Source organism: Mustela lutreola, chromosome 10 (assembly GCF_030435805.1).
Source record: "Mustela lutreola isolate mMusLut2 chromosome 10, mMusLut2.pri, whole genome shotgun sequence".
Taxonomy (NCBI): Eukaryota; Metazoa; Chordata; class Mammalia; order Carnivora; family Mustelidae; genus Mustela; species Mustela lutreola.
In genome coordinates, this window is record NC_081299.1 from 107,264,097 (window position 1) to 107,408,275 (window position 144,179).

Here is a 144,179-nt window from a genome sequence, read left to right on the forward strand (position 1 = left end):
AAGAAGCCCTGCATCAGGCTCCCTGCATGGTGGGAAGCCTGCTTCTCCCTCTCCCACTCCCCCTGTTTCTGTTCCCTTTCTCACTCTGTCTGTCTCTGTCAAATAAATTTTAAAAAAAAATCTTTAAAAAAATCTACCAACATTTGGAAAATAATAATTTAAAATAGTTATAACTAATTCATGGATCAAAGGATAAATCAAAAGGGAAATTAGGAAGTCTTTTCAACCGGAAAATAAAAACAACATATCAAACATTTTTAAATGTAGCTAGAACAGCACTTAAAGGAGAATTTATAGTATGAAATGTACATATTAGAAGAAGAAAGATTTCTAATTAATGGCCTGTGCCATCATCCTAAGAAACAAGAGAAAAGAAAAACAAATTAAATTCAGAGTAAGCAGAAGAAAGGAAATGATACAGATGAGATCAGGCATCAGTAAAATAAAAACTGAAAGCAACATAGAAGACCAATGAAACAAGCAAACAAATAAAAATGGTTCTTTCAAAATATTGATAAAATCAATAAAGATACTAGAGTGGAGCATAAGGAATAATACAGAGTGCATGCGGAGATGGAGAGGAGAAGGGAGCTGGGGGAAATCGGAAGAGGAGATGAACCATGAGAGACTGTGGACTCTGAAAAACAATCTGAGGGTTTTGGAGGGGGAGCTGGGAGGTTGGGTGAGCCTAGTGGTGGGTATTATGGAGGGCACATGTTGCATGGAGCACTGGGTGTGGTGCATAAACAATGAATTCTGGAACACCGAAAAGAAATTTAAAAAATAAATAAAAGTTTAAAAAAAATATATTAGACAGACTGAGCAAGAAAAAAAAAAAAAAGAAGAAGAAGAAGAAAGAAGACATAAATGACCAATACTAGGAACAAAAGAAGTCATCTTACTACAAATTTTATAGGTATTTAAAAAAATAAAGGTAGACTATCAACAACTTTATGACAATAAATAAAATTCTATAAAAATTTTTTGTCAACAGATAAAATATATTTCCTAAGAGACAAAACCTAGCAAAGTTCATTCAAAAGGAAATCGATAATCTGAAACACTCTAAATCAGATAAATTATATTTTTAATTAAAAACCTTCCCACAAAGAAATCTCCAGGCACAGATGGTGAATTCTGCCAAATAATGAAGGAGGGGACCTAGGTGGCTCAGTCAATTAAGTGTCTGCCTTTGGTTCAGGTCATGATCCCATCGTCCTGGGGTAGAAGTTCCCCACTTGGCTTCCTGCTCAGTGGGGAGCCTGCTTCTTCCTTTCCCTCTGCTGCTCTCCCTGCTTGTGTTCTCTGTCTCTGTCTCTCTCTCTCTCTCTCTGTGTCAAATAAATAAATAAAATCCTTTAAAAAAATCTAAAGAAAGAATTAAACCAATTATCTCATAAACTGCTCTAGAAACTGAAGGAAAGGGACTACTTATAAGAAAAAAAAAAAGACTATAGACCAATAACCTTCATTAATATAGAGGCAAAACTTAGGCATCTCGAGGGAAGAGTCAAGATGGTGGAGAAGTAGCAGGCTGAGATGACATCAGGTAGCAGGATGACTAGATAGTTTATCAAACCATTCCGAACACCTACAAATCCAACAGGAGATCAAAGAGAAGAAGAGTAGCAATTCTAGAAACAGAAAATCGACCACTTCTGAAAGGTAGGACTGGTGGAGAAGTGAATCCAAAGTTATGGGAAGATATACCCCATGGGGAGGGTCTGGCTCCCTGCAAGTGGAGGGGCAATGAAGCACAAGATCAGAACTTTTAAAAGTCTGCTCTACTGAGGGACATCACTCCAGAGGATAAGCTGGGGTGAAGCCCACAAGGGGACAGCATTGTCTCAGGTCCCACAGGATCACAGAAGGATTGGGGGTGTCTGAGTATCACAGAGCTTGCAGGCAATAGAGCAGGGAAGCTGGCTACAGAGATGGAGCCTAAGAGTGAGCTCTCAACTCAGGGTTACATTAAATGTAAAAGTGAGGTCGCTGTCTTTGAGAAGGGACCCCACAAGACCCAGGGACACACCCCTGAAAGAGCGGTAGAGATCTGCAGGGTTTGGAGACTCTGGATGGGGCTGTGTGTCAGAGACAGAGATGCTTGGTCACAGGCTGGGTGAGCTCGGAGTGTAGCCAGAGGCCAGGGAGACAGGAGTGATTGAGTGCTTTTCTTCAAGGGTGCACTGAGAAGTGGGGCCTGAGCTCTTGGCTCCTCTAGGCAGGAGATTGGGAGGCTGACATTTTCATTCCTGTCCTCCAGGACTCTATGGAGAGCATTCAAGAAACAAAAGCTCCCGAAAGCGAACCCAAGTGGATTCTTAGCCCGGCCCCTGGTAAGGGTGGTGCAATTCCACCTTGGGCAAAGACGCTTGAGAATCACTACAATAAGCCCCTCCCCAAGAAGATCAGCAAGAAATCCAGCCAAGACCAAGTTCACTTACCAAGGAGAACAGTGGAATTCCAGAGGAGGAGAAAGCAAAGCATGGAAATCATGGCTTTCTCCCCATGATTCCTTAGTCTTGCAAAGTTAATTTTTTTAAATTTAATTATTCCTTATGCCAAATTGTTTTGAACTTTTACTCTTTCCTCTTTTAACATTTTTAAACTACCTTTCATTAAAAAAAAAAAACTCTTTTTGAAAGTTCATTATTATAGTCCTATTTTATCCTTCATTGTATCTAACTTTATTTTTTGTATATACACAGGGTTTTTTTTCTTCTAAAAAAATTTGGGGTACAAATTCTAATAGATCAAAATATACCCTAAATCTAGCACAGGGTTTTATTCTAGTCTCCAGCCTGAGCAAATTCTCTCCACTTTCTGTTTCTTTATTCTTCCAACCAACCTACCTTATCAACTCCTTTTTAAGATTTTTTTTTTTAATTTTCATCTTTATAGTCATATTCCATCCCTTCATCGTGTTTACCCTTATACATGTTTTCCATTCTTTAAAATTTGGGGAGGTAGTTTCTTCTAAAGACCAAAATAATCCCAAAATTAAGTGGGTGACCCTGTTCTATTTACCAGTCTAATATATATATATATATATATATATATATATATATATATATATATATTCTTTTTTATATATTTTCTTTATTTTTTTCCTGAGCTACTTTTTACCGCCTTTCTTTTGCCCATGATTTAGGGTCTCTTCTGATTTGGTTAAAGCAAATTTTCCTGGGGTCTTTGCCACCCTTTTAGTATTTTATTTGCTCCTTCATATATTCTTATCTGGATAAAATGACAAGGCAGAAAAACTCACCCAAAATAAACAAAATAAATAAATAAAATAACAAGAGGTAGTACTGAAGGTTAGGGACCTAATCAATATGGACATTAGCAATATGTCAGATCTAGAGTTCAGAATGACAATTCTCAAGGCACTAGCTGGGCTCGAAAAAGGCATGAAAGATATTAGAGAAACTCTATCTGGAGAAATAAAAGCCCTTTCTGGAGAAATAAAAGAACCAAAATCTAACCAAGTTGAAATTAAAAATAAAAGCTATTAATGAGGTGCAATCAGAAATGGAGGCTCTTACTGCTAGGATAAATAAGGCAGAAGAGAGAATTAGTATTATAGAAGACCAAATGACAGAGAATAAAGAAGCTGAGAAAAAGAGAGACAAACAACTAGTGGACCACGAGGGGAGAATTTGAGAGATAAGTGATACCATAAGACAAAACAACATTAGAATAGTTGGGATTCCAGAAGAAGAAAGAGAGAGGGGAGCAGAAGGTATATTTGATAGAATTATTGTAGAGAATTTCCCTAATGTGGCAAAGGGAACAAGCATCAAAACTCAGGAGGTGCAGAGAACCCTCCTCAAAATCAATAAGAATAGGTCCACACCCCATCATCTAATAGTAAAATTTACAAGTCTTAGCGAAAAAGAGAAAATCCTGAAAACAGCCTGGGACAAGAAGTCTGTAACATACAATGGTAAAAATATTAGATTGGCAGTGGACTTATCCACAGAGACCTGGCAGGCCAAAAAGTACTGGCATGATATATTCAGAGCATTAAACGAGAAAAATATGCAGCCAAGAATACTATATCCAGCTAGGCTACCATTGAAAATAGAAGGAGAGATAAAAAAGCTTCCAGGACAAACAAAAACTAAAGAGTTTGTAAACACCAAACCAGCTCTATAGGAAATATTGAAAAGGGTCCTCTAAACAAAGAGAGAGCCTAAAAGTAGTAGACCAGAAAGGAACAGAGACAATGTACAGTAATAGTCATCTTACAGGCCATATAATGACACTAAATTAATATATCTCAATAGTTACCCTGAATATAAGTGGGTTAAATGCCCCAATCAAAAGACACAGGGTATCAGAATGGATAAAAAAAAAAAACCAAATCCCATCAATATGTTGTCTACAAGAAACTCATTTTAGACCCAAAGACACCTCCAGATTTAAAGTGAGGGGGGTTGGGAAATAATTTACCATGCTAATGGACATCAAAAAAAGCTGGGGTGGCAATCCTTGTATCAGATCAATTAGATTTTAAGCCAAAGACTCTAATAAGAGATGAGGAAGGACACTATATCATACTCAAAGAGTCTGTCTGGCAAGAAGATCTACCAATTTTAAATATGTATGCCCCAAATATGGGAGCAGCCAAATATATAAACCAATAAATAACAAAATCAAAGAAACAAATAATCCATAATACAATAATAGTAGGGGACTTTACATGCCCCCTCACTGAAATGGACAGATCATCCAAGCAAAAGATCAGCAAGGAAATAAAGGCCTTAAATGACACACTTGAGCAGATGGATATCACAGATATATTCCCAACATTCCATCCCAATGCAACAGAATACACACTCTTCTCTCGTGCACATGGAATATTCTCCAGAATGGATCCTATCCTGGGTCATAAATCAGGTCTCAAGCAGTATCAAAAGATTGGGATCATTCCCTGCATATTTTCAGACCACAATGCTCTGAAGCTAGAACTCGATCACAAGAAGAAGTATGGAAAGAACCCAAATACATGGAGACTAAGGAGCATCCTTCTAAAGAATGAATGGGTCAACCAGGAAATTAAAGAAGAATTGAAAAAAAAATCATGGAAACAACTGATAATAAAACCACAGTGGTTCAAAATCTGTGGACACAGCAAAGGCAGTCCTGAGAGGAAAATATATAGAGATAGAAGCCTCTCACAAGAAACAAGAAAGGTCTCAAATACACAACCTAACCCTACACCCAAAGGAGCTAGAGAAAACACAACAAAGAAAGCCTAAACCCAGGAGAAGAAGAGAAATCATAAAGATCAGAGCAGAAATCAATGAAATAGAAACCAAAATAAGTAAATAAATAAATAATAGAACAAATAAACAGAACTTGGAGCTAGTTCTTTGAAATAATTAATAAGATTGATAAACCCCTGACCAGACTTCCCAAAAGGAAAAGAGAAAGGACCCAAATAAATAAAATCATGAATGAAAGAGGAGAGATCACAACCAACACCAAAGAAATACAAACAATTGTAAGAACATATTATGAGCAATTATATGCCAGGAAATTTGACAATCCCATAACCCATAAGCAGTAAGGAGATTGAAACAGTCATCAAAAATCTCCCAACAAACAAGAGCCCAGGGCCAGACAGCTTTCCCAGGGAATTCTACCAAACATTTAAAGAATAATTAATTCCTATTCTCATGAAACTGTTCCAGAAAATAGAAATGGAAGGAAAACATCTAAGCTCATTTTATGAGGCCAGCATTACCTTGATCCCAAAGCCAGAAATTCAAATCACATCCCATCAAATAAGAGAATTACAGACCAATATCCTTGATGAACACAGATGTGTAAATTCTCACCAAAATACTAGCCAATAGGATCCAACAGTACATTAAAAGGATTATTCTCCACAACCAAGTGGATTTATTCCAGGGCTGCAAGGTTGGTTCAACATCTGTAAATCAACCCATGTGATACCATACATTAATAAAAGAAAGAAGATTCAGCATCTGGATAGATGCTGAAAAAGCATTTGACAAAGTACAGCATCCTTCCTTGATCAAAACTCTTCAAAGTGTAGGGATAGAGGGCACATACCTCAATACCATCAAAGCCATCTATGAAAAACCCACCACAAATATCATTCTCAATGGAGAAAAACAGAGCTTTTCTGCTAAGGTCAGGAACATGTCAGGGATGCCCATTATCACCACTGCTATTCAACATAGTACTAGAAGTCCTAGTCTCAGCAATCAGACAACAAAAAGAAATTAAAGGCATCCAAGTTGGCAAAGAAGAAGTCAAACTATCACTCTTTGCAGATGATATGATACTTTATGTGGAAAACCCAAAAGACTGCACTCCAAAACTGCTAGAACTTGTACAGGAATTCAGTGAAGTGTCAGGATATAAAATCAATGTACAGAAATCAGTTGCATTTCTTTACACCAACAACAAGACAAAATAAAGAGAAATGAAGGAGTCAATCCCATTTACAACTGCATCCCAAACCATTAGATACATAGGAATAAACCTAATCAATGAGCCAAAGAATCTATGCTCAGAAAACTATAAAGTACTCATGAAAGAAATTGAGGAAGACCCAAAGAAATGGAAAAATGTTCCATGCTCATGGATTGGATGAAAAAATATTGTAAAAATGTCTATGCTACCTAAAGCAATCTACACATTCAATGCAATCCCTATCAAAATCCCAGCCACTTTTTTCAAGGAAATGGAAGAAATAATCCTAAAATTTATATGGAACCAGAAAAGACCTTGGATAGCCAGAGGAATATTAAAAAAGAAAACTAAAGTTAGCAGAATCACAATTCCAGACTTCAAGCTCTATTGCAAAACTGTCATCATCAAGACAGTATGGTACCGGCACAAAAATAGACACATAGATCAATGGAACAGAATAGAGAGCTAGAAATAGACCCTCAACTCTATGGTCAACTAATCTTCAACAAAGCAGGAAAGATTGTCCAATGGAAAAACGACAGTCCCTTCAACAAATGGTCTTGGGAAAATTGGATAGCCACATGCAGAAAAATGAAACTGGACCATTTCCTTACACCACTCATGAGAATAGACTCAAAATGATTGAAGAACCTCAATGAGAGACAGGAATCCATCAAAATCCTTGAGGAGAACACAGGCAGCAACCTCTTTGACCTCAGCTGCAGCAACTTCTTCCTAAGAACATTGCCAAAGGCAAGGGAAGCAAGGGCAAAAATGAACTATTGGGACTACATCAAGATCAAAAGCTTTTGCACAGCAAAGGAAAAAGCCAACAAAACCAAAAGACAACTGACAGAATGGGAGAAGATATTTGCAAACAACATATCAGATAAAAGGCTAGTATTCAAAATCTATTAAGAACTTATCAAACTCAACACCCAAAGAAGAAATAATCCAATCAAGAAATGGGCAGAGGACATGAACAGACATTTCTGCAAAGAAGACATCCAGATGGCCAACAGACACATGAAAAAGTGCTCCACATCACTTAGCATCAGGGAAATAGAAATCAAAACCACAATGAGATACCACCTCACACCAGTCAGAATGGCTAAAATTAACAAGTCAGGAAATGACAGATGCTGGTGAGGATGCAGAGAAAGGGAAACCCTCCTACACTGTTGGAGGGAATGCAAGGGGTGCAACCACTCTTTAAAACAGCATGGAGCTTCCTCAAAAAGTTGAAAATAGAACTACCCTACGACTCAGCAATTGTACTACTAGGTATTTACACTGAAGATACAAATGAAGTGATCTGAAGGGGCATATGCACCCAAATGTTTATAGCAGCAATGTCCCCAGTAGCCAAACTATGGAAAGAAGCTAGATGTCCATCAACATATGAATGGATAAAGAAGAAGTGGTATATATATAAAAGGAATACTATGCAGTCATCAAAAGAAATGAAATCTTTTCATTTGTGACAATGTGGATGGAACTAGAGGGTATGATGCTGAGTGAAATAAGTCAATCAGAGAAAGACAATTATCATATGATCTCCCTGATATGAGGAAGTTGAGAGGCAATGAGGGGATTTGGGGGTTAGGATAGGAAAAAATGAAACAAGATGGAATCGGGAGGGAGACAAACCATAAGAGACTCTCAATCTGACGAAACAAATTGAGAGTTGCCAAGGGGAGGGGTGTAGGGAGAGGGTGGTGGGGTTATGGACATTGGGGAAGGTATGTGCTATGGTGAGTGCTGTGATGCGTGTAATCCTGGCAATTCACAGACCTGTACCCCTGGGGCTAATACATTATATGTTAATAAAAAATATATAGGGGCAAAACTTAAAATTTTAGCAAATCAAGTAAAAGAATATGTAAGAAGGATTAAACAACTCAATCAATTAGGGTTTATCTCAGAAATGCAAGATTGTTTTAACATTCAAAATCCAATCAATTTAACTCACCATATTAATGGACTAAAGAAAAAACTATATGATCATCTCAACAAATGCAGATTTTTTTTCAAAATCTAGCACTCATTTTTGCTAAAATCACTTACCAGAGTAGGAAGAAAATGAAGATTCTCAAGTGATAGGAAAAAAAGAGATAAAATGTATCAAAATGGAATTTACTTGAAACCATTAAAAATAATAAGAAGAATGCAAGATTAATATAAAAAATTATGTTTTTATGTACTAACAGTGAATAGTCAGAAACTGAAGATAAAAAATACCATTTACAATACAATCAAAAAATAAAATATGTTGGAAAATATGACAAAATATGTGCAAAAGTTGCTCACAGAAAGCAACAAAATTTTAAAAAAAAATTTAAAATGACCTAATAAGTGGAGAGATAATTTAAAATTTATGAACTGAAACCTCAATATTGTTAAGATTTCCATTCCTTTTTAATTTAATCTATAGATTTCATTCAATCCCAGTCAAAATTTCAACAGGCCTTTCTTTTCTCTTTTCTTTTCTTTTCATTTTGTAGAAATTGACAAGTTTTTTCTAAAATTTATAGGGAAGTGCAAAAAACCTAGAATAGCTAAAACAATTTTGAAAAAGAATGAAATTAGAAGACTTACATTATCTGGCTTCGAAACTTACTATACACTATATAAGACAATAGTGGTAGCATAGACAAATAGATCAATGGAACAAGATAAGAATTCAGAGATAAATGCAAGCAAAAATGGTCATTTGACTTTTGACAAATATGCACAGACAGCTGAGCAGAGAAAGGGTAGTCTGGAGCAATGGTATAACTATATGCTGTCCTCCACACTCCCTTCCCCTACCCCCACAGAGAACCTTTGTCCATACTTTTCACAGTATACAAAAGTTAACTTACAGAAGAAAACATCTTCTGTAAAGGAAGGGGAAAAAAAAAAATCTTTGTGTCCTAGGATTAGGCAACAATTTCTTAGATATGACACTAAAAAACAAGATTCATAGAGAAAAAAAAAAATGGTTCCTTTTGATTTTATCAAAACTAAAAACTCTTTGAAACTGTTTGAGAATAAAAAGATAATCCCCAAACTGGGGAAAATATGTGCAAATAACTTATCTGATAATGGACTTGTATCAAGAATATATAAATTTCAAAAACTGCTCAGAATTCAGTAATAAGAAACCAAAACTCAATAAATAATAGAGGCAGTGTGGTTTCTTAAAAAGTAAAACATACACCTACTAATAACATAGACATTTTACTCCTACAGCTTTATCCAAGAGACATGAAATATATGTCCATCCAAAGACTTGTCATGAATGTTCACAGCAGCTTTAGTTGTAAGAGCCAAACCTGGAAACAATTCAAATGCCCATCAATAGAGTAATGGATTAAAAAATTGTGGTGTATCCATATAATGAGGGCATTTACAACTCAGCAATAAAAAAGAATGAATAATTGATACGTGCAACAACTTGTTTGAATCTCAAAGTCGTTTTGCTGAGAAGCCAAACATAAAAGAGTATATACTAGATGATTCCATTTATAGAAAATTCTTGGAAGACCAAACTGATTTATAGGGACCAAGTGCAGATCAGTTGCTTTCTCAGGATTGATGGGCAGGAGCAGTCGTGAGGCAGAAAACACTAAGGGGCACTAGAAAACGTTTACACACCAAAAAGTCGATTAACAGTAAAGTTTACAAGTATGGTGACTTGGGCTGGTTTCTCTATTTCTGCCTGCTCACCTAGATTAATGGAGGTGTGTTTTGGAGACAAATTACTGGAACATGTGTGTTCTTTGCAGGGAAGTCAAGGCCTGATAACAGAGGTTTGAGAACCATGCATTGTGTCTTCACCATGTGTCCAGCCCTATGTTAAGCACTTTAAAGGAATTATCCCATTCAATTCTCATAAAATCTCTATGAGGCAGTAGCATTACTCTCATTTTACAGATAAGGAAATGGAGCCTAAGACAGCGACCAATAGACTCTAGGTCCTAAGAGCCAGCACTGATGCCCCAAGGCTGCACAGCTGGTGCCACTGCAGAATGTGTCTGCCAGCCTTACCTCTCCCTAAAATCTCTGAGATGGGAGAGGGTAATCCCCCCCAGGCCATGCTCTGGGACCCAGGGGGGGGATGCTCTGCCCCACTGTACTTAGGACTGTAAGCATCTCCAGAATGCAAGATTTTCATTTTAAAACAAGGACGAGTCAGTCACCCTAACTCAGGTTCCACAGAGGCCTGTTTCTGGGCTCTGGTTTACTGACTTTCATTTTCATGACATGTCCAGAACATTTTCTTGGACTAAGGCCAGACGGGTGAGATGGTGTCACAGATTAAAGAGAAAGGGAGGCACTGTTCTTTTTAATGCTCTTTTATTCTTGTGCTTTCTAATGTAAGGATCACTAGGAAAGATGATTCTAGTCTCTTCAGCCTTCCATTTCTAATTAGGGGCCTCCCTATGCTGGGGGGCTCTGAAGGGCTTCTACTCCTTAGGGAGATAAGGGCTTCTACTTGCACTATGTGGTTGTCACTGAGAGAGAGCTTGTCTAAATGTAGGTCTAGACTAACCCCACCAAGTGATGGGCATGGGCCCTCTACTTGTTCGGCTTCTTCTGCCCCAAGCCACCTAGGTTAGGCCCCTGTTTTGGACTTACGGGCTGCTGTTGGGTTTGGGAGTTCTTGTTCTGAGTATCAGGTGATATAGGTTCAGGCTCCTTGCTAAGGCAAGTGCATTCAGGCTTGGGCTCCAGACAGCAGCACTTGGCCTGAATGCAACACGGGGGCTTCTGCGGGAAACAAGGGAGCTTGTGTGGACAACATGGAGGCTTCTGTGGGCAGCACGGGGGCTTCTGAGGGCAGTGTGGAGATTTTGGTGGACAGCATGGAGGTTTCTGTGGGCAGCATGGAGGTTTCTGTGGGCAGCATGGAGATTTGGCTGGGCAGCAAGGAGATTTTGGCCGGCAGCACGGGGATTTTGGCTGGTCACACATCTTCTGAAGTTTTGAAGGTCCTAGAAAAAAAAAGAACATTCTCAAAAGGAAAGCTGACTGCCTGTCTTCATTCCTTCTCTCACCCCCAAGAGCATCCATCATCAGAATGAAAACCGACACCAGGCTGACAGGACAGGGTTGGATGCTTCAGGGGCAAAAGCTAGTCCCTCAGTTCCATAATTTTCCATGGGTCAGTGCACCCGTTCCTCATCAGGTGACCATTTTCCAGATGGAAATGGAAAGACCAGGCATGTAAGAAAATTGCCTAAATTCTCTTAGCTAATGAGGAATAAGTGTAATGCTTAGTAGCCTGAGTTTGGGTCTAGTGTCAGGCACTTTACAAACATTGCCTCATGAAGGACCACAGCCAGTGGTAAACTATGAACTTTCCGCTAGACACACACTCTTGTGTATCTGGTGCATGTGCTTCTCCAAGCACCTGTGTGTGCATGTGTGCCTGACCTTGCAGAAACGCAGGCATAAGGAGGAAAGGACGTGAGATTTCTGATAATGGCCATGTGGTTGAAGCAAGCAGAGATTTCTGTGGACTTGTTTATTATGCTCTAATGCCAGAGTATGAGTGACCAGCTCACAAGGTACTTGTTTCTGCCCTGGCCTACTTCCTGCCCATGGACACTTCCACGTTCTCCATTCCATTCCTGCCCTACTATCCTGCCAGTCCCTCCCAACCCCACTCCAAACGTTCCACCTGATGCTTAGAAAGTCATATCTTTCATCTGTGTTCTGAGGATGGAGTGACTCTGTCCCCCCAAAAATCCCCCTTACACCAAAGACCCCCTGAGGATTACCAGAGTGGGACAGAAAGCTGTATCATTCCCTCCTCGCCATAGAAGTCTGCTTCTATTCACTGAAGATGTGCAGGATTCCCAAATCAGGTGGTTCCTGAAGGACACCTGTCAGAAGACCTACTTCGCTACAAACCCAGGGCTTTGGTTGCCTTGGATGCTAGGTGTCAGGCTCTCAGCCTCAGCTCTTTCCATCTGCAGATCTATCTCAGTCAGCTCATGTATATAAGCCATATCCCCTGAGCCAGGTGTGGCTGACACCTCCACCTACTGAAAATAGTAACTTTCAAAGTGACAAGCTGTGTGGTGCCCCAGCCCAAGCTCTCTGCACCTCAACTTTTGGAAATAGCAGAGCCTCATCTCAAGGTTTCTCTGGGAAAGAGTCCTTGGCATATGCCTGAGGAGCCTGCCACTATGCTCCTTGCTGCTGTCTGAGAAGGGACAGACATCTCTTCAGGGTCCAGCATATTGTGAATCTCCTGAACTACTTCAGCAGGCATGAAAGAAACTTGAGGATGATCACCTAGCAAGGGCCCCTGCCACTAGGTATACTCCATCCACACTCCCAAGTCCTTCACAGTTTGGCTGAAGTGCAAACTGGGTCAGCATCAAGATCTCACCTACTTAGGGAAAGTAACCGCTGGAGTGGGGTGTTGACCTTAATTCGTTTGTGACTCTATGCCTTCTAGTCACTTAGGAATTAATTCTGTCTTTCAGGAAGGGTTTTCTACTAAGTTTTAAGAAACGATGCTGGATCCGAACTCCTAAGGGGTGGGAGTGGGGACAAATCATTCAGTCTCTCCTTCCAGGTCAAGAAATGCCAAATAAAGCTGAGGTGACAGAGATCTGCGCTGTTGATGTCTTGACCTGCCTAGGACTGAAAAGGAAGGAGAGAGGCAGAGCAAGGGAGACACATCGAAAATGAGCACAGAATGGAGACATCAGCATAAAAATGGGGAAAAAGAGGGGCATAAAGGGCCATAGGAGTTTTGCACTCTGCCTCCTTTGCAGCCTTAGAATCTGTTTGGTGGAAAACCTGTGTGTGCTTGGGCACCTGCGGCCGTGGTGGGGTGTGCATGTGTGCAGGGAGCCTAGTATCCTCTGTGTCTCTCTGTCATTTGGGGCCAAACCTAAGTCCAGGCTCTGAGAGGTGGAAAGGGAGGAGGGAGCACCTTTCTTATTTTCTGTCTCTTTTCTCTGTCTGTGACTGTTTTTGCCTCCTTTATGACTTCTCTATGCCTGTCTGTGTACCTCTGCTTTTCACTCTCTCTTTTTCTCTTCTTTTCTGTTTTTGTGGTTTACCCTTCTCCTCCTGAAAGGCAGTGTTCCTGAATTGACAGTTTGGAGTCTCCTGTCTGTCTGGAAGGCCAGCTCCTTGGGCTTCATCCTTCCAAGTCCAGTCTGGGCTATGATACAGAAGCAATTCTCATCCAGGTCACCAGAGGGCACCCAGAGCTTTAGTCCAGGGGTTGACCTAAGGGTCCCTCTGAGAACATCCCCTAGGGACAGCCCCTGGGAACGTGTCCTGAAAGGGGGAAGGTTGCCATGTCAAAGATGGGGAGGAGATGTGGGAATCAGTCTTTTGACTATGACACTGGGAAGAGAATGACAATTGCCTTAGGTCCTGCCTCCTCCTGAACTAGGGCTACTACTTTCGTTGCCTTGCTGCTTAGAGAATATCAAGATTGCCTTCTCTTCGACCCAGCACCCCAGCCTCGTCTCCAGCCACTGTCCCTTTCCTGCTAATCAGACTATCCCAGAGCAGATCCCTGCTAAGTTCTGCTCACCTCTGTCCAGACCTTCACATGTGCTCTTTCTGTGGTCTGAAGAACCCCACCCTTTCACTACCTGTGAATCTCAACTTCAAAATCACTCCCTGGAGGAAAACTTCCCTAGCCCATAGGATGAGTGCCCCCAGTGTAACCTCCTGGAGGTCCCTGTGCTTCTCATTACATTCTTAAAAAATTGTGATTTCCCTAATTGTCTGACTTCTCTAGTCTGTTGGCTTCCTGAACACAGACATCCTCACCTCCGTCCTACCTCCATTCTGGGCGTTTAGATCAATGTATGATATATGGGCTTCAAAAAATGAGAAATGACAGGAAGAGAGGATCCAAAAGACAAACTTTCTCTGAGTTACCTGGTCTGGCTACTTCTCTTCAATTTATAATGGTCATGCTTGGCTTCACAGAAAAATGGTCTTCCCTCGACAGGTTGCAGCAGATATGAGCTCCTTTCAGCACCCGAGTGAGTCCATGACTGTAAGAAGCCAAATGATTTCTCTTCCTTCCCAGCACCCAGATTCTGAGGTTCTAAGCCTCTGTGACACTGCCATTCTTCTCTCCTCAAGATTCTGGGACTATGACTGACCCAACAGCACTCCCTGCTGCACCTCTTGACTCTTCTTGTTTCTTTTCTCTCCTAAAGCACAAAAGGAGATTAATAGTTAACATACAATTATTCAATCATCTAAAACGGAAGCTCATATTTGTATATACCATCGACTATCTACTAGGTTCTGTCCTAAACGTGAAGTGTATAAGCTCAATAGAATATAGTTCACATGCCAAAATCTCTTTCAATTTAGTATAGAGGCAATAAATAGCATCAATCCTCTATCATGAGAATGATTTAAGGGGAATCCCTGGGTCTCATGGGAAGAGAACACATGGGGTCAGGTTTGGGATCAGGAATGGTTTCTGGAAGGAGTATGTTTTGTGAGATTTAGCTGCCATTGGAGATAGGAAGTGGGACATGGAGGTGTGTGTGTGTGTGTGAAAGGGTATTTCTTTGAACAATACAGACTTAGGTGTGGGGGAATCCCAGTGTGAGGGGACAGAGTTGGGAGAAAGAAGAAGAGGTCCAGTAAGCTATGGAAGCAGGTAGAGGCTGTATTTATGAGGGCCTTGTAAACCACGAGAAAGAGTTTGGACTTTGTCCTGAGGGCAATGGGAGCCATCAAGGGATTTTTAAACAGGAGAATCAGGAGCCCTTGGCGGACGAGGACACTGTTTTATATTATTTTGATATTCCCACCATCTAGCTCAGCACAATCACACACACACACACACACACACACACACACACACCTCCTGGGGCCCTAAGTGCTGGCTGGGACACTTCTCCAGGGTGTCTTCTTGACCAGCAGCCTCACCTCCTCCAGGTCTTCGCTAGTATATCACTTTCTAAATGATGCATCATACCCCGATCTTCCCATTTAGAATTACTGTCTGCCATCCTTTCCCTCCAATCACCCTTACATGGTCTATTTTCTTTTCCTCAGGGGCACTATTCATGTACCTGTTTCACACCGTGCATACGATGCATTATACATATGATGTACTATGCATACAATACAATGCATTTATTGTGTTTTTTGTCTATTGTCTTTCTTTTCTTACTAAAATTAGTCATCTCCAAAAGGGTGAAGTTGTTTTGTTCTACTGACACATCTCACACTCCTATTATAGTTCATGTCACTTGGAAACTTTGAAACACCTAAACAATATTAATTGAATGTATAAGTGATGATAGTTACTCTGTGGATCATGATTTGCCCACCCTAACGCCAATCTTAACTTGTGAAGTTAAGGGATTCTTTTCTTATGTCTGTTCTCGAAGTATCTTCCCAACTAGCACAGTGGGCTAAATATGGTGGTGAAGAAAATGTAGGCCAATTGGCAGGAATTCACAGTGCAAAGAGTAATGGAGCAAATCTTCATGGTGCTCACTTCCAGGTTCCAGTCACTGAGGGCTTGCTTTCCCCAAGTCTTCTCTGATAGTATTCAATATTCTCATGTAATACTTGGTTCTAAACCCAAAAGGTCGAAAGGATATATCGTTATTCCAATTCCTTCACTTTCAGGGATATTGTATGTGCAATAAAGGCACACAGAAACATATGTATCTTTGCCTCTTTTAACAAAACAAGAGAAACTCCACATTTTTTTTCTTATTTTCTTTGCAACGTATGTTGAAGATCATTCCATTTCATTATATAAAGAATTTCTTCAATTGTTGCTCAGCCCGAGAATAATCTAGAAATACAGGAGAGTTCTGAGCCTGGGCTCTTGCAAAGCATGCTGGAGTGACGGTGTTAAGTGCACGTTATGGCCAAGAGAGGATGGGAGAGGGCATATAGTTCTCTAAGTGCAATTGCTGGCTCAAAGGATAAAGCTGAGAGATATTGTCAAATTTTCTTCTATGGAAGTTTTACCAATTTATAGCTCCTCTCAGTGTATAAAACTGCATATTTACCCCACTATCTCAGCAACACACTATATTATTAAATTTATGGTTTTCTTCCAATCTGATAGGTTAAAAATGGCGTCACAGAGTATTTTGAGTTTTTTAAAATTTTTTTAAAATTTATTATTATTATTATTAATTTTTCTAATTTATTTTCAGTGTAACAGTATTCATTGTTTCTGCACCACACCCAGTGCTCCATGCAATCCGTGCCCTCTCCAATACCCACCACCTGGTTCCCCCAATCTCCCACCTCCCCCCACCCTTCAAAACCCTCAGATTGTTTTTCAGAGTCCATAGTCTCTCATGGTTCACCTCCCCTTCCAGATTCCCTCAAATCCCTTCTCCTCTCTAACAACTCTTGTCCTCCATGTTATTTGTTATGCTCCATAAATAAGTGAAACCATATGATAATTGACTCTCTCTGCTTGACTTATTTCACTCAGCATAATCTCTTCCAGTCCCATCCATGTTGCTACAAAAGTTGGGTATCCATCCTTTCTGATGGAGGCATAATACTCCATAGTGTATATGGACCACATCTTCCTTATCCATTCGTCCATTGAAGGGCATGTTGGCTCTTTCCACAGTTTGGCGACCGTGGCCATTGCTGCTATAAACATTGGGGTACAGATGGCCCTTCTTTTCACAACATCTGTATCTTTGGGGTAAATACCCAGTAGTGCAATGGCAGGGTCAGAGGGAAGCTCTATTTGTAATTTCTTGAGAAATATCCACACTGTTCTCCAAAGTGGCTGCACCAACTTGCATTCCCACCAACAGTGTAAGAGGGTTTCCCCTTTCTCCACATCCCTCCAACACATGTTGTTTCCTGTCTTGCTAATTTTGGCCATTCTAACTGGTGTAAGGTGGTATCTCAATGTGGTTTTAATTTGAATCTCCATGATGGCTAGTGATGATGAACACTTTTACATGTGTCTGAGAGCCATTTGTATGTCTTCATTGGAGAAATCTCTGTTCATATCTTCTGCCCATTTTTTAAATATGATTGTCTGTTTTGTGTGTGTTGAGTTTGAGGAGTTCTTTTTTTTAAAGATTTTATTTATTTATTTGACAGAGAGAGAGATCACAAGTAGGCAGGGAGGCAGGCAGAGAGAGGAGGAAGGAGGCTTTCCGTGGAGCAGAGCCTGATGTGGGGCTCGATCCCAGGACCCTGGGATCATGACCTGTGCCGAAGGCAGAGGCTTTAACCCACTGAGCCACCCAGGCGCCCCTGAGGAATTCTTTATAGATCCTGGATATCAACCTTTTTTCTGTACTGTCATTTGCAAATATCTTCTCCCATTCTGTGGGTTGCCCCTTTGTTTTCTTGACTGTTTCCTTTGCTGTGCAAAAGCTTTTGATTTTGATGACGTCCCAAAAGTTTATTTTCTCTTTTGTTTCCTTTGCATCTGGAGACATATCTTGAAAAAAGTTGCTGTGACTAATATCAAAGAGGTTACTGCCTATGTTCTCCTCTAGGATTCTGATGGATTCCTGTCTCATGTTGAGGTCTTTTATCCATTTTGAGTTGATCTTTGTGTACGGTGTAAGAGAATGGTTGAATTTCATTCTTCTACATATAGCTGTCCAGTTTTCCCAGCACCATTTATTGAAGAGACTGTCTTTTTTCAACAGTGTATTTTTTCCTGTTCTGTCAAAGATTAATTGACCATAGAGTTGAGGGTCCATATCTGGGCTCTCTACTCTGTTCCACTGGCCTATATGTCTGTTTTCATGCCAGTACCATGCTGTCTTGGTGATCACAGCTTTGTAACAAAGCTTGAAATCAGGTAACGTGATGCCCCCAGTTTTATTTTTGTTTTTTAACATTTCCTTAGAAATTCGGGTCTCTTCTGATTCCATACAAATTTTTGGATTATTTGCTCCAGCTCTTTAAAAAATACCGGTGGAATTTTGATCAGAATGGAATTAAAAGTATAGATTGCTCTAGGCAGTATAAACATTTTAACACTGTTTATAATTCTGATCCAAGAGCATGGAATGCTCTTCCATATTTTTGTGCCTTCTTCAATTTCTTTCATGAGTGTTCTGTAGTTCCTCAAGTACAGATCCTTTACCCCTTTGGTTAGGTTTATTCCCAGGTATCTTATCATTATTGGTGCTGTAGTAAATGGAATTGATTCTCTAATTTCCCTTCCTGTATTTTCATTCATAGTGTATAAGAAAGCCACTGATTCTGTACATTGACTTTGTATCCTGCCACATTGCTGAATTCTGCATGAGTTCTAGTAGTTTGGGGGTGGAGTCTTTTGGGTTTTCCATTTAAAGAATCATGTCATCTGCGAAGAGACAGAGTTTGACTTCTTCATGGCCAATTTGGATACCTTTTATTTCTCTCTGTTGTCTGATTGCTGTTGCTAGGACTACTAATACTATGTTGAACAAGAGTGGTGAGAGTGGACATCCTTCTCATGTTCCCGATCTCAACGGGAAGGCTGCAAGCTTTTTTCCCATTGAGGATGATTTTTGCTCTGGGTCTTTCATAGGTAGATTTTATGAAGTTGAGGAATGTTCCCTCTATCCCTATACTTTGAAGCATTTTAATCAGGAACGGGTGCTGGATTTTGTCAAATGCTTTTTCTGCATCAATTGAGAGGACCATGTGTTTCTTCTCTCTTCTCATATTGATTTGTTCTATCACATTGATTGATTTGCAAAAGTTGAGCCATCCTTGTAACCCAGGGATGAATCCCACCTAATCAGGGTGGATAATCCTTTTAATGTCCTGTTGGATCCTGTTTGCTAGGATCTTGTTGAGAATCTTAGCATCCATATTCATCAGTGATATTGGTCTGAAATTCTCCTTTTTGGTAGGGTCTTTGCCTGGTTTGGGGACAAGGGTAATGCTGGCTTCATGGAAAGAGTCAGGAAGTTTTCCTTCTGCTTCAATTTTTTGAAACAGCTTCAGGAGAATAGGTGTTATTTCTTCTTTGAACGTTTGGTAGATTTCCCCAGGGAATCCGACAGGTCCTGGGCTCTTGTTTTTTGGGAGGTTTTTGATCTTCACTTCAATCTCGTTACTAGATATAGGTCTATTCAGGTTGTTGATTTCTTCCTGATTCAATTTTGGGAGTTTACAGTTTTCCAGGAATGCATCCATTTCATCTAGGTTGCTTAGTTTATTTGCATAAAACTGTTGATAATAACTTCTGATGATTGTTTCTACTTCCTTGATGTTAGTTGTGATCTCTCCTTTTTCATTCATATATTTTTTTTTTTTTAATTTGGGCTTTCTCTCTTTTCTTTTGGATTAGTGTGGCCAATGGTTTATCGATCTATTGATTCTGTCAAAAAACCAGCTTCTAGTTTCATTGATACTATCTACTGTATCTCTGGTTTCTACCTCATTGATCTCTGCTCTAATATTGATGATTTCCCTTCTTATGTGTGGAGTTGGTTTTATTTGTTGTTGGTTATCCAGTTCTTTAAGGTGCAGAGACAGCTGGTATGTTCTGGATTTTTCAATTTTTTTGAGGAAGGTTTGGATGGCTGTGTATTTCCCTCTTATGACTGCCTTTGCTGTATCCCATAGGTTTTGGACCAAGGTGTCTTCATTCTCATTGGTTTCCAGGAATTGTTTAAGTTCTTCTTTGATCTCCTTGTTGATCCAAGCATTCTTAAGCAAGGTGGTATTTAGATTCCAGATGTCTGAGTTCCTTCGGAACTTTTCCTTGTGATTGAGCTCCAATTTCAAAGCACAATGATCTGAGAATCTGCAGGGAATAATCTCAGTCTTTTGGTATCAGTTGAGTCCAGATTTGTGACCCAGTATGTGGTCTATTCTTGAGAAGGTTCCATGTACACTTGAGAAGAATGAGTATTCTGTTGCTTTAGGGTGGAATGTTCTGTATATATCTATGAGGTCCATTTGGTCCAATGTGTCATTCAATGCTCTTGTTTCTTTATTGATTTTCTGCTTCGATAATCTGTCTATTTCTGAGAGAGGTGTGTTAAGATCTCCCACTATTAATGTATTCATATCAATATGACTCTTTATCTTGATTAACAGTTTTCTTATGTAATTGGCTGCTCCCATATTGGGGGCATAGATATTTATAATTGTTAGATCATCTTGGTGGATAGTCCCTTTAAGAGTGATGTAGTGGCCTTCTCTATCTCTGACTACAGTCTTTAGTTTAAAATCTAATTTATCTGATATTAGAATCACTACCCAGCCTTCTTTTAAGGCCCATTGGTATGAAAGATGTTTCTCCATCCCTTCACTTTCAGTCTATCTTTCAGTGTATCTTTAGGTTCAAAATGAGCCTCTTGTATACAACATATGGATGGGTCTTGTCGTTTTATCCAGTCTGCAACCCTGTGCCATTTTATGGGTGCATTTAGGCCATTCACATTGAGAATGATTATTGATAGATACGTTTTTATTGACATCGTGTTACCTTTGAAGTCTTTCTTTCTGTAGATTGTCTCTATATTTCTGTTCAATGCTATTCTTACGCTTTTTCCTCTTTTATAGTACCCCCCTTCATATTTCCAGCAGTGTCATCTTGGTGGTTGCATAGTCTTTTACGCCTTGCCAGTCTTGGAAACTCTTTATCTCTCCATCCATTTTGAATGTCAGTCTTGCTGGATAAAGTATTCTTGGCTGCATGTTCTTCTCATTTAGTGCCCTGAATATATCTTTCCAGCCCTTTCTGGCTTGCCAGGTCTCTGTGGACAGATCTGACGTTATTCTGGTGGCCTTTCCTCTGTAAGTAAGGAGGCTCTTTGTCCTAGTGGCTTTCAAGAGATTATATCTACAATTATGATTCATCAATTTGACTATCAGGTTCCTTGATGTTTTTCTGGAATCTATAATCTTGGGTGGAGACCGTTCGGCCTCTAGTACTTGAACGCTGGTTCCATTCACAAGATTGGAAAAATTTTCATGAAGAACTTGTTCCACTATATCTTCTAGACTTCTTTCTTTCTCCTCCCCTTCAGGGATTCCAATAATTCTGACGTTGGAATGTTTCATGACATCATTTATTTCCCTGATTCTGTTTTCATGGCTTCTAAGCTGTTTGTTCCAGGCTTCCTCCTGATGCTTTATCTCTATCTGTTTGTCCTCCAGATCACTAATTCTATCTTCTGTGTCAGTTACCCTAGCTTTGAGAGAATTTAGATTAGATTGGAACTCATTGAGAGCATTGTGAACCTCATCCCTAGTAGCTTTCAGCTCAGCCCTAACATTGTGAACATCAACTCTGGTCACTTTCAGTTCAGCCCTTATCAATTCCATTTGGTCATCCATGGCTTTCTCCAAGCTAGCTATTGCCTGGATAATTGTTAGCCTGAATTCTCTTTCCCACATATTGTCTATTGAGAGCCATTAGCTCTGTTGCAGAAGGCCAATCTCTGTATTTTTCTTCTGTTGGGCATACCTTCTCCTAGTCATTTTGGTGATAGATGGCTGAATGGATGTAGCTGGATGTATCGACCGTGGTGCAGTCAAGGTGCACCCTGGAATGCTTCTGAGCAATCAGGATTTCCCCACCCAAAAGAGAGAAAAAAAAGAAAAAGAAAAAGTAAAAAAGAGAGTGAGAGAGACAGGAAAGAAAGGGAGGATAAAAGAGAAGGTTCAGCCCAAATCGGCCCCAGGGTAAGATTTATGAAGTATATAAACAAAAACAGACGAACAAAAAGACTGATAAAATTATATGACAAGAGAAAAAAATATATATATATGCAAATAAAGGAAGAACCTTGTCAAAAAGAACCTCAAGTGTAAGATTTATATACTATCAGGACAAACACAAAAACACAGAAACACTGGCAGAAGAAAAAGATTGGAGAGTGGTTATAAATTCTCAGTGTGGGCCAGGAAGTTTGTTTTGATTCTTCCTGGATGTATCTTGATATCTTTGTTAAAGGACTCAACTTTCCTAAGATAAAGGATTGTTAAACATTGGTTTACCTATAGGGGTAGCATTGATTGGGGAAAGGGGATTACTTTGAAGTTTAACTCTGTATGAATATTAGAAAATAAAAGTAAAAAAGGAATGAACTAGACTAAACTAAACAAAAATTTAAAAAAGAAACTTAAAAAATCGAAATGCAAAAGAAAAACACAGGTGTATGTATCAAAAAGTTCAGGTTAAAAGGTTTTTTATGGAATTTGATGTACTGGACAGGTCACTGGGATGATAAATAGGTCAAAAATTATCTATATAAAAAATATGAGCCAGAATATTGGGAACAAATTGAAAATAAAAGTTGTCCTATGAAGTTGTGGTGGTTGTTCTCTTGTTGTCTTCTTCTTTTTTTTTTTTTTTTTCCTTTCCTGGTTGGCTTTGTGTAGGAAGGGCCTGCCACATGGGTTTTCAGTCAATGATGTTCTCTGAGTTAAGTCCTCCTGCCCCCCTCAAGGGGGTGGGCTCTGAGGAAACTGGGTTTTTCAGGCTTTTGTTCTCTGGAGGTTTTTATGTTTGTTCACTTTTTATTTTTTTTCTCTCTCGCCTTGACCACTTTTGATGGTTTTTGTAGGTTTAGAGGAAAGCAACCTGCACCCTGACCTCCCTCTCAGAGAGAAGCCTCAGTCTGGCTGCAGAGCCCAAATAAATTCCCCCTTGGCTGCTGGCAGAGCAGGTTCTGAGTTGTGGTCCCTGGGGACTCAGGATTTTTTGCTTGTACCCAAAACCACAGCAGCAGCAGCTGTCTGGGCAGCTCCAGACTGCCAGAGAGGTTCCAAGCAGCAATCACACACTGAGATTTTCCCGCCAGATCTTTCTGGGTCCAAGAGCACTGGGCTGGCACCTGTGTGCACCTCTCTCAGGGCAAGGGGCGCGACTCAGACTCTGATAGCATGGCAGGGCACTCGCGTGGGGACTGCAAAAAGGCTGTGTTTCTGCTGGCTGGTGAGGCTCTCATCCCCTCACAGGAGCCGGACCCCAGGACCCCACACACTCTCAGGAGTGCTGGTAGTTCAAGGACCAAGACCTGGTTTCTCTGCTGCACTCTCTCTAGCTCTGCACCAGGGGTGGCTGTCCTGGTTCTGGGGACTTAAGCCCCTGTCCCTAGACACCCCAATTCCCACAACCCCCCCCCCATGATCCTTTGCTCTTTTTGAATGCTTTCTACTAGACTCCAAGTTAATGCTGGTCCCCAGACACAGGGCACTCTTATATTGGGATATTACTTTCCAATGGGTCACCTCTGGTGGCTCCCTCCTCCTTTTGTTTATCTTCCAATATCAGTCCGATATTCCCACTCTGCTTTACATGCCCACTGGCGTCTTCTGCTCCTGTAGAGATCCAGACGTTTATAATTCTGATCTCAGGCTGATTTCATGGGTGATCGGAGTTCTTTGGAAGGTAATCAGCTCACTTTAGGGTACAGGTTAAAAGGGTGCCTACTCCTACTTCCCCGCCATCTTGTCTCCTTGATTTTTTTTAATAAGTCAGTTCAATTAGGTTTAGGATCCACAGTATTTCCTTTTCTGGAAACTGCCTGGTCAGCAATTTACCTGATATTTAATTAGATTACTGATCATTCTATTATTGATTTGTGGTGTTCATATTCTTATAGTAGTACATAGTGTTCATTCTAAAACTGGGCTGTGATATCTAAATTTGTTTCTAGTGTGTTTTTTGACTACTCAGTTTGTTGTTGGCTATCAGACACATGAAAAAGTGTTCATCATCACTAGCCATCATGGAGATTCAAATTAAAACCACATTGAGATACCACCTTACACCAGTTAGAATGGCCAAAATTAGCAAGACAGGAAACAACATGTGTTGGAGGGATGTGGAGAAAGGGGAAACCCTCTTACACTGTTGGTGGGAATGCAAGTTGGTGCAGCCACTTTGGAGAACAGTGTGGATATTTCTCAAGAAATTACAAATAGAGCTTCCCTCTGACCCTGCCATTGCACTACTGGGTATTTACCCCAAAGATACAGATGTTGTGAAAAGAAGGGCCATCTGTACCCCAATGTTTATAGCAGCAATGGCCACGGTCGCCAAACTGTGGAAAGAGCCAACATGCCCTTCAATGGACGAATGGATAAGGAAGATGTGGTCCATATACACTATGGAGTATTATGCCTCCATCAGAAAGGATGGATACCCAACTTTTGTAGCAACATGGATGGGACTGGAAGAGATTATGCTGAGTGAAATAAGTCAAGCAGAGAGAGTCAATTATCATATGGCTTCACTTATTTATGGAGCATAACAAATAACATGGAGGACAAGGGGAGATGGAGAGGAGAAGGGAGTTGAGGGAATCTGGAAGGGGAGGTGAACCATGAGAGACTATGGACTCTGAAAAACAATCTGAGGGTTTTGAAGGGGGGAGGTGGGAGATTGGGGGAACCAGGTGGTGGGTATTGGAGAGGGCACGGATTGCATGGAGCACTGGGTGTGGTGCAAAAACAATGAATACTGTTACACTAAAAAGAAAAAAAAAAAAGAATAAGAATAAGAATGCCTAAGTGATTTTTGGCCATATATTGCTGTGGCAAAGTCTATATGTATGAGTGTGTGAATGTGCAAGTGAGTATAAGTGTGAGTGTGGGTGTCTGTGTCTGTGAGAGAGAGAGAGAAAGCATGCACACCAGTATGCCATTTATCAATTTATTACCTCTCAGCTCCAAGGGCACCCTTTAATAAAAGCTCTGTGATAAACAATGTAGTTCCCTTGAACACATCTCCTTAGAAATAAGCAGATGGCAAAACTTCCCATAGAAGCCGCTGGAGAAACAATGCAGAAGGGAGAAGTTCCCTGCAGTTTCCCCCCTGGGGAGACCCAGGAAGGTACAGGTCAGTGTGAGGACATCTGATGATGCCTGTCCCAGCCATAGGCCCAGATTGGGATCCCTCTGCCACTTAAACAGCCTTCACATGAGGGCAATCTTTTCACGGTCCTCTCAATTCTGGCAAAAAAGTTCCCATGATGACCGAACACCCACAGTACCTGTGGTACCTCTGTGAGGGTGGGAAAGGTGTTGTCCACACAGCTGGTACTCCTTCACCAAGCCCCTCTATTGCTGGTTTCTCTGAAGGCCTTCTGTCCCACGGTGGCCCATGCTCCCATCTTATACACAGGCCACCTTGGGTTCTTGATGAGACATCAGGAGACATCCCCATCTTCCCTGTGCCTGGGAGGTTGACTTGTGTGCCCAGAAACTTTAGACCAGCTCTGATTTGGTTAAACCAAAGAACTCTGCTGGTTGATGACTGAACCATTCCTTTCTGATCACATCATGTCCTTCTAGATTTGTCCTTCTGTGGGTATTCTCCCTCAGCCTTTTCCTCGTAGGTGCCTCTTCTCTTACTATTGCTAATAATTCTTATATTGAACCTCCCTTGTCTAATCTACTGGTTCACTTCTTTCTCCTGATTGCACCCACTGCTAACAGTCAAATAGTCTGGACTTAAAGCTTACTTCTGTAATTTACCAGCTCCATGACCTGGAACAAATTGTTTAAGCTCAGATTTCTACACTGTAAAATGCAGACTGTGCTCTTTTATAGGGTTTTATAGAATATTTTAAGCTTTTAGCAGAATGCTGGCAGAAGGCTAGCAAGCATTGCTAGATATGGCCACTTAAGGGGACGGAAACACTGAAAGAAAAGAAAAAGTTCAGATAAGGAAAACAAGCCATGAAAATACCAGATAGAACAAAAGACAAAAAGAAATGTCAACATACATACATCAAACAAAACGCAAAAGATATCAGTAGTCAATGTTCTCTAATTTTTTGAAAATAACATTTTATACAGTACAACTTAGAAAAATTTCCAGATACATTATCTCACTTAATCTTTAAACTAAACTAACATAGTATGTGTTGTCATTGGTGATGGTATTGTTTCCATTTTCAAATGTCTAAGATGAGGCTCAGAGGCATGGTCAATATCACACTGCTGGCTTGTAAATGGATCTTCCCCCAGAGAAGGTGGCTTTTCCGGCACTGCCCTCTTGTGGCCCAGTGCATACCAATACCTGATCCTTCAGGCACCACACCACCTGTTGGCCCTGCTGGGAGGCCTGCTGAGGGTTCAGCTCTGGTCATTGCTGATGTTTCCACTTAACAGTAATTCTAAAAAAGACTACACAGCACTGAAGGGTGTCCCAAATAATTCAAAGAGGAAATATTTCTAATATTATCCCATCTTGTAAATTTTTATTTTTTGTTCTGCTTTACATTGTACTTAAAATTAGTATGGTTATACATGCATGGAATTTATTAATAAATCAACACTCGTGTTTACTGATAGAGTTTTGATGAATGTTGCTCTAGAGCCACACTTCCCCAAATTATCTGAGTAATATTTTAACTTAATAATGAAAGAATGCATTTAATTTTGTTCAAGAAAAACACATAATGCTCTCTTGCATTAGAGAAAAAAAAAAAAAAAAAAGGTCCCACAAATTTATTTTCTTAGTAACACATCAAAGGGGAAATACTTGTGTAGTAAAATGCCCCAAATTTAAAAACCTTGAATAGTATCTTAAATATATATTGATACTGTAAAATATGATAAATAACATTAATGAGTCTTCCCATCCTTTAGACAATATACATCAAGGCAGAGATTAACCAGAAATTCTACATGTGCCTTAGTGTCCAGGTTAAAGGTTATGTCCTCCCAGGTCAGATAATCTGTCAGTGACTTCTTGGCTTTCTCTGATTAGGCATGTTATTTTCTTAAATGTAGATTGCATACTAAGAACAAAAATAATATAAATGTCATTAATATTATAATGATATTTGTACAATTTACAATACTTGCAAAGAAAATTATTACTTTTAAATTTAAAAAATAGACTACCTTTTGACATAGCACAGAATCTCTAATTTTCTTTGGAAGCTTTCAAATATTTCAAATATTTTAACAACCACAACAATTTTCAAATAAAATCAAATATTGGAGCCATTATATAAAAAGATAAGAGTTTATTTATTCATTTAATTTATTTTTACATTCAAATTTGCATCAGTTAATCAATTAAAAGAAATTGGACTATTTTGACAAACATGCAAAAAATCAATGGCTTGCAGAAGACAGTTACAGCCTCTTCATTGGTTTTAGCATCCACTCCATTTCTGGGTTTTTTTTCTGGTGGGACAGGATTGGTAAGATCATAATTACTGCTTTACAAATGGTAACCAAGACATCTACTCAGAGTCGTGCAGCCTCTGTATTGCTCAGCGCCAGGGGATGCCAGGGAAGCCCACCCAACAGCTAACACCAACAGTTGTTGGGGTTTGTTTGTTTCTTTGCTTTGTTTTCAACAGCTCCATTTTCAACTTTAGTCTATTTTTCTTTTTCTTTTTTTTTCGAGATTTTATTTATTTTAGAGAGAGTGCATGACTTGGTGGGGAGGGCAGTGAGGAGGGACAGAGGATGAGCAAGAGAGCGACTCTTAAGCAGACACCACTCAGCTCAGAGCCCATCTCAGAGCTCCATCTCGCAACTCTGAGACCATGATCTGAGCCGAAACGAAGAGTCCAAGGCTTAACTGACTGAACTACCTAGGCGCCCTCAGCCTATTTTTCTATTAGATTAATCCCAACATTTGAAAAAAAGAGTCACAGAGGTTTTGAAGACTGTCAGTAGCAATATCAATGACTGAATAGGTCTTTACTGCAAAGTGTAAGTCAAAAGAATACTAAGTGTAGTATGTCAGATGATGTACATAAAAATTGTTCAGCAGAGAATCTACTGTATGAAAGAGTATGAAGTGGTGCACTACAGTATGATAGAATACTCTGCAATGCTATTCTTAACATGTTAAGAATCCTTGGTCCTTAGTTCTTAGTCTTTGAAGGAAATTCCCAGTGGCAACCAGTAGGAATGGTAGCAGCGGGGGCAGCCAGGTTTTGCTCACCCAGCCAGTTACTCCCCAGCACTGATGACCTACTCCATTCTGCCTGGAGGACTCTTGGAACTGACCCCATCACATTCTCCCTGTCCATGTGTCTCAGTGGGACTATTCCTCCCTTCTTCACAGGTTACACACTCCCTAATGGGACTCTATAAACTCCACAGTCCTACATGGGAATTCTGTCTTCTTCCCATCCACACACATAACTCTCACTGGACCTGGGAGTGGGTCAGATGTCCCTGACACCACTCCTTGTTGTCTCCTATTGCAGATTCCCTCTTGTCACTTAGCACTTGGCCCACAGTTACCCTATCCCCCACTATTTCTGTTGTGATCCTCAGTGATTTTAATATCCACAAATATGATCCCCTTAATGATTTGCTTCATAATCCCTTGACCTCTACACCTCTAACTGGTTTGTCCTTCACCCTTCTTACATCCATTCCCATGTCCTATCAATGTAGGCCTCATCCTTATTAACAACAGCAACCTCTCCATAATATATATATGACATTCAAGAAACCCATCTTCTCAACCTCACCTGCTGTGTTTCCAGCAGTCCCAGATCCTCTAGGATCTCAACTATGAGAGGTTTTGACCCTGCCAGGAGCAACAATGCATTGGTACTCTACCACATTGACTGAGGATCATTGCTTCCCATCTTCATTTCTGTCCTTGACCATGAGTCATTGACATCAGCATCCACTGGCTTAACCCACATCTCTCTTGCTCTTCTCTCCATCATTAAATTCTACTAGCAAAACCACAATACTGGCTCCAACTGACTCTCAGTTACCACAAACCACAGAGTGATTGCATGAAAACACATAGCCAAACTGAACTAATTCCACTTCAGTTTCATGAAATTGATCATGAGGGTACCTGACAACCTCACTGCAGGTCTCAAGTCTGTCCACTCATAACTGCCCTGGACAACTCAGCCCACATCCCAGCTCTCCTCAAACTCCTGGCTCTCCTTTCCTGTCCTCCTTTTCAGCAGATGAACATTCTTTCTGTTTCATTGAGAAAATAAAAGCAATCAGAAGAGAACACCCACATGCTATTTTCTGCTAATCTACCTGCATTTGTACCTGCATGGTACTTTTGTTTTCCCTCCTGCTACCATGGAACAACTGCCCACTACTCTAGTCTGGGGCCTGTCCCTCCACAGATGCCCTGGATCCCACCCTTCTCATCTACCTAAGAGTATCCTAAAGGCAACCATCTCCTCTCCTATACTGGATCATTTCCATCAGCATGTAAAAATATCGCATAAATACATATGTATATAAAATATCTATCTCTGTCTTTCTCTGTCTTTTCCTTGATCTCACTTCCACTTCAAGTCAACACTCGGTGTCCTGTTTTGTGTACCATAAAACTCCTCAGAATTCTTGTTTCCAATTCTTCTTTCAACCTAGCCATCCAGCTTGCATCCCTACCACTTCCCCCAAATGCCCTTGTCCAAGTCCTGCTGGTCTCCCTGCTGCCAGCTATGATGGATGGGGCTGGCACCAGCTATGATGGGTGAGGCTGGCTGGAGTGGGCACTAACTCTTTCTGAAGTGCTTCCTCTGCCTGACTCTGTGAACTCTACTCTCTCCTGATTCCCACCCTTCTCACTGACCACTCTACCTCAATTTCCCTTGAAGGTGACTTGTCCTGTCCCTGATTTCTAAGTATTGGAGCTTCCCAGGGCTCAGTCCTTAAAGATCTCCTCTTCACTCTCCAGGTGTTACCACCCTGTCTCAACTATAAGATGATGATCCCCAAATTACTCTTTCCAGACTAATGTATCTAAGTGTGCCTCTCCCCTCAAAACAAATAAACCCACAGAATCCATTTCTCCTAAAGTCTTCCTCATCTCTTAAAAAGTAACTCCATCCTAAAAAAAACAAAACAAAACAAAATAACTCTATTCTTCCCACTGAACGGATGAAACAATCTCTAACTCTTCTTTTTCATATATGCCCTTATCTATTTAGCAATGGATCCTATTGGTTTGGTTTTATATCCAGAATCTGAAAACTTTCATTAGTTCTAGCACAAATACTCTGTCCATGCCACTATTAGCTCTTGCTTTGATTAGTAAGGCCTCCTACATGAGCACCCTGATCTGCGCTTAGTCTCTATAGTTTATTCTTAACAGAACAGACAAAATTGTTTTTAAAGGAAAAATCAGGTAATGGTACACCTCCACTCCAAACCTTCTAATGCATGCCCATTCTACTTATTATAAAAGCCAAAATCCAGTGAGCTCATCATAAACTGAATGTAAGTTATTTCTTTAATCCTACTTCTATCCAGGCACCCACCCACCCCCCATCTAGCATCTAGCATCCAATGTCAATTCATGGCTTCTGCTGCTTAAAATGTTATTACTCGAGGTGCTCAACTAGCAGGAGCTGCTGACCACCCGCAGGCGCCTGTGCGACAATAAAGAACCTCTTGCTGTTTGCATCCTGTGGCAGTGTTGAATTCTTGGCCTGTGTTACCACTAAATTGTGAGTGCTCTCAGAACCAGGAGTTGGCCTTTTTCTTTCCTTAGACACAATAGGGTGGTGCCTGGGACATTGGCATTTAAATAAATATGCGTTGAAGAATGAATAAATAAATGAGCATAAGACATGGGGCATCTGATCGGCAGATCGAAGAGAAGAAGAACAGCAATTCTGGAAACAGAAAAACAACCACTTTCTGAAAGGTAGGACCGGCGGAGAAGTGAATCCAAAGCGACGGGAAGATAGACCCCGGGGGGAGGGGCCGGCTCCCGGCAAGCGGCGGAGCAACCGCGCACAAAATCAGGACTTTTAAAAGTCTGTTCCGCTGAGGGACATCGCTCCAGAGGCTAAACCGGGGCGAAGCCCACGCGGGGTCAGCGTGGCCTCAGGTCCCGCAGGGTCACAGAAGGATCGGGGGTGTCTGAGTGTCGCAGAGCTTGCGGGTATTGGAACGGGAAAGCCGGCTACAGAGACAGAGCCGACAGTAAGCTCGCAGCTCCGTGTTACCTTGAACCGATCCCAGGCTCGGTGAGCTCGGAGCGCGGCCGGAGGTCAGGCAGACGGGAGTAACTGGGCGCTGTTCTCTGAGGGCGCACTGAGGAGTGGGGCCCTGGGCTCTCGGCTCCTCCGGGCCGGAGACCAGGAGGCCGCCATTTGTATTCCCGTCCTCCGGAACTCTACGGAAAGCGCTCAGGGAACAAAAGCTCCTGAAAGCAAACCCGAGCGGATTACTCACCCCGGCCCCGGGTAAGGGCGGTGTAATTCCGCCTGGGGCAAAGACACTTGAGAATCACTACAACAGGCCCCTCCCCCAGAAGATCAACAAGAAATCCAGCCGAGACCAAGTTCACCTACCAAGGAGTGCGGTTTCAATACCAAGGAGAGCAGCAGAATTCCAGAGGAGGAGAAAGCCAAGCACGGAACTCATGGCTTTTTTCCTGTGATTTTTTTTAGTCTTGCAGTTAATTTAATTTTTTCTTTTTCATTTTTTTTTTTTTCTCGCCTTCGGGTAAATTTTTTTTTTTTTTTAACTGTTACCTTTTTCTTTTTTAACGATTTTTTACTAGTTTATCTAATATATATATATATATATTTTTACATTTTTCTTAGGTGTTTTCTTTTTTAAAAAAAATTCTTTTCTTTTTTTTTTTTTTTTTTTTTTTTCTTTTTTCTTTCTTCCTTTTTGAACCTCTTTTTATCCCCTTTCTCCCCACTCACGATTTTGGATCTCTTCTAATTTGGCTAAAGCATATTTTCCTGGGGTTGTTGCCACCCTTTTAGTATTTTACTTGCCCCTTCATTTACTCTTATCTGGACAAAATGACAAGACGTAAAAATTCACCACAAAAAAAAGAACAAGAGGCAGTACCGAAGGCTAGGGACCTAATCAATACAGACATCGGTAATATGTCAGATCTAGAGTTCAGAATGACAATTCTCAAGGTTCTAGCCGGGCTCGAAAAAGGCATGGAAGATATTAGAGAAACCCTCTCGAGAGATATAAAAGCCCTTTCTGGAGAAATAAAAGAACTAAAATCTAACCAAGTTGAAATCAAAAAAGCTATTAATGAGGTGCAATCAAAAATGGAGGCTCTCACTGCTAGGATAAATGAGGCAGAAGAAAGAATTAGTGATATAGAAGACCAAATGACAGAGAATAAAGAAGCTGATCAAAAGAGGGACAAACAGCTACTGGACCACGAGGGGAGAATTCGAGAAATAAGTGACACCATAAGACGAAACAACATTAGAATAATTGGGATTCCAGAAGAAGAAGAAAGTGAGAGGGGAGCAGAAGGTATACTGGAGAGAATTATTGGGGAGAATTTCCCCAATATGGCAAAGGGAACAAGCATCAAAATTCAGGAGGTTCAGAGAATGCCCCTCAAAATAAATAAGAATAGGCCCACACCCCGTCACATAATAGTAAAATTTACAAGTCTCAATGACAAAGAGAAAATCCTGAAAGCAGCCCGGGAAAAGAAGTCTGTAACATACAATGGTAAAAATATTAGATTGGCAGCTGACTTATCCACAGAGACCTGGCAGGCCAGAAAGAGCTGGCATGATATTTTCAGAGCACTAAACGAGAAAAACATGCAGCCAAGAATACTATATCCAGCTAGGCTATCATTGAAAATAGAAGGAGAGATTAAAAGCTTCCAGGACAAACAACAACTGAAAGAATTTGCAAACACCAAACCAGCTCTACAGGAAATCTTGAAAGGGGTCCTCTAAGCAAAGAGAGAGCCTACAAGTGGTAGATCAGAAAGGAACAGAGACCATATACAGTAACAGTCACCTTACAGGCAATACAATGGCACTAAATTCATATCTCTCAATAGTTACCCTGAATGTGAATGGGCTAAATGCCCCTGTCAAAAGACACAGGGTATCAGAATGGATAAAAAAACAAAACCCATCTATATGTTGCCTCCAAGAAACACATTTTAAGCCCGAAGACACCTCCAGATTTAAAGTGAGGGGGTGGAAAAGAATTTACCATGCTAATGGACATCAGAAGAAAGCAGGAGTGGCAATCCTTATATCAGATCAATTAGATTTTAAGCCAAAGACTGTAATAAGAGATGAGGAAGGACACTATATCATACTCAAAGGGTCTGTCCAACAAGAAGATTTAACAATTTTAAATATCTATGCCCCCAATGTGGGAGCAGCCAACTATATAAACCAATTAATAACAAAATCAAAGAAACACATAAACAACAATACAATAATAGTAGGGGACTTTAACATTCCCCTCACTGAAATGGACAGGTCATCCAAGCAAAAGATCAGCAAGGAAATAAAGGCCTTAAATGACACACTGGACCAGATGGACATCACAGATATATTCAGAATATTTCATCCCAAAGCAACAGAATACACATTCTTCTCTAGTGCACATGGAACATTCTCCAGAATAGATCACATCCTCGGTCCTAAATCAGGACTCAACCGGTATCAAAAGATTGGGATCATTCCCTGCATATTTTCAGACCACAATGCTCTAAAGCTAGAACTCAACCACAAAAGGAAGTTTGGAAAGAACCCAAATACATGGAGACTAAACAGTATCCTTCTAAAGAATGAATGGGTCAACCGGGAAATTAAAGAAGAATTGAAAAAAATCATGGAAACAAATGATAATGAAAATACAACGGTTCAAAATCTGTGGGACACAACAAAGGCAGTCCTGAGAGGAAAATATATAGCGGTACAAGCCTTTCTCAAGAAACAAGAAAGGTCTCAGGTACACAACCTAACCCTACACCTAAAGGAGCTGGAGAAAGAACAAGAAAGAAACCCTAAGCCCAGCAGGAGAAGAGAAATCATAAAGATCAGAGCAGAAATCAATGAAATAGAAACCAAAAAAACAATAGAACAAATCAACGAAACTAGGAGCTGGTTCTTTGAAAGAATTAATAAAATTGATAAACCCCTGGCCCGACTTATCAAAAAGAAAAGAGAAAGGACCCAAATAAATAAAATCATGAATGAAAGAGGAGAGATCACAACTAACACCAAGGAAATACAAACTATTATAAGAACATACTATGAGCAACTCTACGGCAATAAATTTGACAATCTGGAAGAAATGGATGCATTCCTAGAAACATATAAACTACCACAACTGAACCATGAAGAAATAGAAAGCCTGAACAGACCCATAACCAGTAAGGAGATTGAAACAGTCATTAAAAATCTCCAAACAAACAAAAGCCCAGGGCCAGACGGCTTCCCGGGGGAATTCTACCAAACATTTAAAGAAGAACTAATTCCTATTCTCCTGAAACTGTTCCAAAAAATAGAAATGGAAGGAAAACTTCCAAACTCATTTTATGAGGCCAGCATCACCTTGATCCCAAAACCAGACAAGGATCCCACCAAAAAAGAGAGCTATAGACCGATATCCTTGATGAACACAGATGCGAAAATACTCAACAAAATACTAGCCAATCGGATTCAACAGTACATTAAAAAGATTATTCACCACGACCAAGTGGGATTTATTCCAGGGCTGCAAGGTTGGTTCAACATCCGCAAATCAGTCAATGTGATACAACACATCAATAAAAGTAAGAACAAGAACCATATGATACTCTCAATAGATGCTGAAAAAGCATTTGACAAAGTACAACATCCCTTCCTGATCAAAACTCTTCAAAGTGTAGGGATAGAGGGCACATACCTCAATATCATCAAAGCCATCTATGAAAAACCCACCGCAAATATCATTCTCAATGGAGAAAAACTGAAAGCTTTTCCGCTAAGGTCAGGAACACGGCAGGGATGTCCATTATCACCACTGCTATTCAACATCGTACTAGAGGTCCTAGCCTCAGCAATCAGACAACAAAAGGAAATTAAAGGCATCCAAATCGGCAAAGAAGAAGTCAAATTATCACTCTTCGCAGATGATATGATACTATATGTGGAAAACCCAAAAGACTCCACTCCAAAACTGCTAGAACTTATACAGGAATTCAGTAAAGTGTCAGGATATAAAATCAATGCACAGAAATCAGTTGCATTTCTCTACACCAACAGCAAGACAGAAGAAAGAGATATTAAGGAGTCAATCCCATTTACAATTGCATCCAAAACCATAAGATACGTAGGAATAAACCTAACCAAAGAGACACAGAATCTATACTCAGAAAACTATAAAGTACTCATGAAAGAAATTGAGGAAGACACAAAGAAATGGAAAAATGTTCCATGCTCCTGGATTGGAAGAATAAATATTGTGAAAATGTCTATGCTACCTAAAGCAATCTACACATTTAATGCAATTCCTATCAAAGTACCATCCATCTTTTTCAAAGAAATGGAACAAATAATTCTAAAATTTATATGGAACCAGAAAAGACCTCGAATAGCCAAAGGGATATTGAAAAAGAAAGCCAACGTTGGTGGCATCACAATTCCGGACTTCAAGCTCTATTACAAAGCTGTCATCATCAAGACAGCATGGTACTGGCACAAAAACAGACACATAGATCAATGGAACAGAATAGAGAGCCCAGAAATAGACCCTCAACTCTATGGTCAACTAATCTTCGACAAAGCAGGAAAGAATGTCCAATGGAAAAAAGACAGCCTTTTCAATAAATGGTGCTGGGAAAATTGGACAGCCACATGCAGAAAAATGAAATTGGACCATTTCCTTACACCACACACAAAAATAGACTCAAAATGGATGAAGGACCTCAATGTACGAAAGGAATCCATCAAAATCCTTGAGGAGAACACGGGCAGCAACCTCTTCGACCTCTGCCGCAGCAACATCTTCCTAGGAACAACGCAAAAGGCAAGGGAAGCAAGGGAAAAAATGAACTACTGGGATTTCATCAAGATCAAAAGCTTTTGCACAGCAAAGGAAACCGTTAACAAAATCAAAAGACAACTGACAGAATGGGAGAAGATATTTGCAAACGACATATCAGATAAAGGACTAGTGTCCAGAATCTATAAAGAACTTAGCAAACTCAACACCCAAAGAACAAATAATCCAATCAAGAAATGGGCAGAAGACATGAACAGACATTTCTGCAAAGAAGACATCCAGATGGCGAACAGACACATGAAAAAGTGCTCCATATCACTCGGCATCAGGGAAATACAAATCAAAACCACAATGAGATATCACCTCACACCAGTCAGAATGGCTAAAATCAACAAGTCAGGAAATGACAGATGCTGGCGAGGATGCGGAGAAAGGGGAACCCTCCTACACTGTTGGTGGGAATGCAAGCTGGTGCAGCCACTCTGGAAAACAGCATGGAGGTTCCTCAAAATGTTGAAAATAGAACTGCCCTATGACCCAGCAATTGCACTATTGGGTATTTACCCTAAAGATACAAATGTAGTGATCCTAAGGGACACATGCACCCGAATGTTTATAGCAGCAATGTCCACAATAGCCAAACTATGGAAAGAACCTAGATGTCCATCAACAGATGAATGGATCAAGAAGATGTGGTATATATACACAATGGAATACTATGCAGCCATCAAAAGAAATGAAATCTTGCCATTTGCAACAACATGGATGGAACTAGAGCGTATCATGCTTAGCGAAATAAGTCAAGCAGAGAAAGACAACTATCATATGATCTCCCTGATATGAGGAAGTGGTGATGCAACATGGAGGCTTAAGTGGGTAGAAGAATAAATGAAACAAGATGGGATTGGGAGGGAGACAAACCATAAGTGACTCTTAATCTCACAAAACAAACTGAGGGTTGCCGGGGGGAGGGGGTTGGGGAGAAGGGGGTGGGATTATGGACATTGGGGAGGGTATGTGATTTGGTGAGTGCTGTGAAGTGTGTAAACCTGGTGATTCACAGACCTGGGGATAAAAATATATGTATATAAAAAATATATGTTTATAAAAAATAAAAAATTAAAAAAAAAAAAATGTTATTACTCGAGACATTCATGTGACTCACTTCTTCACTTCCTGGAAAAGAAGACTTCATTACAAAGGCATTCCCTGACCATCCTGTATAAACTGGCAGGCCTCCCCTAGCATTCTACATGCCCCAAACTTTCCTTTATTTCTCCTCTGTACCACTTGGTGACATCTAATATATTATATAATTAACCAGTGTACAGCTATTGTCTGCTTCTGTCTCCAGATTATGGGCTCCTTGATAGCAGAGACTATTTTTTTTCTGTTTACACCAATATCCTCAACCACTAGACTAATGTAAGTGGTTAATAAAGTGGTTAATAAATATTCATTTAATGCATTACTAATATTCAATTTTTAAAAAGTTGAATTTACTTTTATCTATGTTGAGTCAAAATCTTTCATTTCATTAAGAGTATACTTCTATTGATGAACTCTGTAATATATGGAAGCTTTGAATCACTATATTCTATACTTGAAACTAATTTAACACTGTCTGTTAACTAAACTAGAATTGAAATTTGGAAAAAAAAACTTTAATTTCATTGTTTGTACCTGCTTTTCTGTTTTAAATGTAGTGACATTGCAATACTCTAAGTGTTGAGCTTTTTCAGTTTCTTGAGCTAATCTGGAAGATTTGGCAACTGATACAACTATAATATATTCATAAGAACTTTGCCAAACATAATATTTATAAACAAACAAAATGATCATTTCTTATTGCATTTGAAATATTTATGCCAAGGTATTGCCTCTGTATTGGCAATGATCTGTGGTATAAAAAAATAAATGCCATTTCTACTCATTTCATAGAAATACTATTGGAAATTTGGCAAGTTAAAAATATTTTTTTTAACACTTAACTAACATTTATTTGAATAAACAGATTGATGAATACATGAGTAAATACCAAAGATAGTAATTGATGATGTATCCAAAATGCATAATAAATAAACTAATGTATTTGATATGCCTAAGAGAGCATGCTCAAAGAGAGCATGCCTATTTCCCTAGGAGCTGGTGAGGCAGTCTCATTCTTGCCACTGAGATATTATGAAATAAACTACAGCTTAGGCAATGCTCCATTAAATCTGCTGCCCAGAAAATTTAAGGTAGTTTTTTGGTAAGTGTTTATGTATATATTAGTTGGCTTTGGCACATTAAGCACAAATTTGTCTTTGAATATATATTGTTTCTTTATATTCAAAAACCACAAAGTATTTCTCTTTTGAATGAATTATATGCATTTGTATCAATCATTTTATGACCAGGGGTACAATTTATGTCACCTGGTAGGCCCAATATTCTCTCCTTTGTTTTTCCTTTCCTGCCTCTTAGCTACTTTTAATTACTTAATTCCTATTTCCAGAAAACAGTTGTCTTTTTTAAAACTTTCATTCTGCCAAACTAAAATTGTATTTGTGGCTCTTGTTTTTCTTTTACACACACACAAACCTGTACCCCTGGGGATAAAAATATATGTTTATAAAAAATAAAAAATTTAAAAAAATAAAAATAAAAAAAAAAAGAAATAGAGAAAAAAATTTAAAAAAAAATTTTAAAAAGTTATTATAACACTTTAGATTAGTGTTTTAGTTTGGAAAAGGATGTATGTGTAAAAATAATTTTTATGAATGATTGTCAGAGCTTGTTTTACAGTATGTCAACATTTTATTAAATCCATTTACTTTTCATGCAACACACTATTTCTTCAACATATATTAGCAATAGTATCTATACAAAACACATACAATTTTTCTTGCCTTTGCTTTTGCAATATCAGTGTGAACATTACATTTTCCCTATATATTTAACAATGTATCAAAAATCTGATCTTAATATGTAAAGATGTTTTCTTCTATTGAATATTTGTCAATCATCTTTATATCTACTTGCCTAAATGTACTGAAGCAAAATAAGCAAAATGGAAAGGTTCTCAACAGCTATACTCCTGTTGAGTTTTGTTGTAAATATCTCATGATATTACCTTTTAGGATAATTTATAAAGTATATGGCTTATATCATACTGGAATCTTTCCTAACTTCTTTATGAGTAAGTGATCCAACTGTGTTTCTGAATCAGTCAGTTATAAAATAGCCTTCTTACAGTGTCAATTTCATGTGATTTTTTAACAAGTTGTTCTGTAGTGGTGTATGTTTTTCTCTTATGTAAATTGTGGAAACCCACTTTTGACATAATAAATGTATTTTCATTGTCAGATTTAAATTTGTCTGTACTTTAAAAAAATCACTTTAACTATTTCAAGTAAATATATGTTATACTTTATAGCAAAATTATAATTGTCAGGAAGAAGCTGACATAAACTATCTTGTGAAATTTCAGTGCATAAAACATGTCAGACATTTAACTTATTCCTACTCACTGTGAAAGATGCATCCTGATGATAAGAAACATAATTATAATGTACTACTTTAGGGTAAATTAAGGTCAAATTTTAGGCCCATGACATTAATTTTACATACTATAATTTTACTATGGTTATTGCTAGTTGAAAATCGCCTAGTACCAGTACTGTACAACTTGTCCTCTCTGAAGTCTGGACATTCTGTTGGGTATAGCAATAACTATTCTTTTAAATTTTTCTGTTAATCAGTAATTCATTTGTAATATTATTTAATCTTTATGTAAAATAAGAATTTATAAATATAAAGTCAGATAAGAAAACTTACATAGGGTTAAGATTAGCGTTAGCATTATATTATTATATATGACATATGACTTGTTTACTAGCTATTAAAATAATTTACCATGAGACACTGATGCACCCAGACTTACTTGGTATCACACTTAAGGCAATGAGTTGTGGTACAATTTTGTGTGAGTAAAATTGTGTGTAACTAAATACAGTATATAAAAGATGGGGGTAGGGCACCTGGGTGGCTCAGAGGGTTAAAGTCTCTGCCTTTGGGATTGATCCCCACATCGAGCTCTCTGCTCAAGCGGGGAGCCTGCTTCTCCCTCTCTCTCTGCCTGCCTCTCTGACTACTTGTGATCTCTGTCTGTCAAATACATAAATAAAATCTTAAAAAAAAAAAAAAAAGATGGGGGTAGATCCAACACAGGTCTACACTCTTTAATTTTTTAGAGGGTTAATTAATCACATTTCTTTCTTCTCCAAACCCTAAATCAATTGAGAGAGACATTGGTGTTAAGACAGAGGGTTGGTAAAGCTGTGAAGAATGTAACTTGTGTTGTGGTCAAAATAGAAGGTATAAATAATATTGATTTCAAAGTCTAAGCCTTGGGGCCTGGATTGGTACAGAACTTGGTCCACAGAGACACTTCCTCAGCCACCAAGAGTGAGCACAGCAGAAAAGTGCACACACAATGGTAAATCTCTCACCATCTCACCTATCAAATCACTCACCCTTTCTTCAGAGGTAAGGAATTAATTTGAGATATGGATGTTATTCCAAAAAATAAAGCTAGAATGTTGGAAAAAAAAATTCCCCCTTAAATCAATGAATATGACTAAGACCTTAAATCACACTATTTTTTCACAACATTTTTACTCTACTCCAACATCTGCTAGTTATGCTGATGACCCAGATTGCCAGGAGAGCCTGATGACTTTCAAGATATTACCATTTATCACTGGTTATTTAACACTTCTAAGTAAGTGTGCTGAATGTTATTACAATGTTTAAAATAAATAAGTAATTCCATACACACACATACATGTAGAGTTTCCCTCTCAAAGACAGGTCAAGAATCTCTGTAATACCTCTCTGGATGCCTGCTGTTGCCTTTGTCAGAGGTTGAACACTACTGATCATGAAATTTTCTTCCCTGGACTGAAGGTTGATTGGGATGTCAAAGAAGGTGATCAGGTCCACCTTCATGCTAAAATCCAAAGCTGGGTTTTAGTGACAACCCAAAGTGACATGGATGCCCCTGGCCAGCCATGACTTCTAATAATTTATTTTGCTGCAAGAGGATGGCTAGAAGCAGCAGCCCCCTAGCCCGTATCATTTGCCGCATGGGGTACAAGAAGAAAAGAAACCACAAATGGTAGATAGCAAAAGTTGACCAAGAGATTTGTGGGTAGATTCTGGTTCCTGTGTGAAGAGAAGTAGTGAAGGACTCAGTCATGTGGATATGCTCAAGGAGAGTATTTATTGTAGTTTTTGAACGAAGATCTAAAAATTATGAGTACCCCTGTGTCATTTTCCTTAAGCATGGGATTCCCTTAAGTCAGAGGGGTCTGGAGGCTAAATTCTGGGGCTGTGGAGCACAGTGTCCTTAATTGGTAAGAAGAAACCTCACAGGTGGTAGCGGCAGCAGTAGTGGAACAGGGTGGCTGATGTTTTGGGAGCACCCCGTGACTCCCCTCTGGATCTTTCCTCTCCAATGGCTCAGGTCTGAGACATCTCTTAGTGGGAACTTCCCATCAGGCTAGCTCATTGTGGAGTCTGCTTGAAGAATCCAGGTTAATGGGAGCTCCCCTGAGCTGAGGATGGGGGCATCAACAACCACCAAAGAACTCAGAGTGCAGGAAAGACAGGCTTTATTTTTTCATGTTGACAAGATTTTGGAAAGCAGAGTTTTCTGTAGCATTCTGGTCTCCTTGATGTAGGCCCAAAACCAAGGCCACGAAATCTGAGGTTCTCAACAAAAAGAGTAGTCCTTTAAGTACATATCTAGGCAACTTAGTTCAGGAGGAGAAGGGAGAACAAGGTGAGAGTGAGAAAAGTTGTCAACTCCAGACTTGTCCTTGGCCATGGATCTTTGGCTCCTCAAAACCTGCAGGTCAGCTGCAGCCCCCAAATCCATGGCAATAACTGGAACACCCAGAGGACTCCCTCTCCCAGCTGGAAGGCTGGGGCTGGCCTAGACAGACTCCTGGAAACCCATGATACCCCAGAGAGCAGCAGCTTCCAAAGCCAGTGATACAGCAACTGGGGACACAGCAGGAGGGAGCAGGTTGGGGGCAGGCAGCTGGGCAGGGACCTGGGCAAGGAGCAGAGGCCTGTGGGCCCTGGGAAGCCTGTGGGGTCTGTGGGGCCTGTGGGGCTTGAGGTGGCCACTTGTGTGAACACCTGGGGAGGCACTTGACAGGGAACTTGCACCTCTGCTGGTTTTGCTGGCAGGACATCTTAAAGAAAGTTCAGTTACTCTAAAAAACAAAGCAGATATTTTGAAAGTTCAGTGGCTATAAACTTTATTGTATCACCATTTTTCTCTAGAGTCTGAAGTTCTGTAACTGATTCTATGCCTCCAGGACCCATAGGTTTACAGTGGAGAAACCCAATTTCCTGGCATAGGAGAAATCAGGCAGGGGGTCAGTGCAAATTTGGTAATGTCTTCTCCTACCCATCCTGATCCTCCCAAGACTCCTGACTTCCAAGGCAGCAAATTGCATAGTTTGGAAAGTCTCAAATTATTATTTTTTTCAATTTTTTATTTTTTTATAAACATGTATTTTTATCCCCAGGGGTACAGGTCTGTGAATCGCCAGGTTTACACACTTCACAGCACTCACCAAAGCACATACCCTCCCCAATGTCCATAACCCCAACCCCCTTCTCCCAACCCCCCTCCCCCCAGCAACCCTCAGTTTGTTTTGTAAGATTAAGAGTCACTTATGGTTTGTCTCCCTCCCAATCCCATCTTGTTTCATTGATTCTTCTCCAATTATTTTTATGATGTACTCTAATTTATACATTCTAGAAACTACATGGTTAGCCTGAGTCCATGGTTGTATCACCTGTCTTTTTCATCTCTTTTTCTTTTTTTCTTTCTTACATCATGAGCTCTGCCTTCAGTTATATTTTTTGACCCTGTTTGGGTGTCTCTTGTCCTACAAACTAGCTTCCTCTACTCCAACCCGAACCTCAGTTAGCATTCATCCCTTCTGAGATGGCTACTTCTGACCCAACTGATGACATCCTTTAGCCTGATGGTCCTGCAATTACCAGTTAGTTACTATTCTCTCCATCCTGGAGTGACTTGTCCCATTCAGCTGAGGTGTGGCAATCCCAGCTATCCCCAAACTGCCATCAGATCAGTAAGGACACTTACCTTGTTTTCCCAATGTCAGGCAAGCAATGGATAGGTCAAGTGAAGTGAGAAGGCCTTTTATACACATCCTGCACCAAACTCAAGGGAATGAGCCACAATAATATGAAAGCTCTTCCCAACCAGGTGGTTATGACAGCAACTTCCCACATTCCTGTGTTTCTCTGTCATTCTGCCACTTTATCACACCAGATCGCTACTGGATCCTCATGAGTATCTTCCCAGAGCATCCCTTCCCTCTGTAAAACTTGAAGTATTTCCATAAAGATAGGAAGATCATGATTTTCTAGGGAATTTACAATGGCTACGCTTGGGACTGAACTTGGCGTTTCTGCAGGAATCCAATGCAAGCTTTAGACGAAAATCTAAAGTCACAAGTGTCAGATCAACCAAGGACACAGGTGGAAGTTTCTGTAGGTTCTATAACCATTTGGAATCAATAATCTCAGCACCCCTGGGTCACTACTGATTCAGATCCTAGAATGTATAAGACATTGACTAACAAGATAGCATCATGGATAAAAGGCCCTGCTGTAAAGAATCTTAGCTCAGTACCTGTATTCTACACATTGATGAGGAACTGAGTGCCAGAGAGGACAAAGGAGATGCTCAAAGTAGTGCAGTGTCTGAACTGGAAGCTAGGCACCTTTTTTTAACTTTAGTCCCTTCTTTTCAACCTACCTGGTCATGTCCACTGGAATCTACCAACTCTCTGCCTGCCAGATAACTTCTTCATGACACTTCCCTCTCATTTTGCTAGTTTATCATTTCAACCACTTTTTTTTTTTAACCAATGAAACAAATTTTCTTGCTCCTTTGGTTTATTAATACCCTTGACTGACAAAACCCCAACCCTGGATGATTCTTCCCTGCTATGCCTAGCTGTTACAAATACAAAAACAAAATTTAAAAAGACACTTTGTCAGGTTGGCACCATCATAAGACCATAACCTTCCATCCAGACTGAGCCCAAACATGGCTCAGTGATTCCATATACTTCTCTGTGTTTACTACCCTCCCCCTACACACACCATGCCTTTTCTCTTCCCTGGAACTTCCCAGGTCTGTCTTAAATAGATGATACTAAAAATAGTAAGTAAGTAAGTAAATAATACTACTTCTATTCCAAGGGGCAGAGAGTAGCCATCAAATATGAGACACTTCTACTTCTCATTACCAGGTCTTTAAGTCTACTTATATCTGCAACCATCCCTACGATCTCCTATTAGAAGAGGAACAGCCTCTTTTCTTTTCTAACACCTGTTCCTGCTACTTTGTATGTACTTTATATGTTCAGCTTTGGTTATATTAATTTTTCCTGTGAAATGTTGTCATGGTGTCCCATATTCCTATAATACCACACTTGTATTTATTTTTCAGTATTGCTTATCCTGGATAGAATGAAATCTCCATGTTCTTAGCACCTGCACAGTGCCTGACATCTTGAAGTGCTCAAAAAATATTTGTTGAATTAATGAGTTATTTGTGGTTGGGACAAAGTTCTCCCTCCTTTCACACCTTGAGGGAGGGAAGTTTGGGAGGCCAGGCCAGCAGTAAGCACAGGTTTGGGTGGTACTCTCAGGGTGGGGTTGCTCATATTGACCAGCCTCAAGAACTTTGCAGGGGAGTCAGCCAGAGCTCCAGTTCTGGCTCTGCTACTGCCTCTAGGTTGCAGAGGAGACTGGACCAGATGATTTCAGTATATAATCAAATCTATATTTACATTTATGAGCATCAGGCCTCCAAGGAGCTAACACTCAGCCCAAGTGCTGCCTTTCCTGGTTTTGCTTTTCCCTAAACATATTTTATCTGGAGGTTGGGATGGGGATGAATTCAACAAAGCAGAGGCAGCTGGTGAGTATATGACTATGTGGAATATTTGAAGGTAAGTCATACTATGAGGTAGCAACTCCATATAATCTATTTAGTCAATTTCAGTTGTCAAAGGAAATTACTTACTTAACTTCTTTCCTTGTTACACCAAAGCAGAACATTGTGTATGTATGTGATTCACCTAATTGTGCCTCTCCTAGCTGTGAGTGTGAGCTCCTAAAGCCCAGATCAGAAAAGATAGGCAAAGTTATGCTCCTTCCCTGCATGGCCTCAACTAAAATATTACAAATTATTTTTAAAAGTTGTAAAACATTGTTCTATTGTATTGATCCAATACCTCAATGAACTACTGGTTCAATGAAAAAAATTATTTATCCCAACAGAAATTCCTTTCTTATAGTAACTTTGAAAATATCACTTTAAGGACATTTATTTGCCGAATGATAGTTATGTGGGTTTGTGAATTTAGAGAAGATTAAGGTACTTCTTTGCAGTAAGATGCAAGTGGAGGACGCCTAGGTGGCTCAGTCCATTAAGCATCTGCTTTCAGCTCAGGTCATGATCCTGGGGTCCTGGGATCAAGCCTTGCACCAGGATCCTTGCTCAGTGGGGAACCTGCTTCTCCCTCTCCCTCTGCTGCTCCCCCTGCCTGTGATATCTCTCTCACTATCTCTCTTTCTCTGATAAATAAATAAAACCTTTTTTTAAAAAAGATGCAAGTGGAATAATACAAGGAAAATACAGGGAATTAAAATTTATTCTCAAACTCCCATCCATAAAACATGTTATTTGCACTATCACAATACATCAGCTCTATGAGTTTCTTATTGTTAATCCCATTTTACAGATTAAAAAAGACTGAGGCTCAGGAACAGAGTGGCCATCAGCCAGAAGGTGAAGGATAACTAGACAGAGGGAAGAAGAGCACAGGTGGAGGCATGGGAACGTGTAGGGGCATGATCTTTTCTGGAAAAAAAAGTGGGCATAATATTTGGTAAGAGCATAGTGTTGGGACACTAGCTGGGCAGAAAGGAAGGAAGAGTCCAGAATATTAAGAACTTTTCTTGTTGAGTTATGTACTTTAGCCTGTAGATTAATAGCTTCCAAATTATATTCCTTGGAACCCTGTTGTCAGGGATATTCAAACATCATTCTTCTAAGAGTCATCCTTCTGGGCAGTATGAGCTACTCTGCTTAGCTGTCCTTCCAGCTGCCTTCCCCAGCTCCTCCCATTGTCTACCATACCAGCTCCATGTCTTTACATGGCATGGGAGCTGGAAGATGGGTCTTGGAGTCGTGGTACTGATATCTGAACCATGGGTAGATTATTTAATGTTTTTGAGCCTTTTTTTAATCTTTAAAATGGGATTAACAAAAATAAAATAAAATGAAGAAATAAACTAAAATAATAAAATAAACTAAAATAATAAAATTAAACTAAATTAAGTTAAAAAGTGGGATTAACAATAAGAAATTCATAGAGTTATTTTACTGTGACACTGCAGTAACGTTTGACAGATAGTAGGTTGGAAATACATTTTAATTTCCTTCTTTGTCCCAACATCATCCCCCATCATAACATGGGGGGCCCTAAAAATTTTGAGTCATACTTTAAAATACCATAAATCCTTAGTTCTTGACTATTTGGGTTTCCTGGGATGGGGAGGCTGAGCAGATAATGCTCTGGGCCTTCCATTTCACTCCTATTATAGAGTAATTTGACTGCTTTATGTATCAAATATATACATTCCATTTAACTTGAAAACAGAATCATGATGCTTTAAAAGGTTTGACCAAGGACAGTTGGGGTATCCTTAACTACTTAAGCAAAGAAATAACCTGATGATATTTATATTTTAGAAAGATCATTCAGCTCAGATGGCCTTAGGTGTGGTTATTTGGTTACTCAAAGTGCTGAAGTCCATTGTGAATGGCCAGGATACAAGTTTGATGTGTGGATCAGATCTAGACTTGAGTGAGTTCTTATTAATGTACTTGTAGACAAAGAGACCAATTGGAAGGTGATTGGAGGGCCTTTACTATGCTGAATCCAGTCTGCATACAGTCCATGCATTCCTGGATTCTGTACTTACCTGCCCAAACACTTCCACACCTTCCTGCCTACTTGGCATTCAAGCATGCTATGGATTACTGTCTGTCTAGGTGTGCCACTTAATAGCAGGGTGAGGGCAGCATTGGCATGCATGAGATTTTTATCACACTAATTCCCAACTGATGAAAGAAAGGAAAACAAGGATCTTCCTTCTGTCCAAGTAGTCAGACCTTTGAACAATCCTCCTGTGCGTCAAAACCTCAATGTGCAAGCAGACATGTGGGTCTGACCCTGGCAAACTGCACTGGGAGAGGATTCATGGTCCTCCCAAGGGCAATGGAATTTTTTTCTTTTCTTTTTTATTTAAATTCAATTAATTAACTTATGGTATATTATTAGTTTCAGAAGTAGAGTTCAGTGATTCATCAGTCTTACATAGCAGTGCTCATTACAACATGTACCCTGCTTAATGTCCATCACCCAGTTACCCCATCTCCCCTCTCTTGTCCTCTCCAGCAACCCTCAGTTTGTTTCCCATGGTTAAGAGTCTCTTATGGTTTGTCTCCCTCTTTAATTTTGTCTTTTTCTTCTTTTAACAATTTCTTTTTTTTTTTTAATTTAAAGATTTTTATTTACTTATTTGACAGAGAGAGAGAGAGATTGATCACAAGTAGGCAGAGAGGCAGGCAGAGAGAGAGGTGAAGCAGGCTCCCCACTGAGCAGAGAGCCTGATGTGGAACTTGATCCCAGAACCCTGAGACCATGACCTGAGCCGAAGGCAGAGGCTTAACCCACTGAGCCACCCAGGCGTCCCTGATATTGTCTTGTTTTATTTTTCCCTTATCCTCTGTTTTGTTTTTTAAATTCCACACATGGGTGAGATCATATGATAATTGTCTTTCTCTGATTGACTTATTTCACTTAACATAATAACCTCTAGTTCCATCCACATCATTGAAAATGGCAAGACCTCATTTTTTGATGACTGACTGGTATGCCATGATATATATTATCACATTTTCTTTGTCCATTCATCTGTTGTTGAAGATCTGGGCTCTTTCCACAGTTTAACTATTGTGGACACTGCTTCTATGAACACTGGGGTGCAAGTGCCCCTTCAGATCACTACATTTATATGGGATAATATAAATGGTGGGGTAAACATCTATTAGTGCAATTGTTAGGTCATAAGGTATCTCTGCTTTCAACTTCTTGAGGAAACTCCATACTGTTTTCCAGAGTGGCTGCACCAGCTACATCCACCATAGTGTAAGAGCATTCCCCCTTCTCCGTGTCCTCACCAACATCTGTCATTTCCTCGTTTGTTAAATTTAGCCATTCTAATCAGTGATAGGTGGTATCTTATTGAGGTTTTGATTTGTATTTCCCTGGTGCCGAGTGATGCTGAGTACTTTTTCACGTGTCTGTTCGTCATTCGCATGTCTTCTTTGGAGAGATGTCTATTTATATCTTCTGCCCATTTGTTGATTGGATTATTTTTGTTCTTTGGGTGTTGAGTTTGGTAAGTTCTTTTTAGACTTTGGATACTAGCCCTTTATCTGATAAGATATTTGCAAATTCTTCTCCTATTCTGTCAGTTGTCTTTTTGTTTTGTCAACTATTTCCTTGCTGTGCAAAAGCTTTTTATCTTAATAAAGTCTCAATAGTTCATTTTTGCCTTTTTTCCCTTGCCTTTGGAGATGTGTCTAGCAAGAAGTTGTTGCAGCTGAGGTCACAGAGGTTACTGCCTGTGTTCTCCTCTAGGATTTTGATGGATTCCTGTCTCACATTGAGGTCTTTCATCCTCTTTGAGGCAATGAGACTTATACCTGACCTGTTGAAGGACTGACACAGCTTGTACTTCTCTTGGGGTGGGAGGAACGGTCATGATCTGCATTCAGTGACCTGGCCCTATGGGTCTTAATCCATCCCAATTAGTGGATAAAAGAAAGGAGACATGAGGTGGCCTCAAAATCCAGTCACCCTCCCTTGTCTGTATAGTGTAGGTTAGAGACATAGGCACACCATGTATAATGTGATGATTAAAACAAATGAGGAAAGAAATCAACACCATGCCCAGCACTGAGTGAGTGTTCTGTAAGCTGTAGTTATAATATAAGCATTATAATTATTCACTGTTGTCCCAAGAATTTCCCAGCTTCTGTGTCCTGTTCCTGTGAGACTAGGGGGGATACACAACAATATCATCTGTTCTGGCATTACCGCCCTTATTTTCTGTAATGTATCCAACTGCAGAAAAATCCCTTGGATTGAAGTAGCAGGTCATCATTGTAGCACAGGCCCAGTCCTGACACTAACCAGCCATGGGTCATTGGGTCATTTGCTTCTTCTGGGCCTCAGGGTCTCCATTTGTGAAATGAGTGTTTGCCTTTGTTGTTTTTTTTTTTTTTTTTTTTTTTTTCTTTATCTCTGACTTAATGATGAGAGCTCATGTTCAGGGCTGCCAGATCACATTTAACCTCGATGACTTCCTGAGCTTTGTCCTTCAGAACTGTGAGGATCCATCACATAACAAAGGTAAGGATTCTTTCTTTCAATCCCAGGCTCCACCCTGGACCCTCATCTGACCTCAGTGAGTGGGGCAATAGCTAAAAAATTATGTTGTGTCTTGTGTCTACAAATGTCACTATCAAACAATACCTTTCAGTTCTAAGATAGAAAGGGATGGAGAGAGGACACTTTGCCTATCCTCTCCCTCTAGACACTGATCCCACTGATATTTTTAAATCTTCTAAAAAAGAAGACCCCGCAGCCTATAATGTCAGAGCTTTCTTATTCCTATGTAACTTCATTCTTCTCTTCTGATGTTAGAGGTGGGTTCCTTCCAGCAGAGTGAGCAGGACAGACCTTTGGCTCTATCATCCTCCCATTATAAAAGACTGCTTGTACTGATAATATCTCTGACTCAACACAAGGCCATGCTAATGACTTCACTATCATTTTCTCCACTGTGCCACGGAAAGATAACTCAATAGACTATATACTTTGTCCTGTAATTAACACGTCTTCAGAATCTTCAGAGAAAGACAGGGACTATGAAACTGTACAGCTTGCTTCCAGTTGGATCAGTAGTGTTATCCCTACCCTGGAAGAACAGTGCTATAAAATATGAACATAGGAGGCAGGCATTAAGAAGACTTAGTTAAGTTCCTTAGACTTTTGGGGCCTGCACTTTCACCTATGACATCAGGACCTTCTGCTCTTTCATTCTGTGAACCTACGCTTCTCAGCCTTTTATACTTTTTAAGAGAGTGGTCACCCATCTCCCCTCCCCCAAACATTTGTACTACATTTCAGAAGTTTTGTTTTCTCCTGTCAACAACCCTGTTGGGTGGATATGAACACATACGGAAAAGTTGAGCACTGGAGAGTTTAAGTGCAGGTGCAGATCACATACTCACTCAGTTCTAGAGCAATGGAGCTAACCCAGCAAGGATTACATGAAACAAGGAAACTATTCTTTCAGTCTTGCTCTGAGTGCTGTTATAGATCAAGGACTCTAAACCTGGTTGTACCATCTGAAAAACACTTTAAAAATTCAGATTCCTGTCCTCAATTATGACCTATTCTGTCAGGGCACCTAGGTGGCTCAGTGGGTTAAAGCCTCTGCCTTTGGCTCAGGTCATGATCACAGGGTCCTGGGATCGAACCCCCCATTGGGCTCTCTGCTCAGCAGGAAGCCTGCTTCCCTCTCTCTCTCTCTCTCTGCCTGCCTCTGCCTCTCCCTGTCAAATAAATAAATAAAATCTTAAAAAAAAAAAAAAAGACATATTACATCATAATCTCCATGGACTGAATCCTAAGAATTTGCATGTTTAAATTGACAGGGGATTCTGCTACTTTAGGAACTATAGTTTTAGAGTCTTTTTGTAGTACCATAGAATTATATCCAGTCCACAGAAGATTCTAGTACTATTTCCACAAACTTTGACATTCCTCCAAGCTCTTCCAGGGTTCTTCATAGATAGTTAAAAGATATAAGGATGACAGACAATTCAGAAAATCATTCAGCCTTGGAGGGGTCTTAGCAAACATTTGGTGTAGTTTTCTACCTGGTGGTTCCATACCCTCTCCCATATGTCTAATGATGAGCTTTCTGTGCTAAACTGAAACACTTTTAGTTGGAGAACTCACTAGCTCACAAAGCAGCCCATTTCTTTCTAGACTGATATTTTTATTAGAAATTTTTCTTTTCTTTTTTTTCTTTAAAGATTTTTTATTTATTTGACAGACAGAGATTACAAGTAGACAGAGAGGCAGGCAGACAGAGAGGGGGAAGCAGGCTCCCTGCTGAGCAGAGAGCCCGATGCGGGGCTCAATCCCAGGACCCTAGGATCATGACCCGAGCCGAAGGCAGGCCTTTAACCCACTGAGCTACCCAGGTACCCCTAGAAATTTTTCTTTAATAAAAGCATGCATCAGATAGTAAAGAAATAATGAGAAGGCCTCAAAAAAGCATGGTTTCACTTATTTGTGGAGCATAACAAATAGCATGGAGGACATGGGGAAATAGAGAGGAGAAGGGAGTTGGGGGAAATTGGAAGGGGAGGTGAACCATGAGAGACTATGGACTCTGAAAAACAATCTGAGGGTTTTGAAAGGGTGGGGGTGGGAGGTCGGGGTACCAGGTGATGGGTATTATAGAGGGCACGGATTGCATGGAGCTCTGGGTGTGGTGCAAAAATAATGAATATTGTTATGCTGAAAATAAAAAATAAATTTAAAAAAAAAGCAGTTCTTGACATATAGTTGGCACTTAATTACTTATTGAATGAGTAGATTGATTAATAATGAAATATGCCATTTGGCTTGGTTATATGCCTTCCTTCCACAAATGAGAGTTGAAGATTCAGATAACTAATTTTACTCAATTCATAAAGTGAAAATAGTGGCAGAATTAGGACTAATATGAGGTCAATTGATTTCCAACTCAGTGTTTATGCTTGAGGTTGGTTGGGGAGGTGAGGTACATGGATAGCAAGAGAACCTATTCATTCCAACGCTGCCTTCTTGGGGACACAGGATCAGAGCTAAGTGTCTGCACTCAGATCACCTGGATTTTAATTCCAAGTTCCCTTACTTATTGGTTGTACAACATTAGGCTTGTCACTTGTTTTCTCTGTACCTTGACTGCTTATCTATAATGTTGATAAAAATTATATCTATTTAATAAAGCTGTTGTGAGGATTAAATGAGTAACGTGTACAGTGATAGAAGAGTGTTCCTCCACAGTAAGCTCTGTGTAAATACAGATTGCTGACATTGCTCTTTGTGTTATTGTTGTTATAATATTTATGACAATAATTATTATTATTTGGTTAGTTCATCATCCTTTGTTATACTATTTACATAATAATTAATTGTTATTGTTGTTATTTGGCTAGTTCATTGTCTTTTGTTGTTATTATAATATTTATAATACTTTATCATTATTATTACTTATTTGGCTAGTTCAATGCCCCTCAGTGATGAGGAGCTATATTTTTATTTCTTCAAAGATTTGTAAATGCCAAGAAAATGTGTCAGTAACTCAGGAAAGCTGATTTCACAACCCTCTTCCTGTCTCACCCTAAGGACTACCACCACCTTCTACAGAAATCCCACGGACCTTGCATGGGTTGGGGTTGTAGCTGTGACAATGGATACTGAGATGGATCAGGCAATAATTTAAGGTAGATTCCAGTCAAATATTTTGGAAATGATTTTCATATATCAAGGCTATTATATTAAGCTATAATAGGGAAATTTCCCTACAATTCACTCACCCAAAACCTATGAGAGAAAACTATGTACCAGAGAAACCAGTAGAGTTAATGCTTGATCCAGGCAGGGACTGAGTTTGCATAGGGTTTAGGGTATGTCAATCACTTCTTGTCCTGTGGCTATCAAAACAAAACAGAAAGAACCTGTCAGAGATGAGGGTAGAAATTCCAGAACTTTCGATCAGAATAATGAGGACAACTAAAGACACATGTAGAGAGGACCTGCCGAAGCTCCCGGGGTGAGGGGGGGGGATGGAAGATGCTAAGTAGAGAAGTGTAGAAGTTAGACTGTGTGTGGGGGCGTGGGTGTTGAGGGGATCCTATACTGTTCAGGTGTTAGATAACACCTGAGCAGGGTGTGAACAAAGCAGTAAACAACACATTTATCTAGGCCCCTTTATCTTATCTCATACTAAGATGAAGAATGAAGGTTATTTTGTTGGTCACGTTTTACAGACCGGTGAATTTTATCCCTGGTGAACCAAGTTCTGACTAGAACTGGAAGATCTTCTGCTTTTAGGCATATGCCTTTTCCTTGGTTGACCCTTTCTGTCATTTCATAAGTGACATCTCATTTTAATGTTACATCGTTTTTTCAGTGGGAGACAAAACATTAGTGGTTTGTCATTTTCTTCTGTGGCTGTGTTCTAGCAATGACTTTAAGTGTATAGCTGACCATTGCAAACAATTTCCTTCAGACATCAATGTTAGAAGTGCAAGACTTCCCTTGAAAACTATGTATGTTAGAGCATTTGTCTTTCTATATATTCTCTCTGCCAAGAAGTTAAGAACTAATCATTAGTGTGAGGTAGAGTAACTATGTGGGTCACATACTGAATATCTATGCCCTTTTATTGACTCACAGCCTGTCCCCCATTGCTTTCTGATTTTCCACATGAAGTTTCATGAAAAAGATTCTATGCCTTCACCCACTCTGGTTCATAGGGAGAATCCAAAGCTGTTCTAACCTGTGCCTAGGTATGGAGTGAGGTTTCTCCTGTTTATAGCCCCACACTGGTCAGTGTTCATGACTTCACACTTTATGCTTAAAACATGTAATGGAAGCTTGTTTGTGGGAAGAGGAAGCTGAGCAGAGCCTCTGTTTGGGCGATGATCTCTAGTGGGTGGAGGTCTTCATGAAAGATCATCCATTTCAATTGAGTCCCTTGATCCTGAGGAAGTCTTGTCTTTCCTCTGACCCATCCTTACCCAGCCTTCAACATTCTCTCCCCTTTAATCAGCGGTCTTTATAGCCTTTAGAGGCAAGAAAACATTGCTCATTTTTCATGCACTGACTCCTAGACATCTCAAGATTTTGTTTTCAAAATAGAAGACACCATATCTGGATCCTGGGATTAAACAAATATGTCATTATGTGGCAGATGGCAGGAGCCAGATTTCTCATTGATTGGTTATAGATAGCAAGAAAGAGGTGTTGGCTAAGAAAGAATTCATTGATAATTTAAGCAAACAGGCATTTATTTGGGCAACTAGAATTGCAATTCTGAAGACAGATTCGGGTAGAAACCTAATTCATGTTCTGAGGAAGATCAAGAATGGGCAGACTTCTAAAAGCAAAAGATCATGAGTACAGTTGTCATTTATGTCCTCTCTGTAAAACAGGCATTGAAACCAGGTTAACTGGAGTTGGTTGGGTTAATATGCAAGTAAGGTATTGAAACTTGTCAAATCACATTGGCTCCTTTACAGTGAAGAATGTGAATAATTTAGGTGTCATAGTGAGGAGGGAGTTAAGTTCAAGCTGAGGGCTTACAGCTGGTAAAAAGTTAGTTTGTTCCATGAGGATGCACATAAATTCCTTTCTCTATGGCCTCCTAGCTAAGCTTACTTACTCCTTTTGAAATCTCCTTTCACAAAGCCTAGAATAAACCATGATTGAATTAGAGTTGCAGACATCAATATGAACTCATGTTCAGCTTATTATAGACACAGATGTATAACTACGGAAATAGTTATAAGTATGCGTGCAGGCACTGGTTAATATACACATATATATTTCCAAGCTATGTCTATTGAGAAGACCTGGAAGCAATGACATCCCAGGAGCAATGAAAAACCAGCTCCCAGATCTTGGTTTACAATACAGTTCCCCAATAAAAGAAACCAGGGCTTACAAAACAAATAGCTAAATCTAGGTCTGGAGCAAAGATTATGCAAAATAAGCCTGAATCATGTAATAAATAGTGCTCTAAAGCAAGGAAGTGCTTAAAAAAGAAACCACTGGAGGTGTGTCAAAGGGATGCAGGAACTGATTGAGAGGAGTCCCAAAGCTGGAAGGGTATGAACAACAAAATAGACAGCAGGGCATTGTATTACAACCCAAAGTATAAAATAAATAGATATCCAATATCTATGAGTCAATACTGATATTAATAAATGATAAATTTTAAGAAAAGAGAAACAAGGGAACAGATAAATCTTTCTACAGAAAAATCCCAAATAATTTATAGTAGTGTCCCCTCAAGGAGGTGGAACATAAGTCCTTACCTCTTTGAATGATCTGCATTTAGTGACTTCCTTCCAAAGAGAAGAATATGTTAAGGGAAAGAAAAAGAGCACCTTTATGGTGGAAAATCTGCAAACACTGCCACAGCCAGATGGTCAGTCGATTTAAACAGTGATGGTGTGTTGACAGTATGTACCCCTGATACAATGGCTTTACCCCTGTGATCTGTCTTCCTTCCCCAGATCTGTAAACCCATTCTAAGCAGGAGGAAAACACCACACAAAAGTCAGTGGAGAGACATTCTACAAAATACCTAACTGGCACCCCTCAAAACCCTCAAGGTCACCAAAAATAAGATAGGTCTAAGAAACTGTCACAGTCAAAAGGATCCTATGGACACAAGACAACTGAATGTAATGTGGTACCCTGATTGGAATCCAAGAACACAAAAAAGACATTTGGTAAAAATTAAGGAAACTCAAATAGAATATGGCTATAGACTTTAGTTAATAATAACATATCAATATTGATTCTTCAATGATAATAATTGTAGCATGCTAATATAAGAGCTGAACCACAGGGGAAACTGGATGCAGGGAACATGGGAAATTCTCTGTACCATCTTTGCAACTTTCCTATAAATCTATGACTATCCTGAATTTAAAAAGCTAATTTGAAAAATTAAGTGCATGACATGTGTTACCTGTGTGGCTTAGTCAGTTAAGTGTCTGACTATTGATTTCAGTTCGGGTCATCATCTCCAAGTTGTGGGACAGAGCCCCACTTTGGGCTTCATGCTCAGTGCAGAGTTTGCTTGGGATTCCCTTTCTCCCTCTCCCCATCCCACCTGTACTTTCGCATGCTCAAGCATGCTCTCTCTCTCAAATAAAATATTCAAAAACAATTAATTGCATCCCAAGTATAAATTACAGCTAATGCTTATTGAGCTAAATACATCAAAATATGTCACCTATAATATCATATATAATTCCTTCCACAGTCTCAAGAGGCACATATTATTATTTTGCCTAATTTTTAGATGAGAAAACTGAGGCATAGAAAGGCACAGAAACTTGCAGAAGATCTCAGGGTTTTCAGAGATTTGAAAAGGGTTTCATCTGACAGGGGTCTGAATGTGTACTTGTTCTGTTAAGGAAGGTTTGGTCTAGGTTTGGTCTTTACATACATAGATGTATGTAAAAACAGGATGTGATTTTATAAAATAATGTAATACATGAAAATTAAAAATCAGGTAATCTGATAGGTTGTAACATGAAAAAAATAAGTTTCATTCTAAATAATCTGTGCATGCACTTATTTCTTTGGGTCCTTTTAGATGTATCTATTCACTTCCCTAATGAAGCACAATGAATAGCTCATGTTTGTCATCCCTTCCCTTCCTTTCTCTTATTTAGACATGATTTATTTTTCATGCTGCTCTTGTTTACCTCTATAACTTTAAATACTGTAACTCAAACCCTATTTCTTCACTTGCCAAGTTGAAGCAGCATTTCTTGACTTGCCACTAAATAAGAGATGAAATCAGCATGACAAATTTGTTTTGTCTTAGATTGATTTTGGTTTCATATTTTATTAATGGCAGCTTGACAAGAATAAGTAAAGGCAATAACTTTTTATTATTATTTGTGCTCTATTATAGAGCATAAGGTATGTAGTAAAGGAGGGTCTGTCAAACATTTTTAAAGGAAACTGCTGAAAATGCATTGGACCCAGGGTGTGGGCTAGGCTGGCATCCCTGGTAGTGACCATTGGCCAAGCTAGGAAGAACATGTTTCTTCCAGGACACTCTGAGGGAGGGTGTGAGGTCACTGGGCTCAGTTCAGTTCCCAAGCGAGAATATCCCTTCTGGAAGGCTACAGTGGAAACTGGTGAGGACAGAGCCCTATTGAATTAGTCACCCAAGTTTCCCCAGGTGAATTCAACATGGCTCTTTCAAAGTCACTAAGGGACCTTAAAACATGTCACAACTTCCTTTCTAAAAAAAAAAAAAAAAAAAAAAAATTCTATGTTCTTTATTTAGTCCATATAATATTGAAGGACCATTTTTAAAAATTAGACAAAATAGCATATTAAATATCAAATGTCAAAATGAAATTTTCTAACTAGAAAATGTTAAAAATGTAGAACTACTTGACATTTGTTAAAAGTATGATGTTAGATATAGTAAAACAAAACAAAAACAAAATAAAACAAAACAAAACCCTGGTGGTGCCACTTACCTATTTCGACTATCCCTATAAATGTAAGATTTTCGATATAGGACATTTTGTACAAAATGTGAAGTCTGCATTTTTAATCATTTATTATAAAATAAAAGTACATGTGCAATATTAAAATGAAACCATACTGAAACCACACCAAAAAAGACACTGATAATATTGACATTTTTGATGTACAGACATATTTTGAAAGTGTGAGGATGTCAAATGCAGACTTTATGAAGAAAACTAATGATCAAATCACTACGTTTTTTTTGATGTAGAAATTTCAAAATCAATTTGATACAGACTAAACAGTGTAGTATGCAATAATATATAAGGTGAACAATTATTGAAGGGAATCCAAGTACTGATTAGCGAACCTGAGTAGGTCAATTACTAAATAGTACTCTTGTCAAAGAGAATTTGTTTCTGTCAAAACTTTTCTTTAAAATTGTTATTTGGTGAATCTACATGTTCAGTAAAGAACAGAAATTTAAAAAAAAATAGGAAAAAAAAGACATTCTTACATATTAAGCTTTGCACAATCAACCAAATATTGATTTTTTTTTTCCTTAGGGAAAAATCAGATTTTTCCCCCAGAATTCTCTCACACAAACATAACTGAACATCTAAAACCAAGGATATTTAAAGCTTATCAGCTAAGTATGGAATTTCAAGCAATGGTATGTCAAAATTCATAAGGCCTTGCTTTATTCAACAAATAGCGTCCTTTTTCCCTCAATAAGAGAAAGCATTTAATCTTTTTTAAAGTATAGATTTCCTGACAGTAAAATGGATAGATATTTTCCCAGTTTCTCAGAAAGTGGTGTTTTTTTTTCTTTAGTTAGAGTAATTTTTTTAGAATATTTATTTATTTGAGAGATAGAGGGAGAGTGTGCATATGGTGGTGGTGGTGGAGGGAAGCAAGGGGAGAAGGAAAAAGAATCTCAAGCAGACTCCCTGATGAGCACAGAAACCCATGCAGGACTCTGTCCCAGGACCCCTAGATCATGACCTGAGCTGAGGTCAAGAGTTGGACACTTAAATGACTAAACCACCAGGTGCCCATAACTAGAGTAATTTTTTGACATAGTACTCACTCTTGCTCTTGAACAAAAGAAATCCCTTTCTCCAAAATGATTTTCTTAAATGGAGACATTTTCATTGCCTCTAAGATGCAATCTTCTGGGAGAGTTTGAAAAAAGTCTTCATAGTCTTTGACAATTTTAGAGTTCCAATTCTAAAAATTTATCTTAGGAAAATTACTAAGAATAATCACCAATGAGAATGTTTATTTTACTGTTATTTAGACAGCAAAAATGTGGAAGCAATGTAAGTGCCCCAAATCAGGAAACTACACAAATCATGGTACGTTCACAGGATGGACTATAATAATGTTGATCAATATTTATTAGCATGTAAGGTGTATTAACATTGTACTGTTAAGTAAAACATCAGGTTACAAAGTATTCTGAAATGATCCTATTTTGTGTTTTTTTATGAGGTTTGGAAATAGATCCTGAAATTATTAGTAGTTATTTTAGGGTGATAAGATTTTTGGTTGGTCTTCTGAAGATACAAATGCAGTGATCCAAAGGGACATGTGCACCCAAATGTTTACAGCAGCAATGTCCACAACAGCCAAACTATGGAAAGAACCTAGATGTCCATGAACAGATGAATGGATAAAGAAGATGTGGTATATATATTCAATGGAATACTATGCAGCCATCAAAAGAAATGAAATCTTGCCAATTGTGACACGTGGATGGAACTAGAGGGTATTATGCTTAGCAAAATAAGTCAGTCAGAGAAAGACAACTATCATATGATCTCCCTGATATGAGGAAGTCGAGAAGCAACGTGGGGGGTTGGGGTTTGGTGGGTAGGAAAAGAATAAATGAAATAAGATGGAATCAGGAGGGAGAGAAACCATAAGAGACTCTTAATGTCACAAAACAAACTGAGGGTGGCTGGGAGAGGGGACTAGGGAGAGGGTGTTTGGGTTATAGACTTTGGGGAAGGTATGTGCTATGGTGAGTGCTGTGAAGTGTGTAAACCTGGCGATTCACAGATCTGTACACCTGGGGCTAATAATACATTATATGCTAATTAATTAATTAATTAATTTAAAAAAAGATTTTGGTTGGTTTTTATCATCTTCCTTATGCTTATTTACAATAAAACATCTTTATACAGGTGTGCAGCATTTGTATAGTGAGAATAATTACACATTCAAAATTATAATTATATAAAATTATGCTCTCTATATATGCTTATATAGAGATACAAATCATAGCAGAGGCAAAAACAAGGTTCCAGCCATCAGAAGGATTGCTAAGCTGTGAAAATTGACATCTTGTGTTTTGGGAATCATAGGCTGATTCTTTGCTCTGAGGCTGGGAAATAGAATCTGCTGGACTGGGTAAAAAACACATTTTTAGAAAATGAGAATCAACTAAAAATTATTACCTAGAACTTATACCGATATGCAACTGTGTTGAACCTCAAGCCCTGCCAGGTCCCTCTGCTTTATCTCAGGTCCTCTCCACCCCAGGGCAATAGTGCTTTGGGAGTTGCAGTTTCATACCTGGCTTATGAGCTATTTCATATGATCATCTCACTCCCGGCAGTCTAGCCAAGTTGAAAACCATGCCATGGGCAAGTATCCCACTTGCACATGAAAAAGTATCATTTCTACCTGGAAAGATCCTCATCCTTGTTTCATCCCCAACACCAAAGTCTGCTTATCTTTAAAAGCACTGTTGAAATGCTGCCTACCCTGAAGGTTGTTCTTCCCCAAACAACATGTTCTCTCTGCTTCAGAGTTCTCCTTCCAAGGAAACCACTTCTGATCTACCCCATCAGGATGACTCTTTCCCTTCTGTCCTTGACATTTTATACTTTTTTCCCCTTTTGAGTTCACACAAAGTGAGAAAAAAAAAAAAAGAAGTATGTCAATCACCTTAAAATTATATTTATTAGTCTGCATATTACAGTATACAATGTACATTGTTTCTCCCATGAGATTGTAAGCTTTTCTAGAACAGGGATAAATTTCCTATTACATCTGGTAACACAAAGCACAATATAGAGTAGGTGCTCAGCACACTTGTCACACAAAAGTTTTCAATGTAAGGATTCTGCAGTGACATAGGTTGATGGCTACAAGGATGCTGAGACAGAAATCTCAAACCATGTGTTTCTGAAGCAATACCAGTCAACATCTTGGAAGGAAAGAAGGGGCAGCATCCACCTGTAGAAGCCTTAGCCCCTCAGGTGACCTCAGGGATTCACAGCAGCCAGGGCTCTGACTCCACATTGTTGGCTGAGCTGAGTGCATAGACAGAAGTAGGAGTGCAGCTTATGGGGACCAGGAAGTGTTTCCCAGCCCTAAATAGAGGGGGCAAGCCTGAGCTTCCCAGCAGCGTGAATTCAGAAAGGTGGATGAGAGAGAGCCACTGTACCTATGTCCCTCTCCTTTGGGCTGGTTACCTCAGCACTCCTCCTCTTTGATGTGGTAGACTGTGCCACCACTGAGGCAGCGGGGCTTCTTGCGGTGAGCCCTCTGAGAGCTGCCAGGGCTCTGCTCCCCGGGCTTTTGGGAACCAGAATTGTAGCCTCCTGAACAGAGGTCACAGCAAGGAGCAGAGCAGGGAGCCAGGGAGGTGTTTGAGCACTGTCGAGGTGAGCATTTGGGAGCACTAGGGGGCTCCCAGGATTCCTGCTTCTGTCGTGACATCAGTGGGCTAGTGAGTGGAAGCTGGAAGGCAAAAGAGAATTCAATTAATTCAGGTCCTCGAGTTATCTATTTCTTTTCTCCATGGGCTGGAGCTGTCAAAATAAAGCTGGCATTTACAATCTGCTAAATCCATCCTAGGAGGGACAGAAATGGCTCTGAGTGGGTACATTTGAGGAGTAAGCCATGGTGGGAACTCCCAGGGGACCCACCCACCAACAACCAAGCTATTAACTAAATCATCTTCTTGAACAAAGTGCAGCTGAATTGGACAGACTGTCTACTTTCCCAGACGAGGGTCCACCACGGTCAGATGTAAAGGAATAACGAATCTCTACTCTTTTTCTTCATTCAGTCTTACTTTGTCCTGAGATTCCTAAGCTTGGGTATATCTTCTCCGCTTCTTTAACCCTCTGACTTCTATTACTTTTTCCCATGTTAAATCATTTGAGGTCTTTTGTAAGGACCACTTCCCTTCCCTTCTCCCTGCCCCAAAGCTCTCTTACCTGGCTTATCTACTCGCTGGGCAGAAGCAGAGGAGATATCAGGCCTGCCTTGGCAGCATCTGAGTGAGGGACATGCAAGTGTTTCCTCACCCAGAGGTAGCCTCACCCTAGAGAAGGATGTGTGGACAAATCATTCCAGGAAGAGGAGTCTGGAAGCCTTTTATCCATCCTCCACTGAAGCCTTCAGGCTACATATTATTGGAGGGCAGCTGTGCGTGGACTATTTATGCAGATGTTTCACAATTCCCAGGTCTGAATTCCTCAGTGGCATGCAGCAGGATGTGGGCCAAAGGGAAACCCTTGAAAATGAGTGAACAGAGACTGTGACCTTCAGTGTGGCCTGAGTGGACTGGGTACACTGGCTAAGTCTCCGTGGACTGAGAGGGATCTGATCACTGTGGAGATCTCTCTAGGACTGGTGGGGAAGGACCAGTATCACCCAAGTCTGATGAAAACCCTTCTTTCCACCCCCTCTCTTCATCCATGTCTTCTACCACTCAGCTCAAGGCTACCACCTCCTTGATGACTTGCCTGGTCCAACAGGCCACATCCAAGTCCTCCCTACTCTGAATGTCAAAGACACTTCTCATAGCCTTTATAGCTGCTTATGACCAAGGTGACCTACATATTTGTCCTATCAACTTTATTACACAATTCCTTGATGACAGGACCTTGTCTTTTATCACTTCTAAATTCCTAGAACCTGATACTGTCCCTGACATAAAGAAGATGCTCATTAAGAATGGAGTAATCTATATGCCATTAAAATAGACTATTTTGGGAGAACAAAAAATAGGGAGAAAACAAAACACACTCATTTTTGTTCTGTGGCTCAAATCTCAATCTCTTGTGTTCACCATCCACACCTAAGGATTCTGGGAACATCCTTCTATAAATAGTACAGAGAAATGGGTGGGGGTACCTCACTTTACAGATCTGGCTGAGGAAAATGTGGAAAGTAAGATATTCATAAACCCTGCTACCTCGTCATGCAAAGGGGAGTTTTTATGTAATTATTGGGAGACCCCAAGGAAAAGCTTTCTGCAGCATGAAAAAATTTTCTTTATTTTTTATGAAAATTTATATCAGCACATTTTGCCAATGCTTAGGGTGGGAACAGTCTCTTTGAAATATGGTCCCTCACTTCTGGAGGTATCTCACTCAGAATTGCTGCACACATGCCAGCTAAGTGAAAAGGTCCTATTTAAACTCCTGTGGTAGGAACAGTGTCTTTCTTGCCTCTGTGTTCTCAGTGCCTACCACACAATAGGTACTCAGGAAACAGGTGAATAAGTGAAAAAGATGAGCAACTAGAAGAAAATTCTGATTATAGGGCTGTCTTCAAAGACTTTAAGTCATACATAGGACAAAGGTGAACAAGCTTGGGCTGCACAGTGGCAGATAAGGACCTAACCAGTGTGGAGAGTGGGACAAGATCAGAGGAGAAGCTACTGGAGCTAATCCAGCAGGACATGACTATCAGGGTCTACCTGTTTCATTTGGGAAGGCTACCAGGGGGAAGCAGTCTTTGACATGTAGTTTGGTTGAAGGGAGAGGAGATTCCTTGTAAGTGAAATAGAGATGGTATGGGTAGTACAATGAGAATAGAGGAAAGGATAGACAATAGAGAAGGTGGGAGATGGTATGAAGTCTTTCTCAGTCTATTAGAACAGAACCCTGGGACCACCTGAGTTAGGTGCTTCAGAGATCTGACCCCTTCTTCCCTTACTTCCTTCGCCCTCCTCTCTCTCCTCTTCCTTTTCACTTCTCCCTATCAGGTATCAAAAGGAACCCTACCTGCTCTTCTGAAAGTTGTCATGGACACTAAGCACTGGGAGAGCAGAGTAACTCTTGTCTTATTATACCAGTGGCTCCTTTTCCCCAGCTTGACTCATACCACATAAGCCTGCACTCTGACACTTCGTGCACCTCAAATGTGTTTCTTTAAGGTTAACTAACAACTACCCAACCCTACAAACCCTAACCAAGGGCTAAGGACTCTTCTTGGAGGTTCCTTTCTGGATGAACATCCCTGCTTCCTCTCTAGGTCCCCCAGACCACTGCTCATAACACTTGCCTCTTGAAGTTTCAGAGTCCAGTCATTTTCAGTACAACAAAGTTCATCATGCAGTTGGGGACTGACCCACCTGAATTAACACTTTCAGTGGATGAGAGCAGCATCTAGCTTTGCCCATTCCCTGAAGTAAGCCACATTGAAGTCCCTGAGTGGTCCACCATCCTATTAAACTTCCAAGTGGAGTAAGTTTCATGGCAGATCTCAGACATGGGCCTCCTTCCAGTGCCACTCCATTTCTCCCTGGCTCAGGTGTCTATAGTCATGACTCTCTGATTTGATATTTGCTAAGAACTTACTGTGTCCAGGATATAAGAAGTAGTAAGATCCCTGTTTTGTGCTTCAGAACTTTCACTCTAGAGATAATGCAGACACATTACACATTAATAGATAACATAAGACAGTATGTGAAAGATGACCAAACAGAGAGACAGGCAAATTCTGATTGCTGAAAATGGAACTAGTCAGCTTAAATATACCAAACCAAAATTTGATAGTATTTTGAATATTGTTGCTCCTGCTATCATTAGCATCTCATACTAGTCTGGGCACAGAAGCCCATCTCCAAGAATTATCCACCCCTTCTCATTCCCAGTCCCAATTGTTGACCTTATTCCTCTAAGCAATAGATGTTTCCTTTGCTCCTTCCTTCTTCCCTCCCTCCCTTCCATCCTTCCTTCTTTTTTTCCTTCCTTCCTTCCTTCCTTCCCTTCTTTCTTTATTTCTGGCTGTCTGTCTTCTTCTTCTTTTTTTTTTTTTTTTTTTTTTTTTTTTTTGTACTTGATTTTCTTCTAAGAATATCCTCCCCTCTACTCTTTACCTTTGGAAAATCTTCCAAGCACCAATATGAGCCCTATGTCCTCTGAAATGCAGTCCTTGATAATGTCTGACCAAGAGAAGCTTCCAGAGGCTTTATTGCTTGTCATACATGTAATTCATTATTGTGCATATTTTTATGTGAGATTGAAGACATTTCAAGCATGAGGATATGTCTCATATATTTCCTATCCTTTTTCAGTGTATGTAGTAGGTCAATGCACATACCAGTTATTAGGTCTTCAAAAATCCCTGCAGTAGATGGCTTTTATGATATTGAGGTATGTTGCCTCTATCCCTGTATTTTGAAGAGTTTTTTTTTTTTTTTTTTTAAGATTTTATTTATTTATTTCAGAGAGAATGAGTGAGAGAGAGCACGAGAGAGGAGAAGGTCAAAGGGAGAAGCAGACTCCCCAAGGAACTGGGAGCCCAATGCGGGACTCGATCCTGGAAGTCCGGAATCATGACCTGAGCTTAAGGCAGTCGCTCAACCAAATGAGTCACCTAGGTGAAGAGGTTTTTTTTTTTTTTTTTTTTTTTTTTTTAAAAAGTTTATTGCTATGCATTGCGCTTTTTTTTTTTTTTTTTAAAGATTTTATTTATTTATTTGACAGAGCGAGATCACAAGTAGGCAGAAAGGCAGGCAGAGAGAGAGAGGAGGAAGCAGGCTCCCTGCTGAGCAGAGAGCCCGATGCGGGACTCGATCCCAGGACCCTGAGATCATGACCTGAGCCGAAGGCAGTGGCTTAACCCACTGAGCCACCCAGGCGCCCCTAGGTGAAGAGTTTTAATCAGCAAAGGATGCTGTGTTTTGTCAAATGCTTTTTTTCCATCAATTAAGAGGATCATATAGTTCTTGTCTTTTCTTTTGTTAATGTGATCCATCATGTTGATTGATTCGCAAATGTTGAACCATCCTTTCATCCCAGGAATAAACCCCACCTGGTCATGGTACTAACGTGGTCATGGTTAACGTACTGTTGAATCCTATTGGCTAGTATCCTGTTAAGTGTTTTTTGGCATCCATATTCATCAGGGATATTGGTCTATAATTCTCCTTTCTGAGGGGCTCTTTGTCTGGTTTTGGGATCAGAGTAATGCTAGTTTCATAGAAGGAGTTTGGAAATTTGCCTTCCATTTCAACTTTTTGGGAACAATTTCAGTAGAATAGATATAATTTCTTTTTTAAAATGTTTGGTAGAATTCCCTTGGAAAAATATCTGGTCCTGGGCTCTTGATTTTTGGGAGGTTTTTGATTACTCTTTCAATTTTCTTGACGATTATTGGTCTGTTCAGATTGTCTGTTTCTTCCTGTTTCAATCTTGGTAGTTTATAAGTGTCCAGGAATGCGTCCATTTCTTCCAGATTGCCTAATTTGTTGGCATATAGCTGTGGTAATAAGTTCTAATAATTTTCTCTAGTTCCTTGATATTGGTCATGATTTCTTCCCTTTCATTCATGATTTTATAAATCTGGGTCCTTTCTCTTTACTTTTGCATAAGTCTGGCCAGAGTTTATTGATTGTATTAATTCTTTCAAAGAACCAGCTTCTAGTATTGTTGATCTGTTCTACTGTTCCTCTTGTTTCTATTTCATTGATTTCTGCTCTAATATTCATTATTTCTCTTCTCCTGGTTGATTTAGGCTTTATTTGCTATTCTTTCTCCAGATCTTTTATTTAGGTTTAAGGATAGCTTGTGCATTTGGGATTTTTCTAATTTTTTTTATTTTTTTAATTAACATACAATGTATTATTAGCCCCGGGGGTACAGGTCTGTGAATTGCCAGGCTTACACACTTCACAGCACTCACCATCATGCATACCTTCCCCAATGTCCAAAACCCAACCACCCTCTCCCTACCCCCTTCCACCCAGCCACCCTCAGTTTGTTTTGTGAGATTAAGAGTCTCTTATGGTTTCTCTCCCTCCTGATTCCATCTTGTTTAATGTTTTCCTATCCTAACCCCCAATCCCCCTTGAATACCTCTCAACTTCCTCATATCAGGGAGAAAATATAGTAATTGTCTTTCTCTGATTGACTTATTTCACTCAGCATAATACCCTATAGTTCCATCCACGTCATCAAAAATGGCAAGATTTCATTTCTTTTGATGGCTGCATAGTATTCTAATATATATATATGTATATATATATATATACATACACACACTACTTCTTCTTTATCCATTCAAATGTTGATGGACATCTAGGATCTTTCCATAGTTTGGTTTCTGTGGACATTGCTGCTATAAACATTCGAGTGCACGTGCCCCTTTGAATCACTACAATTGTATCTTTAGGGTGAATACCCAGTAGTGCGATTGCTCAGTCATTGGGTAGCTCTGTTTTCAACCTTTTGAAGAACCTCCATGCTGTTTTCCAGAGTGGTTGCATCATCTTGCATTCCCACAAACAGTTTAGGAGGGTTCCCCCATCCTCACCAGCATCTGTCATTTCCTGACTTATTAATTTTAGCCATTCTGACAGATGTGAGGTGGTATCTCATTGTGGTTTTGATTTCTATTTCCCTGATGCTGAGTGATGTGGAGCACTTTTTCATGTGTCTGTTGGCCATCTGGATATCTTCTTTGTAGAAATGTCTGTTCATGTCCTCTGCCCATTTCTTGATTGGATTATTTGTTCTTTGGGTGTTGAGTTTGATAAGTTCTTTATAGATTTTGGATACTAGCCCTTTATCTAATATGTAGTTTGCAAATATCTCCTCCCATTCTTTCAGTTGTCTTTTGGTTTTGCTGACTGTTTCCTTTGCTGTGAAGAAGCTTTTGATCTTGATGAAGTCACAATAGTTCATTTTTGCCCTTGTTTACCTTGCCTTTGGCAGTGTTTCAAGAAGTTCCTGCAGCTGAGGTCAAAGAGGTTGCTGCCTGTGTTCTCCTCAAGGATTTTGATGTTTTCCTTTCTCACACTGAGGTCCTCAATCCATTTTGAGTTTATTTTCATGTGTTGTGGGAGGAAATGGTCCAGTTTCATATTTCTGCATATGGTTGTCCAATTTTCCCACCACCATTTGTTGAATAGACTGTTTGTTTTTGTTTTTTATTGGACATTCGTTATTGCTTTGTCGAAGATTAATTGACCATAGAGTTGAGGGTCTATTTCTGGGCTCTCTATTCTGTTCCATTGATCTATGTGTCTGTTTTTGTGCCAGTATCCATAGTGTCTTGATAATGAAAGCTTTGTAATAGAGCTTGAAGTCCAGAATTGTGATGCCACCGACTTTGGCTTTCTTTTTCAATATTCCTCTGGCTATTTGAAGTCTTTTCTGTTTCCATATAAATCTTGGAATTATTTGTTCAATTTCTTTGCAAAAAATTAAGGTATTTTGAAAGGAATTGCATTAACCATGTAGATTGCTTTAGGTAGCATAGACATTTTCACAATATTTATTCTTCCAATCCAGAAGCATGGAACATTATTCCATTTCTTTGTGTTCTTCCTCAAATTCTTTCATGAGTACTTTATAGTTTTCTAAGTATATATTCTTTGCCTCTTTGGTTAGGTTTATTCCTGGGTATCTTATGGTTTGGGTGCAATTGTAAGTGGGATTGACTCCTTAATTTCTCTTTCTTCTGTCTTGTTGTTGGTGTAAAGAACTGCAACTGATTTCTGTACATTGATTTTATATCCTGACACTTCACTGAATTCCTGTACAAGTTCTAGCAGTTTTGGAGTGCAGTCTTTTGAGTTTTCCACATAAAGTATCATATCATCTGCAAAGAGTGATAGTTTGACTTCTTCTTTGCCAACTTGGATGCCTTTAATTTCTTTTTGTTGTCTGATTGCTGAGACTAGGACTTCTAGTACTATGTTGAATAGCAGTGGTGATAATGGACATCCCTGACATGTTCCTGACCTTTGCGGAAAAGCTCTGTTTTTCTCCATTGAGAATGATATTCGTGGTGGGTTTTTCATAGATGGCTTTGATGGTATTGAGGTATGTGCCCGCTATCCCTACACTCTGAAGGGTTTTGATCAAGAAAGGATGCTGTACTTTGTCAAATGCTTTTTCAGCATCTATCCAGAGTATCATATGGTTCTTCTTCTTTCTTTTATTAATGTATTGTATCACATTGATTGATTTGCAGATGTTAAACCAAATTTGCATCCCAGAAATAAATCCGACTTGGTCGTGGTGAATGATCCTTTTAATGTACTGTTGGATCCTATTGGCTAGTATTTTAGTGAGAATTTTCACATCTGTGTTCATCAAGGATATTAGTTGTAATTCTCTTTTTTGATGGGATCCTTGTCTGGCTTTGGGATCAAGGTAATGCTGGCTTCATAAAATGAGTTTGGAGTTTTCCTTCCATTTCTATTTTTTGGAACAGTTTCAGGAGAATAGGAATTAATTCTTCTTTAAATGTTTGGTAGAATTCCCTGGGAAAGCTGTCTGGCCCTGGGCTCTTATTTGTTGTGAGATTTTTGATGACTGTTTCAATCTCCTTATGGATTATGAGTATGTTCAGGTTTTCTATTTCTTCCTGGTTTAGTTGTGGTAGTTTATATGTCTCTAGGATTGCATCCATTTCTTCCAGATTGTCAAATTGGCTGGTGTATAGTTGCTCAGAATATGTTCTTATAATTATTTGATGTTGGTTGTGATCTCTCCTCTTTCATTCATGATTTAATTAATTTGGATCCTTTCTCTTTTCTTTTTGATATGTCCAGCCATGGGTTGATGAAACTTACTAATTCTTTCAAAGAACCAGCTCCTAGTTTCGTTGATTTATTCTATTGTTTTTTGGGTTTCCGTTTCAATGATTTCTGCTCGATCTTTATGATTTCTATTCTCCTGCTGCGTTTAGTATTTCTTTGGTGTTCTTTCTCCAGCTCCTTTAGGTCCAGGGTTAGGTTGTGTATTTGAGACCTTTCTTGCTTCTTGAGAAACACTTGTATTACTATATATTTCCTCTCAGGACTGCCTTTGCTGTGTCCCACAGATTTTGAACTGTTGTTTTTGTTTTTGTTTTTAATTTATTTTTTATTTATTTTCAGCATAACAGTATCCATTATTTTTGCACCACACCCAGTGTTCCATGCAATCCATGCCCTCTCTAATACCCACCACCTGGTTCCCCCAACCTCCCACCCCCCCACCACTTCAAACCCCTCAGATTGTTTTTCAGAGTTCATAGTCTCTCATGGTTCCCCTCCTCTTCCAATTTCCCCCAACTCCCTTCTCCTCTCTAACTCCCATTGTCCTCCATGCTATTTGTTATGCTCCTCAAATAAAGGAAACCATATGATAATTGGCTCTCTCTGCTTGACTTATTTCACTCAGCATAATCTCTTCCAGTCCCGTCCATGTTGCTACAAAAGTTGGGTATTCATCCTTTCTGATGGAGGCATAATACTCCATAGTGTATATGGACCACATCTTCCTTATCCATTCATCTGTTGAAGGGTGCCACAGGCTTGCCACAGTTTGGCGACCGTGGCCATTGCTGCTATAAACATTGGGGTACAGATGGCTCCTCTGTACAGACAAAAGATTGATATCCAGGATCTATAAAGAACTCCTCAAACTCAACATACACAAAACAGATAATCATATAAAAAAAAATGGGCAGAAGATATGGACAGACACTTCAAATAGCTATCAGACACATGAAAAAATGTTTATCATCACTAGCCATCAGGGAGATTCAAATTAAAATCACATTGAGATGTCACCTTACACCAGTTAGAATGGCCAAAATTAGCAAGAGAGGAAACAACATGTGTTGGTGAGGATGTGGAGAAAGGAGAACTCTCTTCCACTGTTGGTAGGAATGCAAGTTGGTGCAGCATCTTTGGAGAACAATGTGGATATTCCTCAAGAAATTACAAATAGAGCTTCCCTATGACCCTGCCATTGTACTCCTGGGTATTTACCCCAAAGATACAGATGTAGTGAACTGTTGTGTTTTCATTATCATTTTTTTCCATGAATTTTTTCTATTCTTCTTTAATTTCCTGGTTGACCAATACATTCTTTAGAAGGATGCTCTTTCGCCTCCATGTATTTGGATTCTTTAAAATTTCCTCTTGTTATTGAGTTCTAGCTTCAGAGCATTTTTGTCTAAAAATAAGCAGGGAATGATCCCATCTTTTGGTACTGGTTGAGCCTTGATTTGTGGCCCAGGATTCCATGTGTCCTAGGGAACAATGTGTATTCTGTTGCTTTGGAATGGAATGTTCTGAATATACCTTTGATGTCCATCTGGCCCCATTTGTCATTTAAGGCCTTTATTTCCTTTTGATCTTTTGCTTGGATGATCTGTCCATTTCAGTGAGGGAGGTGTTAAAGTCCCCTACTATTATTGTATTATGGTCAATTTGTTTCTTTGATTTTGTTATTAATTGGTGTATATATTTGGCTGCTCCCATATTTGGGGCATCCATATTTAAAATTGTTAGATCTTCTTGTTGGACAGACCCTTTGAGTATGATATAGTGTCCTTCCTCTTTTCTTAATTATAGTCTTTGGCTTAAAATCTAATTGATCTGATACAAGGATTGCCACCCCAGCTTTCTTTTGATGTCCATTAGCACATTAAATTGTTTTCCACCCCCTCACTTTAAATCTGGAGGTGTGTTTGGGGCTAAAATGAGTTTCTTGTAGACAACATATTGATTGGTTTTGTTTTTATATCCATTCTGATATCTTGTGTCTTTTGATTGGGGCATTTAACCCATTTACATTCAGGGTAACTATTAAGAGATATGAATTTAATGCCATTGCATTGCCTGTAAGATGATTATTACTGTATATTATCTCTGTTCCTTTTAGGCTATCTCTTTGCTTAGAGGACAACTTTCAATATTTCCTGTAGAGCTAGTTTGGTGTTTAAAAACTCTTTTAGTTTTTGTTTGTCCTGGAAGTTTTTTATCTCTCCTTCTATTTTCAATGATAACCTAGCTGGACATAGTATTATTGCCTACATGTTTTTCTCATTTATTCCTCTGAATATATCATGCCAGTTCTTTCTGGCCTGCCAGGTCTCTGTAGATAAATCCACTGCCAATCTAATATTTTTACCATTGTATGTTACAGACTCTTGGCCTGAGCTGATTTTAGGATTTTCACTTTGTCACTAAGACTTGTAATTTTACTATTAGATGATGGGGTGTGGACCTATTCTTAGTGATTTTGAGGGGGGTTCTCTGCACCTCCTGGATTTTGATGCTTGCTCCTTTTGCCATATTAGGGAAATTCCCTGCAATAACTCACTCCAATATACCTTCTACCCCCCTCTCTCTTTCTCCTTTTTCTGGAATCCCAATTATTCTAATGTTGTTTCATCTTATGGTATCACTTATCTCTCGAATTCTCCCCTCACGGTCCAGTAGTTATTTATCTCTCTTTTGCTCAGCTTCTTTATTCTCCATCATTTGGTCTTCTGTATCACTAATTCTCTATTCTGCCTCATTTATCCTAACCGTATGAGCCTCCATTTTTTATTGCACTTCATTAATAGCTTTTTTATATCAGCTTGGTTAAATTTTAGTTCTTTTCTTTCTCCAGAAAGGGCTTTTATTTCTCCAGACAGGACTTCACTAATGTCTTCCATGCCTTTTTCAAAACCAGCTAGCACCTTGAGAATCCTTTTGAATTCTAGATCTGACATATTACCAATGTCCATATTGATTAGGTTCCTAGCCTTAGGTACTGCCTGTTGTTCTTTTTTGTGTGTGTGTGTGGTGTTTTTCCTCCTTGTCATTTTACCCAGATAAGAATGAACAAGAAAACGAAATACTAAGAGGGTGGCAAAGACCCCAGAAAAATGTGCTTTAACCAAATCAGAAGAGACCCCAGGGCGGGGAGAGAAAGGTGGTAAAAAGAAGTTTAAAAAGTTTAAAAAAAGAAAAAGAAAAAAATATATATATTTGACTGGTGAATAGAACAGAGCCACCCACTTAATTTTGGAAGTATTTTTGTCTCTTAGAAGAAACTACCTCCCAAAATTTTAAGCAAAGAAAACCTTTATATATTTATACAAAAATAAGGGTAAACATGATGAAGGGTAGGAATATGACTGTAAAGATAAAAATTTAAAAAAAATTCTAAAAAATGGAGTTGATAAATTGGTTGAAAAAAAAAAAAAAAAAAGAAAAAGAAACTGGAGAGAATTTGCTCGTGATGGAGAGTAGAACAATGCCCTGTGCTAGATTTAGGGTATATTTTGATCTATTAGAAGTTGTATCCCAAAATTCTTAGAAGAAAAATCCCTTTGTGTATACAAAAAATCAGGTTAGATACAATTAAGGATAAAATATGACTACAATAATGAAGATTCAAAAAGATTTTTTAAATGAAATGTATTGTTAAGATAAACTAGTTTAAAAAAGTTAAAAGAGGAAAGAGTAAAAGTTAAAAAAATTAGAATAAGTAAAAAATAAAGTTAAAAAAATTAATTAACTTTGCAAGACTAAAGAATCATGGGGGGGGGCATGAATTCCATGCTTTTCTTTCCCCTCCTCTGGAATTCCACTGTTCTCCCTCATAAATGAGGTTGGTCTTGGCTGGATTTCTTGTGATCTTCTGGGGCAGGGGCTGTTTCAGTGATTCTCAAGTGTCTTTGCCTGAGGTGGAATTATACTGCCCTTGCCAGGGACCGGGCTAAGTAATCTGATCCGGTTTGCTCTCAGGAGCTTTTGTTCCATGAACACTTTCCTTAGATTTATGGAGGATGGGAATGAAAATGGCAGCCTGCCAATTTCTGGCCCAGAGGAGCCGAGAGCTCAGGGCCCCACTCTTCAGTGTGCTCTTGGAGAAAAACTCTCAATCACTCCTGTCTCCCTGGCCTCTGGTTGCACTCTGAGCTCACCCGGCCTGTGATGAGCATCTCTGTCTCTGGCACACAGCCCCATTTGGAGTCTCCAAACCCAGCAGATCCCTGCTGCTCTTCCAGGGGGGTCTCCCCAGATCTGTCACTTTGGGGGTCCCTGCTCAAAGAACAGTGTCCTAACTGTGCTATGGATCACAGTTTAAGATAACCCTGAGTTGAGAGCTCACTCCTCAGCTCCTTCTCTATAGCCAGCTTCCCTGCTCTAATACTTGTGAGCTCTGTGATACTCAGACACCCCCAATCCTTCTGTGACCCCGTGGGTCCTGAGACCACACTACCACATTGTAGTTTGATGTTCCAATGTTGGGGTCATAGATATTTACAGTTGTTAGTTTTTCTTGTTGGATAGACACTTTAAGTATGATATAATGTCCATTTACATCACCTACTACAGTCTTTGGTTTAAAATCTAATTTCTCTGATACAGGAATTGCTACTCCAACTTTCTTTTGAAGTCCGTTAGCATGATAAATTGTTCTCCATCCCCTCACTCTCAATCTGGAGGAGGCTTTATGTTCAAAATTTGTCTCTTCTAGACAGCATATGGATGGGTCCTGCTTTTTTTATCCAATCTAAAACTGTGTTCCCTTTTATGGGAGCATTCATCCTGTTCACATTGAGAGTAACTATTGAAAGATATGTTTTGTTGACTGTTTCCTTTGCTGTGCAGAAACATTTTATCTTGACCAAGTCCCAAAAGTTCATTTTTGCCTTTTTTTTTTTTCCTTTGCCTTTGGAGACATGCCTTGAAAGAAGTTGCTGTGGTCGATGTTGAAGATGTTACTTCCTATGTTCTCCTCTAGGATTTTGATAGATTTTTGCCTCCAATTGAGGTCTTTTATCCATATTGAGTTATCTTTAAAAATGAATCTTGGAATACTACATCCAAAACTAATGATGTACTGTATGGTGACTAACATAAATAAACAAACAAACAAATAAATAAATAAATAAATAAATTTATGTGTCATCATTACTCATTACTTTAGTATCTGTAAAGTCCCTGCTTCTATATATTGTCTCTGTAAACTTCTGGTCTATATTAGTTTTGAGGCCTTTCTTCTTTTATAGAATTCCCTTTAATATTTATTGTAAAGCCATCTATGAGAAGCCCATAGTGAATATCATTCTCAATGGGGAAAAGATGGAGCGCTTTTCCCTTAAGATCAGGAATGTGACAGGGATGTCCACTGTAACCACTACTGTTCAACAGTCTTAGCCTCAGCAATCAGACAACAACAACAACAAAAAAAAAAAAATAAAAGGCATTCAATTTGCAAAGAGGAAGTCAAACTCTCTCTCTTTGCCAATGACATGATATTTTATGTGGAAAACCCAAAAGACTCCACCTCCAAATTACTAGAACTCATACAACAATTCAGCAACATGAAAGTATAAAAAATCAATACACAGAAATCAGTTGGCATTTCAATGCACTATCAATGTGACTGAAGAAAGAAAAATTAAAGAATTGGTCCCATTTATGATAGCAGTAAAAAACATAAAATAGCTAGGAATAAACCTAACAAACAAAGAGCTAAAGGATCTATAGTCTAGAAACTAAAGAACACTTATGAAAGAAGTTGAGGAAGACACAAAGAGAAGGAAAACATTCCATGCTCATGGGCTAGAAGAAAAAATATTATTAAAATGTCTGTGCTGCCCAGAGCAATTTAACTTTCAGTGCAATCCCTTTCAAAATACCATCAACATTTTTCACAGAGCTGTAACAGACAATCCTAAAATTTGTATGGAACCAAAAAGACCCAGAATCATCAGGGTATTGTTGAAAAAGAAAACCAAAACTAGGGGTATCACAATGCTAGACTTCAAGCAATATTACAAATCTGTGATCATCAAGACAGCATAATATTGACACAAAAATAGACACATAGGTCAATGGAAAAAAATACAGAGCCCAGAAATAATCCTTTAACTCTATGGCCAACTAATCTTCAACAAAGCAGGAAAGAATATCCAATGGAAAAAAGAGAGTCTCTTCAATAAATGGTGCTGGGAAAATTGGACAGCCACATGCAGAAGAAAGAAAGTGGACCATTCTTTTATACCATACACAAAGATAAACTCACGTGTTTGAAACATTTCACGTGATGTTGAAAAATGTTCAACATCACTAGCTATCAGGGAAATACAAATCAAAACCACAATGAGATACCATCTTACATCAGTTAGAATGGCCAAAATTAACAAGACAGGAAACAAATTTTGGAGAGGATGTGGAGAAAGGGGAACCCTCTTACACTGTTGGTGGGAATGCAAGCTGGTATAGCCACTTAGGGAAAACGTATGGAGTCTCCTCAAGATGTTAAAAATAGAGTTACCCCTATGACCCAGCAATTGCACTACTAGGTATTTACCTCAAAGATACAGACATAGTGAAAAGAAGGGGCACATGTACCCTAATGTTCATAGCAGGAATGTCCACAGTAGCTAAACTGTGGAAGGAGCCAAGACACCCTTCAACAGATGAACAGATAAAGATGTGGTCCATATATGCAATGGAATATTATTTAGCCATCAGAAAAGATGAATACCCACCATTTGTATCAACATGTTTGGAGCTGGAGGGGATTATGCTAAGTAAAATAGACCAAGTGGAGAGAGACAATTATCATATGGTTTCATATCATATGGTTCCATCATATGTGGAACATAAGGAATAGCTTGAAGGGCATTAGGAGAAGGAAGGGAGAAATAAAGAGTGAGGAATTAGAGGAGAGAAAAACCGTGAGAGACAATAGACTACAGGAAACAAACTGAGGGTTTTAGAAGGGAAGAGAGTGAGGAGATAGGCTAGCTCAGTGATGGGTACTAAGGAGGTTACATATTGCATGGAGCACTGGGTATTACATGCAAATGAATCATGGAACACTACATCAAAAACTAATGATGTACTGTATGGTGACTAACACAACATAATAAAGTTTAAAAAAAAAAAGAATTAACCAAGATTCATGAACTATTTGTAGAAAGTTCAGGTATAATTTTCAAAAAGTTTTTGCCTGAAGGAGAAAGAAATTTGAGGATGAGTTGGGGCAATGTCACAAGGGAAAAGGAAAAGGAGACCAATAGAGGGATGGAATATGCATTACCCTGGTAACTTGTCTGGACCCCAAAGAAAGTCTAAGTTCAAGTTCCAGCAGAGCTATATAGGATTTGTCTGAGAAATGGTGTCAGAGTATGAGGCAGAGCCGTTTTCTTCCCCCTCCTCCTATCACCAACCATGTGACTAGCACGAATTTGATTTCCAAAATCTCTAGGCATCAAGAGAATGAATAGTGGTGGAAAAAAAAAAATTCTGGGATGCAAGTAGGCAAGGAAGAGTCTAGAATGGGATGGTGAACAAATTTCTTATTTTAGTTTTTCATTGGAGAAGCAGATGGCAAGGAGAGTAGTTGGGGAGTGGATTGCTCTGGTTAGAGATCCCAGAGCAGACAACTCAGTTGGTGTCAGACGTCAGGAGGTGGAATTAGGGGAGAGGACTCAGGCTTCTGAGTCCCAAGGCAGAGGGACCTCCCAGCCCAGAGGTCAAAACCTTCACTGAGAAAACTCAGTCACGTGGACAGGCCCAGGAGGACCAGGAGCTGGAGGAAGAGTTTGGTCATTTGCTGTCCACTACTGTGCTCTCCTTGTCCCAGGGTCCTTAGCAGCAGCCTTCAGAGGACTGACTGCTGCCCCCTCCACAACAGCCAGAGCCCCCTGAGGGTGGCTGCAGCATCCTGAGCCTTCTGAGGGCTGGCTGCAGCAGCCAGAGCTCTCATGTCTATGATGGTGGGACCTGTGTTGCCTGTGGTGGCTCGTGCAGTAGCTGCCACCCCCAGAGCTATAGCAGCTGCAACCCCCGGAGCTAGAGCTGCAACAGCCCCCAGAACTGACACTGTATCAGGAAGAGACTGGAGGGCACTTTGTGGGACACTTTGGGAAGCACTTGGGGGTGAGGCAATTGGATGGGCCCTTGGGAGGGGGCTGGCACTGTTGCTGATTCTGCTGGCAGGACATCTTGGCAGGCAGGTTCAGGAGCTGAGGGAAAGTCACACAGCAAGTTAGACCCAGGACACAGTTCTCCCTTGTTTTACCATTTCTTTAACCTACATTTTAAAAAGCATGTACAAGATAAGCCATGGGGTAATTATCTCTAAAATAGTTGTCAATGCTCTGACATTATCTCATTTGATGCTTAGGAACTTCTCATAAAACAGACATGGTGACCTTCTCTAAATAAAGCACAGAGGACGGCTATATCAACAAAGTAATTCAGTGACTTTAAGTGGGGAAGGAAAACGTGCGTTCACAAATTGTGACTTGAGTCCATGCTCTGCACACTGCCAAATTCTGAAAATACCCCACCTTGGAGCCAGGTCAGAGTGACAGTGCTCTTTGCTGAACAAGAAATAAGGGTTTCCTTTTGGAGGAACTTTGCAGCTGGCTTTTCAACAGATATATATTATTATCATATATTATATGCTATGTATAATATCATATAAATTACCTATACATATAATTATATACAATACATATACATACATTTATATTTGGGTTAACCAGCTTGTATGATGATCCTTGGAATATATATACATATATATAAAACAGGTTACCCAAATCATTCTAGAAATGTAGAAGTGAGGCAAGACCTACTGTGGGAAGTTGGGATATGCTATGTACCCTTTACAGCACACAGCCTCCTTTGTTTTCCACACCTTAGCACCATAAATTTCAATTTGTTTTTCACTATCCAACTTTGGGGCTTCTGGTGCAGTTGCTCAGACATCCCTCCTGACCTGCTAGCGACACGTGCTGGGGGTAAGATCCATGCATGTCTAGATTTATGCTTCCTCTTTTCTACTGTTTGAGAGTCACTGTGACTCCAGTAGAAACTTTGGGCAAGAGACACGGTTGATTTCACCAAAGTAAACTCTTCCTTCTCAAAGGAAGAAACTTTTAACTTACCAAAAAAACTGAGAAACTTAAAAAGATATAGAACTGATTTTATTTAAAGCACAGACACACTAATCATCTTGTTGTCTCCTATCTCTCCTGTCTCATAGCTCATCTCCCTTCTTCAGAATTTCTAGACTTTCTGTCCCTCTCTATCTACCCTGCTCAAGGCTCTGCCCTACTTTCCCTTTGCTGTGGTCTGAGCTCCCTTTGTGGAAGGCTCTACTCTCAGTCCCAAGGGACACTTAACGGTGCACATGCAGCACTGGGTCTGTCAATACCTCAGGAGAGGAGGGTATGAAGGTGTTCTGACCTGGAGGCCCTTTTTCCTGGCCTTGGGTTTTGCCCTCAGCCTGTGAGACAGGACCTGGGCATGACAGGACTGCCACCTCCTGTCACCCACATGTTCCTGTGACAGGTGGTAACTGGCTGCTTCTTCCTGCCACCTTCCACAGCGCTTGGGGCAGCTGCTCCCAGCTGGTAATAGGACCACTTAGAAATGGGGTAAAGGGTAAATTCTCACATCACCAGCCACCTTATTTTCCTCAGTGATTCCTGACTCTCATTCTCTTTCTTGGGTCTTAGTCCCCCCTCACCTTCCCCTTCTCCCTCCTGCAATGTTAATTCATTAGCTCTAGGCCTCCTAGATTGAACAATGAAACAAAGATGCTTCCAAGCTTTTTCACATATGTTCTTATCACTTTGCCATTGGGAATGTGCATTTGAACAGGCGTCTGTGTCTGTGTCTGTTTCTAAATGTCTCTATGCTCTAGGTGTGTGTTATATTGAGCTCACATTCCAAAACTGATGTACCTCTTAAAATCAACTCGAGGTGGGAAAATTATTTAGGAGTTAGGTTTGGGACTCTGATGTCAGACATGCTGGGCATGAATTCTAACTCTGACACTATTTATATAACTTAGGGCAAATCTTTTAACCTCTCTGCCCTAGTCTCCTCATCTGTGAAATGGTGACTCTGATAACCTCTGCTTCATGAGTTCGCTAGAAGTGTTAAATGGGATAACATACCTGAAATTCATACAACTTTGCTTTGCACAGTTTATGCACACCAAAAACCATCATTGTCATCATCATTGTCATTTTCCTTAATCAACTTCTTTTTTTTATTTGTATTTTTCATATTTTTTTATTATTTTTTATTTTTTATAAACATATATTTTTATCCCCAGGGGTACAGGTCTGTGAATCACCAGGTTTACACACTTCACAGCACTCACCAAAGCACATACCCTCCCCAATGTCCATAACCCCAACCCCCCTTCTCCCAACCCCCCTCCCCCCAGGAACCTTGTGAGATTAAGAGTCACTTATGGTTTGTCTCCCTCCCAATCCCATCTTGTTTCATTTATTCTTCTCCTACCCACTTAAGCCCCCATGTTGCATCACTACTTCCTTATATCAGGGAGATCATATGATAGTTGTCTTTCTCTGCTTGACTTATTTCACTAAGCATGATACGCTCTAGTTCCATCCATGTTGTCACAAATGGCAAGATTTCATTTCTTTTGATGGCTGTCCTTAATCAACTTCTATATGCATGCTGTGGCAATCAACAGATTTTTTTCTTTTTTTGTCAAGTGCAGCATTTGCATAAGACTTCAGAATTTACAGATAGTTTTTCTATATGACTTAGGCCATCAGCATAAGACCTATAACATGCAGACACGCGTGGTGAAGACCTTAACCTGCAGAGGTCTGGCCATATGTTGCCTGAGAATGACTCTTATCTTCCTGCTTATGTCATTAAAAGGCTTACCTATAAAGGGGGCAGTCAGGATATCAATTGCTTGGCTCACACAGGTAAGTCTTATTCAGGGGCTGAGCACTGATTCTTAAGGTAATTGGCCTGAGGGTTCATATGGCTGGTGCCTCTAGCACTGTGGTACTCAAACTATCCATCAGTTTGATTAAGATCTGGGTGAGAACTTAATAGCTTATTAGGAACTTTGTAAGGACTTGTCTGCTTGCCTTGACTATGTGGTGTCAATGACTGATATTCAACTTATTAAGAGAAAAAGTTATTAAGCAAATGGTTACTTTTTAGTCTTCTCTTATCAGGGATTGGGTATGAGATCTAGAGTGGAAATAGAAGGTAAATTAAAAGTACTGCAATATGTCTCACATTGGAAAGTTATAGAAATAACTGTGATTATTTATTTTCTAATTTATTTTGACTGTGTCTATCTATAATCTAGTAGCTGCGTAGTAAATTGTTGAAAGCGTTTAGTTCTTATAGAATCACCCTGCACTTCATACTAAGTTTTATTTTATTTTTATGTTCCTAAACCAGAAACAAGTAAACTCATGAATCATTTTTATACCCATCTAATTATTTTTTGTAACACACATTATTAGATAATAGTCTTAAAGTAGTAAAGAAAGGGTAGTTAATTATTTCTTAAGCCTGGTGGCCCCTAAAACTATAATATAAAAGGAAAATGCAATGTTTATCCACTTCCAAATAAAACTACTCATGTGGAAAAGAACAACATGTAAACAGATTTGAAAGGGAAATGACAGATTAAAATTATAACATATATTCCATGAGTAAGATTAAAATAGTTGATATGCAATTATATTTTACAAATTAACAAGGAGAAAAAATCCCAATGGAAATAATACCAAAGAGATAAACAGGCAACAAAAATGTTAGATTTTTATATATAACCAATAAATGTTTATAAAACCTAGGAAAAAAGACATTTTGTTTTATTCTATCAAATACATGCATTCATATCAAATAGGCAAAGATTTAAAAGTTTTTAAACTGAATAGATGTGGAAGGATAAGGGTGGTATGGATAAAATGTAAATAGGGAATATATTTTACCTTTCTTTAGGGCAAATTATTGGTCCATTCATTCAGATAATATTTACTGATGAATAAAATGATTAAAGCATAAAATGTACATAAGTTTGACCAGACAACTCCAAGTTTAGGACTTCTCTTCTATAGATATTATCACAAAAATGTGAATATCTCAATACTCAAGGATGTTGACTATTATATTTATAATATGAGAATTTGGAAAAACCTCAATACCTATAATAGATTGTAATATAGGCATGCAAAGAAATATATAGTTATTAAAATTACTTTGTGTTTCTATATTTAATCATGAAAATATATTTCTCAACTGAAGCTGTTGCAGAACACATATGTTATACCACGACAATTAGAAATATTATTTAAGGGGCCCCTGGGTGGCTCAGTGGGTTAAAGCCTCTGCCTTCGGCTCAGGTCATGATCCCAGAGTCCTGGGATTGAGCCCCGCATCATTGGGCTGTCTGCTCAGCAGGGAATTTGCTTTCTTCTCTCTCTCTCTGTCTGCCTTTCTGGCTGCTTGTGACCTCTGTCAAATAAATAAGTAAAATCTTTAAAAAATATTATTTAAAATAAAACCATATATAATAACAACAAAAACAAACATATATCTAAAAATAGATGTCTCAAAAGATGTAGAAGTGGAGAAAGTTGGAAAACTACTGAAAGACATTAAAGTCTGCCACAGCAAATAGAAGGAGATGTCATGTCCATGATTTGAGGACAACATTGTCTTAAAGACGTCAGTTCTCTCTAACTCAATCTTTGGATTCCATGCAATTCCAAAGAAATCAGCACAGGAACTTTAAAGGAATTTTACAAGCTGATTCGATGATTAACATAAAAGAACAAAAGTCAAAGAATAGATAAGATACCCATGAAGAAGAACAAAATGTGAGAACTTGACTCACAAAATATCAAGCAATATAAGTTGGTTGAAATGAGGACCGAGGGCTATTGGTGAAAGAATGATGTCAGAGGGTACTGTAATTAAAAATCAACTTGCATACATAATAATACTTGAACCATGTCATAGGCAGGATTACAGAAAAGTGGGGTAAGCAATTCAAAAACGATGGTGCTATGCCAACTGTTTATCCATTTGGGCAATAAGTTAATACCACTACCTCACATAATAAACAAAAGTCAGTTCCATAATTGGGAAGACCTAACGTGGAAAATGAACATTTATTAAAAATTTCAAGAATTATTTTATATAATAACCTTATAAAGATTTGGTTGAGAGGGGTCACCTAAATAATACAAACAAGTGCATGTCAGAGACAAATACAACATAAGCAGAAAGGAGAAAACATTTGGTTATACAAAAATCAAATCGTCTTTCATTAAATAATGTCAGAAAGAGTGAAAATCTAAAATATAGATTATGGGAAGATAGTTGCAACACATAAAATTGACAAGTTAATATATAAATAACCTTACAAACCAATGAGAAGAAAGCAAAGAAGGAAAAATGAGGGAAAGTCACAAGAAATCGATTCCCAGAGGGGGAAAACTAAATAACCAACAAGTTCTGAGAAGGCTTTCCAACCTTGAGAGGAATCAGAGAAAAGCAAGAAAAAGCCATAATGGTATCCAATTCCATACCCATTATATTAGCAAGAAATTAAAATCTTGACAGTATTTATTATTGGAACCACTGTTGAAGGACAGAAATTCCCATAACCTCTGGTAAGAATATGCATTTGCATGACTTTGAGGAGCAATATGCCAATATCTAGTCAGGCTAAAAACAGACAACTTGAAGACCCACCAATCCCACTCCTAAATCTATGGACTGGATACAAAAAGGTATGTGTGAGAATGTTCAAAAAAGCAGGATTATTTATAGAGCTGGCAGCAAGACAAACATCCAACTGCAGGTGAATGCATAGGTAAAGTGTGAGTACTTTTACATTAGAATAGCATACAGTAGTGAAAATAAATGAAATGAGATAGAGTCAGCTATATCTATGTAGGTAAATGTAGCAAAGACATGGGGTATGTTTTCACATTTAGAAAGTTAAAAATACGTTATAATTAATGCTAAATAAATTATAAAGAAAATATAGTTTAGTTAAATACAAATAAATTCTATTGAAGTGCAAGTGGATGTTATATTTTTAAAATTTTATTATAAATAAATTGTAAGTTAAAATAAATACAGTAAGGCATATAAAATACACAGGAAGGAAAAATAAAAAATATGGAATAGTGAACATCTCTAGGTAGAAGAGATATATGAGGGGGATGGTTTTAGTTATCTTTAGAATGTTTTATTTTTTAAATTTGAATAGAGAATACATATACCATTGTTCATTATACTATTAAACATCTGTATAAAATATTTTGTTTAAAAAACTATACACAAAATTTTATATATACTTATAAAGTAAGGTATTAGTTCATTATACATCATATATATTAAAATATTCAAAAATTTGCCTTTGTATTTTGTCTTACAAAACATCTTCTTTCTTTCTTTCTTTCTTTCTTCTTTCTTTCTTTCTTTCTTTCTTCCTTTCTAAGATTTTATTTATTTATTTGACAGAGAGAGAGATAGCGAGAGAGGGAATACAAGCAGGGGGAGTGGGCAGAGGGAGAAGCAGCCTTCCCACCAGGCAGGGAGCCTGATGCGGCACTCCATCTTAGAAGCCTGGATCACGACTGAGCCACCTAGGTGTCCCCAAAACATCTTATTTCATATGTATGTATTTATATCTATTTTTCCTTGAGATTTCTTTAGCTATGTTTATACTAGGAATTTTTTTTTTCTATTCTGAAATAAAATAAATACTTGGCTCTAGGTACTTTTTCCTTTATTACTTAATTTTCCCCAAAATGTTTAACTACTTAATCCCATGGAACTCATCTTTGCATATGATGTTAAATGAAGATTTATATTTCCTTTTCAATTAAGCAAATTCCCTAGCTCTATATATTGAACAATAACCTTTCTCCTATTGATTGACACCTGCTTTATCACATTTTAAATCCTTGTATGAATTCTTCTATTGTATTCAGTTATCTGATTTTCACCAGTCTCAAGTATGGGTCTAGCTGTGTAAGTCACAGACAGAGGGAGTACTTTGCCAGTCTGGGAATTGTGGTAGGTGGAGAAGATAACTAGACTGCTGAGAGACAAAAGGAATAAGGAATTTCCTAGTATTAGGACCTCAGGACCCTGTTCTCTTAATTCTTCCCCAGGAAGGAGCTGGCTAGATGTCTGCCTGAGTTCAGGGATTCCCAAAGTCATCCACAGGAAATGGTGAGTAAATGAGATCAGCTGTGTCACCTAAGCAGGTCCCTCTCCAAGTGTGGGTCAAATGATGTACTAACACTTCCTGTGACCAAACATCCATCACAGTGGAATGAACAACTGGTCTTAAGCCATTTCATCCCTTGTCTAAGAGAAGATTATGGAACTAGGTGTGACCTTAGAGTGATCTACTATGAGAAAGACATCACTCACATTACAGATAAGGGGAAGACACTAAAATGATGTCCATGAGAGCAGGAGACAGAGACAAATCTGCTAACTTGTGGGATCCATCATCAGAAGAAAATTACACCTGCATGTGAGACTGTTCCCCTTCCCCCAGTGACCATGCAGTGGTCAGAAGTGTGTTTAGAAAGTTAGAAGAAACAACAAATGTCAGGCAGGGAATGGGGAGGACCAGGCTCCCTTCACATGCTGTGATCAGTCAACCCACAGGACTGACAAATGTGCCATAAGACCAAGTCTGGCATTGTGACTCTTTCTCACACTGGATATCCTAATTTCCAAACTGAGACTGGGTTTGTGCTTCAAAATAACAAATCACAGGGCACCTGGGTGGCTCAGTTGTTAAACGTCTGCCTTCAGCTCAGGTTGTGATCCCAGGATCCTGGGATCGAGCCTCAAATTGGGCTCGATCCCAGGATCCTGGGATAGAGCTTCAAATTGGGCTCTCTGCTCAGCGGGAAGCCTGCTTCTCCCTCTTCTACTCCCCCTGCTTGTGTTCCCCTCTCTCACTGTGTCTCTTTCTGTCAAATAAATAAAATCTTAAAAAAAAAAAAAAAAAGACAGATTACTTTCCTTTATTTGAAAAGAGCTGTAAAGTCACTAGGTCTTCCTGGACCTTTAGGAATTAGAAGATCCTTCCAATAAACACATAGTAGTTTTTTAAAAATATTTTATTTATTTATTTGTTTGACAGACAGAGATCACAAGCACTCAGAGGTGGGAAGCAGGCTTCCTGCTGAGCAGAAAGCCCGATGTGGGGCTCAATCCCAGGACCCCGAGATCATGACCTGAGCAAAAGGCAGAGGCTTAACCCACTGAGCCACCCAGGCATCCCACAATAGCATAATATTAAAAAGTTCTATTTGTGTGACAACTATAAGCTAAGCTTGGTTAATCTGATGGTACTAGTCAAACTGTTTAACATCCACCTGCTTAACGAAGTGCTAAGGGGAGCAGAGAAGGCTTTATAGAAGGATGATATTTTAAGTGGGCCTTCAAGGAGGGAATAGAATTACAAAATGTCCAGATGGCAGGGAAGGAATTGGACTTCAGACAGTAGAAGTAATGCTGCTAAGAGTAGTGATGGTGGCAGTAGTTGTGGTACTGAGAATGGTAGTAGTAGTAATAGTAACAGCAGTGCCAATACGATGGCAATAACATTAGGAGCTACCCTTTATTGAGGATGTAAAATGTTCTAGATACCAAGCTACAGATAGTAAATTCTACGACTTCACAGATAAAAAGGCATCAAGATGATAAGCAAGTCTGAGTTCACTCTATGTAAAGTGAATTGTTCAGTGCAGCAGGGGGCTGAGGTTTCTTGGGGCACCATGAAGGGCTAACTTTAGAAACTAAGTTGGAAACATTTTCTATTAGGTCTTAAATATAGGACTTAAGAAGCATGTGCTTTATTCTGTACAGAGCCCCTGCTTCTCAGAAGTAGAGTTACAAGTTTATGCATGTGGCATAGGGACTGTGTTTGGAGGAAAAGCGTATTGAGGTTTTAGTGGAACCAGAAGAGGAAAAAAGAGGCAAGATTTGCTGGAAGGTGAATGTAACAGCAATTTTTACTTCTGGATGTACCTGGACCTAAATGAAGTACAGGAGAGGTGAGCAGGAAATGTGTATTTTCAAAATATGTCTATTTTTTCTTCTTTTGTTTTGTTAATATGATTTTTATCTTTTTCTTTTCTGTGTGTGTGTATGTATGGTAGAAGAGGAAGGATATTTGGTGGGTAGATTAAGAATAGCAGAATGAGTACACAGAGGAAGGGGAATATGCAGAGATGGAGTTAAGGCCCCAAATGTGACCAGAAACTCAACATTTATGTTTACAAAAAGACACCAAACACTGAATCACAGCAATCTGCTTCAGGGCCTGGTACAAAACAGAATGGGAAGCATTTGTCTTTCATACTCTACCTCCATTAACCTCAATTTAGGCCAGAGTGCTCCTCTGGCCCCTGAGGTACCAAGGCCACTGCCTGCAGAGGACAAGGTAGAGGAATACAGTGGCAACCCAAGTAGGAAACAATCATTCCAGAATCAGATGAGTAGATTCCCAGTTTTATTGTTTCACATCAGTGAGACAGCACTGTGTGAGAAGTTGTGACATAGAATTGCTTAGGGCTTTGACATGGGAATAGAATTCAAGGCCAGTACACAGAGATTCAGGAGAGGGTCAGTTTCTAGACCACAGGGTTGCCATATTGTCTTTGCATGTTCAGTCTTCTCTGGGAATTCTCAGACTCTGAGGCAGGCCTAGCAGAAGAAAGATGATGTTCTCAGCAGTTTGTGCTTCCAGGTCTGCTCTCCTTGCCTCAGGGTCCCCATCAGCAGCAGCCTCCAGAGGACTGACTGCTGCCTCCTCCACAGCAGCCAGAGCCCCCCGAGGGCTGGCTGCAGCATCCTGAGCCCCCTGAGGGCTGGCTGCAGCAGCCAGAGCTCTGGTGTCTACGACGGTGGGACCTGTGTCGCCTGTGGTGGCTCAGGCAGCACCCGCCACCCCCAGAGCTACAGCAGCCACCACCCCCAGAGCTACAGCAGCTGCCACCCCCAGAGCTGGAGCCACAGCAGCCCCCAGAGCTAACACTGCAGCAGGAAGAGACTGGGGGGCACTTTGGGGGACACTTTGGGGGGCACTTGGGGGTGGGACACTTGGGAGGGGGCTGGCACTGCTGCTGGTTCTGCTGGCAGGACATCTGGGCTGGCGGGGTCAGGAGCTGAGGGAGAGAGTTACACAGTCAGACCCAGGACCCAGAGCCCCCCTGCCCCACTCCTTCCTGTCTGCAATTTCATTTCCAGTGCCTTTATTTGATGAACAGTTTAAATGGAGTCCTGGTTAAGCCAACAGAGAAACTTTAATTATTTCTACCAGTTCTCTGAATGCTCTCATATCATCTCTGAAGTGCTTCATCTGTTATATAATTAGAGAACTGAAGTCAAAATATGCTAAGGAAAAGTGCTCAAAATCAAACATCTAGAGGAGAAATTCTACAGCAAAAATCACGGAAATACTTAATCTAGGCAGCAGTTTAGAAATGGAATTGCTTCTTTGGGGAAAACAGTCATTCCCTCTTGGAGAACTTTCTAGATATCCTGGTCCAGTAGGGACATAGAAGTTCACACCCGCAAAGGACATTGGAGATTGGCTGGAAGAATGAGCTGAGGCAAAAGATAACTTACTGTAAACTGGGACTTGCACCAGGCCTCTGACTGGTCCCAGTGCTCTGGTATCCTGCACACACTCACCTCAAACTAACACCTCAGCATCAAGATTTGAGTTGTTCTACTCTAACTCTGAAGCCCTTTTGTCTGAGTGCTTAAATAAGTCAGTCAGCTGTGATTTCCTCTCTGCTGGCTGAGTGTCCCTGTTCCCATCTTTACTTTTCCCGGGAGGGATAGTTACGCTTTCAAAGATCAGCCTCCCTTTTGACAACAGTTGCAGCTTGGTAAGGTGGTAGATGCTGCAAATTCTTCCAACCAGAGACCAACAACTACAGATCAGTTTGTTTTTTCTAGAGTACTGTCAACACTCACACAGTTGCTCCTGCTCATGTTCCCAGCCTTCCTTGCTCCTTGCCCGTCCCTCAGTATCCCTGTGGCTTGTTCTTTGCTAACAGGAACCCAATCTCATCCTCTACTCACTGCCACCCCCCCCCCAACACACACACACACATGCACTGCAAAGGCCCTAATCCCCCCTGCCCCCTGCCCCCTGCTCTGGTCTGAGCTCCCTCTGTGAAAGGCTCTGCTCTCAGTCCCAAGGGACACTTACCGGTCCACAGGCAGCACTGGGTTTGTCAGCACCTCAGGAGAGGAGGGTATAGAGGTGCCCTGACCGTGAGGCCCTTTTATCCTGGCTTTGGGCTCTGCCCTCAGCCTGTGAGACAGAACCTGGGCATGAGGGGACTGCCTCCTGCCACCCACATGGTCCTGTGACCGGTGGTGACTGGCAGCTGCTCCCTCCCTGCCTTCCTCCATGGGAACTCAGGATAGCTACTCCCAGCTTGTAATAGGGCTGCTTAGAAATGAGGGTGTGGGTTTATTCTTACCACCAATTGCCACTCAGGACCCTAGCCTCTTATTCTTGGATACCATACTCCCAACCCCCACATCCTTTCTTTACTCCCAAATGTTAATTTAGTGATTACAATCAACCTGGTTTACACCAAATTTAAAATTATTCCTTCATGCTTTATTCCATTCTGGTAATCGTCACTGGTTAAATGTTGTGTTGTGTATGGTTTTAACTTTACAGAAATGGCATAATACTTGAGACTCTCGTCTACACTTGCTCTCTTCTTTAAACATTATTTTTGCGTATTATTCAAGTTGATCTGTGTAGCTGTCATTTATTCATTTTCACAGCTTCATAGTATCCACCTTATGAGCACAGCGTGATTTTGATATCCTGTCCCTTTTAGATGAGCATTGAAGTTGTTTGCACTATTTGCTGTATAAATACTTCATCTATGGGGATTTGTGTGTGTGTCTACTTGGTTAAATGTTGAAGAGACTCTCCAAGTTAATCATCTATAAGTAGATGTTAAATTTTCAATCATACCCATCCCTCTAATTTGCTCTTGCCAATTTCTGTTTCCACTTACGGATTATAAGAATCACTCTTTTGTACATTGTTGCTAAACTTAAATAACTGCCATTTTATGTACATTAACTAATGTATCCTTATACTTCTAATATGTGTTTCTTGCGTAGTAATGATCATGAACATCTTTTTATGTTTGCTGGTCATTTGGTTTCCTTTTCTATGAATTATCTGTTCTTTTAAAAAAAAATTCTAGTTGTCTCTTTTTGTTAAGATCTGTAAGTTCTTCACATATTCTGCTTTCTAGTACAGTATTAGTAAATGATTTGTGAACATCTTTCATCTTGTTTGCTTTTAATTGTGTAATTTGATGAGCAGGTATTTTGTTTTTAGTACAGCTCTATCTGTGCAACATTAACAATGTTATTTGCCCTTTTCATGACTTTAAGAAGTCTCAACCACTCATAAGCTCAGAAACCTGAACTTTTCTGTTTCCTTTAAAAAGTTGTGAAAGCTCATATTCTGTTTAAAATTAAGGTTTTCTTTAACACAGAATGGAATTTTTTATACATTTTATATTTATTTTAACCTTCTTTTTTAAATGGGTAATCAGTTGTCTATCATAATCAGATATTTCATTTTCCCCACTAATTTGAAATACCTCCTTAGTCCTGACTGAGTTTCCACATTTGTGTAGCTCTGTAACTGGCCTGATCATTCTTTTCATTGCCAATTTGTTTATCCCAGTGAGGCTATTCTGCTGCCTGATTACTGTAAGTTTGTAATCAATTGTGATATCGCATAGGTTCCATAACTTTGTTCCCCACCCCCCCGCTTAAGATTGTGTTGGTAATTACAAGAATTTTGCTCTTTCATATAAAATTTAGAGGTAGCTTGTCATATGCCATAAATGAAAATAAAGAAAAAGAAAATATCTTTAGAATTTTATAGAAATATCACTAAATTCATTCATTTATAAATGAAGGATTGTAAGATTTTTTTCATAATTTTCCTTTTGAACCATCCATGAATATGGTGTATCTCTCTTTTGGTAGTCCACAATGCCTTTCATTAAAGTCTCCACATTTTGTCAAAAATATTTTACACTAATATTTTAAACACTATAATTTTTGCTATTTTAAATAACAACTTTTACAATCATAATTTTAAATTATTTGTTTCTGGTAAATATAAATCTAAATTATTCTTTTTCTGATCTTTTATCTTACAACTTTTCTAACTCTTCCTATTATTTTTATTTCTTGTAATCATTTGTATGTACATCATTTTCTTTATCACATCTTTTCTTTCTCCTTGGGTTACATACTTAGAAGCTTAATTGCTATATAAAAGCAATTATGCTTATTTTAAAGTATGCTCATTTTAAATTTTAATTTGTATATGTAACAACTATGTGTTGAATAATGAATCAACAATTTTTTTTTCCACCCAGATGGTTATGGCAATTTATATTTCCAACCACTTACTAAGACCCATTTCTGATTATCTTCAACAATACTGAGTTTTGTTATCCATTTTAAGTTTTTTCCAGTTCAGTATAAAGGAATAGATCTAATAGAACTCATTCCTGAAAAGTCATCATTGTTTTATATGTAGTTCTTTGGTTATTTGTATGCATAAACAGAAAACAATACATTTTAAAATCTCTTAGTCATTTATATTTCTTTCTAAGCTATTTGTTCATGTGCTTTGCCCATAGTTTTGTAAATAGTTTTATTTATTTTCAATAAAATTGTAATAGCTTACTGTTTATTATTAATTTTAATTTTCTATTACTGACCTATGTATTTTATTTTTCCTTTATTGGTTAATTTTTCCATCTTTTAAAAAAATGATGTGTTCTGTCATATATAATTTTTTTCTATGTGGTGAAATTTGTCAGTATTTTTTTGCCATACTTAAAATATTTTACCTGACTACCTGTAAAAGAATAATTAGGAGCATATTCTAGTAATTTTGGAGTATTAATTTATTGTCCCTACTATAGAGACTTACAGTTACTGGCTCAGAGATACTGAGTCTGAATTACTTCTTTCGAGGGCTTAGCATTTTTCCCTCCTATCTCCAGAGATTATGAGAGCCTGACAACATAAGAAACATACTCTCAAAAAACTCATCTTTTGCTAGTACACATTGTTTATATTAAAATGATATAAAAAAAAAGAAATTAAAAAAATAAAAGAAAAGAAGAGAAAAAGAAAACAAGATAAAAAGAAAACAAGATAAAATGATATCCAAACCCTTGAGATCCTGTTACATCATGCTGCTATCTTGTCACCTAAATCCAAGTCAGATTGATTGATGTTTTGGGTCCTGATCTTTGTGGAGTCAGGACACAGACAAAATAGCTTCTAAGTCTCATCATGCTTGGAATGAATGAGTTGGGCTCCTGAATCAGAACTCCCTATGTGAGCCAGCAATCAATATCTTGACAACAATTACATTAAATACATTCTTTGCAACTCTATGAGCTACACCCAGATAACTCACTGGCCAATTTCTGCAGGGTGATAAGACTAGAACACACTAATGTGAATATCTCAGAGTGAGAATTCTGATGATAATGGCTTACGTCACAATCAAAGTGAAGTTAATGCTAGTATTAATGAATAGATTTTTAAACTCAGTATCCATTAAATGCATAGTGCTATATTAGAGCTGATGAGGAATATAGAAATGTAAGACTCAAGCTGGGGATTTAAGGAGTGTTTATTTAAATGTATTTGAGAGAAAAGACTCATACAGGCTATCACATCAAGTTACATTTGAACAACACAGTTTTAGAAATGCATGAATTATGGAATAAATCATGGAAGCTTAACAGGTAGGATAAATTCAAAGTAGAAAAAATAAGCTATTTTAGCTTAAGAATATTTCTAAAGGGAGATAGCAAAACCAAAATTGGAGATATGGCAAGGGTACTATTGAAAAGGCCTCAACCACCAATCAGTAGAGATTGGAGCTCATCAAGGACCCAGGGGACTCTAAGAAGAAACATCCTTAATGGTCTTGGGTAATTATTCCTGAGGGAGAGGGGTAGAATTCAATGAGGATTAGAAATCAATGAGGAACTGAAACCTATGGAGGAACAGAACAAACGGGAAACATGGCAGGCAAGAGGCAAAACAATTCAGAGGGGGCACCTGGGTGGCTCAGTTGATTAAGCATCTGCCTTCGGCTCAGGTCATGATACCAGGGTCCCCACATCTGGCTCCTTATTCAGTAGGGGGCCTGCTTCTCCCTCTCCCTCTGCCTGGTGCTCCCCCTGCTTGTGTGTGCTCTCTCTCTCTGTCAAATAAATACATAAAATCTTTTTAAAAAAACAATTCAGAGAAGGCTGGACACCAGGGGGTACCAGATGCTGAAAGGAACATGGTAAGATATACAGATGTGTATTTATGCACACCCACATATGCATAGTCACATATGTTGTCTCTTTCATTGTCTCTGTAATATCTCTAAATAGAAGTACACATAGACACATACACACACACACACACTCCTCAACCACATAATAGTAGGGTTCATACCACAACAAGTAACCTAGATATTATGGAATCAACATCCACTCAGGGTCTAGGAAATCCCAGAGTTCTTCCCAAGACTGGAGGGCAGTAGAATTTCTTCATACAATCTCCCTAGCTTTTATTCTTTCTCATCTAATAAATGGTTTAGTTATTTAATAACCTTGCACAGCCATAGATGGGGCTCTTGTTGTCTGACTTGCTATCAACCCAGATATTAACTCTGGCCCTTTTCTTTATCCTCTAAAAATGTGAGAATATCAATATTACTTCCAAGAAAATCCTGTGTTTATATAATTGAATTGAGAATAGGAGTTAGGAGAAGCTTATGAAACAGAAAGAGACAAAAAGTTGTATGATGTATTACTTCTGTTCTTAAATGTCCTCTGGCCTCCACGTCACTAGGGGTCTTTCCCTTGGTTGTTTTATGCTGGGCAGTGACTACCCTTCTACCATCTCACTATTTCCATGCTGCCTTTCCTCTTTTTCCTCTGTGGATTTCACTTCAGCCTTCCCACATGACCCCTGGAAATCTGAATTCTCAGTCTCACTGACCAGGTCTTCCCTCTGTCCCTCCTCTATAAAACCTTATTCCTGATTCACACTGTCTTATTAAAACCTACCCATAATCTCAACAAAACAAAAAGGGTCTTGTATTTTCCTAACCAGGTTCACTTTCTTTAAAATACAATTGTAATTAAATAAATGAAAGAAAGAAAGAAATAATGTGTTGGCATTTCTTTAGAGATTATAGCATGTTATAAACTCTCTACTAGAAACTTTCTTTGCGTTAGCTCACTGACTCTCAAATAAACATACACCCCCACCAAGATGTAATTTTTATATTATCTCTATTGTAGGTGGACAAAACTGAGAACAAGAAGGATGAGGTAGTTTTCACAAGGTCATAGAAATAATAGGTGGCAGAGCCAGGATTCTTTCTTGGGTCTGACTCCTAAAGTAGTTTCTTGGTTGCTAAGGCAAACGTACATATCTGCAGATACACACACACACACACACACACTCACTCACTCACACACATATAAGGTAATAAAGAGTTAGAGGATTCTATGAAACTTGGTTAAACTAGACTGAAACATTAAATTAAGATATGAGAGGCAAGAAAATAGACTTTGGAAACTCAAGCTCCAAAACTGAGCCAGGCATGTATCCAGCAGGGACAGTGGGAGAGTAAGGTGGGGGATGATTACAGTTATTCTCTCCCCACTTTTTCTAAGCAGCCCTATTACAAGCTGGGAGTAGCTATCCTGAGTTCCCATGGAGGAAGGCAGGGAGGGAGCAGCTGCCAGTCACCACCGGTCACAGGACCATGTGGGTGGCAGGAGGCAGTCCCCTCATGCCCAGGTTCTGTCTCACAGGCTGAGGGCAGAGCCCAAAGCCAGGATAAAAGGGCCTCACGGTCAGGGCACCTCTATACCCTCCTCTCCTGAGGTGCTGACAAACCCAGTGCTGCCTGTGGACCGGTAAGTGTCCCTTGGGACTGAGAGCAGAGCCTTTCACAGAGGGAGCTCAGACCAGAGCAGGGGGCAGGGGGCAGGGGGGATTAGGGCCTTTGCAGTGCATGTGTGTGTGTGTGTTGGGGGGGGGGGGTGGCAGTGAGTAGAGGATGAGATTGGGTTCCTGTTAGCAAAGAACAAGCCACAGGGATACTGAGGGACGGGCAAGGAGCAAGGAAGGCTGGGAACATGAGCAGGAGCAACTGTGTGAGTGTTGACAGTACTCTAGAAAAAACAAACTGATCTGTAGTTGTTGGTCTCTGGTTGGAAGAATTTGCAGCATCTACCACCTTACCAAGCTGCAACTGTTGTCAAAAGGGAGGCTGATCTTTGAAAGCGTAACTATCCCTCCCGGGAAAAGTAAAGATGGGAACAGGGACACTCAGCCAGCAGAGAGGAAATCACAGCTGACTGACTTATTTAAGCACTCAGACAAAAGGGCTTCAGAGTTAGAGTAGAACAACTCAAATCTTGATGCTGAGGTGTTAGTTTGAGGTGAGTGTGTGCAGGATACCAGAGCACTGGGACCAGTCAGAGGCCTGGTGCAAGTCCCAGTTTACAGTAAGTTATCTTTTGCCTCAGCTCATTCTTCCAGCCAATCTCCAATGTCCTTTGCGGGTGTGAACTTCTATGTCCCTACTGGACCAGGATATCTAGAAAGTTCTCCAAGAGGGAATGACTGTTTTCCCCAAAGAAGCAATTCCATTTCTAAACTGCTGCCTAGATTAAGTATTTCCGTGATTTTTGCTGTAGAATTTCTCCTCTAGATGTTTGATTTTGAGCACTTTTCCTTAGCATATTTTGACTTCAGTTCTCTAATTATATAACAGATGAAGCACTTCAGAGATGATATGAGAGCATTCAGAGAACTGGTAGAAATAATTAAAGTTTCTCTGTTGGCTTAACCAGGACTCCATTTAAACTGTTCATCAAATAAAGGCACTGGAAATGAAATTGCAGACAGGAAGGAGTGGGGCAGGGGGGCTCTGGGTCCTGGGTCTGACTGTGTAACTCTCTCCCTCAGCTCCTGACCCCGCCAGCCCAGATGTCCTGCCAGCAGAACCAGCAGCAGTGCCAGCCCCCTCCCAAGTGTCCCACCCCCAAGTGCCCCCCAAAGTGTCCCCCAAAGTGCCCCCCAGTCTCTTCCTGCTGCAGTGTTAGCTCTGGGGGCTGCTGTGGCTCCAGCTCTGGGGGTGGCAGCTGCTGTAGCTCTGGGGGTGGTGGCTGCTGTAGCTCTGGGGGTGGCGGGTGCTGCCTGAGCCACCACAGGCGACACAGGTCCCACCGTCGTAGACACCAGAGCTCTGGCTGCTGCAGCCAGCCCTCAGGGGGCTCAGGATGCTGCAGCCAGCCCTCGGGGGGCTCTGGCTGCTGTGGAGGAGGCAGCAGTCAGTCCTCTGGAGGCTGCTGCTGATGGGGACCCTGTGCCAAGAAAAGTATGCTTGAGGATAGCAAGTAACCAAATCCTTCCTCTTGCTCCTATTTTCCTGCTAGTTCTGCCCATATGGTTCAGGGGTCTGAGTGAAGCCTTGTGCTCTGTCCCCTAGGATCCCTGTTCCCTGGTGTCTAGGAGCCACAACCCCTCCTCTACCCCATTTACTCACCTTCTCCCCCATATGCATGGCTGCCCTAGGAATCCAAATCACAGACCCTACACCTTTCAGTAGCTTACCTTGTTATAAACCCAGCATGATGTGAAACAATAAAACTAGAAATCTTCACTCCCTCTTGCTTTGATTGTTGTTTTCTTTTTATTCCTACAGTATCTTTTTCATACTCTGTCCTCAACTCCTGCTTCCCCCGAGGCCTCATTGTGTACGGAACTTACTCAGATTTACCACCTGCACCACTAATGTCCTTAAGAGCAAAACAAATTTTTATTGGTTCAGAATCCAGTCCAGGAGCCAACTTTGCCTTTATTTGCCAGAATTCTTTAGTCTCCTCCTATCTGTGACAGTCCAGGCTTTTTGTCTTTCATGATTTGAAGATTTTTAAACAGTTGTTGGTTTTTGTAGAATGCTTATCAGTTTGGGCTTATTTGATGATTCTTCCTGACTTGGTTCAATGGTACATTTTTGTAAGGAGTGTCCTGAGGGCTGATACCATGCCTCACATGATATCTAGTTGTCACACCCCTTGGACCCTAAAAATTGGGAAATTCCTGATAAAGCTGAGACATTGAATTTCTAAATTTCATTCCACCAATTTGTATCTTTTGCCAGTAAAAGCAGCCTTTTCATCCCACTCTGAGTAGGTTAACCATGCATTTCCCAAGGAAACTGACAGACTTCCTGGAAGCTGTTGCCTGCTGTGCACCACTAGTTCTCTTCAGAAACCATCCCACCATCTATCTTTGTTTCCAGACATGCACCTCGACTCAAGTCCCAGTAGGACGCAAAGGTGATGTAGAAAGTGTGACCCATAAATAGGTACACTACACTGTAAAAGAACTACATAGATTTTTTTCTAATTTATACAGATATAAACCCAGGGAATATGTATGGGATGGATAATAAGGGTATGAGATAATTGTAAAAGGGACATAAAGTTGGATGAGGCCGAACTTATTTATATAGGTCCACCAAGCAGATATTTTAGACTTATCTAAAGTCTGGTGGTGGTGGTGATGGGGCATGGTGGTGGGGTAGGGGGATGGTTAGACAGGGCTCTAATAGTTTGTTGGGTTGGTTGGCTGAAACATGGACCAAAAAGAGGCTGACAGTAAATGAAGATGAAATGCCAGGACGTCCTTGGTATATTATAGATGAAGGTGTCCAAGGCTTATCGGAATGTTAGAGTGGAATTATCAGTTGAGATCTTCTCATCTCCTCTGGAAGGGCCCATGAGACTTATCTTTCATGACTATGAGAAATATATCTGTGAGGAGATAATAGCTTCCTTGAAGAGCTATGTGATTGTTCTCTTTAAGTTAGAAATTACAGTGGAATCTGATGTCACTGAATTGGGAAACCTAAATGCAATAGGGATAATTGGATACCATTGACAGCACTTAGGTACCAAAGGCAAAGGGGGTGTGGTTACTATTGTGGATAATAGTCAAGGCAGTAATCAGAACATTCTGACTCACAGAAAGCTGTGGTTCTGGCTGTTCATCATGGTGGTGTGGAAATGAAGTTGATGGGAAGTCTACTGCATTGTCACTTGATATGTATAAGAGGAAAAATTCTAAGTCAAGTGAACAAAACTCTGAACTGTAAAAAGAAAGAATAATGCTCCCCCAATCATTTCCCAACTTTTAGCTAGATATAGACATGAACCCCTTGAATGAAGGGAAGGTAGGTCCTCTTGAGGAAGAATCCTTGAACTCTGCCAAAGATTTATACTATTAATCTTTCTCCCAGCCTTCCCCAAAAGGACCTATGGCACTTCACCAGAGTAATTGTGCACTGGGGAAAAGAAAATAATCAGACTTTGGGGCTAATTGGACACTGGCTCTGGATTTGACACTAATTCCAGGAGCCTCAAAACATCACTTTTAGGTCCACTTAGAATAGGAGCTTAAAGAAGTCCGGTGATCAATGGAATTTCAGCTCAGTTGTTTTTTTTTTTTTTAATCTTACAATAGGCCCAGTGGGTACTGAACCCACCCTTTGGTTGTTTCTTGGTTCTAGAATGTATGATTGGAACTGATATACAGAAAAACTGGCAGAATCTCTAATCGGTGGAGTGAGGTCTATTATGATGGGGAGGTCAGATAGGAGCCATTAGAACTATCTCTACGTAGGAAAACAATAAATCAAAAACAACCCCACACTTCTGAAGGGATTGCAGAGATTAGTGATACAATGAATGATCTGAAGGATGCAGAGGTGGTTATTCCCACCACATCCCTATTTAACTTGCCTATTGCTAGAAAGCAAATGAGTCTTAGAGAATGATGGTGGTTTACTGTAAACTGAAGCCAGTGGTGACTCCTTCCACTTGTAGCTGCTGTACCAGATGTGGTTTTGTTACATGAAGAAGTTAGCACATCCCCTGGTAACTGACATGCAGCAAGGGATCTGGAAAGCTTTTTTTTTTTTTTTTTTTTTTCTCTTCAGATCTGTTAGGAAAGACCACCAGAAGCAGTTTATTTTCAGTTGGAAAGGCCAGCAATGTACCTTTATTGTCCTTCCCCAGAAGTAGAACAATTCTGCTACCCTATGTTATAGTTTAGTTCTCAGGAATCTTGATTGTCCTTCCCTTCAACAAGTCCTCACACTGGTCCATTACATCAATATTATGTGGATTAGTGCCTAACAAGTAAAAAGTAGCAACTACTCTAGACTTATTGTCAAGGCATCTGTGTGCCAGAGGGCAGGAAATAACTCTGATAAAAACTCAGGGGTCTTCTACCTTGGTGGAATTTCTAGGGGTCCAGTGGTACAAGGTATAGTACAGTGAAACAGAAGTAAATAGAAGTAGTTCCATCTGGCCCCTCCTACAATAAAAAATAAGGCACAACACCTAGTGTGACTCTTTGGGTTTTGGAGGTAACATATTCTTCATTTGCGTGCGTTACCCTAGCCCATTTACTGAGTAACCCCGAATCTGCTAGTTTTCAATGGGGTCCAAGATAGGAGAAGGCACCAGCAGACACAGTGATTCCGTTGAACGGGAAGTTAAGGCTGCCACATGGCTACTTTGGCCTCCTCATGACTGAATCAATAGGAAAAGAAGGTAGTTACTGAGCTCAGTGGGATGATTGATCTTGATTACCACAGAGAAATTAAACTGCTATTCACAGTGGAGGTAAAGAAGAGTATGTGTGGAATACAGGAAATCCCTTGGGGCAACTCTTAGTTCTGCCATGCCCTGCAATTAAAGTCCATGGAAAACTAGAAGAACCCAATTCAGACAGGATATTCATGCCCCATACCCTTTAGGAATGAATATTGGGTCACCTCACAAGCCAGAAAGAACCATGGCCAGAACTACAGGCATTTCTTTCTAGGATATGTTTACTTCCTTACTTTGTTGTGAGTGTGTGTGTTAAGTACCTTTGGTTTCCTCCCATTCTTATCCGCTTGTCATATAACATAAGATGTTTTGACTGATGTATTTCAGAATTGTTCAACATTACATAATAGAAGTTAAGTTAAGGATATCAAAGAGAAGAGCCAACATCATTCAAGGACTTCACATCCTTTTCTGGTGAAAGAGTTTTTGCATTATTTGCTATCCGGAGCCTAATTGCTTCATGTTAGCTGGCAGTATGGCCTTGTCATTGTCTTTATTTGGAGGTTAAATATTGTTTAAGGAGATGTATATGGGTGTCAAGTTGACAAGGGGTGAATTGTGATGGTTAATTTTATGTGTGGACTTGGCTAGGCCATGGCACTCAGATTTTAAATCAAACACTCAATGTAAATGTTGATATGAAGGTATTTTTTTAAATGTGATTATCATTTAAATCAGTTGACTTTGAGTAAAAGAAATTACCCTCCATAATGTGGATGTACCCCAACCAGTCAGTAGAAAGAATTAGATAAAACAACAGGGCCACCCAAGAAGAAGGAATTCTACCGGCTGCCTTCAGACTGGCAGCTGCACCATCACCACTCCCTGGGTCTCCAGCCTGCCAGCCTGCTCTGCAGTTTTCAAACTTGTCAGCTCCCACAGCTGTGTGGGCTAGTCCCTTAAAATAAATTTCTCTGTATATGTGTACACATCTTATTGGTTCTGTTTCTCTGGAAAACCCAGACTAACACAAGGCATGTGGATATGTGAGTGAATGAGGGAAAGAATGAGGTGGGGGGAGGAATGGATTAGGTAAGGGCTTTTTGTGTCTTTTACTCATTTCATTGTGTATGCTTATTTACTTTTGATTTTGTAAGATGTATTTATATATTGGGACTATCAACTATCAACTTCTTACTGAGTATATGTGTTGTATTGTTCTGTAGTTATTTGTCTTTTTACCTTATATATGATACTTTGTGCTGTATAAAACTTATTTTTTTTCCTGTAATCTAACTGATCAACTCTTTTCTTTATATATTATGGGTTTCGTGCCATTCTTATTACACCCTCCCCCATTAATAGTTAAGCAACAGTTGTCTGTATTTTCTATTGATTTTAGAATATTGATTTTAGAGATGAAGAAAACTACAATTTATTAAGTGCTCATTTGTAGCTCTGAAAGGAGGAAAGGAAAATTAATTTAGTCTGAATTGCTTCCCATGTGATCTCAGCAGTGCCCCCATCCAGCTCCCTGAGAGAAGAGGGAATGACGATGTAAGAGACAGACCCCTTTGGGTGAATAGGTGATCTCAGAAGCCTTCTAATAGTCAAACGTGTTTACTGAATGCCAAAAGCCAGTGATAGCTCATAACCAAAGCCAAAGTGTCAGTCCAAGTGATAGGGTTGCAATCATGTGGCTGATTCATCACTAAGTCCAAGCAGATGAAGAGTTTGAGTGCTGCCCTGCCTGGAGGCAGGGGCATGGGCCAGATTACCTCCTTGAATCAGAAGCTGAACTCCCATGTGAGCCAAGGCATGGATATCCTAGACACTCCCCATAAGGAAGCCCACTGGAACAACTTGAACAAATGTCATGGTCAGGTGAAACAGTGGCTGACTTCTGAGGGGTGTGGCCATTCACACCTCACTGAGCCTGTCTTGGAGTGTGGTCTCTCATGAGGGTGACTGGAGTCATAGGGAATAGCTGGTTGCGAACTGCCAAGGTAGTAGTAAGACTAATGAAAGGGTTTTTAAAAGTCTATGCTTGCATAAGCATATACTACTTGTTAAAGGGGAATGAGAAATATGAGGCACAGCTGTGTTGTTAAAGGGATTTTTAAAATCTCCTTTGTAAGATAATGTTATGGAAAGGATACAGAGCAAATGGGACTTGAACTGCATTGTCTCAGAAAGGAAAATATCATGGAATAAAGTGTGGGAGTTCCTCCACTGCCACATGACATGAATGGCCACTGGCCATGAGGGATCAATGCCTACTGTGGAAGCCAGTCTTGTTCTGTCTCTTCTCTATATGAGTGAAATGTTATTCCTTCTAGTAATTGAATGCACTATGTTTTCCTTGGCAACTCTGATATTGAGATTCAATGGGCAGAGTGTTTATAGTGCTCCCCTGGGATTCATAACCTGTGTATGGTACTCTGCCTGACAAAAAGAAGAGGGTGCAACAGACACATTGACAAATGGGAAACCTCAGAAAACCAATGCTTTGATGGGCAAAATGTTTATATATTGGACTGCTAATAAAACCATGAGACTTTTAACAAAGGCTTAAAATCCTGTCTTCATAATACAACGATGCTGCTGACTCACTAACTCCATCTAAGTCAGGTCAATTGACAGTTTGGGCATTGCCTGCATAGAGGTAACGGCATGGATCAAATGGCATCTCAACTCCATCATCTCACCAATCAGGAGCAGGAATCCATGTTTTGACCACTTCCCCATTACCAGCTCCTTTGGAAGAGCCTGAATGTTGGCTCCAAGCTGCTTAGGAGCTTCCCTGGTATAATCTGAAACTGGCTTTTATTGGCAGAGGGCAGGGAGAGAATGAAGAAAGCCTCAGGTTGATAGGCAACAGGTTTGACGACAAGAAAACTCATTCAAGAGGCTTGCATTGGGCCGCTGAAAGACAGGTAGATCTTCACACCCCCACCCCTTCAAATCTTAAAAAGTTATATGGAAGCCTTAACTGGGCTCAGTCACATAAAATATCCAGGTGGTCTCAACACATAATCATCTCAAGGCTGTGTCCTTAGGGCAGCCTCTGGGAGCAGGGAAGAATAGCTGAACTCACATCCCAAGGATGGGGAAGGGGTGAGAAATCTTCACTTGCCAAGTTCCATCTAGCTTATGGGCCAAATAGTAGTCACATCCTCTCCATGACCTCCCCCAACACTGAGCAGGAGAACAAATCTCTCAGCACAATGTGGGGAACACACCTCACTGAGCCTATTTTGGAGAGTAGTCTCCTGTGGGAATGACCTTATTCATCAGGATTAGGTATTTGCCACTTGAAAAATCAATGCTTATGTTAGTAATACGATTTTAAGATCATTAACTACTCACTGTGCATAGCTCTGTATGAGCCAATGAAGGTAAACAAATATAAGATCCAAGCCAGAATGTGAAGGAACTTATTATAACCTTATTTGAGTGATATGATGCAAGATACACAACATTTCCCCACCCCCCAACTCAGAGCAGAGATGCAACAGTGGGATTGGCCAGGTGCCAGCCCCTTTATCTCTTGATAAGGAAGTGTTCCAGGCCCAAGGCCCCACTCTGTGCTGCTGAGTGGGGATCAAAACACTATACCAACAAAACTTTTTTCCCAGCACCTTGAGTTGTCAACTTTTCATTATCTCATGGAATGAAGAAAGCACTGCTGAGATCTAACCAGAAACAATGCAGAATGAGAAATCATTTTTCTCTGTGCCCCAGAAGCAGCACCAAGCAAATCTGCAATCTTTGCTTTTTCTCTACAAACCCTTTAAATCCTAATAAATTATAAATGATGAAGTAATATTCTTAGAGTCTAGATGAAAATTCAGTTACTATTTTAAATAGCAACTTTTAAAGTTATATTTTCTAAGTCTTCTTACTAATTTTTTTATATTTACCTCATATTTATCTCAACTGTGCTGGGTTCTCGCATTACTTCTGAATCGTTGAGTGGACATTCTTATGCATCTTTTCTTTCATTTTTCTTTTTTAACATTGACTCAATTTCATAACAATGTTTATCTTATGTTATGAATGGTACATTCACTTTAAGCTCAGTTCATCTACCCCAATAAATATTTGTTGAATGAATTAAGGAATCACTCAAATCTTTATGCTAATTTGCATTCTCAGGAACAAAGCATAAGTGACCATTTGCACTTCACCTGTTTTTGTACCAATAATGAGTTTTGTGAGCTAATTATAAATCTGACAGCTCCCTCCTTAAAAAACAAATCCTGTTTCTTCTGTATGAGTGAGATAGAATTGGTTTTCCAAATTAATTTCAGTGGTAATTACAGATTTTTTTTTTTCTTCCTTCTCTTTTGCTCTTTTTTTTTTTTTTTGAGATTTTATTTATTTATTTGAAGATAAAGAGAGAGAGCACAAGCAGGGGAAGAGGCTTAGGAAGAAGGAGAAGCAGACTCCCGACCAGCAGGGAGCCTGACATGGGGGGATGGGGACCCTTATTCCAGAGTCCTGGGATCATGACCTGAGTACCAAAAGCAGGTGGCCCACTTTCTCTTTCTTTAGAATCCATCCTTCATGGTTTTTCCAAATCTTTTATAGGAATGTTACTTGTTTACTCTTAATTTATATGAACCCTATATTTATTAGGGATTTTAGTCCTATATCTGTAATTTGCAATCTATTTTCCCAAGTTATTTACTGTACCATTTTTTATAGTGGTTTTAGATTCATAGAAAAACTGAGAGAAAGGTACAGAGATTTCCCATATACCCCCTACAATCATCTATTTATAGTTTCCCCATTATCAACATCCCCCAAAAGAGTGCTACATTTGTTACAATCCATGAACCTATATCAATACATCAATGTCATCCAAAGTCCATAGTTTACATTACTGTTTACTCACTCTATAGATTTGAACAAATGTATAATGACAGGTATCCATAAAAATGGTATTATATGGAGTACTATCACTGTGCTAAAAATCCTTGGTGTTCTGTCTACTCATACTTCCCCATCCTATCCTCAGCAACATCCTGATCTTAAAAAGACTAAAAAAACGCTGACCTTTCACTGTCTCCATAGTTTTGTCTTTTCCATATGTCATATAGCTGGAGTCATACAGCATATAACTTTTTTCAGATTGGTTTCTTTTATTTAGTAATATTATTTATAGTTCCTCCATGTCTTTTCATTGCCTGATAATTAATTTCTTTATAGTGCCAAATAACATTTCCTTGTCTGGGCAGTTTTTTATTCATTTACCTCCTGAAGGATATTGTAATTGGTAGTTAAGAGTAAAGCTGCTCTAAATATCTGTGTGCGGGTTTTTGTGTTTACATAAGTTTTCAATCCCTTTGGTTAAATATCATAAGATTGCTTGATCAAATAGTTAAGAGTACATTTACTTTTGTGAGGAACCACCAAACTATCTTCCAATGTAGCTATACAATTTTGCATTCCTACCAACAATAAACCAGAGTTCCCGTGGCTCCATATCTTTATCTGTATTTGGTGTTGTCAGTGTTACAGACTTTGGCCATTCTAATACGTATATAGTGGTTTCTCCTTGATGTTTTAATTTGCATTCCTGTGATGACATATGATGAGGAGTGTCTTTTCATATGCTTATTAGTCATTTGTATATCTTCATTGGTGTGGTATTTGTTAAGGACTTTTGTCCATTTTTTAGCTGAGTTGTTTGTTTTCTTCTTGTTGAGTTTTAAGAGTTATTTATATGTTTTGAATAATAGTCCTTCATCATATGTGTCTTTTAAAATTACTGATAGTCTGTGTTTTATCATCTTTTAACTTTGTCTTTTGCAAACAAAAGATTTTAATTTAATCAAGTCTAGTTTATCACTTATTTCTGTCCTGTATTGTGTATTTGGTATTGTATCTAAAACATCACCACCAAATCCAAGTTAGTCTAGGTCTTCTTCAATAGTTATCTTCCAGGCCTACGGCCATACCACCCTGAACGCTTCCGATCTCGTCTGATCTCAGGCGCTAAGCAGGGTCTGGCCTGCTTAGTACTCGAATGGGAGACAATAGATATCTTCCAGGAGTTTTATAATGTTTCATTTTACATTTAGGTCTGTGATCCATTTTGAGTTTATTTTTATGAAAGGTATAAGGTTTGTGTCTATATATATATTTTTAATGTAGATAGCCCTTTTATCCAGCATTACTTGTTGAAAAGTCTATTTTTGTTTCATTGTATCACTTTTGTTCTTTGTCAGAGTTTAATTGACTATATTTATAGGTGTCTATTTCTGGCCTCTCTATTCTGTTCCATTGATCTATTATCTATTATTTTCTTAATGTCAAATTGTCTTGATTATGTAGCTTTATACTAAGTCTTAAAGTTGGGTCAGTGCTACAACTTTATTTTTCTCCTTTGACACTGTGTTGACTATCCTGGATCTTTTGCCTCACCATATCAGTTTTAAAATCAGTTTCTTGATACCAAAAAATATTTTGTGGGATTTTGACTGGGATTGCACTGGATCTATAGATCAAGTGGCGAAGAACTGACATCTTGATAATATTGATTCTTCCTATCCGTGAACATGGATTATCATTCCATTTCTGTAGTTCTTATTTGATTTTGTTCATCAGAGTGTTATAGCTTTCCTCATATTCATCTTATAAATATTTTGTCAGAATTACACCTAAGTATTTTATTATAGGGTGGTGCTAATGTAAGTGGTATTATATTTTTAATTTCAAATTCCACTTGTTCACTGGTATATAGGAAAATGATTGATTCTTGTGGATTAACCTTTTATCCTTCAATCTTGCTATGATTCTTTATTAGAGCCAGGAGATTTGTTTGTTGATTCTTTCAGATTTTCTACACCGATTAACAAATAATCTGTAAATAAAAAGTTTATTTCTTCCTTCCCAATCTGTTTACCCTTAATTAACTTATCTTAATGTATTAGCTAGAACATCTAGGAAAAGGAATGCTGAGAGGGGACATCCTTGAATTATTCCTGATCTTAGAGGAAAAGCTTTGAGTTTCTCATGACATTAATTTTGTTTCCTTCCATATTTTTTTAATGGTGGCAATAATTCAAATTTCTTATTTGTTACCAAGTATTAAAAGATTTTTAAAATTTTATTTGAAGAATGCGTGGGTGGCTCAGTCATTAAAGTTTCCTTCGGCTCAGGTCATGATTCTGGAGTTCTGGGATGGAGCTGAAGGAGCAGGAGGCTGGCTGAAGACAAAGCAAAAGCTGGCGCCTTGCACCCCCCCTTCACCCGCTCCCCTCCATATGTGTGGCATTCCTCAGGCACCCCTGACTGCCATAAAATGATAAATGGTTAACTTGCTGAGATCACAATCCTGCAAGACAGGAGTCTCCCTTGGTTTGCAAGTGTCCTTGAGATTTACAAACAAAGAAGTTACCTTATCAATAGCCCAATTTCCAGGGACACAGAACTCAGTTCCTCAAGCCCTAATGTCACCCTCCCCTCCATGAAAAACAGAAGGAGGCGGAGGTAGAAGGAAAAGTAAATAAAGTTAAATTTCTTTTAAACCTAAATCTCATTACCAAGGATGCTTGATAGCAGGAATGTAACATTCCACCAGGAGACTCCCAATTGTCTTTACTTGATAGTAACCTAGCCTTCAATATCCTGATAGTGCTTTTTTCCGCATGCGTGGGCTAACCGGCCAGTTCTGCTTCTGTAAGATTGCTTTGTCTGCTTTCACGCGGGGTCCCCTGACCCAATTCACTGACGCCAAGTATGCCTGTTCAAACTGTCAATCAATCAGCTCAGCCCCACCCAAAACTTATTTGTACCTGTCTATAAAAACCCTGCACCAACCCAGCTCTGGACCTCTCGGTGTTATCGGCAATGAGCGCCGCAGAGGTCCAGGTTTGAACCTGCAATAAACGACCCTTGCTGATTGGCTTTGACTCACGTCTCTGGTGGTCTTTTAAGGTGGGGGTAAGCTCCCTGCTCTGTGGAGAGCCTGCTTCTCCCTCTTCCACTCCCCTGCCTGTCTTCCCTCTCTTGCTGTGTCTCTCCGTCAAATGAATAAATAAAATATTTTTTTAAAAATTTATTTGAGTATAGTTGACACACAATGTTACATTAGTTTTATTGTTAAAATACCCATACTACACAAAGCAATCTACAGATTCAGTGCAATCCCTATCAAAACACCAATAACATTTTTCACCAAACTAGAACAAAGAATCCTAAGATTTTTAGGGAACCACAAAAGCCCTGAATAATCAAGGCAATCTTAAGAAAGAAAAACAAAGCTGGAAGTATCACAATTGCAGATTTCAAGATAAACTACAAAGTTGTAGTAATCAAAACAGTATGGGACTGGCACAAAAAGAGACACATAGATCCGTGGAACAGAATAGACAGTCTAGAAATAAACCCTAGCTTATATGGTCATTAATCTTCAAGCAAGGTGGCAATAATGTACAATGGGAAAAAAGTCTCTTCAATAAATGGTGCTGGGAAAACTGAACAGATACGTATAAAAGAATGAAATTGGACCACTTTCTATCACCATTGGGGCATCTTGGTGGCACAGTCCATTAAGCACCCAACACCTGGTTTGGGCTCTGGTCCTGATCTCAGGGTGACAAGATGCAGCCTTGTATCGGGCTCTGAGTGAAGTGTGAAGCCTGCTGAAGTTTCTCTCTTCTTCTCCCTCTGACCCTCTCCTCTGCACATTTGCATGCTATCTCTCTCTCTAAATAAATCTTTAAAAAATGGACTAAAGACATAAATATGAGACCAGAAAACATAAAAATCCTAGAAGATAATGATGAGGGAGCAGGAGGCTGGCTGAGGACAAAGCAAAAGCTGGCACCTTGCACCTCCTCTCCTCCCGCTCCCCTCTGTAATATGTGTGGCATTCCTCAGGCACCCGTGACTGCCATAAAACGATAAATAGTTAACTTGCAGGGATTGCAGTCCTGCAGAACAGGAACCTCCCTTGCTCTACAGATGTCCTAGAGATCTAAACAGAGAGGTTACCTTATCAATAGCACAAATTTCCAGAGGCAAATAACTCACAGTTCCTGAAGCCCTAATGTCTCCCTCCCCACCATAAACTGGAGGATGCTGAGGTAGAAGGGAATGTAAATAACAGCAGGATCATAATACCCCACCAAGAATCTCCCAACTATCTTGATGTTAATGCCTGACCTAAAGACTACATTGATCAGGCCATAAGGGCAAGGCTTCCCCCCCCCCCCCCGCCCTCACCTTGTAGGCCCTTCTTAACATGTGAAAACTCTGTTGAAACCTCCCATCCCTTCTCCTCACCTTCCCTCAAACTCAAGGTATATAACATGCCTACCCTCACAACCCGGAGCAGCAGCTCTTCTTGCCCATGGGTCCTGTCCCCGTGCTTTAATAAACCACCATTTTGCACCAAAGATGTCTCAAGAATTCTTTCTTGGTCATTGGCTCCAGACAGCCCACCGAACCTCACCTAGGTTCTAGAACTTTATCAGATAACACTGATAGTAATTTCTCTGACATTGGCCATAGAGACATTTTTCTAGACTCATCTTCTCCTAAGGCAAGGGAAACAAAAGCAAAAATACTATTGGGACTGCATCAAGATTTTGCACAAAAAAGGAAACAATCAACAAAATTAAAAGGCAACCTACTGAATGAGAGAAGATACATAAAAGAAGAAATGATGGGTGCCTGGGTGGCTCAGTGGGTTAAGCCGCTGCCTTCAGCTCAGGTCATGATCTCAGGGTCCTGGGATCGAGTCCCGCATCGGGCTCTCTGCTCAGCAGGGAGCCTGCTTCCTCCTCTCTCTCTCTGCCTGCCTCTCTGCCTACTTGTGATCTCTCTGTGTCAAATAAATAAATAAAATCTTTAAAAAAAAAAAAAAAAAAAAAAAAAAAAGAAATGATACATCTGGTAAGGGGTTAATACCCAAAATATGTAAGAAACTTGTAGAACTCAACATGAAAAAAATATATATATCTGATTAAAAAGTGGGCAGAGGACATGAATAGACATTTTTCTAAAGAAGACACAGGATGTCCAAAGGATACATAAAAACATTATCAGGAAAATGCAAATCAAAACCACAATGAGATATCACCTTACACCTGTCAGAATGGCTAAAATCAAAACACAGAAATAACAAGTGTTGACACTACTGATGTGGAGAAAAAGAAACTGATGAAGTTCTAGAACCTAGGTGAGGTTCGGTGGGGTAAGGTCCAGAGTCGATGACCAAGAAAGAATTCTTGAGACATCTTTAGTGCAAAATGGTGGTTTATTAAAGCATGGGGACAGGACCCATGGGCAGAAAGAGCTGCTGGCCAGGGTTGGGAGAGATGGCAGGTTCTGTACCCTGTGGTTGGGGGAAGGTGAGGGGAAGGGAGGTTTCAACAGAGCTTTCATATGCTAAAGAGGGCCTACAAGTTGCTGGGATACCGGAGGCCTTGTGGCTTGATCAATGTTGTCTTTTGGCCCGCCATTAACATCAAGATAGTTGGGAGATTCTTTTTTTTTTTTTTTTTTCAGCATAACAGTATCCCTTGTTTTTGCACCACACCCAGTTGGGAGATTCTTGGTGGGATGCCACACTCCTGCCTCTTTGTTAGTGAAATTTAGGTTCAGAAGAGATTTAACTATATTTACATTTCCTTCTACCTCAACCTCCTTCAGTTTTGTTTATGGAGGGGAGGGTGACATTAGGGCTTGAGGAACTGAGTTATTTGCCTCTGGAAATTGTGCTATTGATAAGGTAACTTCTTTGTTTGCAGGACATTTGTAAAACCCAGAGAGACTCCTGTCTTGCAGGATTGAGATCTCTGCAAGTTAACTATTTGTTTCAGGTTATGTACCCTGCAGTTGGGGGAAGGTGAAGGAAGAGGAGGTTTCAAGGGAGTATTCATATGCTAAAGAGGGCCTACAAGGTGCTGGAAGACCAATCTTGTCTTTTAGCAAGCCATTAACATTAATAGAGTTGGGAGATTCCTGTCTTGCAGGATTGTGATCTCTGCTGAGTACAAAGCAGAAGCTGACACCCCCCACACACACAAACAATGGGATATATGTGACATTCCTCAGGCACTCCTGGCTGCCCTAAAGGAAAAAAACAGTTAATTTATAGAGATTACAATCCTGCAAGACCGGAGTCTCCCTCAGTTTACAAAACGTTAGCAATAGCTTCCACAAGGGAATATAGGGTGTAAGGGCCTACTTAGCCAGAGCGAGCCAATTTGTTGTTTATGCAGTAAACTTAGATTGAAACTGCCCCTTCCCCCAAAGAAAAAAGCACTTAGAAACAGAACTGGTGAAATATGACTGACCAGCCCCTGATAACGGAGCCCACATACAAGGACGTGTCCGGCCAGGTGGAAACGTCCAATCCGTAAAAGCACACGTATTACCTCCCTACCCATCAAGGATGAGCCAGGCCAGGTGGAAACATCCAATCAAGGGAAAGCGCATGTATTGCCTGCCAAGGAGTGTGAGCCCCGCCTATCAGGTGCCAGACAAAGGCGCCCATTCCAGCCAAGGTCATAGGCTGAATTAAATGACTATCATGGGATGAATTGTAATTTAATTGGCCACCTGTGTGGGGCCAGGCTCAAAAACACATGGCCTTTACTCTATAAAAGTTAGTCTGTGAGACTGGGAGGGATCGCCTCTTGGCAAGAGATGGCCCTGGCCAGTCAGCTTGGTTCTCGATGCTTGGTGTGAAATAAAGCTTTGCTTGACCTTCGCTTTGTATCAGTCTTGTCCTTTTGTCTACGGACCCTTTCATAGGGAATATATTCCTATTCCCTATAAGGGAAGGAAATCTAAATACAATTAAATGTCCTTATAATCTACAGCCCATTGACAGAAACTTGAAGCCAGCAACATGTAGTGTTCCTCCAGGAAACACCCAACTATTTTATTGTTAATGCCTTACTAGAGGGGTAAGCAAACTTAACTTGACAATGGCAAGGCCTCCAGTATCCTGTGAGTCATCTTTAATATATGAAAGTTTCCCTTTTTCCTTGCCTCCGCCAACCCCATGGTATATAATCAGCCACCCTTCACAACCCAGGTGCAGCAGCTCTTTCTGCCCATGGATACTGTAACCACCATTTTTGCAACATTAAAATAGAGGAGAGAAAGAAAGCAGGGGAACCTGGATGGCTCCGATGGTTAATGTAAGGACCTATTTAGAAACTGTCCTTGCTCCTCTTCGCCCAGGAGATTTACTTGGAGACAAGTCCCGGAAACCAGCTTCAGGTAGCAAAGTCCAGATTCAAAGGTGGGTCAGGCCAGGTGGAGACATCGGATCTGTGGGGGGATGCATACTGTCTCCCTGGTTACCAAGGAGTATGGGCCCCACCCTTTGGGAGCCTTTTGGGCACCAATCCCAATCAAGGTGTAATAGGCTGGTTCAAATGTCTACTGGGGTAAATTGTGACTCAATTGGTCTCCTAGCATCACTGTGGAGTCTCCTGTTTGTGTTACAATCTCATTGGCCACCTGTGTGTGGCCAGGCCTGACCGCATGGCCTTTGCCCTTAAAAGCTAGTCTGAAACAGAGAAGGATCACCCTTTCTTGTAAGAGGCATGTCCCCAAACATTCGGTTAGATTCTTGATGCTTGGCGTGATATAAAGCTTTGCTTGACCTTCGCTTAGTTTCAGTCTTGCTCCTTTAATAACGGACCCGTAATTGGGGCATAACAGTTAACTGTCCGTCTTCTGCTCAGGTTATAATTGGTTCAGTTCTTGATTTCTGGGTCCTGGGATTGAGTTCCACATCAGGCTTCTGGCTCAAGGGGAGTCTGCTTTTCCCTCTCACTCTGCCTCTCCCCCTTTTCATGTTCTCTCTCTTTCTCTGTCACTCTCTCAAATGAGTAAATAAAATCTTCCAAAAGATAAAAAGTAAAAGGAAAAGTAAAGAATTAGGGAAAATTGCAAACATACAAAAGTGTGAAAAATGTCTTTCCTATAGTTGACCCTGTCCTCTATCTACTGGTGCCTCTGTAGCCACCAGCAGAGGGCAGAGGAAAAGAAAACAATGGTGACAAAAATAGGAAATAAAATCAGTCTATGCCAAGTTCATGAGCAGATTCCATTTTATTGTTTCAAGTTCTTTGACAAAAGAATGCAAAAATATGTTTGCAGAGGGACATGAGGTCTATGCTTTGGGATTCCCAGGGAAGCCACAGATAGGGGGAAGAAAGTCAGGATATGAGTTTAGAGAAATGTTTTTAGCTTGTAGAAACCAGGATAAAGGGATCCTCTGGCCAGAGCTCAAGCTTTTGCTCAGATAGCTCCACCATTCAAGGAGGTCAGGGGAAGCAGAGATCAGAGTCCATTTCAGCAGCAGCCTCCAGAGGACTGACTGCTGCCCCCTCCACAGCAGCTGGAGCCCCCTGAGGGCTGGCTGCAGCAGCCAGAGCTCTGGCGTCTATGACAGTGGGACCTCTGTCGTCTGTGGTGGCTCAGGCAGCAATTGCCACCCCCAAAGTTGCAGCAGCTGCTACCCCCGGAGCTGGAGCCGCAGCAGCCCCCAGAGCTGACACTGCAGCAGGAAAAGATTGAGGGGCACTTTGGGGGACACTTTGGAGGGCACTTGGGGGTGGGACACTTGGGAGGGGACTGGCACTGCTGCTGATTCTGCTGGTAGGACAGGGAGCTAAGAGAAAGTCACACAGTCAGATCCAGGATACAGAGCCTCCTGCCTCTCTCACCCTCTTAGTATCCCATACAATCATAGAAACATCACATAGAAACATCTCTATAATCCAACACATGACAGCTTTCCCATACTCTGGCACCATCTCTTTGGAACCTCAGGGGATCCTTGTAAGTCAGATATGTACTTTTCTCCAGTATACAAGGTAATAAACTAAGACCAAACCACATTACTAAACACATCCAAGGATCTGAAGACTTGTAAGTGACAATGGAACTAGTTCCAACCATGCCCTCCAGATCTGAAGCTGTTCAACTAGTAAGCCATGTCAGGGGCTATTATTTCCTTAAAGGAAACATACATTAAGTGTGCCTTTTGTCATAACTTCCAAGACGATTTTATTCTGTGAGGTCAGCATTGCAAAGGATCCTGGAGATGGCCTGCTTTAGTGAGCTCATGTTATTAAAGAAACTAATAAGCCTCTCAACTTCTGAAAACCTGGGACTAGACCCCAGACCCCTGATCTCAGTCTGGAACCTAGGTCTCCTTTCCCCACCACTTCATGCTGATAGGTTGGCAGGGTGATTCTCAGGCTTGCCTTATTCTCATCAACACAGGAAGTTAGCAAACACATTCTCAGACTCATGAATAGGCAGGTTTAACAAGCTTGGAAGAGCCTCAGGTCCCTCTCCACAACTCGACTTTGCAGGGAGGAACAGTGCTGCATTTTCACAGGTAAGCTCCCTCCTGAAACCCGTCAGAGGAGAGTCCAGTGTCTGTGCTTCAGTGTTCCCATCTTGAGTGCCATGCCACACTGTAGATCCATTTGCTTTCTCCAGAGCACAAAGGCATAGCCATCTGGTTCTTCTCCCTATATCCCCAGGTGGTGCCAAACCCCTGCCTGCACTCCTCCTCTGTTTCCCCTGCACTCCTCAAACCCTCCTCCTCTGACATAATGGATCTTTTTCCCCAAAATCCCCACTGCATAAGTCCCCCTACTGCAATTTGAGTTCCCTCTGTGAAAACCACTGGTCCTAGTCCCAGCGAACACTTACCAGTACACAGGCAGCACTAGGTCACGAGCACCTCAGGAGACAAGTGCATGGAGGGGCTCTGGCACCAAGGCCCTTTTACCCTGGCCTTAGGCTCTGCCCTCAGCCTGTGAGACAGAGCCTGGGCATGAGGGGACCACCTCCTACCACCCACATGGTCCTGTGACAGATAATGACTGGCAGCTCCTCCCCACCTCCTTCTGTGGGGCTCATGGAAGTTGTTCCCAGCTAGGAATAGGGCTCCTTAGAAACAAGGAGTGACATGGTTGTAGAATATTTACTTTGATCTTCTGCTTCATTCTCTTTGGCAAGTGCCGCCTTGAAGGCCTCATAGTTCCTGTTTGGGACCTTGGGCCCCATGGTCCCAAGTCCCTTTCTTTCCTTTCTTCTGCCAACATAAACTCAGTGGCTCTTGGCAGCCCCTTTTGGACTATAAAATCTAGAGATACCTTCACACTTTGTTACTTATGCCCAAGTCTAAGCCATCCTGCCAGGCTCATAGAAGTCAGCAAACTTGTCTGGAGCCAAATCTGCCCCTTTATCTGCTTTGTATAGCCTGCAAACTAAGAATGTCTTTTTTTTTTTTTTTTTAAGATTTTATTCATTTATTTGTCAGAGAGAGAGCACAAGCAGAGGGAGAGGCAGACAGAAGAAGAATAAGCCTTACAACTGAGTAAGGAGCCTGATGTGGGACTCAGTCCCAGGACACTAGGATCATGACCCAAGCTGAAAGCAGATGTTTAACCAACTGGGACATCCAAGCGTCCCACCAAGAATGGTTTTATATGTTAAATGTTGGGAAGAAAAATTAAAAAAAAATACTTTACTACACATGGGAATTATATTAAATTCAATTCAAATTTCATTGTTTCTAACATTTTAGTGGGAACCATCCATGATTATTTCTTTATTATCTGTGGCTATTTTCAAAGTACAATGGCAGAGTCAAGTGCCGCCTTGAAGGCCTCATAGTTCCTGTTTTGAGCTGTTGAGTCAAAAATTTTATGGCTCCCAAAGCCTGAAATATTTAGTCGCTAGCCCTTTATTGAAAAATTTGCTGATCCCTGGTGTATCTCATTGCTTTTAAAAGCCTAGAGTCAAACCTAGAATTCAATCCTGGTTCTGCCACCTGGTAGCTGTGCATCCTTGTGAAAGGTACATAAAGTGACTCTTTTTTTAGTTTTGTTTGTCTGGCTACTCTATTATAAAGAATGAATAAAGACAAAAACATCCCATAGGGAGGGCTGCATGGGTGGCTCAGTTGGTTAAGTGGCCTTTTGACTTTGGCTCAGAATAATGATCTCAGGGTCCAGGGATTGAGACCCTGTGCAGTCTCTGAGCTCAGCAAGGAGTCTGTTTGAAGGTTTTCTCTCTGCCCCTCCACCACTCTCAAATAAACAAATAAATCTTAAAAATATCTTACAGTGATGTTGCTATATTGCTTCAGTCAGTAAGACAATGTAAAGAATGAGCCTGATAGAAAACCTGTAACATGGTGGACCCTCAAATAATAATAAATCTCTATATTCATAAATAAAAGAAAAACATATATCTTTTGTAAGTCATAGCTTCCTTCAAAGGAGGGGAAATCTGGACTTCAGTGTGTTTTTTTTCCCCAAATTATTTACCGTCTTTCTTTTCTCTCCTTCGTTCTGCAAAATGTCTTGATTTGTTTGACTATGAAATAGCTCCAGGTAAGGAGTTGATGATGAGGAGTAGGGGAACTCTGCATTGCACTGCATAATTATAGCGACCAATTTGGGGCAGGTGGAAAGAGTGAAGGGGCTGGAAAGAGTGAAGTTTCAGTGTGGGAAATCCAGATGCCAGGGCCAGGGCAACTCACAGTGAGTGAGCCCTCTAAGGGGCTCTCTATGCTCCTGGCAACTCCCTGGCTCAAGGTTTTTATTACTGTTTTCTCCACTCATAAATTTTTCTACTTAACTTTCAATAGATGAAGGGCAAGGACAGGAGTTCACATCTGGTTCAAGTTGGTGTACAATACCACGATGAGATTTTCCAAAAGTAAACTAATTAATTAATTAGAAGGCATACTAAAGCCAGAAGAAGCATGTGAAGGAAAATCCTCTCTTTCTTGCCAGTGGCAGAAACGCTGGGGGAGAATCTGAAATTCTCCAGAACTTGAAGCAAAACGTAATGAATAATTCATAAGGAAATCTGAAATTCTCCAGAACTTGAAGCAAAACATAATAAATAAGTCATAAATAAAGGGTGAAGCCAGTAGTTTCCAGATATAAATACATGTTTATACCTATGCATGTTGGTATACAAATAATATACAGAGACTAAATGTGTATGTTTAAACATACATACATGTTTTTATATATATACATATATGTTAAAGTCTGTGTGTGTGTGTGTGTGTGTGTGTGTGTGTGTGTATGTATGTACTTTGTTGGCCATTTTTGCCTCTCACTTTCCTGGATTATCCCTCTGTCTCTTCTTCATTAGAGATCTTCTAAGAAATAATTGTCTCTGACCACTTAATAGAGTTACCATACATCCTTATTTGTCAGGGACAGTTTTGATTATGCCTTCTGTCACAGCATATATTATCATATACTTTTTTTTCAATCTCAAATGTGTCCCAATTTGGATGGTGAACTATATAGTCACATTATCAGTAAATGAAGTTTTCTTAAGAACCTTCACTGATTCTGGATAAAACCTAAACTCCTTGTCCTTGAATTCAAATATCTATGTTTCCATGGTTTTTTCCTTTGCTCCCTAAAGAGAAGGAATCTTTCTTTGAAGCTGAATTGACCTATGACTGCTACTTTGGACTGGCTACTTTGTGCTTTATTTTCCTTTATGCAACATATGGGATTGAATTCTTCTTGAGAGCACAGTCTCTGATCTGATACGTCTGCATCCTCCATCAGTATCTTGAGCCAAGACATGCATTTATAATCATTTCACCAGCATTTCATAGCACTTGAGAGTTTGCAAATAGCTTTTTCCTGTGATGTAAGGCAATCAGATAAGACCTGCACAGTGATGAATGCTGACCATATCATCCTACCAAGATTTGCCTCTATGTTACTCATGTTTGTCCTCAGGGCTCAGTTATGGAAGGAGAAGTCAAGACACAAATAGTGCTACTCAGAAGACCAGCTCACTGATTCCTAGAATGAAGGGCCTCAAATGCCATTGGGTCATGCCTTTGCCTCTAGGCAAGGAAAGCAGCTCCCAACCATCAATAAATCTGACTTGGGCACAGGTGAAAAACCAGTGGCATGCTTGTAATATCATGAAGAATCATTCCTAAGCTATGGCTATTGGATTTCAATAGATTTCTATTGATTTGGTGTCATTTCAATAGAAAAAAAATGTTTAGAGATGAGGGTTTGGTTTTCTGATGTCATCTACTCATCTATCTCTTATGTCCTTATAATCTTAAGGGATAGGAGGAAACACTGCTGAGATCTATCTGTGGGATGTCATTAAAAGGGCACAAATTTTGCTCTTTTCCCTGTACTCTGCAGCCCTTTGCAGAGACAAAACCTTGTATGTTACTAACTTTTAGTGTGGTCTCCTCCCTTTCAAAAATTGATAAATTTTTCTAATTTAAAATTTAAAAATCTATGTAAAAAATAGCACCATAAATAAAACAGAAAGAAAAGTGATCAATTGGGGGAAATTACAACACATTTGCTAGGAATATAGAAAACCAGTTCTTATAAATCAATAAAAAAATATGCAAACACATCAATAAAAGGATGGACAAATGACAGGAACAGACAATATACACACCAGAAAACAAATACAAATGGTCAAAAAGTAACTGAAAATATATTCAGTGTTACTAATCATCAAAGAATTAAAAAATAAAACTCATCTTTTTATGGTATAGGGTGTCTATCTAATTTATTCATTCATATCAGATTGGCAAAGATTGAATGCCTAACAAATACTCAGTGTTGAAGAGGATGCATGGAATTGGACATTCATGCTTCACTGGTATGGAAATAAATCAGCATACTGATTACACATAATAATGTGATGATTCACTGATTCAGTACATACTTTAAGGTGTGTAAATAAACATTCCTTTATATTGTTCAAATATCTAACAATTTAGCCCCAGGAAATAACGTAACTCAACTCAAAAGGTTTACAGCTTGTGGCGCATTAAATTGAACACAATCCAAGGAAATGTTGAAAGCAAAAAACTCTTTATTACTTCTACCAAGTAAGGAAACAGGGAGATAGCTCTTAAAGCCACTGTCTCCCCATGCACTTAGTACAAGAAACTTTTATTCAGTTCCTTAGGGGTGAGAGCAGAGAGCTTGCATATACATTAAAGGAACTTGTGCATATTCTATTACTTGGGCACTTTGGTTCAACTGTGCATGCCTAGCATGCCAACATGCTAACACATAAATCCAATGCTCAGAAAAATATTGGGTTCTCATCCCCCCATAGGAGGAGAGTAGTAAGGTACTATAATGAGCTAAAGGTAACTTCAGGACAACTCACAGGGGCTTCTGCACATGTCCTCATCTCCAGTCTGGCTCTAAGGGGCTCATGTAAGGGGCTATCAGGTGAAACACCTAGCTGGGTTTTCTCCCTGCTTTTGTCCTTTCCCCATCCTCCCTCTTGCTGATAGCTTTCAGCCCTCTGATCTGACCAACTTCTTGTGGCATCTTGCTAACAATATGGGATGACAAGAAAAGAATCTATGCATAAAAATATTTCTTGTAGAAAATTACAAATAAGAGTATGGCAAATTGTCAGACCAATATTTTTATACTTTTTTTTAAAATAACAAGATAAAAAGATTTAAGAATGCTGTTTTTAAAAAGAGCAAAATACATAAGCTATATAATAATTTTAATGAATAAGATATTGTTAAATGAATATTTTTAAATATTTTAGTTGAATATGATTTTTAAATGAATAAGATATTTTTAAGTGAATAAGATTTTTATGTATGAGGGGTTTGAAGTGGCGGGGGGGTTGGAGGTTGGGGTAACAGGTGGTGGGTATTATAGAGGGCATGGATTGCATAAAGCACTGGGTGTGGTGAAAAAATAATGAATACTGTTATGCTGAAAATAAATTTAAAAATTAATTAATTAAAAAATATTTTTATATACAGAATTTTAAAACTTTATTGAAAGAAAACCTTTAGGGGCACCTGGGTGTGTCAGTGGGATAAGCTTCTGCCTTCAGCTCAGGTCATGATTTCAGGGTCCTGGGTTCAAGCACCTCATTGGGTTCTCTGTTCAGCAGGGAGCCTTCTTCCCCCTCCCCCTCTGCTTGCTTCTCTGCCTACTTGTGATCTGTCTCTCTCTATCAAATAAATAAATAATTTAAAAAGAAAGAAAGAAAGACAATTTAAAAACTTTATTAAAAGATACTAAAGAAGATCTAAGTAAAGATCTATACATATGTTCATGATACAATGAAAGAAAAATAACTATCACTGAGGATGAAATTTGCCTTAATGAGATTATATATATTTAATACAGTACCAGGTAAAATTCCAACATCACTCTTTGCTCTGCTTTGCTTTGTCTTGCCTTTGTGGAATGTGATAAACTCATTCTAAAAATTACATGGGGGAATAAACATGATTGATCATATAACTACAGTAATAAAGATAGTGGATAATCTCACAGAGATCCATGGCTAGAGCACGGATCAGAAGTGTGAGCCTTGTTTTAGATGCAAGCAAATATGAAATCTTGTTATATGATTGAAATGGCAGTGCAGATTTTTAGGGAATAATGATTTTTCTATGATGACCAAATGGTTATTTATATGGTGAAAATAAAATTCATATAAATATATAGAAATGAAAATTTCTATAAAATATAAAGAAAATATGGTGAAAAATTATAATAAATTGTGATAAAGAAAGATTTCATAAATAAGGCATTGTAGATTGTAGTGGGAACACCCGGTTTTTTACTCCCTGTGTTTCGCTCCTGTGTGTGTCCTTTACTACTCACATAGAACACCTTGTTTCTAACACTTTTGGTTCCCAAATGCATGTTTGTTCTTTTCCCCCACACCAACAAGAATTAACAGACATAAGCTGGGTGTCCTACAGTTTAACTCAATTCTGACATCATCTACTTGGAAATGGTGTCAGAGACCACAGGTTAATGCCCCAGTCCCACACATCTGCCCCCCAGCTTCAGACGCCAATCATAGGAAGTAGGTCCCAAGGTTCCCACAATTTTTGTTCAATTTGACTATGAAACAGAAGTTTGTGAGCCCCTTCTCAGGTTTGATTAATTTTCTGGAAGCTCACAGAACTTAGTGAAACATTAATATTTACCAGCTTATTAAGAGATATAATAAAGGATACAGAAATACAGATGAAGACATAAGAGGAGGAGGTCTAGGAGGGTCCCAAGTACAGGAGCTTCTGTCCGCTTGGAGGTAGGGTGCATCACCCTCCTGGTGTGCATGTGTTTGACAGCCTGGACTACACACAGGCATGATCAATTATTAACTCCATTTCCTAACCTCTCCTTCTCTGGAAGATAGGGGATAGGGTTGAAAATTCCAATCTTCTAATCATGGCTTGGTCATTTTGGAGACCAGCCCCCATCTAGGAGCCATCCAGGAGCCTGCCCAGAGTTGCCTCAGTGGAAACAAAAAATTATCAGGGTTTCAGAAGTTCCTTGCCAGGAAATAGGGGCAGAGATGAATATATACATTTTCTGTTTTCTCAAAGACATTAAAAAAGTTACAAAGCAAAATTTCACAAATCTGGCTGTTTGAAAACTGTATTATTTTATTCACAAAAAAACACATTAAATGTATTAAAAAACCAACACAGGGGAAGATTTTTGCAATATCTTTATAAGGAATAAAAGGTGGAATGTATAAAGAATCTCACAAAACAAATGAATAAAAAATATTCCTAAGGTGGAGACAAGATGGTAGGGAAGTAGGAGGAGGTGCCCTTTCAACCTGTACCCTAAAGTGAACGGATTACCTTCCAAAGATCTCCAATAACCCACGAAATCAGCCTGAGATCAGAATTATACACGTCTGAATCTCTACCGGAGCAGAAGACACCACTGGGCAGGTAAAGTGGAGTGGGAAAGTCGGACTGATATCAGAAGATAAACAAAAGGGGGAGGGAGCCACCAGAGGCAACCCAGTGGAAAGTAATATCCCAAAAGGAGAGTGCCCTGCGCCTGGGGACCAGCATTAACTCAGGAGTCTGGTAGAAAGCACTCAAAAAGAGCAAAGGATCACCCGGGGGAAATTGCAGGAATCCGGGTGTTAGGGTCAGGGGCTTAAGTCACCAGACCCAGGACAGCCACCCCTGGCTCAGAGCCAGAGAGAGTGCTGCAGAGAAACAAGGTCTCTGTCCCTGAACCACCAGCTCTCCTGAGAGTGCATGGCGCCCAGCTCCCATGAGGGGCTAGGAGCCTAGCCAGCCAACCGAAGCACAGCCTTTTTGCAGTCCCCACGCAAGTGCCCTGCTGTGCCATCAGAGTCCGAGTTGTGCCCTGCGCCCTCCCCTGAGAGAGCTGCATACAAATCCCAGCCAGGTGCTCTCTGACCAGAAAGACCAGACACTCCCAGCCCAAGCCAGTGGGAAAATCTCAGTGTGTGATCACTGCTTGGAACTTCTCTGGCAGTCCAGAGCTGCCCAGACAGACACCCCTGCCATGGTTTTGGGTACAAACAAAAAATCCTGAGTCCCCAGGGACCGCGATTGGGAACATGCTCTGCCATCGGCCAAGGGGGGATTTATATGGGCTCTGCAGCCAGATTGAGGCTTCTCTCTGAGAGGGAGGTCAGGGTGCAGTTTCCTTTCCTCTAAACCTACAAAAACCATCAAAAGTGGTCAAGGCGAGAGAGAAAAACAAAAGTGAATATAAAAACCTCCAGAGAACAAAAGCCTGAAAAAACCAGTTTCCTCAGAGCCCACCCCCTTGAGGGGGGCAGGAGGACTTAGCTGAGAGAACTTCAGGGACTGAAAACCCAAGGGGCAGGCCCCTCCCCCAGAAAACCAACCAGGAAAGGGGAAAAAAAAAAAAAACACTACAAGAGAACAACCACCACTACTTCATAGGACAATTTTTATTATTAATTCGATCCCATTATTCTGGCTCATGTTTTATTAATATAGTTAATTTTTTATTATTATATAGATAATTTTTAACCTGTTTACCGTCACAGTGAGATGTCCAGTACATCAAATTCCATAATAACTCTCTAACCTGAACTTTTTGATACATACACCTGTGTTTTCCTTTTGCATTTCTATTTTTTAAATTTCTTTTTTTTTAATTTTAGTTTAGTTTAGTTTATTCCTTTTTTTAATTTTTATTTTCTAATATTCATATAGAGTTAAATTTCAAGGTAATTCCCTTTCCCCAATCAATGCCACCCCTATAGGTAAACCAATTCCTAAGCCCCCCCCTCCCCACTTATCCTAGGAAAGTTGAGTCCTTTAACAAAGATATCAAGATACATCCAGGAAGAATCAAAACAACCTTCCTCACCCGCATGAAAATTCACAACCACTCTCCCATCTTTTTCTTCCACCAGTATTTCTGTGTTTTTGTGTTTGTCCTGATAGTATATAAATCTTACACTCAGGGTTTTTTTGACGAGGTTCTTCCTTTATTTGTATATATATATTTTTTTTTCTCTTGTCATATACTTTTATCACTCTTTTTGTTTGTCTGTGTCTGTTTGTATACTTCATAAATCTTACCTTGGGGCCCATTTGGGCTAAACCTTCTCTTTTATCTCGCCTTTCATTCCTGTCTCTCTCCCTCTCTCTTTTTTTCTTTTCCTTTTCTTTTTCCTCTCATTTGGGTGGAGAACCCTGATTGCTCAGAAGCCTTCCAGGGTGCACCTTGACTGCACAACAGTCGATACACCCAGCTACACCCGTTCAGCCATCTCTCACCAAAATGACTGGGAGGAGGAATGCCCAACAGAAGAAAAATAGAGAGGATGGACCTTCTGCAGCAGAGCTAATGGCAATCAACATAAACAATATGTCGGAAAGAGAATTCAGGCTAACAATTATCCAAGCAATAGCTAGGTTTTAGAAAGCTATGGGTGACCAAATGGAATTGATTAGGGCCAAACTGAAAACGACCAGAGATCATGGTTTCAATATTAGGGAAGAGCTGAAAGCTACCAGGGATGAGCTTCACAATACTCTCAATGAATTCCAATCTAATCTAAATTCTCTCAATGCTAGAGTAACTGAGACAGAAGATAGAATTAGTGATTTGGAGGACAAACAGATAGAGAGAAAGGATCAGGAGGAAGCCTGGAACAAACAGCTTAGAAGCCAAGAAAACAGAATCAAGGAAATAAATGATGCCATGAAACGTTCAAACGTCAGAATTATTGGAATCCCTGAAGGGGAGGAGAAAGAAAGAAGTCTAGAAGATATCGTGGAACAAGTTCTTCATGAAAATTTTCCAAATCTCATGAATAGAACCAGCGTTCATGTACTGGAGGCCGAAAGGTTTCCCCCCAAGATCACAGATTCTCGAAAGTCCTCAAGACACCTAATAGTAAGAATGAAGAATTATAATTGAAGGCAGAACCCTGTGAAAGCAGCTAGGACAAAGAAGATCCTTACATACAGAGAAAAGCCCATCAGAATAACATCAGAACTGTCCACAGAGACCTGGCAAGCCAGAAAGGGCTGGCAAGATATATCAGGGCACTGAATGAGAAGAACATGCAGACAAGAATACTTTATCCAGCAAGACTGACATTCAAAATGGATGTAGAGATAAAGAGTTTCCAGGATCGGCAAGGCTTAAAAAACTATGCAACCACCAAGCCGATACTGCAGGAAATATTAAGGGGGCTTCTTTAAAGGAGGAAAAAGCCCAAGAATAGCATTGAACAGAAATATAGAGACAACCAATAGAAAGAAAGATTTCAAAGGTAACACGATGTCAATAAAAACGTATCTATCAATAATCACCCTCAATGTGAATGGCCTAAATGCGCCCATAAAATGGCACAGGGTTGCAGGCTAGAAAAAACGATAGGATCTAACCATATGTTGTCTGCAAGAAACCCATTTTGAACCCAAAGATACATCCAGACTGAAAGTGAAGGGATGGAGAAGCATCTTTCATGCCAATGGGCCTCAAAAGATGGCTGCGGTAGTGATTTTCATATCAGACAAATTAGATTTTAAACTAAAGACTGTAGTCAGAAATCCAGAAAGACACTACATCATTCTTAAAGGGACTATCCACCAAGATGATCTAACAATTGTACATATCTATGCCTCCAATATGGGAGCAGCCAATTACATAAGAAAACTGTTAATCAAGATAAAGAGTCATATTGATATGAATACACTAATCATCGGAGATCTTAACACGCCTCTCTCAGAAATAGACAGATCATCGAAGCAGAAATAAAATAAATAAATAAGAGCATTTTATGACTCATTGGACCAGATGGACCTCATTGATATATACAGAACATTCCACCCTAAAACAACAGAATACTCATTCTTCTCAAGTGCACATGGATCCTTCTCCAGAATAGACCACATAATGGGTCACAAATCAGGACTCAACCCATACCAAAGAATGAGATTATTCCCTGCACATTCTCAGATCACAATGCTTTGAAACTGGAGCTCAATCACAAGGAAAAGTTCCGAAGGAAGTCCAACACCTGGAAACTAAAGACCACCTTGCTTAAGAATGCTTGGATCAACCAGGAGATCAAGGAAGAACTGAAACAATTCATGGAAACCAATGAGAATGAAGACACTTTGATCCCAAACCTATGGGATACAGCCAAGGCGGTCCTAAGGGAAAAATACATAACCATTCAAGCCTCCCTCAAAAAAATTGAAAAATCCGGAAGACACCAGCGGTCTCTACACCTTAAAGAACTGGAGAATCAACAACAAATCAAACCAACTCCACACATAAGAAGGGAAATTATCAAGATTTGAGCTGAGATCAAAGAGGTAGAAACCAGAGATACAGTAGAACATATCAATGAAACTAGAAGCTGGTTTTTTGAAAGAATCAATAAGATTGATAAACCATTGGCCACACTAATCTAAAAGAAAAGAGAGAAAGCTCAAATACATAAAATTATGAATGAAAAGGGAGAGATCACAACGAACACCAAGGAAGTAGAAACATTCATCAGAAGTTATTATCAACAGTTATATGCAATAAGCTAAGCAACCTAGATGAAATGGATGCATTCCTGGAAAACTATAAACTCCCAAAATTGAACCAGGAAGAAATTGACGACCTGAATTGACCAATATCTAGTAACGAGATTGAAGCAAAGATCAAAAACCTCCCAAAAAACAAGAGCCCAGGACCTGACGGATTCCCTGGGGAATTCTACCAAACTTTCAAAGAAGAAATAAGACCTATTCTCCTGAAGCTGTTACAAAAAATTGAGGCAGAAGGAAAACTTCCTGACACTTTCTATGAAGCCAGCATTACCCTGATCCCCAAACCAGGAAAAGACCCTACCAAAAAGGAGAATTTCAGACCAATATCACTGATATTGGATGCTAAGATTCTCAACAAGATCCTAGCAAACAGGATCCAACAGCACATTAAAAAGATTTTCCACCATGACCAGGTGGGATTTATCCCTGGGCTACATGGATGGTTCAATATTCACAAATCAATCAATGTGATATAACAAATTAATAAGAGAAGAAAGAAGAACCACATGGTTCTCTCATTGATGCAGAAAAAACATTTGACAAAATCCAGCATCCATTCCTGATTAAAATGCTTCAAAGTATAGGGATAGAGGGAACATTCCTGAACTTCATCAAAGCTATCTATGAAAGACCCAGAGCAAATATCATCCTCAATGGGAAAAAGCTTGCGTCCTTCCCATTGAGATCAGGAACATGAAAAGGATGCCTACTCTCACCACTCTTGTTCAACATAGTATTAGAAGTCCTAGCAACAGCAATCAGACAACAAATAGAAATAAAAGGTATCCGAATTGGCCATGAAGAAGTCAAACTCTCTCTCTTTGCAGATGATATGATTCTTTATATGGAAAACCCAAAAGACTCCACCCCCAAACTACTAGAACTCATACAGCAATTCAGTAACGTGGCAGGATACAAAGTCAATGTACAGAAATCTGTGGCTTTCTTATACACTAACAATGAAAAAACAGAAATGGAAATTAGAGAATCGATTCCATTTACTAAGGCACCAAGAATCATAAGATACCTGGGAATAAACCTAACCAAAGAGGTAAAGGATCTGTAGTCGAGGAACTACAGAACACTCATGAAAGAAACTGAAGAAGATACAAAAAGATGGAAGACCATTCCATGCTCTTGGATCGGAAGAATAAACATTGTTAAAATGTCTATACTGCCTAGAGCAATCTATACTTTCAATGCCATTCTGATCAAAATTCCACCGGTATTCTTCAAAGAGCTGGAGCAAATAAACCTAAAATTTGTATAGAATCAGAAGAGACCCCGAATTGCTATGGAAATTTTGAAAAACAAAAATAAAACTGGGGGCATCACGTTACCTGATTTCAAGCTTTACTACAAAGCTGTGATCACCAAGACAGCATGGTACTGGCATAAAAACATACACATAGACCAGTGGAACAGAGTAGAGAGTTCAGATATGAACCCTCAACTCTATGGTCAAATAATCTTCGAATAAACAGGAAAAAATATACAGTGGAAAAAAAGACAGTCTCTTCAATAAATGGTGCTGGGAAAACTGGGCAGCTATATGTAGAAGAATGAAACTCAACCATTCTCTTACACCGTACTCAACAATCAACTCAAAATGGATAAAAGACATCAATGTGAGACAGGAATCCATCAGAATCCTAGAGGAGAACAGAGGCAGTAATCTCTTCCATATAGCCACAGCAACTTCTTTCAAGATATGTCTCCAAGGCAAAGGAAACAAAAGCGAAGATGAACTTTTGGGACGTCATCAAAATCAAAAGCTTCTGCACAGCAAAGGAAAGAGTCAAGAAAACAAAAAGGCAACCCACGGAATGGGAGAAGATATTTGCAAATGACAGTACAGACAAATAAATATCCTGGATATCCTGATATCCAGGATCTATAATGAAGTCCTCAAACTCAACACACACAAAACATACAATCATATCAAAAAATGGGCAGAAGATATGGACAGACAGTTCTCCAATAAAGACATACAAATGGCTATCAGACACATGAAAAAATGTTCATTATCACTAGCCATCACGGAGATTCAAATTAAAAGTACTTTGAGATATCACCTTATACCAGTTGGAATGGCCAAAGTTAACAAAACAGGAAACATCATGTGTTGAACGGGATGTGGAGAAAGGGGAACCCTCTTACACTGTTGGTGGGAATCCAAGTTGATGCAGCCTCTTTGGAGAACAGTGTGGAGATTCCTTAAGAAATTAAAAATAGAGCTTCCCTATGACCCTGCCATTGCACTCCTGGGTATTTACCCCAAAGATACAGATGTCGTGAAAAGAAGGGCCATCTGTAACCCAATGTTTATAGCAGCAATGGCCATGGTCGCCAAACTATGGAAAGAACCAAGATGCCCTTTAACGGATGAATGGATAAGGAAGATGTGGTCCATATACACTATGGAGTATTATGCCTCCTTCAGAAAGGACAAATACCCAACTTCTGTAGCAACATGGACGGGACTGGAGGACATTATGCTGAGTGAAATAAGTCAAGCAGAGAGTCAGTTACCATATGGTTTCACTTATTTGTGGAGCATAACAAAAAGCATGGAGAACATGGGCAGTTAGAGAGAAGGGGGTTAGGGTAAATTGGAATGGGAAGTGAATCATGAGAGACTATGGACTCTGAAAAACAATCTGAGGGGTTTGAAGTGGCGGGGGGGGTGGGAGGTTGGGGTACCAGGTGGTGGGTATTAGAGAGGGCACGGACTGCATGGAGCACTGGGTGTGGTGAAAAAATAATAATACTGTTATGTTGAAAATAAAAAAAAAAAAAAAAAAAAAAAAAAAAAGAATCACATGCTCTAATGCATGAGCCAGCCAGGTGCCTGAAGATGTTGCAGATTCTTTTCTTTTCTTTTCTTTCAGCATAACAGTATTCATTGCTTTTGCACCACATCCAGTGCTCCATGCAATCTGTGCCCTCTCTAATACCCACCACCTGGTTCCCCCAACCTCCCACCCCCTGATCCTTCAAAAGCCTCAGGTTGTTTTTCAGAGTCCATAGTCTCTCATGGTTCACCTCCCCTTCCAATTTCTCTCAACTCACTTCTCTCTAACTCCCATTGTCCTCCATGTTCTTTATTATGCTCCACAGATAAGTGAAACCATATAATTGACTCTCTATGCTTGACTTATTTCACTCAGCATAATCTCTTCCAGTCCCGTCCATGTTGCTACAAAACTTGGGTATTCATGCTTTCTGATATAGGCATAATACTCCATAGTGTATATGGACATCTTCCTTATCCATTCATCCATTGAAGGTCATCTTGGTTCTTTCCACAGTTTGGCGACCGTGGCCATTGCTGCTATAAACATTGGGGTACAGATGGCCCTTCTTTTCACTACATCTGTATCGTTGGGGTAAATACCCAGGAGTGCAATGGCAGGGTCATAGGGAAGCTCTATTCTTGAGGAATTTCCACACTGTTCTCCAAAGAGGCTGCATCAACTTGCATTCCCATTAACAGTGGAAGAGGGTTCCCCTTTCTCCACATCCTCTTCAACACATGTTGTTTCCTGTCTTGCTAATTTTGGCCATTCTAACTGGTGTAAGGTTGTATCTCTTTGTGGTTTTAATTTGAATCTCCCTGATGGCTAGTGATGATAAACATTTTTTCATGTGTCTGAGAGCCATTTGTATGTCTTCTTTGGAGAAGTATCAGTTCATATCTTCTACCCATTTTTTTATATATGATTGTTTTGTGTGCGTTGAGTTTGAGGAGATCTTTATAGATCCTGGATATCAACCTTTTTTCTGTACTGTCATTTGCAAATATCTTCTCCCATTCCATGGGTTTTTTTGTTTTGTTGACTGTTTCCTATGCTGTGCAGAAGTTTTGATCTTCATGAAGTCCCAAATATTCATCTTCCCTTTTGTTTCCTTTGCCTTTGGAGACATATCTTGAAAGAAGTTGCTGTGGCTGATATCGAAGAGTTTACTGTCTATGTTCTCCTCTAGGATTCTGATGCATTCCTGTCTCACATTGAGGTTTTTTATCCATTTTGAGGTTTTTTTTTTTGTGTGTGTGTATGTGTGTACGGTGTAAAAGAATGGTCAAGTGTCATTCTTCCAGTTTTCCCAGCACCATTTATTGAAGAGACTTTTTTCCACAGTATATTTTTTCCTGTTTTGTCAAAGATTAAACCATAGAGTTGACAGGTCATATCTGGGCTCTCTACTCTCTTCCACTTGTTTATGTGTCTGTTTATATGTCAGTACCATGCTGTCTTGGTGATCACAGCTTTGTAGTAAAGCTTGAAATCAGGTAACGTGATGTCACCAGTTTTTTTATTTTATTTTATTTTAACATTTCCTTAGCGATTCGGGTTCTCTTCTGATTCCATACAAATCTTAGGATTATTTGCTCCAGCTCTTTGAAAAATACTGGTGGAATTTTTATCGGAATGGCATTAAAAGTATAGATTGCTCTAGGCAGTATAGACATTTTAACAATGTTTATTCTTCCAATCCAAGCATGGAGTAGTCTTCCATCTTTTTGTGTCTTCTTCAATTTCTTTCATGAGTGTTCTGTAGTTCCTCGACTACAGATCCTTTACCTCTTTGGTTAGGTTTACTCCCAGGTATCTTATGGTTCTTGGTGCTATAGTAAACAGAATCGATTCTCTAATTTCCCTTTCTGTATTTTCATTGATAGTGTATTAGAAAACCACTGATTTCTGTACATTGTCTTTGTATCCTGCCACGTTGCTGAATTGCTGTATGAGTTCTAGTAGTTTGGGGGTGGAGTCTTTTGGGTTTTCCATATAAAGAATCATGTCATCTGCGAAGAGAGAGAGTTTGACTTCTTCATTGCCAATTTGGATACCTTTGATTTCTCTTTTTTGTCTGATTGCTGTTGCTAGGACTTCTAATACTATGTTGAATAAGAGTGGTGAGAGTGGGCATCCTTGTCTTGTTCTTGATCTCAACGGGAAGGCTGAAAGCTTTTTCCCATTGAGGATGATATTTGCTGTGGGTCTTTCATAGGTAAATTTGATGAAGTTCGGGAATGTTCCCTCTATCCCTATACTTTGAAGTTTTTTAATCAGGAATGGATGCTGGATTTTGTCAAATGCTTTTTCTGCATCAATTGGGAGGACCATGTGGTTCTTCTTTCTTCTCTTATTAATCTGTTCTACCACATTGATTGATTTGCGAATGTTGAACCATCCTTGTAACCCAGGGATGAATCCCACCTGGTCATGGTGGATAATCTTTTTAATGTGCTGTTGGATCCTACTAGCTAGGATCTTGTTGAGAATCGTAGCATCCATATTTATCAGTGATATTGGTCTGAAATTCTCCTTTTTATAGGGTCTTTACCTGGTTTGGGGATCAGGGTAATGCTGGCTTCATAGAAAGAGTCTGAAAGTTTTCCTTCTGCCTCAATTTTTTGAAACAGCTTCAGGAGAATAGTTGAACGTTTCGTGGAATTTCCCAGGGAATCCATCAGGTCCTGGGCTCTTGTTTTTTGGGAGGTTTTTGATGACCGCTTCAATCTCATTACTAAATATTGGTCCATTCAGGTTGTCTGTTTCTTCCTGATTCAATTTTGGGAGTTTATAGTTTTCCAGAAATGCATCCATTTCATCTAGGCTGCTTAGCTTATTGGCATATAACTGTTGATAATAACTTCTGATGAATGTTTCTACTTCCTTGGTGTCAGTTGTGATCTCTCCCTTTTCATTCATAATTTTATGATTTTGAGCTTTCTCTCTTTTCTTTTGGATTAGTGTGGCCAATGGTTTATCGATCTATTGATTCTTTCAAAAAACCAGCTTCTAGTTTCATTGATACGTTCTACTGTATCTCTGGTTTCTACCTCATCGATCTCTGCTCTAATCTTGATTATTTCCCTTCTTATGTGTGAGTTGGTTTGATTTGTTGTTGATTCTCCAGTTCTTTAACGTGTAGAGACCGCTGGTGTGTTCTGGATTTTTCAATTGTTTTGAGAGATGCTTGGATGGATATGTATTTCCCCCTTAGCACCGCCTTGGCTGTATCCCATAGATTTTGGATCAAAGTGTCTTCATTCTCATTGGTTTCCATGAATTGTTTCAGTTCTTCCTTGATCTTCTGGTTGAACCAAGCATTCTTTAGCAATGTGGTCTTTAGCTTCCAGGTGTTGGACTTCCTTCGGAACTTTTCCTTGTGATTGAGCTCCAGTTTCAAAGCATTGTGATCTGAGAATGTGCAGGGAATAATCTCATTCTTTGGTATGGGTTGAGTCCTGATTTGTGACCCATTATGTGGTCTATTCTGGAGAAGGATCCATGTGCACTTGAGAAGAATGAGTATTCTGTTGTTTTAGGGTGGAATGTTCTGTATATATCAATGAGGTCCATCCAGTCCAATGTGTCACTCAATGCTCTTGTTTCTTTATTGATTTTCTGCTTTGATGATTTTTCTACTTCTGAGAGAGGCATTTTTAGATCTCTTATGATTAGTGTATTCATATCAATATGATTCTTTATCTTGATTAACAGTTTTCTTATGTAATTGGCTGCTCCCATATTGGTGGCATAGATATGTACAGTTGTTAGATCATCTTGGTGGATAGTCCCTTTAAGAATGATGTAGTGTCCTTCTCTATCTCTGACTACAGTCTTTAGTTTAAAATCTAATTTATCTGACTGAGAATCGCTACCCAGCCTTCTTTTGAGGCCCATTGGCATGAAAGATGCTTCTTCATCCCTTCACTTTCAGTCTGGGTGTATCTTTAGGTTCAAGATGGGTCTCTTGTTGACAACATATGGACGGGTCCTGTCATTTTATCCAATCTGCAACCCTGTGCCGTTTTATGGGCGCATTTAGGCCATTCACATTGAGTGTGAGTATTGATAGATATGTTTTTATTGACATCATGTTACCTTTGATTGTCTATATATTTCTGTAGATTTCTGTAGATTGTCTCTATATTTCTGTTCAATGCTATTCTTAGGATTTTTCCTCTTTTATAGAAAACCCCTTAATATTTCCTGCAGTGTCGGCTTGGTGTTTGCATAGTCTTTTAAGCCTTGCTGGTCTTGGAAACTCTTTATCTCTCCATCCCTTTTGAATGTCAGTCTTGTTGGATAAATTATTCTTGGCTGCATGTTCTTCTCATTTAGTGCCCTGAATATATCTTGCCAGCCCTTTCTGGCTTGCCAGGTCTCTGTGGTAAGGTCTGATGTTATTCTGATGGCCTTTCCTCTGTATGGAAGGAGCCTCTTTGTCCCATTGGCTTTCAAGAGATTGTATCTACAATTATGATTCCTCAATTTGGCTATCAGGTGCCTTGATGTTTTTCTGGAATGTATAATCTTGGGTGGAGACCATTCAGCCTCTATTAAATGAACGCTGGTTCCATTCGTGAGATTGGAAAAATTTTCATGAAGAACTTGTTCCACTATATCTTCTAGACTTCAGGTATTCCAATAATTCTGACGTTGGAATGTTTCATGGCATCATTTATTTCCCTGATTCTGTTTTCATGGATTCTGAGCTGTTTGTTCCAGGCTTCCTCCTGATCCTTTCTATCTTTTTGTCTTCCAGATCACTAATCCTATCTTCTGTCTCAGTTACCCTAGCTTTGAGAGAATCTAGATTAGATTGAAACTCTTTGAGAGCATTGTGAAGCTCATCTCTGGTAGCTTTCAATTCTGCCCTAATCAATTCTGTTTGGTCATCCATGGCTTTCTCCAACCTAGTTATTGTCTGTATAATTGGTAGCCTGAATTCTCTTTCCCACATATTGTCTATGTTGATAGCCGTTAGCTCTGTTGCAGAAGGCCCATCCTCTGTATTTTTCTTCTGTTGGGCATTCCTCCTCCTACTCATTTGGTGATAGATGGCTGAATGGATGTAGCTGAATGTATCGACCGTGGTGCAGTCAAGGTGCACCCTGGAACACTTCTGAGCAATCAGGATTCCCCACCCAAACGAGAGAAAAAATAAAAGAAAAAGAAAAAAAAAGAGAGAAAGAGACAGGAAAAAAAGGGAAAATAAAAGATAAGATTCATCCCAAATGGGCCCCAAGGTAAGATTAATGAAGTATACAAACAAAAACAGGCAAACAAAAAGACTGATAAAAGTATATGACAAGAGAAGTATATGACAAGAGAAAAATATATATATATGCAAATAAAGGAAGAACCTCCTCAAAAAGAACCCCAAGTGTAAGATTTATATACTATCAGGACAAACACAAAAATACAGAAACACTGGTGAAACACTGGTGAAACACAAAAATACAAAAACACTGGTGAGTTTGGAGAGTGGTTATAAATTCTCAGTGTGGGCGAGGAAGGTTGTTTTGATTCTTCCTGGATGTATCTTGATATCTTTTTTAAATGACTCAACTTTCCTAAGATAAAGGGGGATTAAAAATTGATTTACATATAGGGGTAGCATTGTTTGGGGAAGGGGGATTACCTTGAAGGTTAACTCTATATGAATATTAGAAAATAAAAATTCAAAAGTATAAACTAGACTAAACTAAACTAAAAAAATTTAAAAAAATAGATATGCAAAAGGAAAATAGAGATGCATGTATCAAAAAGTTCAGATTACAAAGTTATTATGGAATTTGATGTACTGGATATCACACTGTGATGGTAAATAGGTTAAAAACTTATCTATCTATATCTATATATCTATATATCTCTATCTATCTATCTATCCAATGAACCAGAATAGTGGGAACAAGTTAAAAATAAAAGTTTTCCTATGAAGTAGTGGTGGTTGATATCTTGTAGTCTTTTTTGTTGTTGTTGTTGTTGTTCCTGGTTGGTTTTCTGGGGGAGGGGCTTGCCATGATGTTCTTTGAGTTAAGTCCTCCAGACCCCCTCAATGGGGTGAGCTCTGAGGAAACCGGTTTTTTCAGGCTTTTGTTCTCTGGAGGTTTTTATGTTTGTTTACTTATTTTCTCTCAGAAAGGAAGGAAGAACCTCCTTTTTGAGGTTTTTTGAGGTTTAGAGGAAAGCAAACTGCACCCCGACCTCCCTCTCAAAGAGAGCCCTCAGTCTGATCCCCTGTGGCATTGCAGAGCCCATATAAATTCTCCCTTGGCCTCTGGCAGAGCGGCTTCTGAGGTTGCCTCTTGGTCTTTCCATAGAGAGGCTTATTGGATTGAGTTGCTATTGGAATAAATATACTACTGCTGATTCCACTTTTTAGTGGCCAGATTGTTGATCTTTTGAATTGGAAAAAACTTCTATAATATATTTAAGATTTTTTAGAGACTTCTCATTCTAAGCAATATCTTATTGGTTTTTATTGGAAGATCAATTTGGAAATTCCCTGGATTCAAATCTTCTGCAGGCACTCTCATTGCTAATGGCCATGTAATTGCTGCCTTTTCACAAGCTTTTCTCCTCCCTTCTAAAATTGCCAATGTTCACTGATCAGACCATACACAGAATAAACTGATGGTACATCTTTAGGAAATGGTAGAGCTGACAGCTGCCCAAAACAAAGCTCCAAATGGACCCCCTTATCTCCTCTCCACCCAGTTTCTAATCCAACCTATATCCTTTACTGATACTTTTAGTCACCAGACAAATGCCCCTAATCTGAAAAGGACTCTTGGACACAAAAGGGTGCCAAGCAGTTATCAGATGGATTATATATATATTGAGCCAAACAGTATTCCTATAACCCCTTTTCTTTTAACCTTGCACTTATCTTCCACAAATGAGACATATGTGCAAGTAGGGGATAATTAAAGATTAAAACAATTGGTTTTTCCCTGACACCCACAAAAGTTATAACTGAGTCATTTCCCAGTGCACTACTTATAAATCTCACTAAATATCTGGAAAAAATCAGTATACTCAGGAAGACTTCCTGGGCTCACACTGCCCTTTGCAGACTTCACATGGATTTTATAGACTTGCCCCCAGCCTTGGCTCTTCTCACTGGTTGATCATTGTCTGAATGTCTAGTGGATGGACTGAATGCTATCTGACTGAAAATGCTGATGCCAAAACAGTGGTAAAATATTAATAACTGAAATTATTCCTTATTTTGGCTTTCCTTTAGTGATTGAATTATACCAAGGAACTCATTTTACGCAGAAATAAACCACCTGCTTGCAAAAACTCGGAGTACTCATTAAAATCATATACCCCCATATTACCCTCAATAATCAGGGAAAGTGAACTATAAAAATCTTTACATAAAAAGGAATTTAGGAAGGAGTTATCAAGAAACTGGACTTAAATGGCCAAAATCATTGCCCTTTACCCTTATTAATAATACTCCAAATAGGAGGCATGGATTGACCCCTTCTGAAATAGTGTTTAGTTGTCCAATGCTTACTGGCACCTCTAAACTTTTTATTTTGGGACTAAGTGAGCAATTTGATGCTATGACTCACTATATATAAGGACTAACTAGTATACATAAAGCTTATCATCAACAAGAAAAAGAGGCATGATCTCCACCAGTTGATGGGCCCTTTCAACTAGGGACAAGGTCTACATCAGGGTCTTTAGAAGAAAACATTATCTGACATCTTGCTGGGAAGGGCTGTTGCTGATGACCTACATTGCCACCAGAATAAAAGAGAAATCCTCTGGATTCATGAGAACCATACCAAAGCAGACCAAGATCAACACCTGCAGGATGACTGGAAGATCACCCCCTACCTACAAGTGACCTGAAAACAAAAATTTCCAGGCTCAAGTCCCAGGTTCCAGAAGCAATGGTGTCATGACATAGACAACTTTTCCCAAAATCACAGATCAAGAAACTTCTCTTTTACCTATACCCCCTTTTTAAAACTCCTGTGTATGTGTGTGTGTGTGTGTGTGTGTGTATTCCATATATATTGAATGTATAAATTTATATGTAAATATATACTATATATTATATAATTTTATATGTAATATAAATTACTTATATAATATAAATATATATTATATATAATACCAACAAAATACAATATATATACTTTTCAATGCTTTTTCACCATTTATAGATTATTTGTTGGAAGGCTAACTGAAGAGTGCTTTTCTGTCCTACTTCCCCTCTTTAAGTCTCCACTATAGACTCCTTTCCAACCTGTGTCTTGCTCTTACTAATTCTCTCTTTTTCAATAGACGAGGCACAGACCAAACACTTATTTATGCCAGCTTACCAAACCCTAGCCACACTTAGTCATAGTCAGTCTGACTATTGGATATGTCAACATCTAGATAATGCAAAAGAACCTGGAGTGGTCTTCATTCCTGCAGATGTGAAACATGGGTGTCTGAATATGGTAGATGGATAGATTGCAAGGTATGTACAGCCAGAAGAACATTACTCTGCCTTTATTTACCTGATGAACTACTTGAATTCCAGAAAATCTGTATGGAAGCTCAAGGTCTATCCCTTTGTCAGAATAAAGGTAATAACTGAAAAATTTCCATTTTGCATTGAAAACAGATGTCTGTTTCAATGCATAGGGACTGAACTTTTCCTGAGAGATACACCAAAACTTCATTGCAACTGAATCCTGTGGTTTGATACTAAAAATATCATCTTTAAACGTAGCAAGGAGATTAAAAATAACTCTATCATTGACGTCTGCCAAAGCACCAAGTGTTTTACAGATCAGCCCTGTACAACATAAGGTATCTCAGCTAACCCCCTTGTTAGACTACTGAATTCCAGAACCATATTTGAGTCAACCAAATTCTGGACCTACTTGACTGGGTGACAAAACTAAGCTTTATCACTGCTAGAACCAAATTATAGACCTCTTACATCAGTTACATTCACATACTGACGTAACCATATGAGAAATGGAGATGTATGAATGTTAATATTATCAAATGTCATGGAGCACTCCACACTTAAAAGTTACAGGTTCCAACCTCACCTTGTCTATAAACCACATTGTTTTGTTTTGTTTTGTTTTGTTTTGTTTTACTTTATGTGGCAAAAAGTTCTACAAAATATTCTTACCTTTGTGGTCAGAATGATGCAGACTTGGATACCTGGCTTCCTATGTCACTAAGTACTCCACCCTAAATGCCAGTTAATTACAAACTTGGGCTTCTTTGTTCATAAAATTATGCTACATAAATGTACCCATCAAGAAATCATAGAATATTATGTCATATCATAATTCCAACTTCTTTCAGTGTTAAGGGTCTTATTCCCAAATTGGGAGGATTATAAATTAGAAAAAGCAATCTTAAATCTATCTGTGGTGATGGTACAATAATTCAATACTGTAAGGTTTTAAGGGCGAGATAAACACGACACCAGGTGAAGTGGGTGCAAGGCAAGATTTATTAAAGGCACTCTCCGGTGAAGTTTCAGGGCTCAGAAGAAGGGGAGCCAGGAAAGTTGTGCCGGGAGGAGGTGGGCACCCTCATGTGAGGTTCCTTGACTCCAGAAAGGGGAGTGGGGGAAGTCGCACTGGGAGGGAGTTGTCAGGGGTATTTTATCGGGCCAAGGCAGGGCATGGGCTCACATCCATATATGATAGGGTATTTGGTGATTGGAGGGTCTGGGGTGGGGGGGTCCTGATACTTCTGTTTCCTGCATAGGTATCAGGTTACCTATGGAGACATGACCTGGGCATACATAATTTTGGCAGGAGAGTCAACGGTTAAGGAAAGGGGTGGAGGGAGGAGGTTGGAAGATGGCAGCCCCAGGGGGCTCATTTCTGTTGTTCCTCCTGCATTCCCAGAGCCTGCCCACCCAACAAATACCACTATGCAAACTTTGAAAATACTCCAGTCAGAAGTTAAGAGCTTAGCCTCTGTGGTACTCCAGAATCATCATGCCCCAGATCCACTGACTGCCCCTGCAATCATTGGTGAAAAGTGTAGCTTCTATATAAACCAAATGGGATAAATAATATCTAATGTGAATCAGTTAAAAGAAAGGATTAACATTTTTCATTAGATAAATGAAACACAGACTCTCTATTGGACCAATCTACTTCCAGGTTTAGCGACTTTGGTTTAATGGGGTGTGGGGAAGTGTCCTCCATTTGTTCTTTTCTGTTTATTAATCCTCATTCAATCCGTAGTCTTCTGCTCTTTGCAGAGCTCTTACCCTTTGTACTAAGTTAATTTCTCTCTCCTCAATCACCAGCTCAACTTTAATATGAGAAACATGCAGGGAAGTGTCAGAGGACGGAACTGTGGGGGCCCAGGGCAGGCTGCCCCCAAATACAGCATAATGGTAGATTGATTAATTCAATTTAAAGCTACTTAAATGACAGCCAGTACTAGGACACTCAGCCTCTCCTCTGTCCCCCTGAAAGCAGGAAATACTTCTTCCTGTGAAAAATACCCTCCCTGTAGCAGGAAGGGTACTACACCCCTTAGAGCAGAGAAGGCTATCTAAACAACTCTTGTTATTTTTTACTAATTTACCAGCCTGCCCAAACTCTGTTTAGAATCCTTTACTAACTGAAGCTCCCAAAGTTAAGTTTTCTTTGACTTGTTAAAATGTATAAAAACTGCCTGCCTTGGCCACTTCTTGGGGCCTCAATGTCATTCTTGGGCCTCCGTGCACATGTAATATCATAAACTTTGGTTTTTTCTCCTGTTAATATGTATCATGCCAGTTTAATTCTTACTCCAGCTGGAAGAACTTCTACTCTTGAAGGGTAGAAAAGAATTTTTCCAGTCCATCAAAAACAAGGAGTGCTAATCGGGGCCCCGATGACAAGGGAAGACAGAGCTAAGATCAGAGATGCTCATCTTTCCCAACACAAAAGGAAAAAGAGGCTGGAAAAAGATGGTGAGCAGATTATTTTATTGTTTTGTTATAGGGGGCTACGAAGGAAATTATCAGTGGAATGGCACATAGATAACTATCTGGGGTTCCCAGGGCAGGCTGCGGACATGGGATCAGAGTTCAGAAGATGAGTTTGTAAGAAAGGACACAGATTTCTAGATTTCAGGTAAGAAGAATCCTTGAGAATAGAGTTTGAAGTCTTCACTAAAATGTCGCAGCACCACAGGTAGACCAATGGAAATTGACATTGCCCCTTTTGGCCTCTGTTTCTGCTCTTCTTGGCTCAGGGTCCACTTTAGCAGCAGCAGCCTCCAGATTACTGACTGCTGCCCCCTCCACAGCAGCCAGAACCCCTTGAGGGCTGGCTGCAGCATTCTAAGCGCCTGAGGGCTGGCTGCAGCAGCCAGAGCTCTGGTGTCTATGATGGTGGGACCTGTGTCACCCATGGTTGCTCAGGCAACAGCCTCCACCCTCAGAGCTGCAGCAGCCACCACCCCCAGAGCTACAGCAACTGCCACTCCCAGAGCTGGAGCCACAGCTGCCCCCAGAGCTGACACTGCAGCAGGAAGAGACTGGGGGACACTTTGGGGGAAACTTTGGAGGTCACTTGGGGGCGGGACATTTGGGAGGGGGCTCGCACTGCTGCTGGTTCTGCTGGCAGGACATTTCGGCTGGTGGCTGGCGGAGTCAGGAGCTAAGGGAGAGTCACACAGAGAGCTAGACCCAGAGTTAGACCCAGAACACAGAGCTCCCACCCTTCCTGTTCTTAGCATCACTTCTAGCAAACTTATTTTGAAAGTCTTGGGATCAGATATGGGAAAATCATCTCTAACACTTTTATTACTCTTACTGGTGTACCATGTGCCTTCTTTCACAAAGTGGCATTTCTCACCCCATTTGGAATTTTGTCAACAGTATCATGTCCAAATATGTAAAGAAAGTCGATGCTAATTAATATTTCCTTAGTGTTGGAGAAAACACCAGTAAACAAATTTGTTCCAGGCCACCTTCCATTTTCTCACATCTTCAAGAATCTTGCAGACTTCTAGTGTAGGCACCATTTTAGCACTGAAAACCTCTTCAAGGAAAAAAAACAAAAGCATTCTCTCTTGGAAGGATTTCGGATATGTTTTGGTTTTGCAGAATATAGAAAATCATAATTGCAAAGGGCCTTGGAGTCAATTTGTCCCAACCAACTCAGTTTATAAATGAAGAAACTGAAAGGAAAAAAGGCAAATTCACTGTCCCAGTGCTAGTCACTAGCTTGTCAAGGTTCCATTCCCAGACTCCCTGACTTGTAACCCAGGGCTCTAATCCACATCGTCCTCCTGCTAAGGGCTGCATCCAAGGGAAGCCCCAGGGCTTCTCAACCCCTAGTTCCCACTGTGGACCTTCTTGTTGAAGTCTAAACAGATCCACAGGTGTCTCTGATTCTCTCTTCTGCTAAGTACCAATATCCTCAACACACTGTCTCTGCAACTGGGTCTGGCTGTATTTCGAAACTATATCTCTACTATGCAACCACAGCAACATAAGCTAGCCATCAATGTTTTTATTCCCTAAAACCAGAGAATACACTCAGCAACTGTGAACAATCTGCTGTTTCCAAAACTCTAGCATACAGCACACAAACCTTCCAAGTTACTCTTGGTCTCTTTCACCCGTTCCACTGTGGCCCTCCTGAGTCATATTTTTCTTGGTCCTCATTGTTCCAAACACAGTCCAAGGCCTCGCCTGTCTTTGCTCTGGTCTGTGTGCCCTCTCTGGAAGGCTCTGCTCTTAGTCCCTGGGAACACTTACTGGAGCACAGGCAGCACTGGGTCTATCAACACCTCAGGAGAGGAGTGGTTAGAAGTGTTCTAGCCCCCAGCATGTGAGACAGGGCCCCAGTATGACATGACCCACCTCCTGCCACCCACATGGTCCTGTGACAGGTAATGACTGGCAGCTCTTCCTTTCCTCCTTCTAGGGACCTCAAGGCCTCCCCTCCCAGCTAGGAAAGTACCTGCTTAAAATGGGGACTGTGGTAGGTCGAAACGAGCATCCTCATTCCTGGAGTCCTCTAATGCCTTTTTTCTGTGGAAGGCCTTCTATTCGTGTTTATGGAGCTGATCACATAACTCCTTCATTCTTTCCACCCTAGATAGTAATTTTTCACCTGGACCTTTGGGGTTTTTGTTTTGTTTTTTAGTTTTATTTAAATTTTAGTTAGTTAATATTCAGTGTTATAATTGGTTGCAGGTGTACAATATAGTGATTCAAGATTCAACACTTCCATACATCACTCAGTACTCATCACAATAAATGCAATCCTTAATCCCCTTCACCTATTTCACCCACTCCCCCCACCTCCTCCCCTCTGGTAACCATTAGTTTGTTCTCTATAGTTAAGAATCTATTTCTTGCTTTCTCTCTCTCTCTCCTTCTCTGTCTTATTTTTTCCCTTTGTTTGTTTTGTTTATTAAATTCCACAGATGAGTGAGATCATATGGTTTCATCTAAACTTTTGAATATACATGGCTTGGGTGAAAATCTGTATGTCTAAGTTATGGGAAATGGTGTGTATAGAACGCTGGCTGAGAAAATGGGCTTTAGGGACCATGCCAAAGTATTCAACTTCTTTGAACCTCACAGTACAGATCTTTTAAAGGTAGATAATTATAGAAATGCCATTTTTGAAGGATCTACATAAAATTTAGATGGCAAAGGGGAAGTAGACAAGATAGTATGTGACATTTGGTGATACTCAGGAAGTACATAGACAGACAATAAAAGAGAGAAATAGATGTAAACATGGATTTTTACTGGATTTTTAAAATTCTATTAAATTTTTAAAAATTGATTCTATTAGTTTTTAAATTTAATTAATTGATTTTAATTGATTTTCAAAATTAATTCTATTAATTTTTAAAAATTGAATTTTTAAGTCATGGATGCCTTTAGTAGCTACACCTTGCTCAAACTAAATTTACCATTTTTTCCTCCCATATACCTCAGTGAGTTTTGGTTTGACGAGTGTAGATCACGAAAGAGGTACTGAGGTGGGAATATTGCCCATAATGTCCTAAATTATAGCCTGAAAAGAATTCACAGTTTCTTGGGAGCAAATTGAAGGGAGAAGGTAAAATAAAAATGGAAAGGGTGAAGAAAAGGGAGCAGCCCAAGAGGTGGCATAAAGTACTACTTGAAGTGACACTGGTCTACTGACCATACCTAAGAATAGATACACTCAACATTCAAGTTAAAACTGTTTACATTTTTGCAGTATGAATTACCTCTGTTTCCATGCCCCAAAATGACCAACCGGGAATTCTAAAAATGAAAAAAACTGTCTCCGAAAAATTAAATATGCTCAAAATTAAATACAATTTCAAAAATTTATTGGATGGTCTTAGTAGATTGTAAACTGCAGAAGAACAGATTGATGAACTTAACTTGAAAAACTGAATTGAAAAGAGGGGAAAAATACAAAACAATGAACAGATGAGTGGTAATTATTGAATGATAGCAAGTAAACCAAAACTCACATATTTAGAGTTTCTGAAAGATAATAAAGAGAATGGGGTATATATTTTTAAATAATGATCAATTTTCTAAATTTCTTGTAAACTATCAAGATACAGGCAAGCTAAGTCTGAGAACCCAGAGTGGGTCCCACAGGATCAGCTGAGAGGATCTCTGGCTACACACAGGATAAAAATCAAATGCGAGCTGGAAGGAAGGGAAAGCAGAGTTTACTGAAAACATAAAGAGAGTGCAGGTACAGACAGAGTGTCTGGGAGACTCAAGAAGGAGAGTCTCATCTTTGTTCAGGATCTGTTGTACATGTCCTATCAGGTATGGAGGGACAGATTGGAACAAAGGTAAGGGCCCAGGAGTTATTCCTTGGAGTCAGGGGGTCTTGGCATCTAAGATGTTTAGCACTAGTGGGCTGGAATATTCATATGATGGCTTTGCCAGTTATCCTCACCTGGTCCTTCCTTAGATGTTATCTATTCTAAATAAATCATTAATTCCTTGCCCCTTAGGAGGAGGACATATACCATATGCATTCTGAGGCATGTATAAAATGAAGTGGTTGTGCAGGTCATAGCAAGAATAGAAGTTGGAAAAGGATCAAAAAGCAGAATTTTATGGAGTCCTTCAGTTTTCCTATCTCCCTAGGACTAAAAAGCTAATATAGCCCAAGCAGGATAAATAAAAAGGAAGCCAGTAAGTGGTACAGCATGTCCAGAAACAGGATACAACTTAGTTTTGGAAAAGAGGTGAAGGAGAGGAATTCTAAGGAAGGGTATCTGGGAAGATTTGTCAAAGAGGCTTTGACCCATGGAGGCTGGGTCTTGGGGGTCAGAGGACATTCCAGGGAGAAACAGCAGTGTGAGAATAGGTACAGGCAACAGGAAATTCTTGCTTACAGTGTTTTTCAGGTTGCCACTGGCAATCCTTAGCAGACCCAGCAGAGGAGTTAGAAAGGAAGTACTCTGAGCTATTGGATAATATACCAAAAAATTATAATGACAGTCACAGCTAATCTACTCATAATCGTTGTTATAGCCAAGATAATCTACACTTCCAAAATGAATACTCAGTTCCCTAGATAAAAAAAAAAAAAAAAAAAAGTTTTTGTGCATCCTTGAAGCTGGGATTCTTTGCCTGTGCTGTGCTCCTGCCTTACATCAACAGAACCTTCTTATTGTTAATGAATGGGAGTCTTTAGAATGGAGGTGAGGGCAGGTGAGTATTCTCTGTGGAACTGAGAATGTCTGAAGGGCAAGGCCAGAGTTTCTTTCCTCTAATTCAATTGTTCTCATTAAAAGATGGTGGGTGGATTTTATACCCCCCAACTCCTATTCCATGCTCTCAGGAGGAAGCATTTACAATCTGCAGAGGACTTTAGTCATCACGGTTGGTGATGACTAAAGGGGGTTGTGTTTGATACTGTCATCTAGTGGGTAGAGGCCAGGGATGCTATTTAATATCCTACAGTGTGCTCCCATGACAACGAATTATCACAACCAAAATGTCACTAGTGCTGAGGGTGGGAAACCCTGCTTTGCTGCAGGAGGATTGAGACTATGCTCACTGGAAATACTTCCAGGATTTCTGAATGAACAAAACAATCCTCTGAAGAATGTTGATGGGATGCTATGGAAAGATCTTATTAATTAAATGATTGCCCAATCCAGCCTTTTATCCAGGCTGGGTCAAATCAGAAGGCCTTTCAATGACTAAGGGCCTAATCTCAATTCAAGCCTCGAAAGTATTTCTGATTAAGAGCCTCCCCTCCCTGGTACTTCCTCTCCTCC

General features: G+C 39.7%; 2 protein-coding genes across 2 annotated transcripts; both read right to left on the minus strand.

Moving 5' to 3' along the window:
• Window positions 1-11,152: 11,152 nt before the first annotated feature.
• Window positions 11,153-42,359, minus strand: LOC131810564 (proline-rich protein 9-like). The gene is made up of 2 exons (XM_059138542.1): window positions 42,124-42,359; window positions 11,153-11,354 (listed from the first exon to the last, which is right to left on the minus strand). The coding sequence occupies exons 1-2, from the start codon at window positions 42,357-42,359 to the stop codon at window positions 11,153-11,155; spliced, it is 438 nt and encodes a 145-aa protein (XP_058994525.1).
• A 1,090-nt stretch (window positions 42,360-43,449) lies between these two features.
• Window positions 43,450-61,382, minus strand: LCE6A (late cornified envelope 6A). The gene is given in 2 exon segments (XM_059138543.1): window positions 43,450-43,613; window positions 61,136-61,382. Coding segments are annotated over 2 exon segments (411 nt in total).
• Between the last annotated feature and the right edge of the window lie 82,797 nt (window positions 61,383-144,179).

Excerpts from the sequence above, each read along its gene's own strand:
- LOC131810564 (XM_059138542.1), bottom strand. The coding sequence starts at position 42,359 with ATGTCCTGCCAGCAAAACCAGCAGAGGTGCAAGTTCCCTGTCAAGTGC. Across the intron at positions 11,355-42,123 it reads GGAAGCTGCTGCTCTCTGGG|CCAAATCTCCATGCTGCCCA; the intron begins GTATCATGGGTT and ends CTTGCTGCCCAG.